A 143,287-nucleotide genomic window follows, 5' to 3' on the forward strand; every position below is an offset into this window, starting at 1 on the left:
CTGTAATCCCAGCACTTTGGGAGGCTGAGGCAGATGGATCACTTTGAGCTCAGGGGTTGAATCCAGCCTGGGCAACAATGGTGAAACCCCATCTCTACAAAAAATAAAAAAATTAGCCAGACATTGTGGCACGTCTGTGGTCCCAGGTACTCGGGAGGCTGAAGCTGGAGAATTGCTTGAGTCTGGAAGGCAGATGTTGCAGGGAGCCAAGACTATGCCACTGCACTCCAGCCTGCTGGGTGACAGAGTGAGACCTTGTTTAAAAAAAAAAAATATATATATATATATATATTATATACACTAGTAAAGGCTGAGATGTTAACATATTATTTGATTATCTACCTAGCCATATTTCTATTTTGATGTGTCATTTTTTTGGTCCATGTCAGATGTTAAATACTAATTTGTGGTCTTACAAGCTCTTGTTTATGCTAAACTTTAGTATATTCGTAGGATAGTATTATTGGGTTATATTTCGACTTCAACTATGATCCCATAATAATTGCTATAAGCTATGATGAAATAGACTAGGCACAAATAGAAAGTATGAAACCTATGACAAAATATAATCTGTACATGAGTCATGTGTTTAAGACAGGAGGTTTAAAAATCCAGTCTTATCACCAAAGATAACATTTTCAAGCAGCATTCTGGTTTAACAGGCTCTCATGTAACTTTTACAGAGCACTACAAATTAAAGTTGGTCATGGGTCTTACCCTACAAACATGAAGGGGATACTGTGTGAGTTATCAAATTGCTTCCATGTCTCCTGGACTTAAAAATTTTTTTTTTCTGGTTTGATTTTCAAATTCCTATTGTCTGTGTTTCACTTGCCAGTTTCTGCACATTGGTTTGTGGTTAGTTGGTGTTTGTTTGTTTAACACTTTTGTCACTTCAACAAAATGCTAATGCTATGGGAAAAATATGTATGGATTGTTTTTTCTCCAAAATACACCGAGCTATTTCTTGGTAAGAGAGTAGGATTTTTTATAGTAGGAAAATTTTGGAGACCTCATGAAAGCAAGGCTAGCCCTGAAGCAAGACAGACCATCTCTGCTCCCTTGACTCTCCTAGCATTTGAAGATCTGACCCCACTTCCTTTCCAGAGGAAACCTGCTAACACCTTCAATGGTTACACCAGTAGTTACCTTTGAACAGTGATCACAGTGAATGTTTGACTTCAGTCGGGGCATGAAGGACTGAGGTGAAAGTAAGAAGTGTTTCCTGGACTTCCATTCATTAATCTATCATACTCACCTGTGAAGGCTATGGGGCAATTCCTAGTTCCAACACGTTCTTTCTCAGTTTACAGCTTGACTGGAATTTCAGTGTTAGCACAAGTCTATTCCATCATCTTTTTGGATATTTTTTAAACCTTAAAACAGAGTGTTATATAATTTAGTGTATTAGTCATTGACGTGTATTTGGTTTTAGAAGTGTTTCTCAGCTGGGCGTGGTGGCTCACCCCTGTAATCCCAGCACTTTAGGAGGCTCAGGAGGGAGGATCGCTTGAACTCAGAAGTTCAAGACCAGCCTGGGCAGCATGGTAAAACCCATCTCTACAAAAAATTAGCCAGGCACGATGGTGCGCACCTGTAGTCGCAGCTACTTGGGAGGATCCCTTGAGCCCAGCAAGTCGAGGTTGCAGTGAGCTGAAATTGTGCTGCTGCACTCCAGCCTTGGTGACAGAGTGAGATCCTATCTCAAAAAAAGAAAAAGAAGTGTTTCTCATCTTTAAGATACCATGATATTGAAATTTTGACATCTCAAAAAGTTGGTTCAGGCTAGATGCGGTGGCTCACGCCTGTAATCTCAGCACTTTGAGAGGCTGAGGCAAGCAGATCACCTAAGGTCAGGAGTTTGAGACCAGCCTGGCCAACATGGCATGGCAAAACCCTGTCTCTATTAAAAATACAGAAAAATAAGCTGGGCATGGTGGCATGCACCTGTAATCCCAGCTACTCAGGAGGCTGAGGCAGGAGATTCGCTTGAACTGGGAGCGGGGTCAGGGCACGGAGGTTGCAGTAAGCCGAGATCGCACCACTACATTCCAGCCTGGGTCAAGACAGTTGAAAATGGTTTTTTTCTTTTTCCTTCTTTTTTTTATTTTCTTTAGGCAAAGTCTCACTCTGTCGCCCAGGCTGCAGTGGTGTGATCTTGGCTCACTACAGCCTCATCCTCCTGGGTTCAACAGATTCTTGTGCCTCAGCCTCCTGAGTAGCTAGGATTATAGGCATGCACCATCACGCCCAAGTAATTGTTATATTTTTAGTAGAAATAGGGTTTCACTATGCTGGCCAAGCTGGTCTTGAACTTCTGGGCTCCAGCAATCCACTCGTCTTGGCCTCCCAAAGTGCTTAGGATTATAAGCATAAGCCACGGCACCCAGCGGGAATTTTTTTTCTGAAGTGGACTGAGATTATTCCAAATGTCATCCATTTTATAGTTATTCAACCAAGAATTACCTAGGAAGATCATCTGCCTGCCACTGAACATGCTGGGAAATAGAACACACAATAGCTGTGGGGTTTTTTAAGTTAAACAAGAAACAAAACACTGTTATGTTTTTGGAGGGCTTCTTGGGCCATAGCCCCACTCCTGTAGGTGGAAGATCACACTTGTCTCCCGTTAGGAATGGCTTCAGAAATTGTGACCAGGAGGATAAAGTCCATCCTCTTGGTAATGACATGCAAAGTCCTGGTCTGGTCACTGCTTATCTCGACACCCTGCAGTTCCAGCCTTTCCCACCACCACTAGCCTAGTTCCCATGTGTCAGCCGTACCAAACTATAGGCAGCTTTTGGTTAACCAAGGAAATAAATAACTGCTAACACTTATTGAGCCCTGACTGCATTCCAGACACTGCTGCGCACTTTGTTTGTGTTGTTTGTTTTTTTGAGACAGAGTCTCCCACTGTCGCCCAGGCTGGAGTGCAGTGGTGCCATCTCGGCTCACTGCAAGCTCCGCCTCCCGGGTTCACACCATTCTCCTGCCTCAGCCTCCCGAGTAGCTGGGACTACAGGCGCCCGCCACCACGCACGGCTAATATTTTGTATTTTTTAGTAGAGATGGGGTCTTACCGTGTTAGCCAGGATGGTCTTGATTTCCTGAGCTCGTGATTCACACGCCTTGGCCTCCCAAAGTGCTAGGAAATGCTGCATAGACAATATGAACCCACTGGAAACAAAACAAAAACATAAGCCTCTGGTAATTCACAGAAACACCCAGGAAGGCACTGAAGTTTCTACAAGTCACAGAATTGGAGGTTAAAACTGATCTTATCTTGTTTGAGGAATGGGTAAGATCCAGCTGATATCTGGGTTAGTTACTAGGTAGCTCCAAACCAAATACTTAGATGTTTTCCTTGTGAGATCACACAGAGTCAGGGACTCAGCAGGCTGCCTGGGTTTCCATCGTGGCTCTCCCTGGCAGTGAGATTTGGGGAAAGTTGCTGAACTTCTCTGTGCTTCAGTTTCTCCATCGGAAAACGGGGATAATAACTGTCTCTAATGTGACTTTTACGAGGATTAACTGAGCTATATCACAAATATACTGAGAACACACAAAACTCAAATGTTAGCTATTATTACTACAAGTTGATTTTTCTTTTGTTTGTTGTTATTTGTTGTTATTTTTGAGATGGAGTCTCACTCTGTCATCTAGGCTGGAGTGCAGTGGTGCGATTTTGGCTCACTGCAGCCTCCGCCTCTGGGTTCAAGCAATTCTTCTGCTTCAGCCTCCTGAGTAGCAGGACTACAGGCACACACCACCATGCCCGGCTAATTTTTCTATTTTTAGTAGAGATGGGGTTTTGCCATGTTGGCCAAGCTGGTCTCAAACTCCTGGCCTCAAGTGATCCACCCACCTCGGCCTCCCAAAGTGCTGGGATTACAGGTGTGAGTCACTGTGCTTAGCCACAAGTTAATTTTCACAAATGCATTGCCTGCTGTTATTTTTACTGGACTAAGTGAGCATTGCTCATCTTGCAGCTCATCTTTGCTCCCTTCTTTACGTAGAAGATCTTATTCCTCAACTTCTGTACCTCACTGAAACCAACGGCTCCTTAATGACTTCCCTCCAGAATCATCTCCAAGAAGGTTTCTTGCTCCTGCATGTGAAGGAGGCCTCCATGGTTTGGTGCCTCCATCACTTGGTCACCATGGAGAGCCATGGTGTCGATTACCCACAGCCACTGGGGCAGGACCTAGGTCTTTGAATCTCCAGTGTGGGAGACAGTGAACACTCATAGGCTACATGAATGTCCCCACAGTTGGGGATTCATTAAATATCTATCTCTGCACAGAAAAATTTTAAAGAGCCCTAAGAACCCCCACTGTCAAGGTTCTAACCTGTCTCCTGTAATGTAACTGAAACCCTAACATAAAACTGCCCTTCTATAAAAATATTCCAGATTTGCCATCTCCCAATTACAAAGACTTGGGTTTTTATACTTAGATTATGTGTAGTTATATACTGTATCTATGCAAGTCTTTACGGTTTGTGTTATCTCTTTAAGTTTACAACAGAAATTAGCTACATTTCTGAAACACTCCAGACAATAATATAATTACAACTAAAAGTGGTAATGGCCAGCAGTTATTGTCCCTTACAGAACATGATTATCTCCCTGTCAGCTCAGTGGTAGCACTGAGCTGGTTCACAACAATTCTAGCCTTGCTAATAACAGCTTGTTTTTTTAATAACAGACTATTTTTTAAATGAATTAATAAGGTGACTCTTTGCAGCTTGAAACTGTGGGAGAGCTCACTTACTACTTTTTTTATTTTATTTTTTTAAAGAGACAGGGTCTCACCATCACCTAGGCTGGAGTGAAACGGTGGGATCATGGTTCACTGCAGCCTTGACCTCCCAGGCTCAAGCAATCCTCCCACCTCAGCCCCCCAAGTAGCTGGGACCGTAGGCATGTGCCACCATGCACAGCTAATTTTTTTGATTTATTTATTTATTTATTTTTTGGGTAGAGATGAGGTCTCCCTATGTTGCCCAGGCTGGTCTTGAACTTCTGAGCTCAAGTGATCTTCCTGCGTTAACTTTCCAAAGTGCTGGGATGACAGGTGTGAGCCAACATGAAAGTGGCTGACAATACTTTCAAAGTATTAATGGATTTAAAAATCAATAATCTTTATCTTCACTGTTAAAATATTTAACCAAGTATATACATATACACTGGATTAAGAGACAGCCAGGCACAGTGGTTCACCCCTGTCATCCCAGCACTTTGGGAGTCCAAGGTAGGAGGATCACGTGAGCCCAGCAGTTCGAGACTGGCCTGAACAATATCGTGAGACCCTGTATCTAAATATAAAATAAAATGAAATAAGAGACAGAAGAACTGGTTCTGGTCCCAGCTTTGCTAAACGTGTCTCGCTGGACACGTTACTCTGTTTTGCTAGGGCTCAGTCTAGCTGTCTGTATAATGATAATAATAATAATAAATGTCAATTGAGTGTTCCACACTGTACTTGCCAAGCACTGTTCTAAAAGCTTTTTTGGTGTTAACTCAGCGAATCCTACCAAACAGTCCTATGAATTACTATCACCCCTGTTGTATGCATGAGGAAACTGAGGCAGAGAAAAGTTAGGTAACTTCCCAAGATTGGCTAATTAGTAGCAGAGCTGGGATTCCAATACAAATTGATCTGGCTCCAGCATTCCCAATCTTAACCTTCATGGTGAGATTCTCCAGCTGGGACCAACACTGTCCATGATCTAGTGCAGAATTGCATGACATTCTCATAAGCCTCTTGAGGAGGCTGGGTGGCTGCCCCAGGCCACAGACAGAACCTGCCTCCAGGGGAAGCTGTGTGGATGGGGCGGATGTGAGTGAGGAGGGCCCGGTGGGAAGGAGCCTGCTCTATCAATAATGGCCCAACTGTATGTACACTTACTTTCACTCTGTCCCCATCTCTCCTAGAACTACCAGAGGATTTCTGAATTTTTCTGCAAATAAAGACCCTGAGGGGGCTATGCTCTTACCGTCTCTTCTCTTGTCCACTTTGTTAGTGAACCAGCATGGTAGGATGTTAAGGAGAGGGTTTGACCAGGCTGAAGTGGGTTTTGTTTTGCCATGAACTTTTGAGACGGAGTTCCGCCAGCCCAGGCTGGAGTGCAGTGGCCGGGTTCAGCTCACTGCCCGGCCTCCCCGGTTCACGCATTCTCCTGCCTCTGCCTTCCCGAAAGTAGCTGGGACTACAGGCGCCACCTCGCCTTCAGCTAGTTTTGTATTTTAGAGATCCTGGTTTCACCGTTAGCCAGGATGGTCTCGATCTCCTGACCTCGTGATCCGCCCGTCTCGGCCTCCCAAAGTGCTGGGACTACAGGCTTGAGCCACCGCGCCCGGCCTCAGTTGTATGAACTTAATAGCTGTGTGATCTTGGGAAGGGTCGAAACCTCTCTAAGCCTTTTTTCTTCAGTTGTACAACAGAATAACACCCTGAACTTCATTCACAAGGTTGCTTTAGGGATTAACTAAAAGTGCATACAACATCTAGCATAGCTAGGCGCGGTGGCTCACGTCTGTAATCCCAGCACTTTGGGAGGCCGACATGGGTGGATCGCCTGAGGTCAGGAGTTCGAGCCCAGCCTGACTAACATAAGTGAAAACTCGTTTTTACTAAAAATACAAAAAAGTAGCTGGGAATGATGGTGGATGCCTGTAATCCCAGCTACTCAGAAGGCCGAGGCAGGAGAATTGCTTGAACCTGGGAGGCGGAGGCTGCAGTGAGCTGAAATCATGCCATTGTACCCCAGCCTGGACAACAAGAGGGAAACTCACTCTCAAAAAAAAAAAAAAAAACCTGCATCTAGCATAGTTCTTGATACATTATCTCTCCCCACCTCCCCATCCCCCAACCCCCGGCACTCCTTACTCTATGATTGAGAAATTGAGGGCCTCCCTACTGGACACATAGTTAATTTAGTCTAATTCAGGTAGATTCTCTCCTCAGGGATTAATCTAAGGATGGTGTAAACCAAAAATGAAATTCTAAGGCCAACCATCTGAATGTGTTATAGGACTTTTCCTTAGTTCAGATACAGGCAGGGTCTTTGTCACACGACCATGAGATATTAGGCTCGCAGACAATTTGAAGGGTGAGAAAAATGGGATTTATTGGGCGAAAAGGAAAAAAAGGGAAACAGGGAATCTGCAAAGCCAGAGTCCTGCTAGTGTGCTTCCTGCCTCGCAGATTGAATCCCAGGTACCATATCCCGCAACGAGAGAGAGGCCAGGCTCCTTCCCTGCCAAGGGCGCTAACTTCCTAGGGCTCCACCCCAGTGTGCATTTCTCCCAGTGTGCGGGCTGTCAGAGGTTCTGCCAGGGAGCCCTTCCCACCCAGCTGTCTCAAAGGGACTTCCTTCTTGGCCAAGAGACTCATAAATTTTTTTTTTTTTTTTTTTGGAGACAGGGTCTCTGTTGCCCAGGCTGGAGTGCAGTGGCACAGTCTTGGCTCACTGCAACCTCCACCTTCCAGGTTGAAGCGACTCTTCTACCTCAGCCTCCCAAGTAGCTGAGATCACAGGTGTGCACCACCACACCCAGCTAATTTTTGTATTTTTAGTAGAGATGGGATTTCACCATGTTGGCCAGGCTGGTTTCAAACTCCTGGCCTCAAGTCATCCACCAGCCTTGGCCTCCCAAAGTGCTGGGATTACAGGCGTGAGCCACTGCGCCTGGCCAGGACCCATAAAATGTAACCTGAGAGACTGGTTCAGGCCATGACTGGAAGTGGGGGACATATACCCCTCATTATACCTGTCAGCATTAAACATTAACACATATCTTAAGTCTGATCAAAAGTATTTACAGCCTATTCTCTCTGCAGCCTGATAATTGAAGGCTTCATCTGCATGATAAAACTTTGGTCTCCACAACCTCTTACTGCAACCCAGACATTTTCTTTCTGTTGCTTCCAGGTCTTTAGATAAACTCAACCAATATTCAACCAGAAAAATTTTAAATCTACCTATAAACTAGAATCCCCACCCACCCCTTTGAGTTGGCCCACCTTTCTGGACTGAACCAATGTATTTCTATTTTTTTTTTTTTTTTTTTGAAATGGAGTCTCATTCTGTCTCTTGCCCAGGCTGGAGTGCAGTGGCATGATCTCGGCTCACTGTAACCTCTGCCCCCCAGATTCAAGTGATTCTCCAGCCTCAGCCTTCCAAGTAGCTGGGACTACAGGTGCCTACCACCATGCCCAGCTAATTTTTGTATTGTTAGTAGAGATGGGGTTTTGCCATGTTGGCCAGTCTGGTCTTGAACTCCTGACCTCAGATGATCCACCCGCCTCAGCCTCCCAAAGTGCTGGGATTACAGGCGTGAGCCACCGTGCCAGGCCTGAACCAATGTATTTCTTAAATGTTTTTGACCGAAGTCTCATGTCTCCCTAAAATGTATAAAACCAAGCCATCCCCCAACCACCTTGGGCACCTGTTCTCAGAATTTCCTGAGGGCTGTGTCATGGGCCATGGTCACTCATATTTGGCTCAGAATAATCTCTTCAAATATTTTACATATTTTGACTCTTTTCGTCGACAATGGAAAGAAACTGTTATCAGGGGTTTTAGGCCAGGTCATTTCATACATATAGCCTCGCAATGGGGAAGAACTGACCCTGAGTTTGAATTTAGATTCAGCTGGTGTGACCTTGGATAAATTATTTGACCTCTTTGGGCTCAGATTTTTCACTGGTAAAGTGGGTGTAACTGAAATGCAGGTTGGTTGCTCGTTGCATGTACAGTCCAACAAGAGCAAGGCCTGAGAGTAAAAAAGTGAATTTACTGCAAAGCTGGTGTGAACCCTGAAAATCTGAGACAGGTCTCAGTTAATTTGGAAAGTTTATTTTGCCAGAGTTGAGGATGTGCACCCGTGACATGTACCCAAGGTGGTCAGAGCAAAGTTTTCCCTTTTATACCTGCTAGGGAGACATGCGACTGCAGTTGACATGTGCAAGATGAACGCTGGTTCGATCTGGAAAGGGGGAAGCGGGGAGGAGGGGGCTTACAGGTCCTATAGGTAGATAAGAGACAAACGGCATTCTTTGGAGTTTCGGACGAGCCTCTCCAAAGGAGGCAATCAGATATGCATTTATTTCAGTGAGCAAAGGGCCCTAAGCAGTTCCCGGCTTGACTTTTTCCTTTAGCTTCATGATTTGAGGGTCCCAAGATTTAATTTCCTTTCACACTAGCTTGGGGAGGAGCACCAAGTGTCCTGCCTTCAAATGTGCTGCTTCCCCTCTGGAGCGGAAAGGAGACACTTTGATAAAGTAAGAGAGGAATGCATAAGGGCAGGGGGTGCCTCTGCTACTTTGGTGCCTTATTTACCATCCAGTTGAGTTGGCACCTTCCTGGGCAGAAGTTGTAAAATGGCCAAGTGGGAAAAGGATGTGCTTTTGCTGTGCCCTCCTGGTGGATGAATGTCCCAAGACAACCCTCTGGAGGTGAAAGTTCCGTGGTGGGCATGACACAGTCTGCAAATCTGCCAACTCTCAAGAGAGATCTGTCTTGGAGCACACAGAAGAACTTGTCTGCAGGGAGTGTCTGGTGAGGGGGAGGTGAAAGGTTGTATTTGCATTTCTGAAGGGCTAAGTAGAAAATAGAGAACAGGGGGAATGGGGAGAGAAGACAGCTCATTTCCGGGCACTCAGTGACATGGGGATTCATAATATTAGCTGACCTCATCGGACTGTTGTGAGAATTAAATGAGATAATGCATGCAAAATGCCTGGCATATGTTAGTATTCAATAAATGGTGGCTATGGTTGTCATTATTCCTACTGAGGGTTCCTGAGCTTCCCTAGCCTCATTAGAAGCTTCCCTGGCCTCACCATCTTTCCAAGCACCTTTCTAACAGGTTCAAAATCACGGACTTAAATACACCAGTAGGATGCAGGGTCTGCTTCAGAAGCCATCACTCATAATCATCCCAGCTCAGAACGTGTCATCAGCTCAGGAGTGACATCCTATCACAGCCCCTTCCCTCATCTTTCCACCAAAAGCCTATGGTTGGAGCTGCTTCTGCAGAATTAGGAGCAGAACCTGATGAGTCATGAGCAGAAGGACCTAAAAATTCTTCGGAAGCTTCTTGGTTCAATGCATCCACACCCACTCAATCATGGCCTAAAAATAGTTTTTCTCTAGGGAGAGACCTAACGAGAGATGCGTGTATGTCGTGTCACAGTGACAGAATGAGAGCTCGCATTGCTAGGAGTTTCTCAGGAGCTGAATCTTCCCCCACTGTTCCCCCACCACATCCCCAGGACAGGCACAGCTGTACTAGCACAGTACGTCCTCCTCCTCCCCTTCCTTCTCAATAAGCACCCCACACACACCTGAAACACCAGGTTCACTGACAGCTACACCCCATCCTCCAAACTCACCTCCCTCATCCCTGTACCTGCTTCTCATTTTACAGATTATCTCAGTAGGAGTGGGAGAGCCTGGATCCCTCACCAAACCCCACACCTCTCCTGGGGACATCTCAATGCCGAAACAGAAATCACTCCGCTTTATAAATTTGCTTTGGATTCATCCTCCCATTTCTCAGCTGACTTCAATGTTGAACACACTCATAGCCCAACTAAACTGAGTCCACTAGACTATAAGCACCTTGAGAACAGGGCCCATGTCCAGCTTGCCCCATCCCATCCTTAGTAACCACCACAATGTAGGGCACAAAGTAAGTCTCAATAAATCTTTGCTGAGTGAATAATGAGCAAATAAATTCAGATTTTAGAGAAGGAGTGGAAGTCTTTCCCTGTTACAGAATCACTGGATTAAGGAATATCCAGAGCTGTGCTGTCCAATATGGTAATCACTAGCCACATTTGGCCATTTAAATGTTACTTAAAATTAATCAAAATTAAATTCTACTAAATGATCTAGCCATTCTATTCTTCAGTATTTACCCAAGAAAAATTAAAGCATACGTCCAAAGACTTATATAATGATGTTCATAGCAGCTTTATTCACAATGGCTAAAAACTGGGGAAAAAATATTTATCCACAGATGAACGGATAAACAAATCATAGCATATCCGTACAATGGAATACTGCTGGGTGATAAGAAGGAATTAATTATTGATAAACACAACGACATGGATGAATCTCAAAATAATTATGCTGAGCAAAAGGGACAGACAAAAAAGAGTAAATACCATAGGATTCCACTTATATACAATTCTTAAAAATGCTCAGCATCGTAAGACGGGGCAAAAGTAAAATTCTAAAAAATGCAATCTATCGTGACGCAAAGCAGGTCAGTAGTTGTCTGGGGATGAGTGGGAGCAGGGAAGGGCAGGAGGGAGGGATTACAAAGATGCGGGAGGAAACCCGTGTGGGTCCTGCATGTGTTCACTGTCCTGATTGTGGTGATGGTTTCACAGGGGTGCACTCATGTCCCAAAACTTACCAAACTGTACCCTTTAAATATGTGCAGACCCTGATATGTCAGTTATATCTCAATTTAAAACAAGAGTTAAAAACATTAAATAAGTTTAGAAATTCAGTTCCTGAGTCACCCCAGCCACATTTCAAGCACCCAACAGTCACATGTGGTTAGTGGCTGCCATATTGCACAGCACAGGTTTAGCACATTAACATTATTGAGAAAGTTCTGTTGAACACCACTGCTCTAGAATCACAGAAAAACAGGGGCAGGGGCCTCAGAAGCTATCTGCACAACCCTCCGCAAAGCACAAATATCCCAAAATCCAAAAATCCTGGGCTGTCCCTGTGACTCCACACCTATCCAGGCCTCAGGCCACCCTATGCCCAGCCCCAGCGGGGCTCACTGGGCTGCTTGGGCTCTCAGTTCCACCCCTCTGTGCTCCATCGTCCTCCATCTCCAACCTTCCATCTTCTGATCTCTCCCAAGCTGGAGGAACAACAAAGTAGGCCACCCTGACCTTTAGTCTACCTCTGGCACTGCCCTGCTTCCATCCCTCCTCTCACAGGCAAAATCCCTTTCGTCCATTCTATGAGTCCAATCTCATGTTGCTATAAAGAAATACCTGAGACTGGGTGATTTGTAAAGAAAATAGTTTGTTGTTTTTTTTTTTTTGAAACGGAGTCTTACTGTTGTCGCCCAGGCTAGAGTGCAGTGGCGTGATCTTGGCTCACTGTAACTTCCGCCTCCCAGGTTCAAGTGATTCTCCTGCCTCAGCCTGTCAAGTAGCTGGGATTACAGGCACCTGCTACCACGCTGGCTAACTTTTTTTTTTTTTTTGTATTTTTAGTAGAAATGGGGTTTTACCATGTTGGCCAGGCTGGTCTCAAACTCTTGACCTCAGGTGATCTGCCCACCTCGACCTTCCAAAGTGCTGGGATTATAGGTGTGAGCCACCACACCCGGCCAAGAAAAGAGGTTTAATTGGCTCATGGTTCTGCAGGTTGTACAGGAAACATGGCAGCATCTGCTTCTGGAGGGGCCTCAGGGAGCTTCCAATCCTGGTGGAAGGCTAAGCGGGAGCAGGCGCATCACGTGGCTGGAGCAGGAGGAAGAGAGGAGCCGGTAGTGGCTGAGTCCTAGTCCAAAAGCCTCCAAAGTAGGGAAGTTGACAGTGCAGCCTTCAGTCTGTGGGCAAAGGCCTAGGAGACCCAGGCAGGCCACCAGTGCAAGTCCCTGAGTCCAAAGGCCAAAGAACCTGGAGTCTGATGTCCAAGGGCAGGAGGAACCACAGGAGAAAGATGGAAGCCAGAAGACTCAGCAAGCCAGCCCGTCCCTCCTTGGTCTGCCTTCTTGGTTCTAGCTGCACTGGCAGTCAATTGGTGGTGCCTACTCCTACTAAGGGTGGGTCTGCCTCTCCCAGTCCACTGACTCAAATGTCAGTCTCCTTTGGCAACACCCTCAGAGACACACCCAGAAATCATGTCGCCAACCATCTAGGCATCCCTCAATCCAATCGAGACATCTAATATTATCCATCACACCTATTGATCTATTTTATTTGTTTTTTTTTGAGATGGAGCTTTGCTCTTGTTGCCCAGGTTGGAGTGCAATGGCGCCACCTTGACTCTGCAACCTCCACCTCCCGGGTTCAAGGGATTCTCCTGCCTCAGCCTCCCGAGTAGTTGGGATTATAGGCATGCACCACCACACCTGGCTAATTTTGTATTTTTAGCGGAGACAGGGTTTCTTCATGTTGGTCAGGCTGGTCTTGAACTCCTGACCTCAGGTGATCCGCCCACCTTGGCCTCCCAAAGTGCTGGGATTACAGGCATGAACCACCGTGCCCGACCCATCGATTAATATACTTTGGATTTCATTGTCTCTGCTTGACCAAAATTTCTCCCCTGAGGTCACCAATGCTATTCCAAGTGACATAGCCACTGGACATGTTTCAGCCCTTTAAGTTACTAGATTTAAATATTTTTCTTTTTTTTTTTTTGAGATGGAGTCTCGCTGTGTCGCCCGGGCTGGAGTGCAGTGGACGGATCTCAGCTCACTGCAAGCTCCACCTCCTGGGTTTACGCCATTCTCCTGCCTCAGCCTCCCGTAAATATTTTTCTTTATTTTCAACACGTAAACCTTCATACGGTCCAAAAATCAAAGCAATCTAAAAAGACAGTGAATAGCTCATCCTCCTGCTCCCGTTGTCCTCACTGTCTGTCCCCTAATAAAGTAACCACTTGTATTAGCTTCTTGGATGTCTTCTTCCAGAGTTTACATCCCCAAGCCTCTCCTCCGCCCCCGCCACACACAAAGGAACGTGCCCCACACACACCTCCTGCTAGCGGCTTTGCCCTGTTCACTCCAGAACCTAGCTCAGCCTCTCCCAAGGGAGGACTTGCAGAGCTGCCTCCGGCTCCTGTGCAGCTGAGTTCTCACTGGCCCTGCCCGTTCTGACCCTGTGACCAGGGTGCCCTGGAGACACCTCCTTGCTTCCATGCCTGCACTCTCCTGGCTCTCCTCTCACCTGTCTGACCACTTCCTCTGGCTCCTTAAATGCTGGAGCCCTCCAGAGCCCAGTCCTTTCTTTTCATGCCCCATGTTCAGCCTGGGGAGGCTCACATCTTCCTGGCAAGGGCTCCTAGGGAAGCAGTAGCAGAAGGAGTGAGACTATTTTCATCAAGTACAAGCTATTTGAGTTGCCGGGCAGCCATCTGCCTCCACTGTTGCCACCGTGGCCATTTTCACAGCTGCCAGAAAGAGAACCCGAGAAGGAAGAACTGTAGCACAAAGGTCACTCTTGGTACTTTTATGGGCATGCTTGTAAATTCCTAAATCCTTATATTTGGGGAAGCAAGACCTTTGCTTTCCTGCTAATCAGAACAGCAAAATCAACTAATAAGAAAAAGAATCACAGAAAAGGGCCGAGCACGGTGGCTTATGTCTGTAATCCCAGCACTTTGGGAGGCCGAGGTGGGTGGATCACTTGAGGTCAGGAGTTTGATATAAGTGATCCACCTGATATCGGTTCAGCGACGGTGACGGCGGCGGCGGCGGTGACGGCAGTGATTTATGACTTATGCATTGCGCGGCGGTCATGGCGGCGGCGGCGATTGATTTGGCAGGTGGTATGATGGCGATGGCAGTGATGATTGCGATAGCAATGGCGGCGGTGGTGGCGGCGGCGGATGCAGAAAGTGATTTATCAGAAGTAAGATTTACAAAATGGCGGCGGTGGTGGCGACGACGGCGGCGATGGCGGCGGTGGCAGGCGGATGATTTATGCAGTGGTGGTGGCAGTGACGATTAGTGGCGGTGACGACGACGGCAGTGATGGTGGTCATGGTGGTGGCGGCGACGGTGACGGTGGCGGTGGTGGCATTGGTGGTATGGTCTGCACGTGGCGGCGGTGACGATGGCGGATGGCGGCGGCGGACGGTGACGACGATGGCAGTGGCGGTGGTGATGGCGGCGGATGGTGGCAACTGGCGGTGGTGGCGGATGATGACAGGATGATGAAAGATGGTGGTGGATGGTGGATGGATGGATGGTGGTGGATGATGGTGGATGGAAGGATGGTGGATGGGACGACGGCGGCGGCGATTTGGCGATCGACGACGCAGTGGCGGCGGCGATCATGGCGGCGATTTGCGGCGGCGGCGGCATAATGGCGGCGTGACGATTATGATTTTGTGCGGTTAAGTGATTTGCGGCGGCGGCAGGATTTGGTGGCGGATTGAAATGGATTTATGGTGGCGGCAATTGGCGTATTCCATAATGGCGAAGTGGCGGCGGCGATTTATGCGTGGCGGCGTATGACGATTATGATTTATATGATTTATGGCGGCGGCGGTGGCGGATCGTGACGGTGACGGCGGCGGCGACGACTTGGCGGCGGATTTGCGGCGACTGGTGCATATGGTGGTGATGGTGGCACTGGTGGTGGTGGTGATAGTGATGATGATGGTAGTGGTGGTGGTGATGGTGATGGTGGTGGTGGCAGATGTCAACTGGGAGTACAGGGCAGGAGCAACAGCTGTGACTGGGCTTGATGTGGATCAGCGTCTGGGCTAGCTTAGACAAGCTACCTCAGTTCCCACATTTGCACAGTGGGTTTCTGAGTAATATATTAATACAATGTGACCAGCACACGACAAGTACTCACTAACTACACGTTTTCCCTCCATGGCTAGCCCTCCTCATCTCCCAAGTATTCCTCCCCCAGGAAGGGCTAGCCGTCCTGGTGGCCAGATGGGTCTGTGGAGGCTCAGTGTTTCCAGTTACCTTGCAGCCTCTGCTGTCATGCTTATGCCTCTAGCTGGCAGGTACCTGGGGAAGCTGAAACCTCAGGTACCACTTAATGTTAGCAACAATTGAGGGCGAAGAAATTGAGTTTTGTTCATTTTGGATACAGTTATTCTTTATAAACCAATGAAACAAAGTAAATATGCCAGAAATTCCCAAATTATAGAAAAAATTCTATTCAATGAACAGAAGACAGCAAAACCAAAGAGGAATTACATTTAATAAATTCTGCTAAAAATATGGATGAATTGATGGGGAAAAATGGAAGTTGATTCATATTCTTTCACTTCATGCTGGAACAAATTCTAGATTCTGATATTCTGTGGAACAGTGTAAAAGACTAAGTAGGGGAGGCATAAAAAAAGCGTTTCGGAGCAGCCAGGTACAGTGGCTCTCAACTCTACTCTGAGCACTTTAGGAGGCCACGGAGGGAGGATCACGTGAGGCCAGGATTTGGAGACCAGCCTAGGCAACACAGTGAGATCCCATCTCTACAACATTTTTAAAACTTAGCCTGCCATGCCTGTAGTCCTAGCTACCCGGGAGACTGAGGTGGGAGGATCATTGAGTCCAGGAGGTCGAGGCTACAGTGAGCTATAACTGCACCACTGCACTACAGCCTGGGTGACAGAGTGAGTATCTGTCTCTAAAAATATATAAATAAATAAAAATTAAAAAGTTTTGCTCAAATACACTGGAAAAAATCTGTATATGATATCCCTGTCTTGGAAATAGACCACATGCATCTGTCTCTTTTGTTCACAGCTGTACAAGCCCCTAGACTGCCTCAGAGTAGGTGCTCAACAAATATTTTCTTCAATGAATCAATTACCATCGTTAAGGTTTTATAATTACTGTAAATAAAGGAAGGGATTTATTTTTGTGTAAATATTTTCCCAATTTATTTGACCATGGAACTCCTTCAGAAAAGTTTTCAGACCCAAAGAAATAAGAGAAAATCAGTCTGGAAAACACTCTTTAGAAGAAAAAAAATTTATCACAACTTGGGAAGAAATATGTGTAATACTATGGGTAATAGAAAAAAAAGTTAGAGTTAAAAATGGAAAAGCGTAACTACAAGAACATTCAAGTATATTTCAAAAGAAAATAATAAAAATTAAGATTAAAAAATAGGCCAGGTGTGGTAGCTCATGCCTGTAATCCCAGCACTTTAGGAGGCTGAGGTGGGTGGATCATTTGAGGTCAAAAGTTCGAGACTACCAGCATGGTCAACATGGTGAATCCCATTTCTACTAAAAATACAAAAATTAGCGGGGCATGGTGGCAGGCGCCTGTAGTCCCAGCTACTCTTTAGACTGAGGCACGAGAATCGCTTGAACCCAGGAGCTGGAAGTTGCCATGAGCTGAGATTGCACCACTGCACTCAAGGCCTGGGCAACAGAGCAAGACTCCAGCTCAAAAAAAGAAAAAAAAAAAAAAGTAACTATTAGAATGGGAGAAACTGTGACAACCTTGATAGATAAAAAAATTTACTAATATATAGAGATCAAATATAGATACAAAAAGAGAACATATTCGGCTGGTGCAAAAGTAGTTGTGGTTTTGGCATTAGTAGTAATTATGTAATTAACAGTAATGGCAAAGACCGCAGTTACTTTTGCACTAACCTAGTTGTCTGAACAGGCAAAGGCCACCTTGACAGGCAGTGTGTATAAGAGGAAATCATTGTCAAGCATTTTAAAGGAAAATGTTTTGTTTCACTAATAACTAAAGAAATGTAAATTAATCCACTTTGGTACTACTGTTTTGCAAATGTTCAATCAACAAGCTCTTTAAAACCTACCATTTTAGAAGTCTACCATTGAATGACTTAGGAACACAGTTTGACGCTTTGTTGGGTGGCTATCGATTTGTGTACTCTTTCTGGAGAACAATCTAGCAACATGCATAAAATAGGGCATTAAAATAGTTATATCCTTTGGCCAAATTATTCCTCTTATGAAAATTCTTCCCATGGATATATTCATTAAAAGTAATTGCAAAAACTCAATTACTTTTGTACTAACCTAATAATTCAAGGGAGGAAAAAAACACATCGAAGCAAATGTTTGCGTAGGGCAAGAACACTCGGGGCAAGGAGAGGGAGGCACGCCCTATAGTGGGGAGAATCTGAATTACCTGGAGGTGTTTTGGAGGTTTGTTTTGGTTTTGTTTCTTGCAGCCTACACCTGCTTTTCTTCTTTCCCAAATTTTCGATTTTGTCCCTCACCCTTGCCTAATTCTATTGGTTAGAAATTCCACTCTACCATTCCATCTGTAACTTTTTAAAACTTTATAATTGAACTGTTAAATGTATTTTTAAAATTTATTTTAAATATATTCCCAATCTCTGCCTTCATTCTCCGGGCCTAAATGTACCATGATCCTGACATTTAGCACTATAAAATGTTTTTCCTGCTTTGGCCTTTATATATGACCATGATTATTTTATACCTGGCTTCGTTTACTCAACATTATGTTCATAAAATCCATCCATCCATACTGTCGCCATTTGTAGCTGCAGGTTCTGTTGGCTTGTTTGTCTCTTTTTCCGTTAGATTTTCCATTGCATCAATATACTACCATTTATTTCTCCAGCCTATTCTTCGTGGGCATTTGAATTGTTTCCAGTTCTTGTTATTACCTGCCAATAATGCTGTTATAAGCAATCTTGTATGCTTCTTAGTGTCCATGTACTCACATTTTTGTTGGACATATAACAAGGAGTGAAGTTGCTATGACACAGAATACCCCTATGCTTTAACTTTTTTCTAGATAATGCCAAACAATTTTTCAAAGTTATACCAATTTGCACTTTCTCCAGCAGTGTATGAGAGTACCCGCTACCCCCCATTTTTGCCAACTTGGCAGGCTGCAGTGCAGTGCATGTCGTTGCGGTTTTATTTTGCATATTTCCCTAGGGCAAATTTAAAACATCTAAAGTGGGTGGCACGCCCTCTAGTGGGTAAAATCTGAATTACCTGAATGATTCTTTACAGAATATACAGGCTTCCTGGGCTTTCCTCCGCCTTCTCCTCCACCGCAGTCTCGAAGAATAAAAAGTTGAACATCTTTCACAAATTTATTGTGCATTTGATATCCTCTTTTAGAAATTGCCCCTTTAAGCCTCTTGCTTATTTTTCTACTGATTTTTTAACAGCCCAATCGCTAAGATTTTTTATATTAAATTGTAAGAGTTCTTTATAGATTCTGACAAAAGTGCTTTATCAGTTACATATGTTTCTGCTCACACCTTTCCACCTATAACTTAAATCAGCTGATTTTCACCTGTATAAGCACGAGGCTCAATCCAAGTTCAATTTTGTCGTATTCAGAATCCACCAGGAGATGGAGCCCTAGCCTTGCGTCTGAGCCTTCCACAGGCTGTGCCTGGGTTTAAACTAAGCCTCCCAAAATATTTTGTAAGGGATGTTAAAGAGATATTAAACTTACAACCACTGTAAACAGATGGTATATAGCTAGAGCTGACCTCTTAGTGAGAACAACATATTAATATTTTAGGGGAAAGTGACTGCTCAAAATAAAGAAATAAGCCGGGCGCGGTGGCTCAAGCCTGTAATCCCAGCACTTTGGGAGGCCGAGACGGGCGGATCACGAGGTCAGGAGATCGAGACCATCCTGGCTAACACGGTGAAACCCCATCTCTACTAAAAAATACAAAAAACTAGCCGGGCGAGGTGGCGGCGCCTGTAGTCCCAACTACTCGGGAGGCTGAGGCAGGAGAATGGCGTAAACCCGGGAGGCGGAGCTTGCAGTGAGCTGAGATCTGGCCACTGCACTCCAGCCTGGGCGACAGAGCGAGACTCCGTCTCAAAAAAATTAATAATAATAATAAAATAAAAAATAAAGAAAGAAATAAAAAGCTCTTTATCACAAGGCAGGAAGCTGGGGTGAGGTTGCCCAGAAACAGGTGAGGACCCCGTAGAATCCACGGAAACGCTCTCTGAGAAGTAACCTACGGGCCGATAAAGAAAGTAGCCCTACCTCGCAGCCCTGGGATGGCTGTTGCACTGTTTACAAGGGCACCCGCCAGCGCAGGGCCTCAGAAGAGGGTAGAACAGGGGTTTGGTGTTTTCCCACCTCCCTTCCCTTAGTCCTCTTTTTGGTTTTGTTTTCATTCGTTATATTTTGTGACTGCTTGAAACTTCCGTCCTCCTGCTTCCCAGCACCCCCGCCCCGCTTGCTGAATGAATGAATGAATGAATGGCAAGTTCTTAACCTTCTTGAGCTTAGAAACCAGTGCACATAAACCCCACGCTCAAAGGAAGACTCCGGGGGAGAGCCCTAGGTGTAGAGGAGGCTCCTCCAAGAGGGGGCTCGGGCTGGGCTGGGCTGTGCGCTTGAGAGAAAGGAAAGGCATCTGCGGCCGAGGGCCATGAAATGAGCAAGGGGCCGAGGCACACTGTGGGCGTGGTAGGAAGGCGACCCCTTTTCTCCAGCTTTCACAAGCACCTGGCAGGAACCACTACGTGGACATCGTGAGTGGTTCATCAGCAAGAGCACAGTAACATCAAGCCACAGATGCCACTCATTTCCTGGGGTACCAGGGCAGGGTTTTTACCGCTGTGAGTCACCATCCTGATGCCTCCAAGGCCTAGTGCAAAGAGGAGCACATGTGGAATGTGGTGCATGATGTCATCACTGCCGTTCATTCTCACTGTCCAGAAATGGCTCCGGGTTGAGTTGCATCCCCAAAGCTTTCCTGTTTCACCTCTGTTCAGACCCAGTGCAGGCCCCTTGCAGCCCAGGGGAAGAAAGATGCCTAGAAATAGGCCGTGGCCGCTTGTTCTCCTTTGTTTTCTTCACTGGGGATGATTGAGCAAGCCCACTGTCTGAGCAATGTGGAAATTCCAGCCCTCACGGCTTCACACTTTCAAGGGAAAGGACATTGCACCATGAAACTTCCTTGCTCTAGGCCTGCCAGGGTAGGTTTCCGGGGGACTGGGTTCTGCCCGGCACCAGGTCCCCAGGTCCAGGCCAGGAAAGAGCTGGTCTGCTGAGTGGGAGGGGCTGCCTGGGGCCACGCTCTGCTCCCACTGGGGTTGACCCAACACAGGCATTCTGAGGCCTGCTGCCCACAACCTGATGCCCAGACTGACAGCGTCCAGGCAGAGGGAGGGTGGAAGCTGGATGCTGGGAGAGGATACACAGCCCTGTGAACATGTCTCTTGGAGTGTGGGGTTTGGAGCCTCCTCCTTTCTTCCTGGTGCTAGTAGTTTGCTGGATCCAGTTTGTACTGCTTGCAAGAGCTAATTGTGGAATTTTCAGAAATTTTGCAAAGCAGTTGTTAAATTGTCATCATTTTAAAAATTAAATTATAACAACTTATGAGAAAATAAGGTTTTGCTTTTGTTTTTGTTTTTGAGACAGAGTCTTGCTCTGTCACCCAGGCTGAAGTGCAGTGGTGCAATCTTGGTTCACTGCAACCTCCACCTCCCGGGTCCAAGTGCTCCTCCAACCTCAGGCTCCCGAGTAGCTGAGATTACAGGTGCATGCCACACACCCATCTAAATTTTTTATTTTTAGTAGAGACACGATTTCACCGTGTTGCCCAGGCTAGTCTTGAACTCTTGAGCTCAGGTGATCCTCCCGCCTCAGCCTCCCAAAGTGCTGGGATTACAGGCGTGAACCACCGTGCCTGACTGAAAATAAATTATTTAAAAAGCAATAAATACTCAAAACATATCACTTCCTAATTCTTGTAGTCCGTTTTGCAATTATAGATATTCTTGAGGCTACTCCTGTCCATTGGGTCTGTAGAGTGGAAATATCGTATGGCAGGTGCTGCTGCACACCTCTTCCCATTCTGCCTTCAGTAACATCATGGTGGTCGCCTGAAATTGTCTGTGGTGGGAGTATTTGTGTCATAGAAATCAGCGAATGCGGCACTGCTTTCCCCCAGAGCCTGTTGTTATCCATTTAGCAACACGCCGCTGCACCTGGGCCACAGCTCCCAGAACCTGAATGTGCAGCAGCTGGGACAGCCATCCTTGAGCTTTCCACCTGCTCTGCCAGCTCTGGGCCTTTTCCTCAGCCAGACCAGAGGGAAGGGAAGCAGGAGCAGGGAGGCAGTGGGAGGGAGAGGTAGTGTCATGCCCAGGAAACACCCTTGAGCCCACTCAGAGCGCAGCTGGGAAGGGCCTGGCTCACTTGCAGGGTGGCAGGACCGATCTGGGGGTGGGGCGGAGGCAGGGGAAACCGGGGTTATGAGGAGGGTGATAAGGTTCGTCTGCAAAAATGAAAGGAGTTCAGTGATGGAGCTGAAGGAAAGTGCGGCAGGCAGGCCGTGTGACGGCGCAGCGGGGAAACCACAGGATTCTGCATTCTTCTGACCACAAGAGGAAGGTGAGCCAGAACCCGGAAGAAACAAAACCCCAAGGCACTGGCTTGTTCATAAAGTGCTGGCCCCTCTCCCAGGCCCCTGGTCACCCTGCTGGGTAACGGCACAGGAGAAGAGGCAACAGGACCTCCGGGCCTGAGGTGGCCCTCCCGGTGTGTCCCCGAGCTCCCTGGCCACTCGATTCTCTGCCCCCTCCTTAACAGTTGTTTCTCCAGGTCACTCCCAGCCTCCTCTCCACATCTCCAGGATGTTCCATTGCCCAGGGCCGGGCAGGAGACAGATGCTTTTCTCTATCTCAACTGCCAAGAGGCCTTCTTTCCTCTTATACTAGTCCTCCTCAGCACAGACCCTTCACAGGTGTCAGGCTGGGGGACGATCAGGTCTTTCCCTTCCCACGAGGCCATATCTCAGACTATCACATGGGGAGAAACCTTGGACAATAACTAGCTTTCCTAGGCAGAGGTCCCTGCGACCTTCCGCAGTGTACGTGTCCCTGGGTACTTGAGATTAAGAGAACGGTGATGACTTTTCACAAGCATGCTGCCTTCAGGCACTTGTTTAACAAAGCACACCCTGCACAGCCCAAAATCCTTTAAACCTTGAGTCACCACAGCACATGTCTCTTGCAAGGACAGGGTTGGGGGTAGGGTCACAGATTAACAGCATCTCAAATACAGAACAAAATGGAGTCTCTTATGTCTACTTCTTTCTATGTAGACACAGTAACAGTTTGATCTCTCTTTCTTTTCCCCACACCCAGGATAGTCTCAAACTCCTGGCTTCAAGCAATACTCCTGCCTTGGCCTCCGAAATTGCTGGGATCACAGGTATGAGCCACTACACCTGGCCCTGAAATGATTTTTTTCTTTTGGGTGCACTATGTCTAAGACATTGCATTTATTAAACAGTAATTTATCTCCCACCCTTCTGAAAACAAAGCTGTATACACAAATTCCAACGAGAATTTCATCCACTAAACACTAACTGAGCAGTTACTATGCTCAGAGTAACTGAGCAGTTACCCTCATGTGCTGGGCATGAGAGCTGCAAAGGTGAACAGGGCCCGCCCTGGCCTTCCCTCCCTGGCCCACTTGCTGGGGCAAGTCCCATAAAGAGACGATCAATCAACAATGCCCTGAGGTAAGCATGGCAATGTGGGCGTGTACACCGTCCTAGGGGACCACAGTGGGAAACCTGCCAGGGCTAGAAGCCTGGTGTCCTCCCAGCCACCTCTGTCTCCCTCACTCCTGGCATCCAGTCACTCCCTGCACCCCTGAATCAAGTCTCCTTAAACTCTCAAATCTGTGCTGGCCCCTCCAGAGACACCACTGACTTCAGGTCTCAAGTGAACTCTCTGATCCCGGCCGTTCTCCACACCAAAGCCAAAAAGGGATTCGTAAAGGGCAAAAATGACCATGTCATTCCTCTATTTAAAACCTCTGGTGGGCCGGGCGCGGTGGCTCACGCCTGTAATCCCAGCACCTTGGGAGGCTCAGCCGGGTGGATTGCTTGAACTCAGGAGTTCGAGACCAGCCTGGGCAACATAGTGAGACTCCATCTCATAAAAACAAAAATAAAATCATTTATTATTATTTTTATTATTTGAGACAGAGTTTCACTCTGTTGCCCAGGCTGGAGTGCAGTGGCGCGATCTCAGCTCACTGCAATATCCGCCCCCTGGGTTCAAGTGATTATCGCGTCTCAGCCTCCCCACTGGCTGGGATTACAGGCCATGCCTGGCTACTTTTTGTACTTTTAGTAGAGACGGGGTTTTACCATGTTGGCCAAGCTGGTTTCAAACTCCCCAAGTGATCCACCCACCTCAGCCTCCCAAAGTCCTGGGATTATAGGCATGAGCCACTGCACCCAAAATTCTAAATGATTATAAAAAAAAAACTCAAAACCTTCAGTGGCTCCTGTTGGCCCTGGGATAATGTCCAAACTCATTAGCATGACTTCACAGCCCCTTCTCATCCACATGAGAATTATTTCTTTTACTTGTTCCTGTGACACCAATTTAAGTGAACACTTGCTATGTGCTAGGCCAGTGGTTCCTGACTTTTTTGGCACCAGGGACCAGTTTCATGGAAGACAAGTTTTCCGCTGGCGGGGCAGGCTGGTTTCGGCATGAAACTGTTCCACCTCAGATTATCAGGCATTAGATTGTCATAAGGAGGGTGCAACCTAGATCCCTCACACACACAGTTCACAGGAGGGTTCAAGCTCCGAGGAGAATCTAATGCCACTGCTGATCTGACAGGAGGCAGAGCTCAGGTGGTAACTCCAGCCGCCTCCTGCTGTGCACCTGCTTCCTAACAGGCCACGACCAGTACTGGTCCTTGGTCTGGGGGTTGGGGACCCCTGTGCTAGGCATCGTGCTGGGTGCCAGGATGCAGCAGTGAACATACACACTGTACCCGCTCCTGGAGCTTGTGGTCTAGCAGGGGATACAGACACTAAACAAATAGCGACACAGATCATTACAATTGTGTGAGTGCAGGAAAAGGAACATTTCCCTGTCAACTCCCTGCTTCAACCACAATAAACTACTCACGGTCCCTGCCTCCTGGCCCTGGCTCAGGCTGGCCTGTCTCCTTCAGTTGGCCACATTTCTCCAGCCCTCCTGGTCTCAGCTCAAGGTTCTCCTCTCTAAAGGAGTCTTTCCTGAACCTTCTAGGCAGTTCCATGGGGTTCTGCTCCCACCCTGGGTCCTGGGTCCTCCTGAGCCCAGCACGGGGCTTGGCATACTAAATGCTCAGTAAACGTTTGCCGCGCGAATGGTGAACAGGTCCTCTTAATCCATGTGTGAGTGTTCGCTTAAAAAAAATAATTATAGAGATTTTTACTTTCATTTTATATCTTCACAAAAGGTTGGTGCTGGGTGCTGGGTGCTGGGTGCTTATAAAAGTAGAGAGAACCATTGCTTCAAATAGAATCCTTGTGAACCCAGGGACTTTCAGGGACTGTGACTAAGATGTGGGGCTTGAGGGGTCCCCAGGATGCCTCAGGCCAGCAGGAGGTGGGTAGGGGCTGAGGGGAGGTGAGCCCGCTACCCAGCCTCACGTAGCCTGTGCTATGGCCACCAGCTCTTCTCTGGGCTCTTGGCCCAGACGCCTGGCTGACCTCCCACTGCCACCCTCTACCCTTCGGCAGAAGCCTGAAGTCTGCCCTGGATTTAGCTCCTGTGGGCTATACAGTGCTGGGGAGGAGAAGAGCAGCTGGGATCGGGATCAGAGGGGCCTGGGGCAGCTGTACCCTAACACTTTTCCCGGGCCGCCTGGCTGAGGCTGCTCTGCCCCTCGCTGAGGCTGCTCCGCTCCGCTCCTCTCTGCTGGGTGAGAGGAGGAGCTCCACTCCCCCACCTCCTCAGTATCTGCCGGGGTTTGAGGCTGCACCAGGCCTAGGAGCAGCAAAGGAAGGTGAGCTCCGCCACCCACCCACTCTGAAAAAGCTGCTGCTCCCTCCAGAAGAGACTTTGTCCTGTCTGGGAGTCCCCACCCTCGGCCCCTTATCTACAAAATCCACACCGCTCCCTGAACTTCCTTCTTCCTTGGAATTAGAGAGTTGAAAGGTCACCTGGCCCACGCCATTCAGTTTACAGAAGATGACACTGAGGTCTCGAGTGAGGGGTTAAGTGCCCAAGATGTCACAGCAAATAATGGCAGAGTCATGATTTCTAACAAACAACCAGAAGAGGCAAGTCCCCGGCCAGGCAGCAGCCGGCGCCCCTCTGCTACGCCTGCTCCCCCGCCCATTTCTCATGGACTGCCCCATCTTTTGCCTCTAGTTTGAGCCTGAAAGTTACACCTCCAGTGAATGAAACTCCCAACACCATTGCCATCCAATCTTCCTCCTCCTCCACACCCACTCTCGGCCATCTGCCCTTCTCACCCACAGGTGGGAGCAAAGCTTGGCCAACCTGATAGGCCTCTTCCAGGCAGGGACAGGAGAAGGGACAGCACAGCAACTCTGAGTCAGGACTCCTTTCAGTAAGGCGTGGTTGCCAGGACGGCCTGAGAGAAGGAAACCAGCCCAGGTGCTCTCTGTTTACCTTCTCGGAACACAAACACGACCAGACCCTCCCTGGCTGGCAGATTGCCGCTCGCCCTCTTGGGCCTTTCTGGCCTCGCAGGTACTGTTTCCTCAGCTCCAATACCCTTCCCTGCCTCTCCACCCAGCAAACTCCTTCTCCTTGTATCCTCTGCACTAACACTTCCCTGCTCCCTCCCCTTCCCCTCTTCTTCCTTTGTGCCTCGGTGGCACTTCTGAGACAATGTTACAAGCATAATAAAACAACAAGGTCATGAATCTGTGTCCTCCGCCAGACTCTCCTCAATGACAGTAATTGTGTGTTTATCTTTAAATTCTCAGAGCCCAGTATATAGGAAGCACTCAATAAAGGAAAACATTGCTCAACAAATCAACATATGGACTCTGGATTTATTCCAGAGCTAAATTGGGAAGCAAGTTCTAATGTCACATAAGGGTTCCCTTCCGATTCATTTATTCATCAAATAGTTATTGAATACTGCTACGTGCAGAGGATGGTGTAGACAGGGTACGGGGAGCATGAGGCTGGAGTGGACTCAGGCTCAACTTTCAAGGAGTTTGCATTTTGAAAGTACAGACAAGGCAGAAAAGATTGAGTTATAAGAAATGGCTAGCATTTACTGACCACCACTGTTATAAGCAGATGATTGCATTTAATTGTACACTAACCCTATAAAATAGGTACTTTTATTATTAGCCTCATTTTACAGATAAGAAGATTGAGGCTTGCAGAAGTGGAGAGACGTGGCCATGGCACAACTAGGAAGTCATGGAGGCAGGATTTGCACCCAGGCATGGCCCGGACCCCACCAGAATTAATGATGGTGGGGAAGCAATTAACTTCGCCTCAGGAAACTGGGAAGTCAAGGAAGGCTTCATCAAATGGGGGGCGGTTGAGATGTGCCCTGTAGAACAAGCAGGATTTCCATAGACAGGAAAGTAGCTTACCCCAAACTGTAGAAAGATCTGGTGTAAGAATTTCAGGGTTTAAATTAGTGGCCCTGAACCTTGTCGGCACACTGCAAACCCCTGGAGGACTTTTAAAAAGCATGGATGCCCACAGGTCCTGCCCTAGAGATTCTGATGTGATTGGTCCAAGAGGCTCTAAATGGGAGGCAGGAAGGGGCCTGGTGTAAAGTGTGTAAGGCGACACCTACCTGCAGCCCAGACGCTCCCTGGGCGCTCCGGGTTCTGTTTGTGGAGCTTTCCTGTCCCCTTGGTAGGGGCCCCAGACAGCGTGAGCAGGGCTGGTGCTTCCTCCCTGGAATTCATTCCTTGTCTGACCATTTGTGACCTTCCTGTGGCCTGGAGTTGCCGCAGACTCCTTGCTGGGGAAATTCCATGGTTTCCTTGCAAGGGCGCCTGGGTTCTGTAGAAGGAAGGCACCCAGCTTGCAGAATGCAGGAGCCGAGACCTGCAGGTCAGAGCGAAGACAGCTGATCTGAGGACCCTGGGCAGGCAGTCTGTGTGCTACAGACCTGACATGGGACAGGAGGGGCTGGGACCCCCTCCTCCGCATCCCAGCAGGCAGGCTCCGTGGGCCAAGGGCGGCTGTAGGGACAGGGCACCTGGCTTCACCGTCACACAGCTTGATACCCACAGAACAGTGACATCCCCCAGAGCTGGGGGAGCCAGGCCGTGTGGCTGCAGCAGGCAGGGGCTGGATTTCCCCTACTCAGGCCCAGGCAGTGACTCAGGGACAAGTGTTGAAAGCAGACAGTGACCTCAGCTCCCTTGCCCACTGGGGAGTGTCACCGTGCCCCAGAGTCCCCTCAGGAGCACAGACAGCCTGGGGACCGTTGAGATGGAAGTTAGCAGCGTGGTGTCATGTGGGGCACACATGACTCTTGCCCTCACCAGCTGGGTGCCCAGAGCTTCCTGTTCCTCATAGAAGTGACACAAGCATCCAAGGAGGTGACGTTCATGAACGTCAGGAAGGCGCATAAACAACTACAACTCTGTCAGTGCCTGCTGCAATCCATGTATTTATATATTATTGTTTTTCACATATTAATCGGGTCTTTTTTTTTTTTTTTTTTTTTTTTTGAGACGGAGTCTCACGCTGTCGCCCAGGCTGGAGTGCAGTGGCGCGATCTCGGCTCACTGCAAGCTCCGTCTCCCGGGTTCACGCCATTCTCCTGCCTCAGCCTCCTGAGTAGCTGGGACTACAGGCGCCCGCCACCGCGCCCAGCTAATTTTTTGTATTTTTAGTAGAGACGGGGTTTCACTGTAGTCTCGATCTCCTGACCTTGTGATCCGCCCGCCTCGGCCTCCCAAAGTGCTGGGATTACAGGCGTGAGCCACCGCGCCCGGCTAATCGGGTCTTATTTCCTTAAAATTTTTTTTTAATTATAAATACCACTGCATTTCCTTTTGAAATACTCCTCAAACTAGCCAGGCGTGGTGGCTCATGTCTGTAATTCCAGCACTTTGGGAGGCCGAGGTGGAAGGATCACTTGAAGTCAGGAGTTAAAGACCAGCCCAGCCAACATAGTGAAACCCTGTCTCTACTAAAAATACAAAAATTAGCTGGGCGTGGTGGCGTGAGCTTGTAAACCCAGCTACTCGGGAGGCTGAGGCATGAGAATCACTTGAGCCTGGGAGGTGGAGGTTGCAGTGAGCCGAGATCCCACCACCGCACTCCATCCTGAGCGATAGAGCAAGACTCCGTCCCACAAAACAAAACAAACAAACAAACAAAAAAAAAAAAAAAAAAAAGAAAAGAAAAGAAAAGAAACACTCCCCAAAGCAAACCCCTAGGGTACAGCATCTAAAGCTCTGGCTACATGTTGCCAAGGTGTCCTCCAAAAAGGTTGAACTAAGTTGCAGTGCTCCTAGCAATACATGGTTTGTACCTATTTCCCTATGGCTTTGTCAATGGTAGGTTTCATATTGTTAATTTATTTTTGATAACTGAATGGATGTGCAGTGTGGCCTCCAAATAGTTTGAATGGATATTCATTTAATTTCTATTATTGCGTAGAGGATCCACCTGCCTACTACAAAAGTTGCTCCTGTGGGCCAGGCGCGGCGGGTGACATCTGTAATCCCAGCACTTTGGGAGGCAGAGATGGGCAGAGACTGCTTGAAGCCAGGAGTTCAAGACCAGCTTGGGCAACATAGTGATACCTCATCTCTACTATAAATTTTTAAAAATTATCTGGGTGTGGTGGCACCCACCTGTAGTCCCAGCTACCCAGGAGGCTGAGGCAGGAGCATTGCCTGAGCCCAGGAGTTTGAAACTGCAGTGAACTAGGATCTCACCACTGCACTCAAGCCTGGGAGACAGAGTGAGATAGTGTCTCAAAAAAATGGAAGGAAGGAAGGGACGGAGGGGAAGGAGGGGGAGGGGAAGGAAAGGAAGGAAGGGAAGGAAGGAAGAGAAGGGGAAGGAAGGGAAGGATGGAAGGATGGAAGAAGAGGGAAGGGGAAGGGAAGGAAGGAAGGGAAGGGAAGGAAGAAGGAAGAGGAAGGAAGGAAGGGAAGGAAGAATGGAATGGAATGGAATGGAATGGAATGGAATGGAATGGAATGGAATGGAATGGAATGGAATGGAATGGAATGGAATGGAATGGAATGGAATGGAATGGAAGGAAGGAATGGACTGGAATGGAATGGAGAATGGAATGGAATGGAATGGAATGGAATGGAATGGAATGGAATGGAATGGAATGGAATGGAATGGAATGGAATGGAATGGAATGGAATGGAATGGAATGGAATGGAATGGAATGGAATAATGGAATGGAATGGAATGGAATGGAATGGAATGGAATGGAATGGAATGGAATGGAATGGAATGGAATGGAATGGAATGGAATGGAATGGAATGGAATGGAATGGAATGGAATGGAATGGAATGGAAGGGAATGGAATGGAATGGAATGGAATGGAATGAATGGATCTGAAGGAATGGAAGAATGGAATGAATGGAATGGAATGGAATGGGAATGGAATGGAATGGATGGAATGGAATGGAATGGAATGGAATGGAATGGAATGGAATGGAATGGAATGGAATGGAATGGAATGGAATGGAATGGAATGGAATGGAATGGAAGGGAATGGAATGGAATGGAATGGAATGGAATGGAATGGAATGGAATGGAAGGATGGAATGGAATGGAATGGAATGGAATGGAATGGAATGGAATGGAATGGAATGGAATGGAATGAATGGAATGGAATGGAATGGAATGGAATGGAATGGAATGGAATGGAATGGAATGGAATGGAATGGAATGGAATGGAATGGAATGGAATGGAATGGAATGGAATGGAATGGAATGGAATGGAATGGAATGGAATGGAATGGGGGAAGGATGGGAAGGATGGGAAGAAAGAGAAGGAGGGGAAGGAAGGGAAGGAGGGGAAGGAAGAGAAGGAGGGGAAGGAAGGGAAGGATGGGAAGGAAGGGAAGGAAGGAAGGTGGGTCTCTCTGAATGTGGTCCCTACTAGATGGTAGGTGGGTGGATCAATGTGCAAGCCTTCACCTCAGGGATGCCTCCCTGAAGCCCAGGCAGGCCTCTTGCCTACGCTTCCACAGTCCTGTGACCCTTTCCTTCAGTCACCTTCTCATAGCTGTCATTTTATGTGCATTTGGGAAACTGATTAGTCTATTTCTTCCCCCACAAGACTGTAACCCCATGAGGACCTATTGTTTTGCTCACCATTGGATCACGTATCACCTGGTGTGTGCCTGGCAGACAGTAGGCACTCATTTAAATATTTGTTGAAGTGTTAACAGCTCTTTTAGAGTTTGTCTAGCAGGCTTTCTGGTTTTTGCTGGAAAGCCCCCCTCCCCCAAGAAAAGTAATTTAAAAAATGAAACGAAATAAATAAATACATATATAAATATTTGTTGAATAAATGAATACTTAAAAATCTCGTGAGTAAGTATGCCAGAGCTCAACTGTGGTATATATCTTTGCAAAAGGATTTGTCACTGGGTTTAATCAGAAACGTTTAAGGAACATGTACCACGTGCCATGTTCTCTGAAGCATGGGGTAGAGGGGCGGTATACAAAAGTGAGAAGACAAGGTCTCTGCCCTTAAAAACACAGGCTGGTGGTGAGAGCCACGCATCTGCTGTGGCTGCTGTGGGGTCTTGCCCTGTTCTCCCTGTAAAGGAGGCTTCGGGGCAAGTGAAGCTGTTTACCCATGGTCATGGCAGGATGCAGCCATCTGGGACATCCTAGCCCCCAAGATCAGAACAAGTGTGGCCAGCCTAAGCCATAGTCTCCCACAGTCAGATGGCCAGTGATTTAGAACTAGAGAAGTAGGAAGTTTGGGCACTGGGAAGGATCTCGGAGATGCGCTAACACTTAGCTTCATCCTAGACCCCCAGGCACAAATCCCAGCTCTGCTGATTACAGGGCCCTGGCAGCCAGGCAAAGCACCCGCCTCTCAGCATTCACTGAAAAAGCCTCAAGGGCTGTGGGAGGATTCAAAGGTGCCTGGCACACGGTAAGCACTGACACACATTAGCTGGTGAGTGATTTCCCCAAGGTCCTGCAGATCGAGAGGAAAACTCCCATCTCCTGACCTCGCAGCCGTCAAAGCCATCCTCATAAAGCTTTTGGTGTAAGTATTCCCATCAAGAGGAAGATGTTTCGTTTTTTATGCAAAGCAGCTTCAACTGAAACTGACCTCACCATGGGCGTCTGAGTTTGTTTTTGGAGAGGAGGGAGGGAATGAGCCAACTCTCCAGGAACGGCGGGGACACACCCAGGTTACCCAATCCCTCAGGGCAGTGGAGCCAAGTGCCTCCCAGGTCCCTTTCTGGGCTGGAGGGCCCTGTGGGGATGCCTTCCTCAGTGCCAGCTCCTCCACAGCCCTGGGTCTGCAGGGGACAAACCCAGAGAGAACCTTCCCCAGGATCAGCACAGGGTGAGGTTATCACAGGCAGGCCTGGAGTGACCCTCGGGACCAGCAAGAAAAGTCACATAGGCCACACTGTCTCTCACCACCCAGGACAGGGCAACGACGGTTCCCACTCATGCTTTGCCTCTGAAGCTGCCCTCACTGCTTTTCAGGGCTCCTGGTTCATAATAGTAATCCCGCCAGCCCTGGACGCATGCTGTCCCGCCTCGGCTTCCTTCTGGCTTTCCGCACAGTTCTTTCTCCAGATTACCTCCCTTTCTGTCTCTACTCCCTCCATAAATTGGGGTGCCCGGTGCCCCTGTGATGGCCTCTCAGCCCTTTCTTTCCTCCAGTTGTGTACCTCTGGCTGGAACTGTCTGCTACTTCACCTCTTGGGGGACAGTCTGACCCACCCAGTAAACCTTTTCAAGCCAGGGCCTGGTGGGGTGAGAAGGAGGCTGTACCCTGCAAGTCCTGCAAGATCTAATCTCACCCCATCTGGTCCTGCTCTGTTTCCCACTGATCCAACTGTTCTTCCTTTAGGGATAGAGAGGGCTTCAACACAAATGCCTCCTGACACCATGGTTTGTAACATAAACTCTGTGCTTGGTTTTCTAAGCTTTGGCCTCCAAAGAAAAACCCTTTCTCAACATACTGCATACAACATATGCAGACTGGTTTTCAGACCATGCTGTCAACGATGGCTTTTGAAGCCTCTACACTGAAACTTTTTTGTTCTAGGCCAGAGCTGCTCAGTCACCTGTGTATAATAACCTGAGGACATTATATGCTAAAACACAGATTTCTGGGCCTCATCCCCAGAGACTGAGATGGAGATTCAGTAGATGTGGGCTGTGGTCCCAGAATTTGCTTCCCTCTCAGGTAATGCTGATGCTGCCGGTCCACCAACTCCACCTGGAGCAGGACTGTCCTCAAAACCTCAGCCCATACCCCAAAGTAAGGAATGCTCCCAGCTTAAAGGGGAGAAGAGGAATGAAGGAAAAGATGCAGGCAAGAAATATCTCACTTAAAACATTTCCAAATACTGACCAACTCCACAGGCTTACCCTTGCAAAGTAATGAGTTCTTTGCAAAGCAAGATTCTGAGAAGTAAGGAAATTTGCCCAGGTCACACAGCTTTTGACTGGCAGAGGCTGGATCCAGCTGCTAATCTGTCTGCTTTGTCCTGGCCCACTGAGTCACTGAATTCATGTGAGATTGATTGTCACTGGCATGAACCATCACTAGACTCTTCTGACACGGCTGGTGAGAACTGTCATCTCTGCTACCCACACAGTGTTCACAAATGCACATGCAGCTATCTCTACACCTGATACATCCCACTGCTCCCCAGGTTAGGGTGCTGGGGTTAGTGTGTCTGAACAGTGGCCGGAGCAGCCTAGCTGGAAGAGGCATTCTCACCCTTGGGTCTTCCATGCCTGGCTTGATCCTTCTCTCCAGATAGCGTGACCAGGACTGATAGGTCCGGAGTGTCCTAGAATATTATTGACTGTGTGAGAATTCTCAAGCACCAAATATTATAAGGAGTAGAAAGCTAAACCAAGGGTTTAGCAGTTTCTCAAAGTACGGTCCCAAACAGGTGTGGTGGCTCACGCCTGTAATCCCAGCACTTTGGGAGGCTGAGGCTGGAGCGTAGATTGAGACCCAGAGTTCAAGACCAGCCTGGGCAACATAGTGACACCCCCATCTCTAAAAACTATTTTAAAACAATTAGCTGGGTATGGTGGTACGTGCCTGTAGTCCTAGCTACTCAGGAGGCTGAGGTGGGAGGATCACTTGGGCCCAGGAGTTCAAGGTTGCAGTGAGCTCTGATCAGGCCACTGTACTTCAGCCTGGCTGACAGAGCAAGGCCCTGTCTCAAAAAAAAAAAAAAAAAAAAAATTAAAGAATTTTTTAAAATAAATAAAAATGTGTGGTCCCCAGACCAGGAGCATCAGCTTCACCTGGGAACTTGTTCGAAACGCAAACACTTGGATTCCAGCCCCAACCACTGAAGCAACAACTTTGGAGTTAGGGCCCAGCAGCCCACATCTTAACATGCCTTCCAGGATTCTGACGCACAGCTAAGGTTTGAGGACTGCCGTTCTCTGGAGAGAGTTAGCCAGATCCCTAGTATGGCTGGGGAGGCTTTGATTTGGTGGCATGGAGGGTTCCCTGCTCTCTGGGTTAGCTCTGACATTCACTCGTGGAGGAGGAGTTTGTGGAGCACATGGTGATAATCTAGCTGTGAGGTCAGCTGCACACTCCCACCTCCCTCGCTTGCAGCCTTGCCCTGGAGAGGATTTATTGCCAGGATAGTCTTGTTGCTGTGGTAACTCTTGCATTCAGGCCAGGCCCTTCCTCGGTGGAGGATAAATTTACATCACTTAGACACTAGGTAGAGGCTGATGTCCTTCTCGTTCCCAGAGCACGGCTTCTTTGGCCTTCTGCACTGGTGGAAGGCTGAGACCACCGCCCTGTTCCTTCCTTGTTGTCTGTCTTTCTTTTCCTCTTCTTTTCTTTCTCCCTTCCTTCCTTCCTTCCTCCCTCCTTCCTTCCTTCCTCCTTCCTTCCACTCCCTCCTTCCTTCCTTCCTTCCTTCCTCCTTCCTTCCTTCATTCCTTCCTTCCTTCCTCCTTCCTTCCTTCCTTCCTTCCCTCCTTCCTTCCTCCTTCCTCTCTCCTTCCTTCCCTCCTTCCTCCTTCCTTCCTTCCTTCCTTCCTCCCTTCCTCCTTCCTTCCTTCCTCCTTCCTCCTTCATCATATTCCTTCCTTCCTTCTATTTATTCCTTTCCTCCTTCCTTCCTTTTGGGTTTTATCTTGTTTGCTTTAGGTGCGTTACAGTGGCGCGATCTGCAAACCACTGCAGGCTCCGCCTCCAGAGTTCAAGTGATTCTCCTGCCTCAGCTGGTAGCTGGGATTACAGGTGCATGCCTGCGGCTGGCTAATTTTTTGTATTTTTTAATAGAGATGGGGTTTCATCATGTTGGCCAGGCTGATCTTGAACTCCTGACCTCAGGTGATCCACCCACCTCAGCCTCCCAAAGTGTTGGGATTACAGGTGTGAGCCACCATGCCCGGCCGGTATATTTCTTACAATGTTCACGAACTCCCAATTTTCTGTTTTAGGGAAAAAGTACATTGAATGTTATATATGGGGTCGGTGTGGAGGCAAAGTTAAATATTAAATTTGAATTCATTTAAACATGGACACAAACAATGATCACCAATTCCCAGAATAGGTTGTGTGAGTCTCTTGAGGTGTTCATCCAGCACTGTTTGGAGAAATCTCTATTTCAATCGGCTCCTATACGCTAGTTATTGAAAAACAATAGACGATAGCAAAACAAGTTCACCTTTTTGTGTTCCTTGAGCTCAGTCATTAAGGGCCTTCATGACTGGGCCTCATGCCAAACAACTAGTTACAAAAAGAACTAGGGTTCCAGACCGCGCTGAAGCTTCGTGAGATGTCTCCTCGTCTGTGCACCGACAAGTGGCCGACCCTGGAGCCCAGGCTGTTGCTTCCCAGTCTGGTGGTGAATCCTCCATAGTCTGGTGAGTGTAAATATCTTTTCCCTTCTTCCCTTCCCATTGCAATTTGCGTATTATATCAATCTGCTTAGTATCTGTCTATTATTATATCATTGACTTATTATATCTGCATTGCCATTTACATGAGATAAAGGTTGTTTACCCTTAAAGGTATTGTGTGTATGTCTTTTCTTCTCCCTTTGCGCGTTTCCCACACAGAACAGCCGGGTACTTTATATGGTATTAAAAAATTATGCTAGCCTCTGTTATTTCTGGACGTGACACAGCAAGTACATGTGGGGCAAGTGTGTGTGTGTGTGTGTGTGTGTGTGTGTAGGAGACATAACTTACATAAAATTCATCCTTTTAAAGCGTACATTTTGGTGGCTTTTAATTTTAAAAGTAAATGGTACCACAGGAGAACTTTCTGGAGTGATAGAAATGTTCCACAGCTAGTTTTGCATGACTATTCCATGGGGCCATACAATTATCAAAATTCTTCCTTAAACTGAACAACTGAGGCCTGTTCATTTTATTGTATCTAAACTACATCTCAATTTAAAATAGTAATTTTTAAATTATTAAATTAAAATGCTGTTTTAACTCAAATTTAATGTAATAAACATTTTTTAATTAAATACTTTTTAAATAATAATTTTAAAAGCAAATGGCACTACTTTTTAAAAAATCTGGCACAATTAAAATGTGGGAAACATACAGTGGTTGACTCAATGAAATAGTCTCCAAATTAACAAGCAAACAATATTGTATTTTTAGTAGAGACAGGATTTCACCATGTTGGCCAGGCTGGTCTCGAACTCCTGACCTCAGGTGATCTGCCAGCCTCGGCCTCCCAAAGCGCTGGGATTACAGGCATGAGCCACCGCGCCTGGCCACTGGCCTTATTTTTTAAAATAGTATGCCCACCCTCCAAATAAGCAATAGCCTATTATACATGTAATATATGTAATAGAATGTCTTATTATATATTCACCAGGTGAATGAGCAAGTTGGTTTTAACATGTCTGCAAGAATTATAACATTTGGGATTTTCCTTCATTTTATTCTAATTTTCATCTTAAGCTAAGTAGTGTACAAACAGGCAAATGATATAGTAAAACATGACTAAGACAAAAACCAAAAACAGCCTTAGTTTCTACAGAGAAATGATGTAATTATCTGAGGCAATTTTCTAAGCATGGGAAAAAGACATTTTAAGGGCCAATCATACTAGAAAAATGAATTCCATTCCGAGAAAGAAAATAAACTTTTATCTGAGGAATGCTTTAGTTATCAGGCCCAGAGAGGCATTGAAATGTGACAGAGTGTGACAGCAGTCACATCCTTGAGCTAAGTGACTACTTCTTGAAGGCATTTGCTATGTGGGCTCTAGACTAACGCCAAGCAGCCATAAAATGCCATACACTGGACACCATCGTGCATACCCTGTAGTTCAATAATGTACAGTTAATCATTAATCAGTGTTATTTCTATCAACCAATGAGCACTCCTGTCAAACAACTTTGTCAGTCCACCTTTTGTTCCCTTTTGCCCTTAAAAACCTGCTTGCAGCAAACCCTAGCGGGAGCACTCTGCAAGACAACTGGGAAGTGTGTCCCGGGCTGCAGTTCTCAACCTCGGCCCCAATAAACTCTCTCTGTTAATTTCGCCTCAGTGTCCTTCTTTAGGTGGAAAATTTTTACGGCTATCTTAGGTGCATGCACTCAACTCCATTTCTTTATTCAAACCACAGACCATTACTTTTGAATGTGAGAATATATGTAATTACTAAAATATGCACATTTATTTATTTATTTTTTGAGACAATAGTCTCGCTTTGTCACCCAGGTTGGACTGCAGCAGTGCAATCTTGGCTCACTGCAACCTCCACCTCCTGGGTTCAAGCAATTCTTAGCGTCCCGAGCAGCTGGGATTACAGGTAAGCGCCAACACGCCCAGCTAGTTTTTTGTATTTTTAGTAGAGACGGGGTTTTCCTATGTTGGCCAGGCGCGTCTCAAATTCCTGGGCTCCAGTGATCCGCCCACTTGGGCCTCCCACAGTGCTGGGACTACTGATTGTGAGCCACTGTGCTGGGCCTTATTTCTAAGGAGATATGTATGTTTTTGTCATGTCTTTTCTGGTTGTGAGATCATCTATATGTGTTATGTGTGCAGGGGTTCTTATTTTAAGCTAGGTATCTATGTAGGTGAGAGTGAATATGGGATGCATTTATCTACAGCTGTGTGTGCACTCTCTCTAAAAGGTATGTAACTGGGGCATTGTGAACCAAAGGTGGGACAGGAGTCACCGGGTATGCATAGATTTCAAACAGAGCTGGGTATGCATGGATTTGTAACAGGCAATGCTCCCAGTCATGGAATGTAATCATAAACACATACAGCAGTTTTATAGTGATAATCTCCTTTTTTTCAGACAGGGTCTTGCTTTGTCACCCAGGTTGGAGTGCGGTGGTGCAATCTCGGCTCACTGCAACCTCCACCTCTTGGGTTCAAGCAATCCTCCCACTTCGGCATTGCGAATAGCACCACCGGCTAATTTTTGTACTTTTGGTAGAGACGGGGTTTCACATGTTGTCCAGGCTGGTCTCGAACTCATGAGCTCAAGCAATCTGCCTGTCTCAGCCTCCCAAGTTGCTGTTATTATAGGGATAATCTTTATTTTTTATTTTTTTATTTTTATTTTTTTAAGGAAGAAGGGAATACTTACTGAACAGCTAGTCCATGTTAAGCACCATTTTAGGAACTTTATAGCTATTATCTCCTGTAAGTAATCAGTACTACTAACCTAAACAGGTATGAACTGGCCCCGGTTATTTTTTTATTTTTATTTTTTTTGAGACAGAGTCTCACTTTGTTGCCCAGCTTAGAGTGCAGTGGCACAATCTCAGCTCACTGCAACCTCTGCCTCCCAGGTTCAAGCAGTTTTCCTGCCTCAGCCTCCTGAGTAGCTGGGATTACAGGCACGCGCCACCACACAGGGCTAATTTTTGTATTTTTAGTAGAGACGAGGTTTCACCAAGTTGGTCAGGCTGGTCTCAAACTCCTGATCTCAAGTGACCCAGCCTCAGCCTTCCAAAGTGCTGGGATTACAGGCGTGAGCCACCATGCCTGGCCTGAACTGGCCCAGGTTTTTTTTGTTGTTGTTTTTTTTGAGATGGAGTCTCGCTCTGTCGCAGGCTGGAGTGCAGTGGCACGACCTCGGCTCACTGCAACCTCCACCTCCCAGTTTCAAGCAATTCCCCTGCGTCAGCCTCCTGAGTAGCTGGGACTACATGTGTGCGCCACCACGCGTGGCTAATTTTTTTTTGTTATTGTTATTTTAGTACAGACGGGGTTTCACCATGTTGGCCAGGATGGTCCCGATCTCCTGACCTCGTGATCTGCCCCCCTCGGCCTCCCAAAGTGCTGGGATTACAGGCATGAGCCACAGCGCCCAGCCCCACTGGCGCAGTTTTCTAGTTGAGGAACCTGAGGCTTTTCCAAAACAACGTAGTAAGTGGCAGGGCAGCCTGATTTCTGAGCCTGTAATTTCTTTCTCTACCACGAAGTCTCAACTAAAATGTAAAATAATTTCTTCAAGAAAATGAAAAATGATAAGCTCTCACTCCAGTTTCTAGTGATACGGAATGTGATGTTAACTTTTTTGCTCGGAAAGCATCGTATTTGATTTGTATGTAGAAGAGAAGTCCAGATGTTTGCTTAAAGCTCAACACCACAAAACTGAAAGGATTCTGGGCTTTGGTTTCATTGCAAACAGCAGCAAGCTCCTGACTGGGAAGAGCATTTCCTCCTCTCTGGGCTCCTCCACACCACATCTCTCCTCAATCCCCATGATAGACGGGTCCTCTTTCTCTGCCTGCCTCTTACAGTCTTCATTTCAATCTTCATTTCGCTCTAGAAGCCCTCCGTAGGCCAACTCATCCATGCTGCGGTTTTACCTCTCTTTCACCTGTTTCCAGGTGTAGCACCTAGATGGCGCTCCGGGCTCTCCAGAGAACGATTCCAAAGCCTAACTCATTTTCTTCTTTATCCACTCTTCCCCACTTTCCACTTTTTCCTCCTGCATTTCTTTTTTATTATTATTTATTTATCTGTTTTTGAGACGGAATCTCACTCTGTTGCCCAGGCTGGAGGGCAATGGTGTGATCTTGGCTCCTGCAACCTCCACCTCCCGGGTTCAAGCGATTCTCCTGTCTCAGCCTCCCGAGTAGCTGGGATTACAGGCGCGCACCACCAGGCCCGGCTAATTTTTGTGTTTTTAGTAGAGACGGGGTTTCACCATATTGGTCAGGCTGGTCTCGAGCTCTCGACCTCAGGTGATCTGCCTGCCTCAGCCTCCCAAAGTGCTGGGATTCCAGGCATGAGCCACCACACCCGGCTCTCCTGCATTTCTGTGTTGACTTTCTTAGGGATGATAATGGTATTCTTGTCAGCTAGAAAGTCGTTTATCTTAGGCAGTGAGTACATGCTTAAATTTTTAGGGACAAAAGCCTTATATCTGTAACTTCTTTTTTTTTTTTTTTTGAGACAGGATCTTACTTGCGTTGCCCAGGCTGGAGTGCAGTAGCGCAAGATCAAGGCTCACTGCAGCCTTGACCTCCCAGGCTCAGGTGATCCTCCCACCTCAGCCTCCCAAATAGCTGGGACCACAGGTGTGCGCCACCACCTCTGGCTCATTTTTGCATTTTTAGGGGAGATGGGGTTTCACCATGTTGCCCACACTGGTCTCAGACTCCTGGACTCAAGCCATCTGCCCGGCTTAGCCTCCCAAAGTGTTGGGATTATAGGCATGAGCCACTGCACCTGGCCTCAACGAGTTCCTTTTTGAAAAGCATACATATACAGGGAGATACAGCAAATGTGGCAAACTGTTAATTGATAAGAAATATGAGTATCCATCTTTCAACTTCTCTGCATATTTGAAAAATTTCAAAATAAAATATTTGAGGGAAATGCTAAGAACACAACAAAACCCAAATCTTTTGAAATTTAAGCATCAACATTGCTTTTGACCTCTCTCCCTCCCAAACCTGCAGAAGAGTACCTCCTATTGCCATGTTCGCGCCACCACATTTCAATCAGGTTTGTGTTTTAAAGTTGAAAGCCACAGTCATCCTTCGAAAAACACTCTATACTTTGCTCTCTTAGTTGACCAACTATCACTAGGCTGTAAATTTTTATTTGTGCGAATGATATTACATTAGACTTTAGAAGCTTAAGCAAATAAAAATGTGCTTCCCAATTGCTGCGTGTAATTCCTTGAGATCAACTGTCAGAGACTTTCATCTGAGATGACTTGAGGTGATAAGGAAGCAACAGAAGTTGGCAGCAGTCTTGCTTTAATCCTCTCAGAGTTGCCAAGTTCCTGGCAAGACCTAGTTATTTTTTTATCGTTGTGAAGGTAACACTGGAGCCCCAGAAATGATACCCCAAATGAAGGCCGCAGAAGAAAAGTTTCTCTGCCCTCCTGTCTGTTGCCCCTGATTCTCCCCCAGGTGAGCCATAGAAACCAGAATTCCTCTTCTCCAAGGCGGGTCATAGAAGCCAGAATCCGTTTTCCTGAAAGCCAGCCATAAAACCTAAATACATTGCTCTTAAATCTCCCCCACCTTTCTATGTAACAGCTGGCCATAAAGAAATTAAGACACTCATTCCAGAGGGATCCTACCCCCACACCTGGCAGGGGGTAATGCTGCAGACAGACCTTGGTGAGCTTCCCCATGAAGTCTATTCTAATAGCATTAGGACTGTACCCTTTTTGTCCATATTTCTACATGTCCAATCATATTTCTACATTGACTTTTCATTGAACATAAGCATAAAAATGAATAGTTTTCCCTATTATCTTTGGGTCTTCATTCCAAAGGCTACCATGTCAAGTAAAACTAAGTTTGTTATGCTTTTTCTTGTTAATCTGTCTTTTGTTATAGGGGTGTCAGCCATGATCTAATGGAGAGGAAAGGGATCACTCCTTTCCTCAAGTGATCAGGCGGGTGGATCACTTGAGGTCAGGAGTTCAAGACCAGCCTGGCCAACATGGCAAAACCCTGCCTCCACTAAAAATACAAAAATTAGCCAGGTGTGGTGGTGGTGCATGCCTGTAATCCCAGCTACTGGGGAGGCTGAGGCATGAGAATTGCTTAAGCCCAAGAGGTAGAGGTTGTGAGATGGTGCCACTGCACTCCAGCCTGTCTAGTTAGGGTGACACAGCAAGACCCTGTCTCAAAAAAAAAAAGAAAAAAGAAAAAAAGTTAATGAACTTAGGTACCTACTTAGGAGAACCGAAAATATATGGCCACACAAAAATTTGTATATGGCTGTTCATAGCAGCATTATTCATAATAGCCAAAAAGTAGAAACCACCCAAATGTTCATCAGCTTACCAATGGATAAGCAAAAATGGCATATCCTTACATTGGAACAGTACTGTCAGAAAAAGTAATGCAACACTGAATATAGACATGGTACAACATGGATGACTCTTGAAAACACTATACCAAGTTAAAGGAGCCAAACCCAAAGGTCACAGATTACATGATTCCATTTACATGAGATGTCCAGAATGGGCAAATCCATGGAGACGGTTTATCAGTATTTCCCTGGGGCTGGGAGCAGAGGGATTGGGACTAGGGAAATGACTGCTAATGGTACAGAGCTCTTTCTGGGGTGAGGAAAATGTTCTAGAATTAGATGGAGATGGTTGCACAACTTTGTGAATATGCTAAAAACCACTGAATTGTGCAATTTAAATGGGTGAATACTATGGCATGTGAATTATATCTCCATTTTTAAAAGAAGTTAATGAAAAGTAACTTTCTTATTTCATTTTTAAGGACAGTCAGGGGAGCCCAGGGGCATGTTGGATATGAGTGTATCTCTAGCCTTCAAGTTACCATTGGCCAGAGGGAAGAGTGGCCCCAAACTCTGAAGGGTGATGGCAAGGTTCCCCACCTTCCCCTCCCCAGCCCCCACAGGAACATCACAGTATGACTTGGCATCTTTAGGGCAGATCTCAGTATGCCTTGCATTCCAGCCCACCTCCAGAATCCCAGCACTTCCTCCAAGATCAATCCTCCTATGAGTCTCCAACCTCATCCCCACTTCATTTTCCTCATTGTACTTACCATCTTTTATTCATATCCCACCAAATTTTGGCTTTGTTAGCTATACTGCAAACAGTAGGTGCTCAATAAACTACTAGTGAATGAATGAACTTGGGGGAAAAAAAGCTTATGCAGAAATCTGTACTGGATGTTATTTAAAAGATGAAATTTAATGGTTCAAATGTATTTTTCTCCCATAAAAATATTTTCTCTTCCATTTAAATATATATCTAATCTTTGAGAAATCTTGCACAAATGGCATTTTATGACAGACGATCTAATTTACAAAGCTTTATAAATTTTAAGAAAAACATTCATAGATCATAAACAAAAATTTCAATATGCAACATTCAAATTTACAAGAAAATAAGCACAAACTTTTCGACAATGCAGTTATTGCTGTGCTCCTTTAATTCCTTATCTGGAGCCCAAAAAATGTAGACAAACCCTAAAAATGCAGCAGAAGCACTTCCGCACACTGGTGTCCAGGATCTAGTTTGTGCGGAAATGTTTCCACTAGATTTATAGAGTACTCTTTGGAAGAAAGAGGCGAGGGCTGGTCATTTGGTCGCCCTTCGGACCTTTTGCAGCTCTTCAATGGGCTTCCATTGTTGGTTGATTGTTATAAGCTGAAGGGAAAAAAGGGGAAAAAAATTGTGTTAAAAATTTGACTTTCATTTGCCTGTCCCTCTTTGGGATTTGTCCACACTCTCCTTTAGAAGAAGCATCACCATTGTGTTTGTACCTACCTCTTTCCATCTCTAAAACATGCACAAAATAGTAACGTGAGCTTTTTTCTATCAGCCCACCTTTTAAAAAAGCCCTTGGGTTCCTAAGTGTTATGCAATCAGAGGGAAAGATCAAACATATGTGCCCTACTTTCACTTAGCAGTATCCAGATTTTTTAAAGACAGAGTCTTGCTGTGTTGCCCAGGCTGGAGTGGAGTGGCACAACTGCAACTCACTGCAGCCTCTGCCTCCCAGGTTCGAGCAATTCTCGCGCCTCAGCCTCTCCAGGAGCTGGGTTTACAGGTGCGTGCCACTACGCCCAGCTAATTTTCATATTTTTAGTAAACATGGGGTTTCACCATGTTGGCCAAGCTGGTCTTGAACTCCTGACTTCAAGTGATCCACCCGCCTGGGCCTCCCAAAGTGTTGGCACTACAGGTGTGAGACACCGTGCCTGGCCAGTATGCAGATTTTTAAGTTTGCCATGTATTATGTGAGCCGTAAGTTCCAAAAGTGTATGTGCTCCTCATAAGCGGATGGACAATGCTCCTGGCCTAGAGGAGGCTCTTAAAATTTCCTCATTTTAATTACTCGATGAAGGCACAATTGATCTAAGTTACACAATAAGGGTAAGGTACTAAATCTATTTTGCTGACAAAGGTGCTAAGGTTTGGGCAAAATGGAAATCATTTGTTTTTAATTTAACAGTACCTTTTGCGGTATAGTAGGGTCCACAGTTTCCCAAGGTTCTGGATTTCTTTTTCGATCAAGGCTAAAATTAATAGAAAGCCAATTAAACATTAAAATATGTGGGTTTAAACCAACACTGATACTGGGTCTATAAACGTGCTAGGGACAAAACCAATCTCATACTTAGGCATTTGTCTACTAATGATGATAGGAACCATCAGTAGTAACTAAAATTGATGGAAAATTCTCTAAGGGAGTTTGAAGGTGTGGCTCAAATATTAAGCATCAATTCCTCTAAAGGGTAGGAGGTACCCTGTATTCTCTTGATGGGGCTACATTGCGGAAAGATCCCACAAACCGAATAACCATGGGAGTGAAACTGCCAAGCCAAGGACATGCAATAATGTTCTTATCTCAGTTTGTGGGAGGGGCATGTTGAACTCTGCAGGTGGTGAACTCCAGGGCTGTAGGCCCTTCTGCCGGCGGTTAGAGGACTGCCCTCTCCAGCCCTGCACCAGCCTCCATCAGTTTCAAGTTTATCTTTTCCTCATATTCCAGGATACATGTTTTTGTTTTTTACTTTCTTCTACCCAAAGTTGAGATTAGGTTCATCCTAGACAACTGAATCTATCAATTCTACCACATTAGTAAAAATCTAATAAGCTAAATTTTAAAATTTTAATTAAAATCATTGCTTTATTGTATATATATATATCTCCCAAAACAAAAAAAAAACATAAAAAAAAAAAAATAAAAAAAAAAAAAAAAAAAAAAAAAGCAGCTTTACTTCACTGCCGGAGAGTGGAGGAGGGCCAATGGGTAAAAGAATAAACACAAGAAATAAACTAATTTGATTAATATCATGGGTTTTTTAATATTTTGTCTTTTTTCTTTTTAAAATTTTTTTCTAATTTTCATTTTCTGACCCATTGGTAGACAATATTATGAGTTTTCCGATAAAAGATGTTTTTTAACCCTGACTCCCAGTTCACAATTTAGCATTCTTATGCACGGGAAAAAAATAGGAAACTTCTATCGTACATTTCATAAACTAAAGGTCAATCAAACACTGCCAAAAACGTTTTTATAAATTGAGACCTACTTACATCACATCGGTTTTCCGAAGAGAATACACAGCAAAAGACGAGGCTCCACCCGCCGCCACACTCACGAACAGCACCAAGGGAATGAGCTAACAGATAACAGGTGGAGGGGACACATTCGGACATTTCAATATGAAACGTTTGAAACAGCAAAACAGCTATATTTATCTTAAATACTTTCTTCAAAATCTGTGCCATCTTTTCATCTTTAAAAATTAAAACTTCAGTCAAGATTTTCAATTGTTTTAAAAACTTACTTCCTTCCTTTTCATCAGGAGTTGGAAAAAGCTCATGATGACTTCAGCGAAGAATTGCCAAATCTAGAAATTAACAATCCAAAATACGGATCACCTGGTGGGCGCCAAACCGTCCACCGCGCTCCGCAAGCCAACCGCGGGCCGGCGCGTCCGCGTCTCCGCAGATGGGAGACTCACCTGGACGTGGGGCGGTGCGCACGGACGATGGTAACACCCGGAACCCAACGGGCCGGCGGCCTCCCCACCTTATATATAGCAACCACAACCGCCCCGGGTGGGCCGGGCCAGCGCGCTCTTGTCACGCGCGTGGGGCGGGGAGCGCGCGGGAGCTGACTCGCTTTCCCCGTTGGGCACGCGGCTCCCGGGCGCCCCCTGCAGGACATTGTGCGGCTGACGTGAAGCGGCCGAACGCGGGCGCTGGCGCCCCCTGCCGCTCGCCGCGGTCTTCCTTACCTGCCGACCCCGGTAGCTCTTGGCCACCCCTGGCGCTTGTGAGGAGTTTGAAGGTTTGGGGAGTAGGAGGTGGAACCCCTAAGAGGGGAGCGCTGATAGCCAAGACCTGAGGGAAAACCAACCCTTCTAAAAGGGGATCCGGGCCTGGCGCGGTGGCTCAGGACTGTAATCCCAACACTTTGGGAGGCTGAGGCAGGAGGATCACTCGAGTCCAGCCTGGCCAACATGACGAAACCTCTTCTCTACTTTAAAAAAAAAAAAAAAAGAATTAGTGGGCGTGCTGGTGCGTGCCTGTAGTCCCAGCTACTAAGGAGGGTGAGGCAGGAGAATCGCTTGAGTCTAGGCCTTTGAGGTTGCAGTGAGCCAAGATTGCACCACTGTATTCCAGCCTGGGCAACACAGCCAGACCCTGTATTAAATAAAATACAATAAAACAAAATATTTAAATAAGCAAATAAACAAACAATAAAAGGGGGTCCGGAAAAATGAGCCGCAGACCCGAGGGTCCCAGGAGAGGCTCCCCGGTGCAGGCGGGTAAATTAGAATTAATCCAATCACATTAAAAGCTCCAAAAATGTGGTGCTCTGCACATATGGAGATCTTTAAAATTAAATTGTAAAGTTTATTTCAGAATAACTCCCAGGGAGTCCTGACTTTTTCCGCCAAACAACAACAACAAAAACAAAATAAAACAAAAACCCTAGGTTGAAGGAAAACAAACAAAAGAATCAGCTGGGGAGGTTGTCAGGAGAAGCTCTTTCTGCAAACGACCCTGCCAGCTGGCTTCGTCCTTGGGTTCCCTCCTAACTCTCCCCTAAGCCAGCAGCCTCACCTTGCAGTTTGTCGTGTGGGCTGCAATGGTAACAATTTCACAGAACCAGAGGCTGTGTGTGTGCCAGACATTGAGCCAGATTCCCCTCGGCATTTTTGCAAGGTAGGTGCAAAGTCTTATTAAGACTCAGAGAGGCTCTGGTCACGTCACTGGTAAGTGGCGGCGATGCCATCAGAACGCAGGTCTGTCTGGTGCCCAACACCTTGGTTCTGTCTGCACCCCTCTCGTAAATACTGCAATAAGTAAAGGACCGGTTATTTTAAAACAAATAGTTTGAAGTTCAAGCTGTAAGTTAAAGTTAAAAGGCAACATCTTAACGTTCCCTGAAATTGGCTAGACCCTGCTCTGTTTCAACCCCATTTTCGTTCTCAATCTGGGTTTTGCAGTCAAATGGACCTGAGTTCAGAGCCTGTCCCTGCTATACTTATTAATAGCTGACTTTAAGTAAATTACTTAACCTTCATGAGTTTCAGTTTATATATCTGCAAAATGGGGGCAAACCTAGCGGGGGAGAGAGTTGGAAAAAATGTTAGAATATATGTAAAGCATTCTGCCCTGCTTGTAGTAGGCACTCAACAAAGTTACTATATGCAAAGATTTGTTTTTTTGTTTGTTTGTTTTGTTTTTTTGAGCCAGAATCTCACTCTGTCACCCTGGCTGGAGTGCAGTGGTGTAGTCTCGGCTCACTGCAACCTCTGCTTCCTGGGCTCAAGTGATTCTCATGCCTCAGTCTCGTGGGCGTCTGGGAATACAGGCATGTGCCACCACGCCTGGCTAATTTTTGTATTTTTAGTAGAGACAGGTTTTGCCATGTTGGCCAGGCTAGTTTTGAATTCCCCTCAATCCGCCCCCCTCAGCCTCCTAAAGTGCTGGGATTACAGGTGTGAACCACCACGCCCGGCCTCAAAGATTTGTTTTATGTAAGGCTGATCATAAATGTAGTTTCCCACTCACTTACTCCTGCAAGGGTTCTTACTGTTTAACCCCAGAGCTGTAAATAGAGACATTTGCTGATTGGATGGATCTATGTTATATACTTCAAAGAAAATTCAACATTAATTCTCCTTGGTTTGTATTACCTAGAATCAGAGAAGCCTTTTAATGCAAGACTTCTAAGGCTACTTCTGTCAGAAGGTTCTACAAAAAAAGTCTCATGTTATTAACAAAGAGAAGTTTTTCTAGGATGGAAGGATGGAGGGAGAGAGAAAGAGAAACAGGAGGAAGAGAGAGAAGAAAGAAATCTTACAGTAGTATTTCATGACCCCAAAACTGAAATTAGAATGAGTAGCCATTGCCTATTAATGACCTTAACCACAGAACTGTGCTTGGCCAGTATCATTTCTTTTCAAAATGTAATGCAGTTTTTTGGTAGTCTAGGCATTATTCTGAGGATGGAGGCATAGCAGAATTAAAAAGAGTAGTAAGACAAAAATCACTTACTTCAAGGTGTATGCAATTTGGTGCCCATAGATAACTCTAAAGCAAGGCATGATCTGTTGCCAAGACAGGTGATTAGTTCTAACTAAGGGGGTCTGAGAAAACTTACCAAAGGTGGGGTATTTATCTGAATATACAAAAAGACAAATCAACTGTAAAAAGACATTTTGGGGGCAAGTGGGAAACTTAAATAGGATCCAGACATTAGATGATATTAAAGGGATATTGTTAAGTTTCTTAGGTGTGATAATGGTATTGCAGTTTTATATATATATATCTCAGCTCACTGCAACCTCTGCCTCCCACGTTCAAGCCATTCTCCTGCCTCAGCCTCCCGAGTAGCTGAGACTACAGGTGCACGCCACCACACCCAGCTAATTTTTGTATTTTTAGTAGAGACGGGGTTTCACTGTGTTGGCCAGGATGGCCTTGATCTCTTGACCTCGTGATCAGCCTGCCTCGGGCTCCCAAAGTGCTGGGATTACAGGTGTAAGCCACTGCGCCTGGCTGGCGGTTATATTTTTTAAATGGCCTCTCCCTTTTTTAGAGTTTACATGTGGAAATATTTAAGGGAGAAATATTATGTTGTCTGGACTTTACTTTAAAATACTTCCACTAGGCCAGGTGCGGTGGCTCATGCCTGTAATCTCAGCACTTTGGGAGGCCGAGGTGGGTGGATCACCTAAGGTCAGGAGTTCAAGACCAGCCTGGCCAACAACTCTACTAAAAATACAAAAAATTAGCTGGGTGTGGGTGGGCGCCTGTAATTGCATAATCCCAGCTACTCGGGAGGCTGAGGAAGGAGAACCACTTAAACCTGGGAGGTGGAGGTTGCAGTAGGTCAAGATCACGCCATTGCACTCTAGCCTGGGCAACAAGAGCAAAACTCCATCTCAAAACAAAAACAAAAACACTTCAACTAAAAAACAAATTATAAATATTTTACAAAATAATAATTATTTAATGTAGGTGATAGGTATGTGTGGGTTTGTTATACTCTTCTTTTTATGTATGTTTGGAAATGTTTAAAATAAAACATTTTTAAAATTCACAAATTGTAGGTAGTTACAGATATAATTTGTCCATATAACCTTTAAGATCTGCTTATTCCTATTTGCAGCAATAAAAATTAAACCCAGAAAGCGACATTTTTCTTCCTTTTCATAATGCCTGGGTATATCAAGCTTTTGAGAGATCAAAGTCAATATGTAGTTTCCCTGATTCAAGAATTATAACCCTGTGCTTTGGGTGACTCATTTATATTTTACTGTTAAAAATATTAAGGCAAATGCAGCAATTTTGAATTATTTACTCAATAAATTCTGTTGGCCAGGTGCCGTGGCTCAGGCCTACAACCCCAGCACTTTGGGAAGCAGAGGTGGGAGGATCACTCAAGGCCAGGAATTTGAGACCAGACTGGATAACATAACATAGCCAGACTCTACATTTTTTTTTTTTTGAGACAGAGTTTCACTCTTACTGCCCAGGATGGTGTGCAATGGTGCAATCTCAGCCCACGGCAACCTCCGCCTCCCAGCTTCAAGCAATTCTCTTGCCTCAGCCTCCTGAGTAGCTGGGATCACAGGCACGCGCCACTATGCCTGGCTAATTTTTTGTATTTTTAGTAGAGACAGGGTTTTACCATGTTGGCCAGGCTGGTTTCTAACTCCTGACCTCAGGTGATCCACCTATCTCGGCCTCCCAAAGTGCTGGGATTACAGGCGTGAACCACTGTGCCCAGTCTACAAAAAATTTTAATAATTAGCTGGGTATGGTGGTGTAGGCCTTTAGTCCTAGCTAGTTGGGAGGCTGAGGCGAGAGGATTGCTTGAGCACAGGAGCTTAAGGTTACAGTGAGCCATGGTTGTGCTACCGCACTCCAGCCTGCAGTGAGACAGAGTTTCACTCTTATTGCCCAGGCCGGAGGGCAATGGTGTGATCTTGGCTCACTGCAACCTTCACTTCCCGGGTTCAAGCCATTCTCCTGCCTCAGCCTCTCAAGTAGCTGGGATTAACAAGCATGTGTCACTACACCGGCTTTTTTTTTGTTTTGTATTTTTAGTAAAGATGGGGTTTCACTATGCTGGCCAGGCTGGTCTCAAACTCCTGACCTCAAGTGATCCGCTCGCCTTGGCCTCCCAAAGTGCTGGGATTACAGACGTGAGCCACCGCGCCCAGCCCAAAACCCTGTTTCTTAAACAAACAACAACAAAAAACTGTCGCCAAAACAAATACAGTTGACCCTTGAACAACTTGGGGGTTAGGGGAACTTACACACCCCTGCTCTCCACACAGAAATCTGCATATAACTTTTGACTCCCCCAATATTTAACTACTCATAACCCAGTATTGACCAGAAGCCTTACTGATAACCTAAACAGTTGACTAACACATATTTTGCTTTTTAGATAAAGGTCTTACAATAAAGCAAGCAAGAGAAAATAACAATGTTATGAAGAAAATCATAAGGAAAAGAAAATATCGTTCTTTTTTTTTTTTTGAGACGGAGTCTTGCTCTGTCGCCCGGGCTGGAGTGCAGTGGCAAGATCCCAGCGCGAGTAGCTGGGACTACAGGCGCACACCACCATGGTGGCTAATTTCTTTATGTTTTAGTAGAGACAGGGTTTCACCATGTTGGCCAGGATAGTATAGTTCTTTTTTTTGAGACGGAGTCTTGCTCTGTCACCCAGGCTGGAGTGCAGTGGGACAATGTCAGCTCACTACAACCTCCGCCTCCTAAATTCAAGTGATTCTCCTGCCTCAGCTTCCCGAGTAGCTGGGATTACAGGCATGAGCCACTGTGCCTGGCTGAGAAAATATATTTCTATTCATTTAGCAAAAGTGGGTCATCAGAAAGGTCTCCATCTCTTCAAATTGAGTAGGCTGAGAAGGAGGAAGAAGAGGAGGGGTTGGTTTGCTACTTCAGTGTGGCAGAGGTGGAAGAAAATTCACATACAAGTGGACCCACGCAAATCCCAGCACTTTGGGAGGCCAAGAGGCGGATCACCTGAGGTCAGGAGTTCGAGACCAGGCTGACCAACATGTTGAAACCCTGTCTCTACTAAAAATATAAAAATTAGCCAGGTGTGGTGGCGGGTGCCTGTAATCCCAGTTACTTGGGAGGCTGAGGCAGGAGAATCGTTTGAACCCGGGAGGCGGAGGTTGCAGTGAGCCGAGATCATGCCACTGCGCTCCAGCCTGGGTGACAAAGTGAGACTCCGTCTAAAAAGTAATTAATAATAAGTGGACCCAAGGAGTTTAAACCTGTGTTGTTCAAGGGTCAACTGTATGTGACTCAAGAACCTTCAGATTTTCTGCCCTTTTGCCTGAGGTTGTGAAGTCAAGACCCTAGAAAAGAAGTTTGTCATTCAGTTCTTTAGCAATAAGAATACTTCCCACTCCAAAATGTAATGGAATTCATAGCCTCACCACTAGCAACTGGAGAATAGACATGAAATTAGGGTCCTCCCTGCCCCCAAACCCTGTGTACTGGCCAGGGTGCCCAGAAGGCACCACCAGGCCAGTACTGCCTAGGTGACCAGGATGAGAAACAGGCACTTCCCAGCCCTTCAGACCCTGGCAGCCCCCAAAGAAGTCCACTCAGGACACTCACCAGCATCACCTTCTGTGGCTGCCCCAGAGCCCATAATCCCTTGGGAGGTCTTCCCCACCCACCCCCAGTTACCAGCAACTTGTAGAGCCTTTCTCGAGCTACTATCACCTAGGCTTGCAGGGGCAGGGAGACATGGCTGCTTGGTTCCTGCTTAGATTTTTTTTTTTTTTAAGATGGAGTCTCGTTCTGTTGCCCCGGCTGGAGTGCAATGGCGCGATCTTGGCTTCCTGCAACCTGTGTCTACCGGGTTCAAGCAATCCTCTTGCCTCAGCCTCCCAAGTAGCTGGGATTACAGGCGTGAACCATTACCCCTGGCTAATTTTTGTAGAGATAGGGCTTCACCATGTTAGCCAGGGTGGTCTCGAACTCCTGACCAGCCTGAGTCAGGTAAGGTGATCCGCCCGCCTCAGCCTTCCAAAGTGCTGGGATTACAGGCGTGAGCCACCATGCCTGGCCAGGAATTTAGATTTTAATCAGCCCAGCTTGGGCTTTTATGAGAAAAAGAGAATATTTCATTATTAAATATTTTTTGTTGAAATTCTCCCTGTTCCTGATGGTGGATGTGCTCATCCTGACACCTCATCCTTCAGTGGCTGCCTTATGACCAGGCGTATAACACTGGATTTGCTGAATTTTGGGGGTTCCAGGGACGTTCTATATTGTTTAAGGTTAGTCAGCCTTAAGCAATAATGTGGTCCAGAAAGCAGTTTGAGTTCAGTTTATAGGGAAAACTGTTTACACTTCCCGGTATACCAGAAGAAGGGTGTTAGAAGCTGGTGTTTTAACTTTCTCGCAGATCAAGAATACAGCTTTTGGAAGTTGCCCAGAGCCATTCTAAAATCAGATTGGAACAGGATCAAAGAAATTCTTGATCTCATTATGTCATCTACTGAGCATTTCAGTGAGAAGAGACACATAGTCTTTGTGCTCAGGAAGCTTCCAATGTTCTGCTGAGAAGTTACAGAGTCCTCCCTCTATATCTGCAGGGAATTGGTTCCAGGACCCCGCTCAGACACCAAAATCCAAGAATACTCAAGTCCCTGATAAAAGATGGTGTAGTATATGCAGGTTGCCTACACACGTCCTCCTGGTTATACTTTAAAAAACATCTCTAAATTACTTATAACACCTAATATAATATAAATGCTATGCAAGCAATTGTTACACTGTTGTTTTTTATTTATGATTTTTTAAATTTGTATTTATTTGAGACAGAATCTTGCTTGGTCACCAGGCCAGAGTGCAGTGGTGTGATTTTGGCTTACTGCAAACCTCCGCCTCCTGGGTTCAAGCAATTCTCCCACCTGAGCCCAGAGTAGCTGGGATTACAGGCGCACCCCACCATGCCCCAGCTAATTTTTTGTATTTTTAGTAGAGATAGGATTTCACCATGGTGACCAGGTTGGTCTTGAACCCTTGACCTCAGGTGATCTGCCCGCCTCGGCCTTCCAAAGTGCTGGGATTATAGGTGTGAGCCACCACACCTGGCCTATTTTTTTTATTGTTGTATTGTTTTTGTTTTTTCAAGTATTTTCAACCCACACAGTTGGTTGAATCTGCCCATGTGGAACCCACAGATGTGGAGCGTTGACTTTAATTACAATTTAAAAAGACATCTTCAAATCAGCTCAGACTTGAACAAGCATGGTTGCTAAATTACCAGCCTACTAGAAACTTTCTGGAAAAGAAAGACATCTAGCCCACAGCTAGATGTCTGAGTTAAGGGGTTCAGGCCAGGGTTTGTCAGGTGCAGGATGGCTGCCTTGTTCAATAAGATCAATAACCAACAAAGAAAATGTATAGTAAGAATTCCAGTAAGTTTTCTAGGTATTTTCCTATACTCAAAAGCAAAGGTCAGTGTGTTAGAATAATTTTGAGTATTTTATACCTATAAATCAGGTTTTTTCCTTAATTATTCCCAATAGTCCTGGCTGCACTCAGCAATAGGAAACTTTCCAATAACTCCTTAACATTTTATGACTTCACACATTTCATGCAGTAGTCTCTCATCGTACCCTCTACTTCTTTTGAAGCACTTCTTACCACTGTAATTAATTCACTGACAATTTGTCTGATGCCTGCCTTGTTCACTGGATGTTCCAGCACCCAGCTTAGCACCTTGTGAGTGGAGAATGGCCTAGTAAGATGTTTACCAGATATTGTTAGGTAAGAAGAACAAGAGTTATGCGGTATCATTCCTTTCTGGTTTAAAAAATTATCTATACATGCGTGAAGGACTGGAAGGTTAAACACTAAAGGATTTTTTTATGTTTTTGTATTTTCTAGTATTCTAAATTATTTTGTAATAAATGAAAATAAAAATGTACATGTAACCTGTCTCTTTAAAAACTTTAAACTACTTGCAACTACAAAAGGAAAAATAGCAATATAGTGGAGAAACCAGACAATACTGCAAACAAATGATCAAAATTAACATCAATAACGTACAGACGACATGTGCCTTCAGCTGTGATGCTCTGAGAACACAATGCCCCTATGTATGCTCCATTGGTAATACATAACCTACATCTACCATGACAAAACATCAACTACAAGTCCAGGAACGAACTGTTCAGTAAAATAATTGGTCTATACTCTTCAAAATGTCAGGGTCAAGAAAGATTGAGAAACTGTTTCAAGTTAAGAGGCTAAAGAGACATGGTGACTAAATGAAATGTGTGATCCTAGACTGGATCCTGTAATGGGGAAAATTATCATATAGGACGTTATTGTGACAATACATGAAATTCACTGGATGATAGATTAGAATACTGTGTCAGTATTAAATTTCCTGAATTTAGTCATATAATAACCTTATTTGTAACAAATATACACTCAAGTATTAAGGGGGGAGGGGACATTATGTATATAATCTGTTCTCAAACCACTCAAAAAAAAACTGTGTGTGTGTATGTGTGTATGTACAAGGGGTGGGGAAGACAGAGAAAGCAAATGTGGCAAAATGTTAAAAATCAGTGAATCTGGGTTTGAGCACATAAAAATTCTTTGTACTATTTTTGCAACTTTTCTGTAAGTATGAAATTATTTCAGGGTTTAATAAAAAAGCAATCACCCAAAACCAACCACCCCTTACAACAAAAATCAACACACACATACTTTCTTCCTAAATTACATTATTTTATTTAATATGCCTTTTAAAAATAAATGAGCCTTAGCTTATCAGGCACAAGGTTTTGTGTTTTTTGTTTTTTTGTTTTTATTTATTTACTTACAGGAAATACAAACACAAATTCTAAAAGTGTGAAGTTGCAAACGACAGGCAAGTTCACATTTCAATTAACGTGAACAACTGAACAAGGGTGTAAGGTGATTTTTAAATACCTTCCAAGTTAGAAAATCCTCCTTTCTTAAATAAATTTTCATATAAAGCCAAGTCCTTGCGACTTAACGATGGTTTTACAGTCTTAAGTGATTTTAGAAAGTGCTCTTGTTTCACTGTAGTTGTGTCTAGTCCATTTTCTTGCAGAGCCAGCAAAGCAGCCTATTAAGAGACAAGCAATAGAAAACAATTTCTTTTTGCTTTTTTTTTGAGACAGAGTTTCGCTCTTGTTGCCCAGGCTGGAGTGCAGAGGCGCGATCTTGACTCACTGCAACCTCCACCTTCCAGTTTCAACCCATTCTCCTGCCTCAGCCTCCCGAATAGCTGGGATTACAGGTGTCTGCCACCACACCTGACTAATTTTTGTATTTTTAGTAGAGATGGCGTTTCACCATGTTGGCCAGGTTGGTCTCGAACTCCTGACCTCGTGTTCCACCTGCTTCAGCCTCCCAAAGTGTTGGGATTACAGGCGTTAGCCACAGCGCCTGCCCTCTTTTCTTTTTTTTAACAATATATGGTAATACTTTAAACTCTGAATGGAAAATCTCAGCCTCACTTCATAGGATTCTAATTTTCATGTCACTAAAAATATTATGCTAAAAAGTTAAATAAGGTGATTAAAAATCCACTTTGTATACCATAACCTCTTTTACATTAATGGGAAAAAAGAAAGCCTTACATGGGAAGAAAGAAAAAGCAAGTTGTAGATTAATATATATTTTATGAACCCATATGTACTTTTAAAGATCAGAGAATACCTTCTTGATGGTGAAGTAGGGAAAAGTCTTCAGCCAGCACTTATTATAAAGGAATAGATGAAACACATACCCTATGACCCAGCAATTCTCCTTGTAGCTAAGTATGTTTACAAATAGACATAAGTAGACATGGGAACTAAGAGGCATGTACAAGGCTGTTCACAGCAGCATAACTCATAATAGCAAAAAAGTAGAAACCCAGATACTCCAAAATAAAAGAATGGATAAACAAATGTAGAATATTCATGTACTAGAATATTATAAACTATGTTACACACAAAACCATGGATGAATTTCTTTTTGGGTTAAAGAACCAGACAGAAAATAACATATGCCACATGCTTCCATTCATATAAAGTTCAAAAGCAGACAAAACGAATCCCCACTGTTGGAAGTGAGGACAGTGGTTCCCTTTTTGTGTTTTTTTTTTTTTTTTGGTGGCGGACAGAGTCTTGCTCTATCACCCAGGCAGAAGTACAGTGACATAATCATGGCTCACTACAGCCTTGACCTCCAGGCTCAAGTGATCCTCCTACCTCAGCTTCCTGAGTAGCCGGGACAATTTTAAAAAAATTTTTTTAGAGACAAGGGCTCCCCACTGTTGCCCAGGCTGGTCTCAACTCCTGGGCTCAGATGATCCTCCTGCCTTGACCCCAACAAAGTGCTGGGATTACAGGCATGAGTCACTAAGCCCAGCCAATAGTTCTCTTTCAGAAGAAGGCAGGTGACAGAGGTTGGGAAAGGACCCAAAGGAAGATTCTGGGGTGTTGATAATGTTCTATTCCCTGACATAAGTAGTGATTATAAAAATGTGATCATTTAATTCAATGAACTGTACCCTTATGATCCGTGCATTTTTCTGAATGTTATATTTAGTAAAAGTTTACGAAAAACTTTTTTTCGTAAGCCTGTACCACACAGGCTTTTAGTAAATACTGCTGAGTGAATGAAGATTTGAAAAGATGAAGAAATGTTTTGAACCACAAATGTCTTCACTAATTAACTTACTTCTGTGCAGAGGTTTCTAAGATCAGCTCCAGAAAAAAAACAGGTTTCTGCTGCTAGGTTTTCTAAGGAGACATCAGGACCTACTGGCATGTTTTTTGTACAGACTTCTAAAATAGAAAGCCTGCCCTGGAACAAAATAAAAAACAGTATTTTAAATCTTATAACATTTATGTTTGACACAATGGTTTATTAAAATATTTTTAGCTTGAGTTTTCTTTCACATTACCGAGAAAGTATATACAGAGGTTAGAAGGACTAAGTCATCAATGGCCCATATGCCAATGGTAAAAATCATGACATCATAAAAAACTTATGAATCTCTCTCTTTTTTTTGAGATGGAGTCTTGCTCTGTCGCCCAGGCTGGAGTGCAGTGGCACGATCTTGGGTCACTACAACCAACCTCTGCCTCCCAGGTTCAAGTGATTCTCCTGCCTTGGCCTCCCGAGTAGCTGCGATTACAGGAGCCTGCCACCACACCCAGCTAATTTTTGTATTTTTAGTAGAGACGGGGTTTCACCATGTTGGCCAAGCTAGTCTCGAACTCCTGATCTCAGGTGATCTGCCCGCCTTGGCCTCCCAAAGTGTGGGATTATAGATATGAGCCACCACGCCCAGCTGAATCTCTCTTTTGGGTACAAATAATACTATTAGACATGGCTTAAGAAGCAAATACATGAATTATCAGATATAACTTAAAGGTATAACAGGTAATAAATTTTATTTTTCTATCCCTTCAAAACTTGATAAAAGCTCAAGGAACAAAAAAATTCACTCTGTGCCTTTCACCCTGCCTGTCAGTGGCTCTGGCTGTTAACGACAAAAAATGTACTGGTTGACCATGATACACTGCATAATCTCTGATATCTCAGGTTTCTGCACTGTACTTCAAGGACAACAAATTTACTGGTTGACCACGATACACAGCATAATCTCTGTGATTTCCGACTTCTGCACTGTACTATAAGGATGCTGACTCAATCTTCAAAGCTCTTTTAACACTTTACGATTCCTTTACTCTAGCTGCAAAATAATGCTGAGTTGACTCCGTATTTAGAGTCTGCCACAACACATACAATAACCACCTTATATTTAGGCTTATGTTTCTCTGTGAACAGGATCAGAGTATCCAACAAAGGCAGATCAAAATTATGATGCAATGAAAGGAAGGAAGGAAGGCAAGGAAGGTGGAACCCAGGGTGAGTAGAACACCATGGACACCTATATCCAGACTGGAATTCCATTCTGCTGAGCTCACACACAGTAAATGTTTACAGTGATTACCTTGTGATCTGGAGGTGGAATATAGATGATCTTATCTAATCTTCCAGGTCGTAACAAAGCAGTATCTAACACATCAGGTCTATTTGTTGCTGCAACAATCATGACACTTCGGTTAAAAACTTCTTGAAACTCTGAGGGCAAACACACAACAAAAAGTAATTTCAATCAGTTGTGAGTTTTTTAAAAATTATAAATCAGAAGATCTATTTAAATTGAAATAGGGATATCCTTTTCTTGGGACCAGAACGCTTATATCCCCTTTCCAGACCAGCTTCTTGATATCAAGATATCCCAGAAACAAATCATTAATCGAAGAAGTACTTCGTGTGCATGGCTAAGGGAGTACCTAAGAGATATTCTCCGTATGAAAACATGAAAAGCCTTATCCCAAAGAGAAGAACACTCATCTGGTGACTTGAGTGCACCTGAGCCTCCAATGAAGGATTACACCTTAAACGGGCTACTTGAAAAGACAGATATGTATGACCAACGGGTAGAGATATATGGTTACAGAGAAGTCTTGACTCTCATATCCCTAAAGAGTCGAAGATTTACTGGACTTTTTATTTGTCTGTGAAATGACAATCTAAGTTGCAGGTATGCAAATCCTGGATAAAGAAATGTCTAAAAGCAGAGAAAGGCTTTACATATACTAAGCATTCAAAATCATTTGTTGAATAATCAGGCAACTCTCCAGTGACATAATCCCTCAAAGTACTAAGTTCCCTATGTTTGCAAGTATTTTAGCAGATGCTAGGTAAATACCTGTCAGATGTTATAGAAGGAATTCCTGTATTATGGAATGATTTGATTAGATAACCTCGTGGGTACCTCCTAATTCTAGTATGACATGTTCCTAAGGAGTGTATGCAACAATCCCATGCAACAATTTTAAAAATAGGAAATGAGTGACAACAAGAGAGGAATAAAAGAAAAGGAAAAATATCAGGGATAATTTAGGGATACCAAACTCTGGAGAAGAGACTCAGAAAGACAGGGAGGGGACTTCCAAAGGCCATTTTAATTCATTAAAACCAAAGAAACCCATTTCTCAAGAAAACTGGAAATTTTCCATACTAAGACTATTGGAAATAATATCCTTTGTCATTCATTCATTCCTTCCTTCCTTCATTCATTCATAGATGGGGCCTTGCAATGTTGGCCAGGCTAGTCTCAAACTCCTGGCCTTAAGCAATCCTTCTGCCTTGGCCTTCCAAAGTGCTGGGATAACCAGGGTGTGCCACTGTGCCCAGCCTACATAAAAATTTTTAGAAAGAAATGAATACTGGTTTCTTAGGACATGGAAACAAGAATAAACTGCCTTCTCTATTAGCAATAAGAAAACTGTATTTCTCATTCTTAGAAAAAATAAAATTTACATTATTATACTTAAGATAACTTATTATAAGATGTACCTCACCTTTTCTAGCCAAATCACAATTTTTATTAGCTCTAAAAGCCCTAACAAAGTCAAACTGAAATTATAATAAATCCTTCTACGAGATGAATTCAGCGTAAGTAAAGCTATAGCATATATGCATTCTATTTAATGTTGGCCTGGATTTTAGGTGCGTTCTGGCTAATAAATACCTCTTCATTTTTCAGCTCCTTGTATTTACCCTGTTGACTTGATTTACTTCCTCTTCTCTCTATTGTCTTAAGTCCAACACCATCTAATTCATTCAGGAGAACAGAAAGAACTCGTTCTTGAACATCACATCCTGTCTTGCTGGCTGAGCGAGCTCCCAAGATTGAATCAATTTCATCCAAAAACACAATTGCTGGAGTACTTGCTCTTGCTTGTCGAAATATCTTTTGTTAGGAAAAAAATATTAAAAAGCTATATGTTATACATTAGTCATGTGAATGTATGCTTTCCACATTACTATTTATAATTCTGTTTTTGAGACAGTCTTGCTCTGTTGCTCAGTTTGGAGTATAGTGGTGCAATTTCAGCTCACCGCAACCTCTGCCTCCTAGGCGCAAGCAATTCTTGTGCCTCAGTCTCCCGAGTAGATGAGATTATAGGTGTGCGCCACCACACCCACCTAATTTTTTTGTATTTTTAGTAGAGATGGGGTTTCGCCATGTTGGCCAGGCTGGTCTCGAACTCCTGGCCTAAAGTGATTCACCTGCCTTGGCCTCCCAAAGTGCTGGGATTACAAGCATGAGCCACCACACCTGGCCACTATTTATAATTTTTAAAATATATAAAAAAAGATTCTGAATGTCTAGGAATTGGGGAACGAGTAAATAAAACAAGAAACAATGGAGTATTATGTAAGAGTTAAAAACCGTATTTTCAAAGAATTGACGCTATGGAATTTCAAAAGTGGTAATATTAAGTTTTAAAAAGCAGGATAAAGCTATAGATATATAAAACCTACTCTTGATTTTATTTAAAACAGAAAAAAAAGACAAAGGAAATTAACCAAAATGTTAATAGTAGGTAGGAGGATTACGAAGGATTTCATATTTACACTTTCCTATATTTTCTAAATTTTCAATAAACATGTATAACTTTTTTAACTGGAAAAAACACTAGTAATATTTTTAAAAATGTTTGTCCATAAGAAATGAAATAAAAATTCAAAAGTAAATTTAAACATATGGGGAAATAAACAAACCTGAGACAAGACTTTTTCTGAATCTCCAACAAATGGTGAAAACAGATCAGCTCCACTCACTGAAACAAAAGAGCAGTGACAGCTTGTGGCCAGGGCCCTCACCAGAGTGGTTTTAGCACATCCAGGGGGCCCATAGAGGAGAACTCCCTTCGGTTGCATCAGGCCCATCCTAACAAATTCCCGAGGGAATTTCAGAGGCCACTCAATGCTCTGAAAGTACACAAAAAAAGAAGAGTTGTTTTAGTGTAATAATAAAATGTCAAATCATCCAGTAAATTCATTTGTTCATTTAACAATTCTCAGGCTCCTGTCATGAGCTGGAAACAGTCCATTCTCCACACTGCAGAGAGCTTATAATTTGAGTCAGGTGACATCACTTCCTGTTTAAAATCCTTCAATGATTTACTATTAGAACGAGAATAAAATCCAAATCAAAACTCCTTACTCACCACAGCTGACAAGGCCTTATATAATCTGACTATCTCCTAAACACTTAGTTTGTTCCCATCTCAGAGCCTTTCCTTGCTTTCCTCGCTTTCCTCTCTGCCTGAACGTTCCCCTGAGATCTTCATGTGGCTATCCCTCATCACTCAGGTCTCAGCACAGGTGTCAATTCCTTGGAGAGGTCTTTCCTAACCAGCTGGTTAAAGCGTAAGCCCCCCTCCTCCTACTCATTCTCTATGCTACTGCCCATCCTTTACTTTTAAAGCACTTATTCACTATTATTATTTTTCCACGTTGGGTTTGTCATTCTACTCTGCTAGAACATAAGCAAAGCTCACCTTAAAATCCCCAGCACCTAGAATGACACCTACCCAAAGGAGGCACTCAGTAGCAGTAAACTCAATAGTGAATGAGTCCTCATTACCTTTAAGGTAAACGGTTTTTAGCCATTTTAATCATTATTTTACAGATGCAAAAACTCAGGCTTAAACAAAGTTAAGTAATGGCGTTGAAGTGGAGATAGAAGCCAGATCACAACAGGCCTTGAAAGCTTTAGTCTGCACTGAGGAAGCAGTATGAAGAATGGACTGGAAGGAAATGAAACTAGAGGCAGGGAGACCAGTTAGAAGTTTCTTGCAATGATTCAGTCTACAAAAATAATAAGGCTGGAGTGTCACAAGCAGTGAAGATGGTGTGGAAGGGATGGATATTTGAAACATAAAACAGAATTGTACTTTACATAAGGGCAAAGTTCTAATGCTATGCCTTTAGAAGACAGATTTCTGACTTAGAGGATGGGGTGGCTAGCTGTATTAACTGAGGTAGGGGATCCAAGTGTGGCAGCAGAGCTGACTAGCTGAACTTTGGACATGCTGAGTTTGACATCTCTGGGGTTATCCAGCAGGCAGGCAGTGAAGTAGTTCTGATGATTAGAAGAAACGTCTACTCTAGATATACAGATTTCTGAGTCAACAGTTTTCAGGGGTCAGTTGATGCTGCGGACATCAAGATCATCATAAAACCACGCACAGCTCCAACAAGAGGACTCCGGGAGCCTCTTGAGCACTAACATTTAAGGCAGGGGAGAGGGGTGCCCAGAAAGGCAGAAAAGCTTAATGTCTCAAAGCAAACGAAACAGAGTGCTTCCAAGAGGAAGGTGTGGCTAATTTCTCTCATGCATCTTGTAAAGATTAAATAAGACAATGCATAAAAAATATTGGCACCTATTATAAATGCTCTTATCCATGGACTCAAAAATTCTAGGGTTCACTGGAGATAGAGCTCCTGGCTAAGATGAAAAAATTATAATTATTACTTATATATCAGTCTGTTATGTGTGTGGTTAGAGAAACCTAGTTCATTAGGGCAGGATCACATGTAGGCGAATTGGCAAAATCTATTTCTGAAACTGTAATGCAGGTGACAGGATCTGAAGAGTTGCGATCTGAAGAGTTGTGAAATCCACTATCAGGTAACCATCTTGTTCATTTCAATTTTGTGCTTTTACCAGTCCCTGTACTACGTCCATTTAATGTCTTTTAGATCAGATATCCAGGCAAACTAAGGCCTTCCACCTATATTTGGTACAGCCAAACTAAGAAGAATTTTTACATTTTTAAATGCTTGAAGAAAAATCAAAAGAATATTTTCTGACATGTGAGAATTATATAATTTCAGTGTCCATAATTTTATCAGAATACAATTACTCATTTACATATGGTCTACAGCTGCTTTGGTGCTACAATGGCAGAGATGAGTGGTTGTGAAGTTTAAAACATTTACTGTGTCTCTCTACAGAAAATTTGCTGACCCGTTTTAGATTATAAATTGATTTTTCTTTTTTTTTTTTGAGATGGAGTCTTACTCTGTCCTAGGCTGGAGTGCAGTGGTGCGATCTCAGCTCACTGCAACCTCTGCCTCTTGGGTTCAAGCGATTCTCCTGCCTCAGCCTCCCGAGTAGCTGGGATTACAGGATTGCATCACCACACCAGGCTGATTTTTGTATTTTTAGTAGAGACAGGGTTTCATCACATTAGCCAGGCTGGTCTTGAACTCCTGACTTCGTGATCCTCCCGCCTCAGCCTCCCAAAGTGCTGGGATTACAGGTGTGAGCCACCGCGCCCGGCCTATACATTGTTTTTGTTTTTTTGAGATGGAGTTTCACTTTTGTTGCCCAAGTTGGAGTGCAGTGGCGCAATCTTGGCTCACTGCAACCTACACCTCCCGGGTTCAAGCAATTCTCCTGCCTCAGCCTCCCGAGTAGCTGGGATTAGAGACACGCGCCACCATGCCTGGCTAATTTTTTGCATTTTTAGTAGAAACGGGGTTTCTCCACGTTAGCCAGGCTGGTTTCTAACTCCTGACCTCAGGTGATCTGCCTGCCTCAGCCTCCCAAAGTGCTGGGATTACAGGCGTGAGCCACCGTGCCCAGCCAAAATTTTTTTTTACATTTTTTTAAAGACACAGGATCTCACTCTGTTGCCCAAGCTGCAGTGCAGTGGTGCAATCATAGCTCACTGCAGCCTCCATCTCCTGGGGTCAAGGCTCAAGTGATCCTCCTGAGTAGCTAGGACCACAAGCAGTGCCACCACACCTGGCTAATTTAAAAAATTTTTTTGTAGGCCAGGCATGGTGGCTCATGCCTATAATCCCAGCACTTTAGAAGGCCGAGTTGGAGGACTGTTTAAGCCCAGGAGTTCAAGGCCAGCTTGAGTAGCACAGTGGGACCCTATCTCTACAAAAAATTAAAAATTAGCCAGGCGTGGTGGTATGCACCTGCAGTCCCAGCTACTTGGGGGGCTGAGGCAGAAGGACTGCTTGAGCCCAGGAGTTCAAGGGTACAGTGAGCTGTGTTTGTGACACCATACTCTAGCATGGGTGACAGAGCAACCATGTCTCAAAAAAAATTTTTTTTGTAGAGACAGGGAGTCTTACTATGTTGCCCAGTCTGGTCTTGAATTCTTGGCCTCAAGAGATCCTCCTGTCTCGACCTTCTGAAGTGCTAAGACTACAGGTTACACACCTTGTTTTTTTCTCCCCAGACAGGGTCTTTCTCTGTCATCCAGGCTGAAGTACAGTGGTGGGATCTCGGCTCACTGCAACCTCCGCCTCCCAGGTTCAAGTGATTCTCCTGCTTCAGCCTCCCAAGTAGCTGGCATTATGGGCACCTGCCAGCATGCCCAGCTAATTTTTGTATTTTTAGTAGAGACAAGGTTTCACCATGTTGGCCAGGCTGGTCTTGAACTCCTGACCTCAGGTGATCCACCCGCCTCAGCCTCCCAAACTGCTGGGATTACAGGTATGAGTCACCATGCCCAGCCTTAGGTTATGAACTTTTTTCTTTTTAAATAGAGACAAGGGCTTGCTATGTTGCCCAGGCTGGTTTTGAACTCCTGAACTCAAGCAATCCTCCTCCCTTGGCCTCCCAAAGTGTTGGGATTATAGACATGAGTCACCACACCCAGCCTTAGGTTATAAACTCTTTAAAGCAAAAACAAAAAAAAGAGAGGGTCGAGGTGGGAAATTATAAAAACCAATTTAGACATCCATAGAAGTCCAATTAAATAAGGACTGAAAAGTAATCATTGGATTTAGATGTTAGGATCACATTAGTGATAGCAGAAAGAATAGTTTCAGTGCAGTATGTTGTCATCATAAATGCACAGAATGTTAATCTGTAATATCCTACTGGATTAAGTATATTATCTGTCTTACCTGTTTTAACTTCAGTTTTACATCTTCAAGGCCACCAATCTGCTCCCAGTCAACAGGCTTGATATCCATCAATCCAATGACGCTTCGAAACGATGAGGGTTGAATATTTTTAAAAGCTTCAAGGAAGTCTGTTTCATCAATCACAGGATTGTCCTGGTTCTGAAGAAATACACCCAAAAAATCAAAATTAAACCAAAAATTAGGTTGGTCTTTTTTTATAGCACAATTCGTTTTTTAAATCTTCTTTTGGATTTGTAATTTTGTTATCATTATAAAAACAATTTATATAAATAGTACAAAGAATAAATGTCTCCCTGCCAATTCCTGCCAGTTAATTCTTCCCTGAAAGATGTCAACAGTTTCTTGTGATTCTTCCAGTATGTTATGATAATAAGCATACAAATATCCTTTTAAACAGATACACAAATAGAACCATACTATATCAACCTGTACTTTTCTTCTTTCACCTTTTCATGTCAACTAATATATATCTTTTCATGTCAACTAATATAGTTCTACGTCATTCTTTTTGACAATTCCATAATACACTACTGAATTTACCCCAACTACACCTTTCTGACAAACATTAGGTCATCCCCAGTCTTTTGATATTAAAAACAAAGCTGCAACTGAAAAAGTCTCTGTGCTCATGTTCAAGTATTTGTTTGAGACAGGGTCTCACTCTGTTGCCCAAGCTGGAATGCAGTGACATTATCATAGCTCACTGCAGTCTCCCAGGCTCAAGTAATCCTTGCAACTCACCCTCTGGAGTAGCTAGAACTACAGGTATGTGCCACCAAGCCTGGCTAATTAATTAATTTTTTTTTTTTTTTTGAGACAGAGTCTCACTCTGTTGCCCAGGCTGGAGTGCAGTGGTGCCATCTCGGCTCACTGCAAGCTCTGCCTCCTGGGTTCACGCCATTCTCCTGCCTCAGCCTCCTGGGTAGCTGGGACTACAGGCGCCCACCACCACGTCTGGCTAATTTTTTGTATTTTTAGTAGAGATAAGGTTTTACCGTGTTAGCCAGAATGGTCTCGATCTCCTGACCTCGTGATCCGCCCGCCTCAGCCTCCCAAAGTGCTGTATTACAGGCGTGAACCACCACGCCTGGCCAAAAAATAAATTTTTTTTTTTTTTGGTACAGATGGGGTCTCCCTATGTTGCCCAGGCTGGTCTGGAACTCGTGGGCTCGAGCAATCCTCCCATCTCAGCCTCCCAAAGTGCTGGGATTACAGGCATGAGCCACTATGTTCAAACTCATGTTCAAGTATTTTATGTAATAATTTCCTCAAAGTAGAATTACTGGGTTTATAAGTACACACATATACATTGACAGCTATTACCAAATTGTTCTCTAAGGAAGCTGTATCAATTTACTCTCCTTCAATAAAATGAAGCTGTGTTCTCTCCACTCCTCTCCAATACTGGACATTAACAAACTCTCTCTCTCTCTCTCTTTTTTTTTTTTTGCGGAGTCTCGTTCTGTCACTCAGGCTGGAGTGCAGTGCTGTGATCTTGGCTCCCCGCAGCCTCTACCTCCTGGGTTCAAGTGATTCTCATGCCTCAGCCTACCAAGTAGCTGGGATTTACAGGCATGCGCCACCACACCTGGCTAATTTTTGTATTTTTAGTAAAGATGGGGTTTTTCCATGTTGGCCAGGCTGGTCTTGAACTCCTGACCTCAAGTGACCCACCTATCTCAGCCTCCCAAAGTACTGGGATTATAGACACGAGCTACTGTGCCTGGCCCATTACCAAACTCTTAAGTGTCTGCCAATATGACAGAAGAACCAGTACTCATTCATTAGTGTGTTAACTAAATTTCTTCAATTCAGAATGAGGTAGAGGGAATATTGGAATTAGAAAAATTGCCTTTTTTGCAATCATGATATTAAAGGCTGTTATGAGCAAGAATTGGATGCTACATTGAGGGGAGTTTATTCTTTTATGAGACAGGGTCTTGCTCTGCTGCCCAGGCTGGAGTGCAGTGGCATTGAGGCAACAGCTCACTGAGCCTCGAACACCTGGGTTCAAGTGATCCTCCTGTCTCAGCCTCCCGAGCAGCTGGGACTACAGGCATAAGCCACTGCGCCCAGCCTGAAAGTTTGATGAGGAGCAGGATATCTCCAAGTGTTTCCCCATAGATTTCTCATTAGTGGCAAAGGGGAAAAACAGCAGTTACACAGTGGAGAAACTGCACACCACCTGAACTAGCTGACAAAAATTAGCATCACCAATGAGGAACCAATGAACACCTTGTGCCTCTACATGTGAGGCTCTAAGGACACAATACTATACATGACCATACTGTGGTGACATACAGGAACATTGCTGTCCTTAGGAAATAGACATTAAAATGTTAAGGGATAAAATGTTATGACATATGCAACCCATTCTCTCAAATGGTCCAAAATAAATAAATACTATGTGCATATAAATATATATATACAGAGATGAGAGAGAGAAAGAAGAGGACGAGAGGGAGCAAGAAAGAGAGCAAAAGAGAATGATAAAGCTTATTTGGCAAAATGTTAAAAATTGGTGAATCTGGATAAAAGGTTTAGTGGAAGTTCTTTGTAACTATCTTGCAACTTTACTATATGTTTTAAATTATTTCAAAATAAAGACAATAATTTTAAAAGAAATCAAGGTTGAAGATTTTTCGTGTTTATTGACATTCCTTTTATTGTCAACTACCTGTTCATATCCTATTACCCATTTTCTCTTGGACTGTTGGTCTATTCTCACTGATTTGTAAAAGTTCTTTCCAAATCACAGAAATTGGACTAAAAGTATTTTTCCTAGTCTGACTTTATAGTATTGCTTGCCACCCCCAAATGGTGAAATCAGCAAATAATTTCCTTTAGGGTTTATGTTATGCCTAGAAAAGTCGTCTTCACTCTCAGCTTATATTTTGGAGACTTTTTACACTCTCCTTGATCATTCTAGTGAAACACATTTTTGTTAGTTAAAAAGTCCTCAAAATTTTATTAAAAATGTCTGTACTGTATTTATTAAAGTATTTGCCCTCTTAAATCTAATTCTAAACATCTAGTTGTCCACAAATTCCCATTTTCATAAACAAACTGTCTTGTCTTATTTGTGAACTGATGTGAAGTGAATCTGTATGTATAGAGCTATTCCGTATTCTCCCAAAAGTGTTAACAACTGTCATCTCTGGAAAGTGACATTTCAGGTAGGCAGTTCTTTATAATTTTCTATCTTCATTTCTCATGAATAACACTATCACATACTTAAAAAAATAGCCTTTTTAACTGGCTGACAGTATCAGATGTTAGGTGTCTGATGTCCAAATACTAACTAATCTTTAGGTAACACCAACTAGTATTTGAAAATCTCATTTATAGTTCCAGATCATGTGTGTACACATTATTTTACTTGATTCTTTGGGCATATACATTCTTTCCCCTCTGTGTATGTGTGAGTGTTAAACTACATTTCTAATCCTTTAATAGGAATAGTTCACAAAAAGTTTAACAAACTGTAAGGTATCCCTTATCTGCCCTGGCATAGGTAGAGGTAGGGGAAGCCCCTCAGCTGGTGGGGGAAAGAATAAAAGACGGAGCCAGTACCTTCCCAGTTGTCTCTGTCCCTTCATCCTTTTTGCCTTTCTTCCTTCCACTTCCCCTTGGTTGTTTCTGAACTCAGCCATCAACTGTGGTAACTACACCTGAGCAGGCCCCTCCTGAAGTAGCAGTGGGCTCCACCCTGGGACAACAGCAGCTGACTGGGCCACCTAAGTCAGAGGCGCTTACGGTCAAACCTGGAACTTCAAAGCAGAGGAAATCCTAAATGTAAATCTCCCTTCCCATCTCCTGCTTACTCTTATTGTCTCCCTCAAAAGACATGTATTCTCACACCTTTACACACAGAACTTTAAAACTTCAAGCAGTTTTGGTCTAAACCTACAAGATGAAGACTTAAAAGATCACTAGAAGATCACATAACTCCTCCCCACCTTCGCTGTAACTGTAGAAATAAAGGAAAGGAAATGAGGCAAGGTATAAATTATTTAGGTAAAAAGGCTTTTCAAAATTTAGGATAACAAATCATCCTTTCGCATTTTAAGATGAAAAGACAATTTTGATGTTACAAATGAGATTGAAAACTCTGTTTCAGAATCCTTAGCCTGCTGAAATCAGTTTTTTCCTGAACGGGTTTAAGGATTCAGGACTATTTATTATATACCAAATACTGGATTTTCCAACCAACAATGTTGAAAAGTATTATATTTAATCTAATATCTTAAATATTGTTAGGAAAGGTAGTCATGAATTACAGACCTGCGGGTCAAGGACAAATTTAAATACAATTCCAAGTACCCAATCTTCTCCTAGGTTAGAAAAGTTTACGTCTCCCACTAGATAACTTACTAACACCACAGGGAAAAATGGTATCTTGACAATGGAGAAATCTCACAGACACCACCTTATCCAAGAAATCAAAGTTAACTTCACCAGTGATAGAAGAGAAACATATCATGTGCTGCCTAATAGATGCAATGAGAAAGACACAGGATCATTTCTATTATATTCCTGCCCAAAATGCAAAAACTGAATTGAATCATGAAGAAACATTAGTCAAACCCAAACTGAGGAATATTCTACAGAATAACTGACTCTTAAAAAGTTATGGTCATAGAAGAAAGCCTGAAGTATGATTCTAGATTAAGGCCTATTTAAGTACAAGTATTGTGTCTGTGTTAATTTTCTCAGCTTGATCATTTGTTTGACTTTGTATAAAGTCTTTGTTTTTCAGAAAGATACACTTATGTTTTCAAGGGTAAAGGGGCATCATGGATGTAGCATATTCTCAAATATTTCATTATATATATGTATATATAAAAGAAAATACACATGAAGAGAAAAGAAAATACACGAGAGAATGATAAAGCAAATGTGGCAAGTGTTACATTTGGAGAATCTGGGAGAAGGGTATATGGAAATTATTTGTACTGTTTTTGTAACTTCTAAGTCTGAATTTGCCTCAAAATAAAAAAAAATTCAAATAAAAAAACTCTTTGATTCTTCTGGAGATGCGTTATTTCTTGGCTGCTCTGGGCTTCAGCACGAGGGAGTTACTATAAGAGTAAAGAACACATTTACTCCGTAGACCCAGAGGACTCAGCCCTTTATCCCCACCGTCAATCATATACTATTTATATAGCGTTGAGATGTAAAATGTATAAGCAACAGCTGAGGAAGCTATCAAATGTTCTAAGGAAATGTACTCACCATTTTTTTTAACCCCCAAATTAATCTGTTACCATAACAGATTAACACAGATGTTCATAAATTAACGCTTCTTACCTTCTCACTATGAAGGAGAGCATGCATGGCAGCCTCCCTACAGAGTGCTGTCAGGTCGGCACCAACATAGCCAACTGTCATTTCTGCAAGAAGGCCCAAATCAACATGACTGGAGATGGGCATCTTTGAGGTAATCGCTTGCAGAATTTCCTTTCTTTGTTTAAGTGTGGGAGTCCCAATGACCACCTATATGCAAAGCAAAACAACAAAAAAAGAAGTTTATAGTTTAAAATATATTCTTTTTAAAGTTGATCTCATGGATGGAGGTAGACAGCAGAATGAATAGCAACCAGAGACTGGGAAGGGTTGGGGGGTGAGGGGATGAAGAGAGGTTGGCTCATGGGTAGAAACATACAGTTAGATAGAAGGACTAAGTGTAATGTTTGATAGCATAGTAGGTTGAACACAGTTAACAATAATTTCTTGTATATTTCAAAATTGCTACTGGAGAGAATTTGAAATATTCCCAACACTCAGGTAAGAAATGATAAATGTTTGAGGTGATGGATATCCTAAACACCCTGATTTGATAGTTACAAATTGTATGCAGGTACCAAAATATCACATGTACCCCAAAACATGCACGATTATGTATCAATAAAAATAGATCAATTAAAAAAGTTACTTCCAAAAAAAAATTATATATGTGTATGTGTATATATATATATTATGTATTCATTTTTGAGACACAGTTTCACTCTGTTGCCCAGGCTGGAGGGCAATGGGCACCATCGGCTCACTGAAACCTCCACCTCTTGGTTCAAGTGATTCTGGCGCCTCAGCCTCCCAAGTAGCTGAACTACAGGCACGCGCCACCATGCCCAGCTTATTTTTGTATTTTTAGTAGAGACGGGGTTTCACCATCTTGGCCAGGCTGGTCTCGACCTCCTGACCTCAGGTGATCCACCCACCTCAGCCTCCCAAAGTGCTGAGATTGCAGGCGTGAGCCACCAAGCCCTGCCAAAATAATAATAATACATGTTTTTTATGCTGATAAACATGTACGACAATTTAGTGACCCATTTTGGAACTAGTACTGTGCACTTTACGTATAGCTTAGATTCTGAATATTATGAAAATCCTAATACTCCAGGAGTAACACTGGCTAGAAAGTTGCACAGTGAAAATTCTATGTCATTTAACAAGTTTTTGTTATTTTTACAACACACAAAGTTCTAGAAGCCAGGTATAGATACCTAGGTCCCTGGCTCTTAAGGACACAAAGGTACTAGATAGTGCAAGGAAGAAATCCACTCAAGTCCTGAACTAACTAAAAGAGTGTAATTATCATTTCTCTTTTGAATCCTATCACAAAATAGAAATATCAGTCACTAAATTTCAAGCTATTCTTTAGCATTCAAATCAATTTAGGACCAAAGCTTATAAAATAGGACAGCTCTGAATATTCAACCTCCCTGACAACTCAGGGAGCAGTTGTGGGTACTTTCTCAATTGTGGGATAGGGTGCTGGTGTTATGACAAGGAATGAATAAATCCAGAAGAGTTAATGCCCGCTTCCATTTAGTTCTTCCCCGCCTTCTCCCTTTTTATTTCAACACACTTACTTCTTGAGGTTATCCTTCTTTAAATTCTCATTCCAAAACATGAGTTTAACATGCTTGTAGGTGACCAAAATTCTCTTAAGAATTAACATTACTGATTATAGGACCTGCACAAAATTAATCCGTAATGGCCACCCCGCTTCCCAAAACAATTAAGACTCTGGGGAAATATAGGTCCTGACTCACAGATCCTGACTCACAGGTCCTGACAATCTGACTCTGGGGAAACACGGGTCCTGACTCACAGATCATAGATGGGCAGAGAACGTGTTCTTTGCATTGCAAAGCGCCTCACTCCAACCTCATCGATGCTCAAACCTAAGAGACAAACGCCTCCGGGGCAGCCAACTAGTGCCAGAAAAGGCCGAGGTTCCACCGACAGTGGGCGAACCCGCCAAGCCCATTCACCTCTCGGTCAAATCTCCCGGGTCTACGCAGCGCTGGATCTAGAGCGTCCGGCCGGTTGGTGGCTCCCACAACCACGACCTCGCGGTCCCCACTTGCGCCGTCCAGCAGCGTCAACACCTGGGCCACTACGCGGCTCTCGGGTGCTCGACCGCCCCGCCGGGGACACAAAGCGTCCACCTCGTCCAGGAAGAGGAGGCTGGGCCCGCGGCTGGCCAGCTCCCGGGCGCGCTGGAAGACCCGCCGCACGTTCTCCTCGGTCTCCCCAGGCCGGGAACCCTGCAGCGCGGGGGCGCTGACTGCCAGCAGCTCCGCGCCCGCCTCGCGCGCCACGGCCCGCACCAGCTGGGTCTTGCCCACTCCGGGGGGCCCCGCCAGGAGCACCCCGCGGGGCACCGCTAAGCCCAGCGAGGCCAGGGCCCGCGGGTAGCGGAGCGGGAAGTGGAGGAGCTCCCGCAGCGAGTCGGCCGCCTCCGAAAGACCTCCCAGGGGCACCTCGGGCTGCGGCTGGGCTTCGAACGGAGGTTCCCCGCCAAGGCCGACGCGAGTGTGAGGGGTGACCAGCCCAGCGGGATCGGGACTGGGCGTTCCGCCGACGATGTGCAAGGCAGCCACCGGGCCAGGAGCGCCCGGCGGAGCGACCACCACGTGGCCCAGGGAGACCGGTCGGTTTCTCAGCAGCTCCTGCGCCGCCTCCAGCACCGCGGCTGTATTCGGGGCACCAGGCGCGCCCGCCAGCTCTCGCAACACCGGCCACACGGAAACGCGCCGCAGGGGCGGACAGGGCACTAGGAGGAGGTGGCTCAGGCTGAGATTCCTCCGGGATCTCGGCGCCCCGACCGCCGCCCCGGGGCTCGCGCACAGCGGGTCCAGCTGCACAAAGCCGTTCGCTCCGTCCCGCCGAGGCCAGACAGTGCAGAGGCAGGAGCCGCCGTCGGGTAGCGAGATCTTCACTGCTGAGCCCAAGCGCGCGCCCAGGGCGTGGAGGGCGGCCGGGCCCAGGCGGCAGCGCTGGGTGCCCCGGTCTCTAGCGTCTAAGGGTAGCAGCTTTAAGAGAGGCCCTTCCGGGAAGGGATCCGAGTCCGGAGCCATTGCACACAGATCAACCAGGCATAAGAAAAGCAGAGCGGGAAATCCACCCGGCCCACAAAGAGTGGAACACCGAGCTCGCAGGCCGGAAGCAGATGGCGCGCATGCGCTAGGGAAGACTGCGTTGCCAGCCGCTGAGTGAAGGCCGAAAGGGCCAATGGGAACATTAGACGACGCATTTATTCCTGGGTAGAGCGTTGGTGTCCGCTTTCGTGAAATCGAGTTGCCCACCCCAGAGCTTTGCCGAGATGGTCTTCATTACAGGTGTCTGGGAGGCGGCGTAAGCTAACTTCACTAGGTCATTAAGCATGTACTTTGGTGGTTACTTATATTTTGGAAGTCACCGGCGTTACATTCTGTTTTCCTGGCCTTCGAACTGGAGCATCAGTACTGCCGCTGTTGGAATAGCAACCTAGAGACTTTGCTATTTTGTGAACAAACTCCAACTATCCTCATGGGCACAGAATTTTGGGTGCTCTGGTGCAAATATCTGAGGTGACTTGGCGTAGCTGAGAATACAGCCTTGGGGCCTTCGATAATCGGCGTTCCAATCTGGGAGGTCCAGGCACAACCCATCCTATGGAAAAGCACCAGCATAGTGGGAGGGAAGCACACTGTGGCACTTAAAATCCCTTGTAGAGAGGAAGGAAGAAAAACTAGGTTACTTGATGGATTTGAAACACTAATAGTATATTTATTCTGATTTCTGATATTCTTTTGAATATTATTTGGCAACAAGTTATCACTAAAGTTCATGCGATCAATGCTTGCTCTCTAATTGGGGCACAACAGTGTCACGAGTCCTGTATTAGAGGCGATACCGATCTACATTATAAAGACAACTGCCTGCTATTTTTTTTTTTTCCACCTGCTTTCTGCCTTTCCTCTCCCTTTCGCACAGGGAATTCCTTTTTATCAGCTGGAATACATTTTCTATCCTTCTTAATTGCCTTATAAAAAAGAACTATGGATATTCAAAGACAAAAAGATACACCTTGTTTTTATTTGACTTACATCTTCCTATCTCTATTTTTCCCACTTTCACCGCAACCCAAATTTGTGAGTTGACAAAACTGATATTTTAGAGTTCTTAAGTTGCTGGGGAAGTTTGTTTGTTTTTTCTATCTATGCAAATAATCAATTACAGACTGTGTAGTAATATCTTATCAATGGGAAGTACTTTCAGATCTGGGATCTTAAGACCAATGCCAATTCCTGACTCATTCTATCCAAACTTCATGGCAGACATGATAGACTTCTTGACTCCACAGTAACTTATCTGGTCTCTGCTGTACTTTTCTGCTTAAATCGATTCTGGAACAACTTAGGGATCAGAAAATAGCAGGAGAAGGTCTTGAAATGGGTAAGTCACCCATTACTTCCTGTTTTCTTTTTATCTCTTAATCCCATTGGCTTCAGTTCTTTTTGGTTTTGGGACTTTTAAATAATAGCTTTGCATTTTCTGAAAAAAAAAAAAAAGCCATCGTTTTTACTTACTCCTAAAGGTGTGAATAACATGCCTATCAAGTTATTTTACATATATCTTGTACAGAAGCCTGTACCTCATGGAGTTCCTGAATAGTTCCAAGAAGTTTTGAGGATCTGGGAGAGGGAAAGAAGACTTACTGAGGACATGATAACTGTCTTAAATATGTAAAGAGATCTCATGTAAAGGAGTTAGTAGATTTACTTATATTTACAGTGCAGAAATGGCCAAGAAGTAAAGGTTTAATGGAGTGGAATAACCAAAGCCAACATAGGGAGCCAGTAAAGTTAAATCGGCCTTAAAGTTTTCTGAATTGGTTTAAAACAGAGTCACAAACTATGCTATTAGGAATATGATAAGGAGGAGACTACATGTTGCTTTGGGTTGGTCTAAGAGGCTGATTTTATACAAGGTCAAACAAGAACCCTCTGACCTTATAGAATCCATATGCACAGGAAATATTCTTTCACTTCACTCTTTCCCTAAAAGATGCAGTCTTTACCCTAGGTCGCAAACAAAAGCAACAAGGAATTCTGTTACTGGGCCTTCAGCTCTTACCCACTCATTCTAAGCAAAACTGTAAATGTCTTTCCCAATCAACCAGTAAAATCCATTCTGTCCCTTTAGGTATAACCATTTGCAACACTATGATTTCATCCATATTTATCACTGCCATTCAGTGACATAATCTCCTTGTGATAAACCATTCTTTTTATTTTTAAAATTTTATTTATTTTTTAGACAGTCTTGCTCTGTCACCCAGTCTGGAGTGCAATGGCGGGATCTCAGCTCACTACAACATCTGCCTCCCAGATTCAAGCAATTCTCCTGCCTCAGGCTCCCGAGTAGCTGAAATTACAGGTGCCTACCACCACACCTGGCTAATTTTTGGATTTTTAGTAGAGATGGGGTTTCACCCTGTTTGCCAGGCTGGTCTCAAACTCCAGGCCTAAAGTGATCCACCTGCCGCGGCCTCCCAAAGTGCTGGGAGTACAGGCATGAGCCACTGCACCTGGCCTCCTTGTGGTAAACCATTCTAATGGGACTTGTGTGGGTCTTTTGCTTAGTGGTTTTTAATCTGACCAGAAATTTGGTAATTCTATGAATTGAAGAATTAAATCTATTAAATCACCAGAATTGAACCACTAGAGGGAGTCCAGAACCAACTAAGCCTGAAGGCTACAGGATTGTTAGGACATTGGTGTTCTCAACTGTAGTTTCCAACTCGATTTTCCCAGGATCCTCATCTAGATGTGTGAAGCCATCTGTTGTCTCTATATATTAACTGGCTTAGTCTGTTCAGGTTGCTGTAACAAAATACCACAAACCAGGTAGCTTATAAATAACAGCGATTTATTTCTTACAGTTCCGGAGGCTGGGAAGTCAAAGACAAGGCACTGGCAGATTCCATGTCTGGTAAGGGCCCACTGTCTGGTTTAGAGATAGCTCACTACCCGCACATGGTGGAAGGGACTAGCTAGCTCTCTCATGTTTGTTTTATAAGCACACTAATCCCATTCATGAGGGCTCCACTCTCATGACCTAATCACCTCCCAAAAGGCCCTGACTCCTACTACCATCATCTCAAGGGTTAAAATTTCAACAAATGAATTTTGTGGAGGACACAAACATTGAGATCACAGCAGTAACTGACTTATTCTCACATAATTTTCACATGCCTCAAGCCATGTAAAACTCAGTTTCTAAGTTAAAATTTAATTTCTGTGTTAAGTATAAAAATGAGACCCTTCCTAAATCCAAAATTTAGTGGTAGGTCAAAATCCAAACCAATGGAATTCATCTTGCTGTAGCCTAGAAACATTTCTAGCTTTAAATTGTTTCAAATAGCTTTGCCAAACAAAATCTTTTGTGAGATTTTCCCAAAGATGCATGTAACAAATAGTTTCTCTTTATGTCCTTTGCTGCTTTCAAGGTTACAATGTAATTTTTAATTAACTATAAAAATTCTTAATTAGCTTTAAGTCTATAATTCAAAAGAAATAATTGGAACCTGTTTCTTCTTGAGGATAATGATCATACCTGATTTTTGTCCCTTCAGCATATTTATATATATAAAAAAATATATTCCTGTACATGAAAAAAATCTAAAGAAAATGGTTAAACCAGTAGCATGAATCATCTGCAGCTTAAATAATGTTAATCTTTCCTGCATTTCCATTTTTGTGGTATGTTCAACCCTAACATATTTGAACATTAGCAATGATTATGAGTTGTAATAGATAAATAGAGATTTGTTTAGCCACCCTTGAAAAAGCATGATTTTCAAATACTTTCATCTCAACAGGCTCATGTAGATGCAGTAAGTGATTTATTTCTACAGATACCTAATATGCCAAACCTATGTTCTTAAAGTATGTAATGAAAATCTCCCTAAATAGAACATTGTTAAAATTGTTCTTTAGAATCTTCCATCTTTACTCTTTATGTTGTATCCAGGTTAGAATTAGTCTTTAGAGTAATTCTAGATATAGAATAAGTTATAGAATCTGAAGAAGGAGGATGAAAATATTTGCTGGATTTCAAATGACCTGCAGACTATGGTTCATAGAACATCATTCTGAAAGTCTGTTCTTGCACATTTTCACGAAATTGCTTGATTGATCATTTTTTTAGAAGTTAATTTTAAGGTAATTTTTCCCTATGATGTTGATTCACACTTTTCAGCTTACAAACATAATATATATTTATTAAAACAAATATTTATTGAACATCTACTTCTTGCTAGTTACTATACCAGAGGCTGAGTATTTGGTGGCAAACAACAACAATAAAAACACTGTAATCCTTGCCTTCATGAAGCTTATAGTTTACTGGGAAGTCAAACATTAAAGAAGTAAACAAGTGAATAAATCTGATAATTAAAGGTGATGAAAATTGCCTTGAAAGAAATAAACAGAAAAGGGCTACTTTAAACAGGTATTAAGGATAATTGTTTTTCCTACTTTCATATACCACTCAGCCACTCAACACAGCACTTCTGACACCAGGTGTTGGTTGGGGGGTTCCCCACATATCAAGCAGATTTTCCCACAGACACCACCTAGTGTCCTCTGAATCAATTCAGTGCCGAGACTATCTACCTGGAGATAGCATCAGACTCCACAGGTTCAGGGCCCAGTCCCTCAAGACTACCCCCCACTTCAGATGCCAATCACAAGTTCCAGGTTGTGACCTGTGCTTCTAACCAGGGACAGGCTGTAAATTGGGCTTCCCATGACTCCCTTCTTAGGTTCTATTAATTTACTAGGATGGCTCATGGAATTCAGGAAAACACATTACTTACATTTACTGGCTTATTAATAAAGGATGTAATAAAGGATACAGATGAACAGCCAGGGGATACAAAGGGTGAGATCTGGAAGGGTCCTGAGTACAGGAGCTTCTGTCCCCATGGAGTTGGTGTGTACCACATTCCAGGCACATGGATGTGTGTTTGCCAACCTGGAAACTCTCTGAACCCCATAGTTAAGGGATTTTTATGGGGCCTTCATCATGTAGGCATGATCGATCATTAACTAAATTTCCAGCCTCTGTTCCCTCGCTGGAGAATGGAGGTAGGGGCTGAAAGCTCCAAGTTTATAATCATGGTTGGTCTTTCCAGTGACCAACCCTCATCTAGGAGCCAGGCAATAATTGCCTTGGTAGAACAAAAGACTGCTGCTATCACTCAGGAAAGTCCACGGGATTTAGGAGCTCCATGTCAGGAACGAGAGCAAAGACCAAACATTAGAACCAAAGATTCTCCTAGCACCCCTGTAACTTAGGAAATTACAAGGGTGTTGGGAGCTCTAGGCCAGGGACTAGAGGCAGAGACCATATATATATTTCTTATTTCACAACAGGAAAGGAGAGAAGGCCTCTGAGGAAGTGATATTCCAGCTGAGACCTGAAGGGTAAGTAGAAACCAGGCAGAAGAATTAGAAGGGGAGAGGGGAGAGGGAAAAGCCTGTGCCAATGCCCTGAGATTGGAATATGCTTTTTGTGTTTAAGAAAATAACAGAAAGTCAGTATTATCTTTACCACACTGTTATACTTTTGGCTTTTTTTTTTTTTTTTTTTTTTTAATGAGACAGAGTCTCGCCCTGCTGCCCAGGCTGGAGTGCAGTGGCGTGATCTCTGCTTACTGCAACCTCTGCCTGCTGGGTTCAAGTGATTCTCCTGCCTTAGCCTCCCAAGTAGCTGGGATTACAGGCACACACCGCCATGCATGGCTAATTTTTGTATTTTTAGTAGAGACGGGGTTTCTCCACGTTGGCCAGGATGGTCTCAATTTCCTGACTTCGTGATCCGCCCACCTCAGCCTCCCAAAGTGCTGGGATTACAGGCATGAGCCACCGCACCCAGCCCAAATACTGTATCTTAAGATTGACTATACCATACCTTTGGAAACTGTATGCTGCCAGCTTATCTAAACATTCATCTACTCTTTTCTATGCTTACCATCAATAAGAATTTTTATTACTTTTATTGGATCATTGCAAAAATGTCCTAATTAAACTCCATCCCTCCAATCTCTCCCTAAATTGTGACTATATTAATCCAGCCAAGAAAAATCTCCTATACTTTGACTGGTTTGAGGATTATGTCTGAGTTATATTAAATCTGAAAATTTAGTTTATCTAAATGAATTTAGAACGTTCAAACTTGTCTTAAGCATTGACCTAATATTGTATAAGATCAGATCTGGGGGACTGAGCCAGAAAGAAGACTAGGCTCCAGGAACAAGGAAGATACTGTCCCATGGTTTATTCATAGCAACTTCAAGGACAGTTTATCAACTTTCCTTGATCTCTTTCCCTCCTCCAAAATAAGTATTCTTGCTCTGAGTTTCCTTGATATCCTGCACGTACCTCTTAGAACAATTATCATATTGTGTTTTAGTTGTGGTATCCTTGTCTTTCTAAACCCTTTAAGGACAGAAAATGAGTCTTGTTCTTCTCCAGGTGCTCTGTACTTACCACAGTACCTAAAGGATTTAAGTGTAAAATCAAGATATGTTGAATGAATTAATGAGTAGCAGCAAGGCTGGATTGGTAAAATGGGACTTAGTCATGGAAAGCCTTGAATGCCATTTATTTACTCATTCTGTACCAGGAAATGTGCGGGAAATGGGAGGGAATGACATCCAGAGCACTACAGTACAAGGGCGGACAGGGCAGAGTTAATGGTATTCTCTCCTCCAAGTAAACCCTTTACTCCAGGTCATTCATTTATAAAGCCTTAATGCAAACTGAACTTCCCCCCAGGAAGATTTATTTCACATCTTTGGTTCAAACTGCTCTTGTCTTAATCTGAGGTCCTGTAGCACTGTCCATACATTTATGCATCTAGTTGCATTCTGTTTGTATTGCTAGATAATTGTTTAAAGTGACTTTGTATTATTTTTCCAGTGAGATCTTTAAGTGCTTTGGGAATTTGTACCTCTTTTTTCTAATCTTTTAAAATTTTTGCTCCCCATCCCAGCATTGAGCAAAACGCTAGGTGTTTAATAGTTAAGTCTGTCTGTTTCCTCAAATACTAGAAATTCACTTAGTTTTTATTTGAATGTAGGAGAATGAGCTTGAAAAATCTAAAATAAAAAAAAAGTTGGTTTGGGTTTTATACCTAAGGTATATTAGAGCTGAGAATTTTCGTCTGCTATAATAACTCTTAGATCTTTAGAACACTCAGACTTGTCTAGTAGTTGACCTAACATTAAATATGACCTGTTCTTGGGAACTGACCCAGAAACAAGGCCAGCCACAGATAGGATAGAGACTGTCTGCAAATGGTTTATTCATATTAATTCACAGGTATCCATTTCATTAGTTTCCTCTAGTGCTTTGCTACACCCCATCCAAAAAATGAGATGAAGTCTCTGATTTCTTCTTTCTAAGGTACTAAAATCAAAAAGAGGAGACAAATATCTCTTTGCTGCACCGTTATATCTCACTGATTGACAAGATCTTGCCAAAACAATGCAAGCCCTGAGAGAGAGAGGGGAGAGAGAGATCTCATGACCTTTTAGCCTTGGAATGGGAGGGCTGACTCCAAAAGAATTGATCCACTGGGTTCCAAAATAGCAAAACCGAAGACAAAAGGATGAAGATACGTGTTCTGAATCCTCTCAAACTGAGCAGATAGGGAACTTTGTTTAGAATAATTACATTATTCACACCATCCTTGGTACTGAATGTTTCATTTGTCCATTGAAATGAAGGTCACTGTTTCCCTCCCACACCCAAAAATGTGTGGGAGTAGCCGTGAATGCCTAGGCATTTTTCAGAATTCTCTTTGTCCCGCTTCTTTCTAGACCTGCAAACTTTTCTGACTTTGAGTGAACTCAGTATGTTTCAGAACCATGAAATAGTGCCTGACCTGCCTGATGCCTTTGGAATGAAGTCTTGGCAAACACACTACCCCCAGACAGAATTCAACAGTTCTTCTTCTGGTTTTCCTCAACATGTAACCTTCCCACCTTTTTAGCACTTGGCTTAATTCTGCTTTGAGTTAGTTGTTTTCCTATCTGTCTTTCCTCTACTTCAGCAGTCCCCAGCCTTTTTGGCACCAGGGACCAATTTCATGGAAGACAATTTTTCCACAGATGGGGTGTGGCAGGGGGATATTTCGGAATGAAACTGTTCCACCTCAGGTCATCAGTTAGGCATTAAATTCTCATAAGGAACACACAACCTAGATCCTCTGCATGCCAGTTCACAGTATACAATAAGGTTCGCACTCCTATGATGATCTAATGCAGCTGATCTGACAGGAGGTGGAGCTCAGGTGGTAATGCTCGCTCAGCCCCGCTCACCTCCTGCTGTGTGGCCTGGTTCCTAACAGGCTGTGGACTGGTACCGGTATGTGGCCCAAGGGTTGGGGACCCCTGCTCTACTCCCTCCTAAGTGTAAGAGTTGATGCTATGTGTTAGTCATCTTTGATCTTTCATTTTACCTTCTTCCAGCAGGGGCTAGAATTGCTACTGGCTTGCTGTATGGTCTTGAGCAATTCATTTAACCTTTCTGAGCCTGGTTGTTAAAATCTATGAAATAGATTATTGTGAGATTACGTGACATACTACAGGTTGAGCATTCCTAATCCAGAAATCCAAAATTCAAAATGCTCAGCATCAAAAGCTTTTTGAGTCCTGACATGATGCTCAAAGGCAATGCTCATTACAGCATTTCAGATTTTGGATTTCTGAATTCGGATATTGAATCAGTAAGTATAATGCAAATATTCCAAAATGCAAAAAAATCCGAAGTCCAAAACACTTCTGGTCCCAAGTATTTCAGATAAGGGATACTCAACCTGTATGATGTTCATTGTAATTATTATCACCTATCTTATCAGGATGTTATGAGATCATTTATGGAAATTTCTTTTGAAGGGTAAAAGCTCTATTGGCATGTAATGTAAAGCTCCACTAAACAATAATAGCTACACAGATAGAGTACCAGGTACAGTTATGTTTACATGTATGATCTCATTTAATCCTCCCAATAACCTTGAGAGGTTGTAACTATTTTTTTTTAATGTATAGTTGAGAGAACTGAGGTGCAAAATGTTAAGTAACTTTCCCAAGTTCACACAGCTAGTAAGTGGCAGAGCTAGGATTCAAAACTAAGTGGCCTGGCTGGCTCCAAAGTTTCCGCTCTCAACCACTACACTATGCTATGCTATAACCAAATCTGGCTTTGCAAACCACACCCACTAATTAATAGTTACGTGACCTTACACAAGGTTTTAAAATTTTACACCTAATTTCAATCATTTTTAAAATGGAGATAAAACTAATGCCTACCTCATAGGTTCATTTATCCAACAAATATTTCTTGAGCTCCTACCATTTGCTATACGCTAGGTATACCACAATATGATAACTAAATTCATGTAATGCACTTGCCTACTGCCAGGCACATGTTAAGTGGTCAATGTTAATTATTATTTTAATTAATAGTAGTAAGCCAGTGACCTCTCTGAGACATATTTCCCATTCCTTGGCTAGAGATTGTTCTATGTCATCACCATATAGCTGTTTTCTACTGATCCCCTAATTGTATTTGACATTTTCAAGTTGTATTTGAAAAACAAGAAAACAGCAATACAAGCATCTTGCAGGGCTCAACAGAGTGGCTACTTCGAAGTGGATCTGACACATAGTAAAAGCTAGGCAGGGCGTGCAAAATATGCTTACTGCCAAGGAACATGAAATATATTTGGTGGATGTGAAGATATGAAGATAATCAAATATAATGCTTTTGGGAAATGCGTGGTGAGGTCATCTTGGGAAACAAAGATGTAGCCCCACATTACATCCCTAGTGATACATAAAAAAACCCCAGCATCCTACTTCTCAGAATCCATCTAGGAATGAATGGCTTGTGGTGGGCGCTCTTCTGTGCTGTGCTTTGGTGCTCTCAGGATTCATCCTGTGTTTACCTACCCCATGTTCTGTGAGAGCCAGAAGTAATTTGCTAGGTTACATAAGAGACTTTTTAGCCTACTGGTAATCAAATGAGATGATATGTATGAAATCATTTTGAAACACTACACACACACACACACACACACACACACACACGCAGAAGGTTTTCTACAAGAGTGTTGTAGTCATGAAGAGAATGCTCACTGTGGGAACCAGATATGGAAAGTACTTTCTTCCTCATTTCTAAGCTTGCTCTCAGCATCTTTTTCTTCCTTACTGTCACTAAGTTTGCCTTCCTGTCCTGACTAGTTCCCCTTCTGCACATTTTAGTTCCTAATAATAACAGTAGCTAACATTTAAGTGGTTAAGTGCTTTACATGTATTAATTCATTTAATCATTATAACAACTCTTTGAGTTACATACTGTTATTATCCTTATTATATTTGAGAAAGCTGAGGTACGGAAGGGTTAAGTTACTTACACAAGGTCATACAGCTTAAATTGTAGGGTCAGGCTTTAAAGCTGGGTAGTTTGGTTCCAGAGCCCACACTCTTTATTATGATGCTGTACTGTGTTTTAGTCTGCCATAGGGCCTGCCACTGTCTGAGGTACACATTTGCCAACCTAAAATCTTTTCTATCCTTTTATTTGTCATGGTTTTTTTTTCTTTAGCAGAAGAACTTGAAAATTTTTTAGGCAGCAATTGGCAGTTTTTCTCTTTACCTTCTACAGTTCAATCAATGAAGCCACAATCATTTTTTACTAACACCAACTCTAATATAAATTTGTTACTCAGTTATGAGAAATGCAGAATCTTACCAAGTGGTATAATTCATGCTACAAACTTTGATCTTTAGTAATTGTCTGGGGCAACAATTCTGCACAGTGTTAACTAAACCACTGGCTAGCTTATAAACACAAATCTATTCAAGAAATGAGGTCAAAATCTCAGATATTTTTCTTCTGCTGATTACTTGGTTTAAGATAACATTCAAGCTGCTACTTGCTCAATGGTTAGGCACGAAGTTGGCAGAATCAGCTCTCTTCATGGCATTATAAAAAGAGATGAGGATTGTTTTTGTTGTTTTTTGAGACAGAGTCTCGCTCTGTCACCCAGGTTGGAGTGCAATGGCATGATCTCGACTCAATGCAACCTCCGCCTCCCAGGTTCAAGTAATTCTCCTGCCTCAGCCTTTAGAGTAGCTGGGATTACAGGCGCATGCCACCACGCCCTGCTTTTGTGTGTGTGTGTGTATTTTTAGTAGAGATGGGGTTTCACCATGTTGGCCAGGCTGGTCTCAAACTTCTGACCTCAGATGATCCACCCGCCTCGGCCTCCCAAAGTGCTGGGATTACAGGCGTGAGCCACCGTGCCCAGCCTAGCGTTGTTTTGAAACGTATACAAAATACCTTTCTAAGGTATTAGAATAGAATGGTGTGAAACTAGGACTTGAACAAAACGTTGAGATTAACTAGGTTGTATAAGTGGGTATGGAGAGATTAAGTGACTTGCTCAAGGTTATCCAAGTAGTTAATGATCAAGCAGTGATCTGCAGGTCAATTCCGATCTCCACATCTGCATGCATGGTGCACTTCCCTGAGCACTGCACTTCTGACTGGAACTGTCTCAGACAGGCTGTGTGGACATCCATACAGTGATGTGAAAGACTTCTCAAAGTTGAAAACCCTTTATTAGTTGCCCCAATAAAGGCACTATATTTCACTCAGGAATCATATACTTCATTTTATATTTAAATAAGTAGATTCTATGTATCATATCAGCTTAATTTGAAAGAGCTAAGGGTTTGGCTGCTGTGGCTTAAATCCTAAAGGACAGACTTCTGCTTGTGAGAAAATAGTAGCAGAAACAATGTTATAAAATGTGCATTGATGCCATCCTAAAATCCTCAAGTGCAATTTTAGGGTAAGAAGCCTCACGTTCTAGAAGTGGCCCTTCTCTCCACACAACTGATGATAATACTAGCTTATTGTCATTTTGATGTGATCTGGATACCTCCTTTCACCAAATCAAAGGAACCATAGCATCAAAGGTTATTCTCTTAAGGAAAAGAATTTTCATTCCTTTCTTTGGTTTCTATTAGAGGAATATGTTTTTAATTTTTGTCACCTAGCTGCTGCTTTTTGTAACATTCGACCATACTTAACAAACAATCCATGTCTAAAATATTTTGCAGCATGACAGAAAAGCTCCAACTGCCTTAGGAACTCACTGGCCCTGTCAACAGCCAGGCCCCAACATTTGGTGTGTGGGATTCCCTGAGTCCTTGCTCAGCGTGTGACCTGTGGACTGGCAGCATGGGTATCATGTGGGAGGTTGTGAGAAATGCAGAGTCTGGGCCGGGCATGGGGGCTCACGCCTGTCATCCCAGCACTTTGGGAGGCTGTGCAGGCGGATCGCTTGAGCCCAGGAGTTTGAGACCAGCCTGGCCAACATGGCAAAACCCAGTCTCCACTAAAAATACAAAAATTAGATGGGCATGCACCTGTAGTCCCAGCTACTCGGGATGCTGGGGCACAAGAATTGCCTGAACCCAGGAGGTGGAGGTTGCACTGAGCTGAGATCGCGCCACTGTACTCCATCCTGGGCAACAGTGCGAGACTCTGTCTCAAAAAAAAACAAAAACAAAAACAAAAATTAGCCGGGCTTGGTGGCGGGCACTTGTAGTCCCAGCTACTTGGGAGGCTGAGGCAGGAGAATGGCATGAACCTGGGAGGTGGAGCTTGCAGCGACCTGAGATTGCGTCACTGCACTACAGCCTGGGCGACAGGGCAATACTCCATCTCAAAAAAAAAAAAAAAAAAAGAAAAGAAAAAAGAAAAAAAGAAATGCAGAATCTTAGGCCTGAATCAGAATTTGCCTTTTAACAAGCTCCCCAAGTGATTCCTATATGCATCCCTGGATGCCTTCATAAGAATACCTATTGCTTCTTTCTAGTCCAGAAGTGAGGCTGAGACTTTCTGTACCCCTATCCCAAGATAAAAACCTTAAGTTAAGAAGTCAGTCTGAGCAACATGGCGAAAACCCATCTCTGCAAAAAATACACAAATTACCTGGGCATGATGCACCTGTTGTCCCAGCTATGCAGCTATGCAGGTGGGAGTCCCAGCTATGCAGGTGGCTGAGGTGGGAGGATCACTTTAGCCTGGGAGGTAGAGCTTGCAGTGAACCAAGATTGTGCCACAGCACTCCAGCCTGGGCAACAGCGCCGGACCTTGTCTAAAAAACAAAACAAAACAAAACAAAAAACCCCACACAAACAAGAAGTCTTTGATTATTTGGGGGCATAGCTTCATTAATTTTGCTGGATAGTTATCAAACCATAGAAATTTGGATTGGAAGAAACCTTAGAGGTCATCAGGTTCAACTGTTATCACTGCTGTGAATTTCAGTATAAAGACCAATGTTTGCAAAAAGGTTAAATTGTGTTCAGGTTATTCTGTTCAAGAAGATAAAAAGTATTTAATTCATGTTAGAAAGGCAGCCATACAAATGGGAGAAGTATATATACTACCAAAAAATATATATACATATATATATATATATATATTTTTGAGACAGTCTCGCTCTGTCACCTAGGCTGGAGTGCAGTGGTGCGATCTCCGCTCACTGCAAGCTACGCCCCAGGTTCACACCGTTCTCCTGCCTCAGCCTCCCAAGTAACTGGGACTACAGGCACCCACCACCACACCTGGCTGATTTTTTGTATTTTTAGTAGAGATGGGTTTTCACTGTATTAGCCAGGATGGTCTTGATCTCCTGAGCTCATGATCTGCCCGTCTCGGCCTCCCAGAGAGCTGGGATTACAGGTGTGAGCTACCGCACCCAGCCCCGAGAAGTTTATATATTTAAAAACTTTTAGTGTTAAAGGAAAAAGCTTCAGTTATCTGGAAAGTTTATTGATATGAAATGTCTTGGCCATGATGATATCCCCTAAGGAGAGTTTTATCTTTTAAACTCATATTCCAACTATTTTATATCTGCCAAGCATTACTGTCTTACACAATTATAACTTTAACTTCCCCAACTAAGAAAATTATTACTTTCAAACTAAATTTTCCATAAGGAGAGGAAAAGAGATAAATCTTCCTTGCAGAAGAATTCCAAGCAATATATGTATATAAACACCTCTTCCTTTCCAGGGCTGTTGGTCTTAGTGACTCAATTCCAAAGAACAAAGTATGAAAAGGAAAAAAACACCAACTTTACAGAGGAAAAACCTGGCAGACACCACCTTAAGCAAATGACAGGGTTAATACCATCAGTGATATGAGAATATTACATACTACCTCACATGATGTGATGAACAGGGCACTTCATCTCTGCAGTATTCTTTCCAAAACTCCATAATGCTAGTCCGATCATGAGAAAAACATAAACCCAGTTCAAAGGATAGACTACAAAATACCTGATTAGTATTCCTCAAAACTGTCAAGGTCCTGAAAAACCAAAGAAAGACTAAGATACTGTCACAGAGCAGAGGTAATCACAGAAGACATTACCACTAAATATAGTGTGGTATCCTGGATTGGATATCAGAACAGAAAAAGAATGTTAGTGGAAAAACTGGTAAGATCCAAGTAAAGTCTGGAGTTTAGTTAATAATGATTTATAGTGTTGGTAGCTTCGTTTTGGCAAATGTATCATAGCTGTGGAAGACAATAACAGGGTAAACCGAAACAGGGCGATGCGTGTACAGGAACTCTGTACTATCTTTGTAACTTTTCTGTAAATCCAAAAACAGATAGAAAACAAAATTTCCCACAAACTCATGAAAATTATTTTAACATATTAAAGTACAGATAGACTTCCACAAGTTTAGAAGGCCAACTTGTGCAAAACACCTACTTACAGTATGCACACTTAATCAGTCTGGCATAGTGCCTCACGCCTGTAATCTCAGCACTTTGGGGGCCGACTGAGGCAGGAGGAGCACTGGAACCCAGGAGTTCAAGACCAGCCTGAGCAACACAGCAAGATTCTGTCTTTAATTTTAAAAAATTAATATCATATTCACACTTAAAGCCCTTCTTGAGGCCTATAGCACCATTTTGCTAGACTCAGAAGTTTAAGGTTTTCAGATTTCAATTCCCAGAGTGTAAAATCAGACTCTGTTTTCCAAAAGTTCATTTAACTCTTGAAAAAAGAATTGCACTGAGAATTTATCTCAGCAGAGTTTGGTGAATTTTGATGAATCATTTAGCCTTCTTGGGCCATGGTTATCCCAACTACAAAATAAAGTCCCTCTTAGTTTTAAAATTCTGTAAATATGTCTCTCTCAAACAATGTAAATATTGTTTTAAAGTGAGGTACAAATTCCAAGGGAAAAAATAAAACTTTGACTAGGCAATTGATTCCACAAACATTTATTAAGTGACAATCACTGTGCTAGGTACAGGACCTGTAGCCCTTGCTTGCCAGAGGTCTGGTGAAAGAGAGAGATACATAAACAAGCTGTTACAGCCTGTATAGGTGCTCTAAAAGAAGTATTAACAAGGTGTGCTGTGGTATACAGGAAGAAGTTGCTTCACTCTTCCTGGAGATGTTATTTTGGACATAAAAACTAGGAATACCATGAAATGGTAGTACTGTTTGATCTAACCAGAGTCAGTGAGGAATTAATCCTATGCCAGTAAACATTTATCTTCATTGGCTGTTTGTAAATATCTGGGAATTACTGGATTTTCCCAGTGATAAACTGGCTGCAGAGTCAGAAATTTGGTTGCTACAGTGTTGTGCCAGAAAAGTACAAGTGTCTCAAGTTGTAGATGCATTCTCTTGGGAATGTCTGAAATCTGTCCCCGAGATGATTTAATTGCTGTCACATTAACAACATAACTTCCAGAAAAGGCAGTGTGTTGGCTGTCATAGTCTGTCATTACTAAATCAAGCCTTCATAAAAAACGCACGCCTCACAGGTCATTCTGTCTTATAGCTGAATGTTTCTAGTTTAGCATTTGCAATATGTAGTCTTATATGGTCTTCGTATTTAGTTTTGCTTTTACATTCTGAATAGCATGGTAAACAGTAATTTAGAGTTCCTAAGCAAAAGTTCAGTATTCGACCCTACTTTGATTCTAAGCTTGCAAATTCTGAATACTTCTGTTTGAACAGACCTTTCTTTAGCAGGGACAACATGACTATGGAGGACATTTTGTCACTTAAATGACCATGGGTGGAGGAGATGAGTGCTTCCTCCTGGGATGTTGCCCAAGACAAGTAAGAATATTCGAGAGGGGTACAGAAAACTGGCGAATGTTCCTTCTCCAATTCCCAGGGCCCAGCTAGAGAAGTGCCTTTTGCTGGGAATAATAATTCTGGAAAATTCCCTACCAGCAACAAGCAAGACAGACAGGAGTGAAATAGCAAGCACAGACTGAGAACCAGGCAAAGTGCACAACAGTGAGATAGGCAGAAGTGTGTTCCCACGCTAATCTCCCTGTCCTGCCAGATCACAGCGTGTATGGACATGAGAGGAGCCAGGTGGCTGTGGGAGGTTTTCTCCCAGAGCAGTATCTACAGTTTTCTTAGGGCAGAGCTGCAAGGGAAGATATCTTGTGACAACAAGAATTGTTTCTAAGCAGACACAGGGCCCTTTGCTTCTAAAAAAAAAAAAATAGCCATTAGGGTTTTTTTCTGATTATAAATGTAATAATATCTCGTAGAGAAAGGTATACAAATTGCAGAAAAGCAGAAAGAAGAATATAAAAGTTACCCATTACATCTCCATGCAAAGATTGTCACTATTTAAATTTTGGTAAATTTCTTTCCAGAATTTTATGTGCATACATATATTCAACATGGTTGAGAGAATACTGTATGTACAATTTCATATTTGGTTATTCTTCAGTTAATATTGTGAGGAAGCCAGAGACCACCTCCAACCCCACTTTTAGCTCTTAGTGGACTTTTTAGCTGGATGTAGAGGCCAAATTGAGACCAGGCAGATTACCAAGACAAAAGCATACAAATTTTATTAGTTTTACATGTACATAAGGATCTCCACAGGAGAGTGAAGTGTGAAGAAGTAGTCAAAGCAAGATGCTTTTATACTTTTTTAGACAAGGAACAATAAATATGAGTAGAAATGACAGGACAAAGAAAATCTGGCTAGGGACAGTCAGTTTTCTAGAGGAGTCACTAGGAGATATGGTGGGGTATAAAACTGGTGAAAGATAGGAGTTACTTCATTAGGTATGTTTATTTAGGTCCATTGTCAACTGCAATTCCAAGTCTCTGGTGATAAGAGCTGTTTTCTCGCCCTAGTATGGAGAGGGTACCCCTCCCAGAGAAATCGTTATTGCTTACTATATACAGAGAGACAGATCAACTTGCTTTTTCTAAGACTAAATTTTCTTTAATGTTTTCAACTCAAATATGTCAACCTGACATATTTTAAAATTACACATCCTCCACATCCTACCTTATTAAAAGAAAAACTCTCTTTAAACATTATTTTTAGTGGTGCATGTTCATTTTCCGATGAAATTTATTTATTATAAATCCTAAATTTATTCATTCACTTAAGAAATATTAAGAAAAATGTATTTATTCATTTAAGAGCCAAGCATTTTGCCAAATGCTGAATGTGTAATAATTTCCTTAACCATTCTTTAATTGTTGTTGGTCAATCTGTTTCTTATAGCATTTTTTTGAGGCTTTAGAGAATCAGCTTGGAGAAGATGTTTGAAAAAGTACTGGGAAAGGAATTTAGGCTACAAGAATGAGATGAGGGAGAAGGTTCCAGTGACAGCTGCCTTCTTACCACTAAGGTGCCCCCAAAAGTATTTCCTGCAATACCAGGGATTGTTTATGGACAGTGGTATCTTCGTGGCACCGATACCATGTAACATAATGATAGAGATTCACTAACTTCTGCATCATTTCTGGAATTAGCCAAAATGACTTCCTCACTTTTGGGCACTGTCTAGATATGCACTGTCTGACCAGCACAACCAGTGCTAGAGGCTGTTGGGTTAAGAAAGGGAAAGGTTGGCTCACACCTGTAATCTCATTGCTTTGGGAGGCTGAGGCAGGAGGATCATGTGAACCCAGGAGTTTGAGACCAGCCTAGGCTACAGAGTACGACCCCATCTCTGCAAAAAAATTTAAACATTAGCCAGGCAGTGATGCACATCTGTAGTCCCTGGTACTTGGGAGGCTGAGGTGGGAGGATTGCTTGAGCCTGGCAGGTCAAGGCTGCAGTGAGCTATGATAGCACCGCTACACTCAACCAGGGTGACAGAGTGAGATTCTGTCTCAAAAAACAAAGGAGGGGTGGGGAAGTGTCAGTTTAGGGAGAAATGTAAGGCACAACTTTTTCAGCAGGGTGAGTGGAGCTATTTTAGCTACCACTAAAAGTCTGAGGGTTGTAATTAAGTCAGGATGAACATACATTGTATTTCCAGAACCATCCCAATGGGACAGACCCTTCTAAGGCACTTTCCCCTTCCTGCTCTCCCTTCTTTGACTACAATGCAGGGAGCAACAGCTACGCCTATGCTAAAATACCTTCTCTTGCCTCTGTAGAGTTCCCAATAGAGATCTAAGCTATACCTGAGCTTGTTTAGAGGACTTATACTAGTTCTAGACTTTCTGTCTCTTTAGCATTCAGCTCTAGCTGACCCGCATAAGTTCAGTTTGTCAAAGACTCATTACCATGCAGTCTTTATGGTATAGCATTATCCTAAGAAGGACAATTATCCAATAAATAACTCCCAGAAAAAACACTCAGAGATATCTTGAAATATCAAGATGGTAGCATGCGACACAATATGCAGCTTACAGGACAGTGTTGAACACTGGAAGTAGCTAGACTACATTTATGCACCCTGCATCATGCAGTAGCTATTCCCCTGAGAATCTCTGAGAAAATCAAGTGTCCTAGAAGTGAAAGGCTCAGGCTTTTGAGTCTTAGAGGCCTGGATTTGAATTTTGGCTCTATTAGCCACTTGGCCACTGTTTCACTTAGGGCAATTTGTTTAATCCTGTAGGGCTCTGTTTCTTCACCTTTGAAACAAGAATATTGTAAGAATACCTCATAGATGACTAAATGAAATAACATGTGAAGCTCTTATCTGGCACATAGTAAGTGCTCAGTAAATAGTAGTTATTATTATTAGAGTAGAAATGATTTTAAAATTAATTGAAGCCGGCCAGGCATGGTGGCTCACGCCTGTAATCCCAGCACTTTGGGAGGCTGAGGCGGGCAGATCATGAGGTCAGGAGTTTGAGACCAGCCTGGCCAATATAGTGAAACCCCATCTCTACTAAAAATACAAAAATTAGCCGGAAATTGCTTTAACCCGGGAGGCGGAGCTTGCAGGGAGCTGAGATCATGCCATGCCACTGCACTCCAGCCTGGGCAACAGAGTGAGGCTACATTAAGTAAAAAAAAAAAAAAAAAAAAAAAAAAATGAAGCAATTTGGCAAATGGGTTGGCCTTTGCTTGTAAGTTTAATCAGAACCTTAAGAAAGAGAATGGTGTTTACTGTTTTTAAATTCCAGAAGGGTATTTGAAGACTGAAGTAAAAGAAAGAAGATTCCTTGGAGCAGACTTCAGATGTTTCTTCCTCAGTTTTCTTAAAGCTCTATCAGTTTCAGTACTAACCTAAGCTGAGATTATTTTAAATACTTGGAGAAAGCTGGCGTTTAATTTAGCTGCAGCTAGTGTTTTGCAGTTGTCTTCCAATGAAAGAATCTACCTCATTGGGAGATGCTGAGCAGTAATAACACAGCTGTTCAAAACTGGTAAAAATCCTAAAATGATTTGTAAGGGACAGTGCAGAGGCTGTCTTCACAACATTTTGTAACTCATTTGAAATCAAAGACTGCAAAGTACCAAAGAGGGAGCTCAGGTTATTCTAGCTGGGCCATCAGAGTGGCAGTGAACAATTGATTAAGGACTCTTGCTGTGTCAGGCACTGTGCTAGGGATATACTGGTGGATAAAACAGACTCCCTGTCCTTAAGGAGCCAACAGCCCAGTGAGAGACAGACATAGAAGCAGGCAATTCTAGGGCAGTGTGATAGGTACTGTGGGCTAGTGGAACACAAGCTATTGTGGGATCAGGCCAGTCCCACAGCATTTCAGATTTAGAAAGTAAATTCCATCAGTTTACCCAGAATCGACTAGGTAGGCGGAAAAAAGAGAACATTAAGAAAGGAAACATAATTAGGAAGCAAGAACTGAGCTAGAACTCACTAGACTCTGAGGGATAAGCTAGAATATTTATTATTATTATTATTACTACTAATATTTTTGAGACAGAGTTTCTCTCCTGTTGCCTAGGCTGGAGTGCAGTGGTATGATCTCGGCTCACTGCAACCTCCACCTCCTGGATTCAAGCAATTCTCCTGCCTCAACCTCCCGAGTAGCTGGGATTAGAGTTGTGCACCAACACACCTGGCTAATTTTTGTATTTTTAGTAGAGACAGGGTTTTGCCATATTTGCCAGGCTGGTCTCAAATGGGTTCAAGCAATTCTCCTGCCTCAGCTTCCCAAGTAGCTGGGATTACAGGTGTGTACCAACACACCTGGCTAAATTTTGTATTTTTAGTAGAGACGGAGTTTCGCCATGTTTGCCAGGCTGGTCTCAAACTTCTGACCTCAGGTGATCCACCCACCTCAGCTTCCCAGAGTGCTGAGATTACAGGCGTGAACCACCGCGCCCGGCAGAATACTGATTTAATATTTTACAAAGAGATCTTCATCTTTCCAGCTATCAGATCACTTACTTGTGCTCAGCCTGCAGGGTAACTCCCCCATGCCAAGGTTCCCAGGGATGAGCTTAGTGAGCTCACAAGTTAGAGGAGGTGAATAGTTTTGAGGGATATTTCATAAAACCCACAGAATTATTCTTGTCCTCAATAGGTTTAACCTTTCCAGAGGCCAGAATATTGATTCCATCCTTTGGTAGAGCTGGATGAACAGACTCTGATAGGTTGGCCATTCAGGCTTCCTTTTTTAAAACTCTATGTTGATAATCACACCTCTGCAGATGCAGTCTTTTAAATATGTTTTTTGTTTATTAGGTAGTTTACTCACATGTTCAAAATTCAAAGGTACAATAAGGCTTACAGTGGAAAATCTCTCTCATTCCTGTTTCCCAGCCAGTCAGGTCCCCTCCCCAGGGACAACTTAGGTTATCAGTATCTGTGTATCCTTCCAAATATATTTTATTGATGCAGCCCAAATAATATTTTCTAAAAAAATTGCAGCTTTATTTACATTCCGTCATGAGAATATATACTTTAGTCACCTTGTTTGAACTTGAGTAATACATTATTATTTCTAACTTACTTTGAGAGATATCCTTCCCCTAAACTATAGGTACAAATGTCTTTTAGAATAGGTGACTTCTGTAGATAGCTAATCTCATCCAGTGTATCTGTGTATATATGTGTGTGCTTACCAATTTCACAGAGTATCTGTATTCTTAAGTTCTAGGAGCACCTTCCTCTGTACTTGTTTACACCCTATGTACAGATTCTGAAGTCAACCATGATAAAGAAATGGTGACTTCTTATAACGGGCTCTTTTGTTGTTTATTTTGTTAATCCAATGACTTTACTCGCTTTTTTTGTTTTATTTTAATCTCAAGACACATTTTAAAAACTCTGTGCTTTTTTGGTTGGAACTAGGGAGAGTTGGGCATATCCCCAAAGCAACGGTGATGAGGGAGAATTGAAAAGCTGAATTTTTGCCATGCTTCTGGTGGGTTTTCTATTCCTTGTCCTTTTAGACCCCTTTACACACACACTATCCTACATTATGCCTTTAAGTTAAGCTACAAAGATTCACTACTATTAGACTTGAATATGCATAATGACTAGGTATGAGACTAGCAAGATCCTAAAATTATTGGTTCAATCAAAGTTATTGATGGTATCTACTGCCAATAGGGGAAGGCAAGACAGGACTTCACAGTCTATTCCATTTCTTCTGAATAAGACAGCAACTAAAGACCACAGAGTTGCCAACTATCACCATATAGATACTTTGCAGAGTTGGCCCAGTATTAGACAAACTAGTATGGAAAGCTTGTACTTTAAATTGATAAGGTCATTCTAGAAATTGTTACAGAATTTTTTTCAAAAACAGAACATAAAAGAGAATGAAAAAATATAATTGTAGTAAATGAAAAAAAGTGTGGTATAAAAGGGGAAAAAGAACAAAGAATGAAAATAAATGAGAGGCATGGCAAAAAGGAGGAGTGAGTGCTTTGGTTTGCTTTTATAACAGCAGGACTGGTTTGGGTGGCGCTATCCACACACTTTCTGCTGGATCCCAGGAGATAAGGGTATACTCTTTGGCTATGAGTTTTTCATTATGTAAAACTTAACAACATCGTAACTTCATTATTACCAGACGCTCCCAATTCTTACATCTGCAAAATTAAAATAGTGCTTTTAATGGGTGGCAAGAGGATGTCCTCCAATCTCAAGCAGAAATGGTAATCTCAAGGCCTTGTTATGTGTACTTACTGTACTCTTCAGTTCTTTTGAGGAGAAGCACATATGTGGCTGCCCTCAGTACACTAGGAGAATCAGACCTCAGAGGTGGCTGCATTTTATTGTTGGGAGAAAGTACTTTTAACATTTTGAGAAATGTTAGAGATTTCTTAAAACCTCACTAGAAGTATGAAGCCTTGATTGGAAGATCAAGGGATCTGGTTCCAGGTCACACAGCAAATTAGTGGCAGAATTAAGTTATGAACTTAGACTTACTCCTTTCACCATATTATGGCATTTGGGGGCCTCCTTATTGCTAGAGTAGTAACACATTACCTCATATAGCTTTTCCTTCCCCGATGGAGTCTTGCTCTGTCACCCAGGCTGGAGTGTAGTGGCTCCATCTCAGCTCAGTAGCTGGAATTACAGGCATCCACCACCATGCTCGGCTAATTTTTTTTTTTTTTTTTTGAGACGGAGTCTAGCTCTGTTGCCCAGGCGGTTGGAGTGCAGTGGGACGATCTCGGCTCCCCTGCAAGCTCCATGCTCCCAGGTCCCATGTTCTCCTGACTCAGCCTCCCAAGTAGCTGGGACTGGCGCCCGCCACCATGCCGGCTAATTTTTTTTTTTTTTTTTTTTGTATTTTTTAGCAGAGACAGGGTTTCACCGTGTTATGGGATGGTCTGATCTCTGACCTGGAAGTGATCTGCCCACCTTGGCCTCGCAAAGTGCTGGGATTACAAACATGAGCCACCACGCCCGGCCTAGTTTTTGTATTTTTAGTAGAGACAGGGTTTCATCATGTTGGCCAGGATAGTCTCAAACTCCTGACCTCAGGCGTTCCGCCCACCTCGGCCTCCCAAATTGCTGGGATTACAAGCGTGAGCCACTGCACCCGGCCTCATACGGCTCTAATGCCACGCATCAAGTTCTGCATGTATAGTTTCTCATTTTGGCCCCTCAGCAACCCCCCATGTGCTAGGGACAGTAAATTCTATTCTCACTTTGCAGATAAGAAGACTGCAATTCAGGAAGACACACAGTAGTCTATAACTGAGTCAAGACTGGAACTCAGTTATCCTGATTCCCTCTCGGAGGCTCTTTCTACCATGCCATCTGCTTGTCTGTTGCTTTCCATCCATGAACTCTAGAAAACAAGCTTGAGATACCAAAATTAAAAAGATAGCTCATCAAAAATGAATAGTTACAACTCTGCAAGTACAAAAATGAAATACTCAAATCTCTTGCCTCCTTTCCTACTAGGAGATAAATGTTAACCTGAGTTCTCTAGCTTTGCACAAATCCACAGCAATTAAGACTGCACAGTGAGGGAAAATACTTTTCTAAAAAACAATCCTAATCAAGTTGAAACAAAAAATTTAAAACATGAAATGGAAGGAACGAAACTGCCGTCCTTCCTTATTTGTGACCCACACTTGTCGATTTTCATATCGGAGTTTCTCAAGCCAGGGGCACATGGCCAAAAACCATGTGAAATGCCAGGTGTTCCAAATAACACCCGACGGGGTAGTGGAAGGAAAGCACTACCTCCCCGGAGAGCAAATGGCCCAACTTCCAGACTTAGTTTTCTGCAGTCTCACACCCGATGTTGCACTAAGAAACCACCTAATTTTTAGGTGGTTTCGTTTACCGAAAAATGAGGTGACTGGGTCCGTGCGCATATGTGAATTTAAGCGTAACACTGTACTCACGCTTTGCATATTTAAATTCTCAAATATTCACTTAATATATGCATAGACCATTGTCACTTCGTCGGAAGTCCCGTCCTGCCCAGTTGCGCGAGACTCCAGAGGGCCTTCTTGCGGCGCTCGGGTCGGGGTCCAGGTCCGGGCGTGCAACAGAAGCCGTCAGTGGCCCCGCTGGCTAAAAAAGGGCAAGCGTCGGAGGCTCGAGCCAGCGGCCACGGCGCCTCCCAACAGTTCCTAATTCGGGGCGCTCTGCTGGCCCCACCACCTGTTCCGGGCAGCCAATGGGGCCGCGGGGGGCGGCCGGGGCGGAGCGCGGCTACAAAAGGCCGCGGGCCCAGCGCACCCGCCCATCACGCTCCGGGCGCGCTCTCGGGAAGGCTTGGACCGACGCGGCCCAGGCCAGGAACATTCCGTGCGTGGACCAGCCGGGTCGGGGCGATGCTGCGGGTGCGGTGTCTGCGCGGCGGGAGCCGCGGCGCCGAGGCGGTGCACTACATCGGGTCTCGGGTGCGTGCGCCACCGGCCTCGTCTGGCGGCCGCGTGACTCACTCGGTCTTGAGGGTGGCGTGGAGCACTCGCTCGCTCCCTCCACAGAGCCGCCGCCTTGCCTCGCTTTCCCCAGCCAGAATTGCACGAGAGTGTCCCTTCTGGTATCCCTGGGAAGCTCAGCTTCAAGAGCCTTTGCAGGCTCCAGGAGCTGGGCGGCGTCCCCGGGTCGCGGGGAACTTGCGTTGCGGCTCCACCCCTTGGGGTCCACTTGCTGTCTCCGCGTCTGCGGCCTGCTGGCCCACGGCGCAGGGGGCGCCGCCCTCCTCTACCGGACCTTGGTGCCCTGCACCAAGCTTCCCGCTCGGAGCAAGGGGCTGGGATGACGGAGGCTCCTCTTAGTAAAAGGGTGGCGTTATTGGGGTTCAGTAGCCTAAGTGGGCATCGAGTTGGGGGAGATTTCTGGAAAATGCGTGTGGGGTGGATGGATGGGGAGAAGAGACAAGCAAAGTGGGAATCAGGGACGGGGAGCGAGCGACCAGATTCACTCCAAGTATAACATGCGTTCCCACGTCTGGAGAGGAGTCTGGCGAGTGCAGCCTGTAAGCAGAGTTTCTGCGCTCCCCGCCTTCGGCTGCCCTGGCGGCAGACCCTTGCTCCTGGGACTGGAATCGCTCCGACATTCTGGCTTCCCCCCAGCAACTGGTTCCTGAACAGCTGCCACTCTCCGTCTTGCTTCTGCCTCCACCCGAGTTCCCCTCCTGCCCACTTCCTAAGGCTTTTAACAGAGCAGGATAGAGATTTGGGGGGTTGAGGTTTACTCAGGGGTTAAGGGACCCTCCCTGCTCTAGATTTTATAGGCCATGCATTTTTTAAAGGCTTTTGAAGTTTTTAGATCTCCTTTTTAGTTGTTTGAATTTACGCCTGGGCTAATCCTGATCTTGGCTAGGGTACTGTGGACCATCTGTAAAATGGAGCAGATGGCAGTTGCTCACTCTTAGAATTGAAGTGCCAAAGAATGCGAAGTGTATGTCAAAGATGAAAAAATTTTGATTTGAAGCTGGCTATTCTGAAAGATACGGTCCTTTACAAATGTTTCCACCTTTTCATTTGTAAAAATAAAATAAAATAAAATAAAATAAAATAAAATAAAAAGCCTAATATTGGTAACCTTTGATACTTGAGGGAAAAGGAGGTTCCATCCTCAGCTGGGACTGGCGGGAAGTTTTAGAGCAGCTGTCTGTGGTTTTCTGTGAGGAGGATTGACCCATCTGCAAAAGAGTTGCTTAAAGCTTGAGTGCAGGAATTGCATTCTGAGATAAAGATGGGGGTGTATGGTCGCTGGGGACACGGTCTTCTGAGGAGTTTTAAAGAGTTACAGCAATTAATAGATAAGACAATTTGTAGATAAGAGGGTTAAAAAAATTATCTGTAATCCCACTACCCACCTACACATTGTTAACATCTTGGTTTACGCTCTTCTAAAGGGGTTTAAGTGGCAATGTTATGCTGGATTTTTACCCCATCTCCACTTCCTCCTCTCTGCAAGTACTGATAGAGCAATGCAATACAATAATGTTTTCTTTGTTCTTGGAAGCTTGGACGAACCTTGACGGGATGGGTGCAGCGAACTTTCCAGAGCACCCAGGCAGCTACGGCTTCCTCCCGGAACTCCTTTGCAGCTGACGACAAGGCCACTGAACCTCTGCCCAAGGACTGCCCTGTCTCTTCTTACAACGAATGGGACCCCTTAGAGGAAGTGATAGTGGGCAGAGCAGAAAATGCCTGTGTTCCGCCGTTCACCATCGAGGTGAAGGTAAAGGCTGTTCACATGTCTGAAAGTGCGTTCCCTCCTCACCTGCTGCTGCTACCCTCTGACTGCTTTCCCTTCAGTTTACTCTCAGACCTCTCAGTGCAGTGACTAACTCTAAGTTATCTTACCTGACACCTCTGTGGTATTTGACACTGTTTACACCAATGATAATTGCTTCCTTCCTGAAACTCTTCCCCTTGGAATCTAGGAGAGCTTTTCTGGGAATAATAGTTCTTTCTCTTTGCCTCAGATCTTCTTCCGTCACAGCCTGTAATGCCAAGGTTGAACAGAATATTACTTTCAGCCCCCTTCTCTTAGCCATTCTCACAGCTGCCCCTCCCACCTCCTCTCTGGTCCGTATCTCTGTATTGAACTCCTTCCAGATCAACAAGTTAAACTCCTTATGGGATATTGCCACATGACTTCAAACTTGGCACATCTGGAGTTCAGTTGCCAGCCACCCTGCTAAAGTGGACCCCTCCTCATTCCTTCCTTTTAATTATTGGCATTCCTATTTGATCAAGCTAAAACACAAAAGAATCATCTTTGATTTCTCCTTATGTGGCATCCTCCACATCCATTCTCCAAGGTTTAACAAGGCTTTTGTCAAAATGAATCTTGCCTCATCCCTCTGCTTTGCCTCTCCCTAATGGTTGGGCGCTCATCTGCTGTCTGGGCTATTGCAGTTAACTCCTAACTGGTCACTGCTACTCACTCTTCTTACCAAACCACCTTGCAGCTGCAATCCAAGTGATTTTTTAAAACTCAAATATGATCATGTTTCTCATCCTGCTTCTTTTCCTCCTCTACTTTGCTAGCCAACCCCCTCCCCCCCCCCCCCCCCGAATTGCTCAGGATAAAGTCCTCATGGTATTCAACATCCTTCACAATCTGGCTCTTGTCTGCATTTCCAGGATTCCCCATTCCAGTTATTGACTCATCTGTTAGTACAGCAGATTAGCAGTGTTCATTTCTGGTCAAGTCCCTCTCTCCTCTAATATCCCACCCTGGTTTTCAGCAGACTTTATAAGACAACCATATAAGGCAGCTAAACTAGACTACTCACTGTTTCTTCACAAGCCCTGCATCTTTGCCCCTACCTAAGTCTCTTCCACCCATCTTCCTGTGCCCTTTAGTCTGTTTAAACTAGGTAGTTTAAACCTACTACCACCTAGCTTCAATGACACCTTTCACAAAGTGTTCCAGAATTTCCCTGGCAACAAGTAACATCTCCCTTTTTAAAAACTCCTAGTGGTGGCCAGGCACTGTGGCTCACGCCTGTAATCCCAACACTTTGGGAGGCTGAGGTGGGAGGATCACAAGGTCAGGAGATTGAGAACATCCTAGCTAACATGGTGAAAGCCTGTCTCCACTAAAAATACAAAAATTAGCTGGGCATGGTGGCGGGCGCCTGTAGTCCCAGCTACTCGGGAGGCTGAGTCAGGAGAATGGCGTGAACCCAGGAGGCAGTGAGCCGAGATTGCACCACTGCACTCCAGCCTGGGCAACAGAACGAGACTCCGTCTCAAAAACAAACAAACAAACAAAAACTCCTAGTGGTTTTCATCTGTAATATTCTTATGTCCAGGGCCTCTGTGGGCCGGTGTTCAGGTTCTGTACTGCATAAGGGTCCCATATCTAAGGGACCACCATCCACATTGTAGACACAGCCTAGACTCCTATTAATAATGGGTTACAAATCTATCTATAATGTCCTTAAATTTTTCCTGAATATTTACACTTTTATTTGTAAAGTGGACTGAGGAAAGAAGTTCTGTAACAGCATTTTCGTGGTCTTCAGAAATATTGCCTACGATGTACCAGGGCTCTAGGGGTATTAATGTAAAAGATCTTCCTTTCTATTTGAAGAAATATGATGTCCACATAGAAACGAAGACCAAGTATCTTATTCCAATCGACTGACAAGGCAGTTGAAGTGCCAGGAAAGCTAAGGAAAGGGAAATGACCAAGTTCTGGCCAGTTAAGAAGTCCTCTTGAAGAAAATGACTCCTGAGTTAGACCAGGAAGACAGGGAAATAGAAAAAGTAATAACTTCTAATTGTTCTGAAACTGTCTTTGGTTCTGATATTTGGAATTCCAGTGAGAAGTGCATTTCACTTATACACCATCCACATACTTTTATTTTTTTTTTTGAGACGGAGTCTCATTTCCTGTTTCCCAGGCTGGAGTGCAGTGGCCGATCTCAGCTCACTGCAAGCTCCACCGGTTCACCATTCTCCTGCTCCCAGCCTCCTGGTAGCTGGGATCACAGGCTACCACCGCCTTCCCGCTAGTTTTTGTATTTTTTAGTAGAGATTTGGTTTCACTGTTAGCCAGGATGGTCTCGACTCCTGGATCCCTGTGACCCTGCCTGCCTCCTAAAGTGCTGGGATTACAGGCTTGAGCCATCATACCGCCATCCATACATGTTTCTTTTAAAAGGCATAGTCTTCTTAAGTCTTTCCTTGAAAAGTCCCATCCCCTAACCATTTTAATTGGGTGGAATTACAATTTAAATCCAAGCATTAATCGCATCCCTCCCACTCCGGCCCCACCACCCAAACCCAACCCCATCACACCTGACTCTACCTGCATCACACTCCCCGGGACTCACTCTATCCCATCACCCACCATCCCCATGTCCCCAACCCATTCGACCCAACAAAAGCTTTCTAAATACTGTAAAATGAAGATACTAAGAGGTTCTATATCTTACTCCAATAGGATTAAGGATTAATCTAAAGGTAAAAGATTACATGTTAAGTATTTTAAAGAACAAAACAACAACTTATTATAGTTGTATGGATCCAGTTTACAATTCATATCTGGAAATTTTGGGGTATAATAGCTAGCAGATACCAGTAACATTAGCAGTGTTGATTTCATTCATTTGTCTGGTTCTTTTTGTTTGTTTATTCTTCTCTCTTTCTCTTTCTCTCTTTGATTCTAGACAGGAAATAACGGTTATTTCTGTTTCATGCCATGTGCTAAGCCTGGTTTGAGGGACAAGAAAGTAAATCCAAGATATGCATGGATCCTAGCAGACAAGGCCGTGCCTTGTAGTAAAGAAGAATGACATATATTAATCAGTTTAGGAATAATAAAAGAAAAAATAATGTAGTAAACTGTCTATAGGCAATCAGAGCAGAAGATGTTGGAAGATATAAGTACTAGAGAAATTTTAAGGAAAGGAATGTGGAACATAATTGTTAGGAAGCATAATTTTTTAAAGCTCTGTGACTTTTTGTTCTGCAAAATATAGTAAATATTTGCTATCAATTTTTTTTTTTTTTTTTTTTTTTGAGACAGAGTCTTGCTCTGTCGCCCAGACTGGAGTGCAGTGGCGCAATCTTGGCTCACTGCAAGCTCCGCCTCCCAGGTTCACACCATTCTCCTGCCTTAGCCTCCTGAGTAGCTGGGACTACAGGTGCCCACCAGCAGACCTGGCTAATTTTTTTTTTGTATGTTTAGTAGAGACAGGGTTTCACCATGTTAGCCAGGATGGTCTCTATCTCCTGACCTCGTGATCTGCCCGCCTTGGCCTCCCAAAGTGCTGGGATTACAGGGGTGAGCCACCCTGCCCAGCCTCAAATATGTTTTTTGCTTTGCTTTTGTCTTTTCAAAAGTAAAGCCCTTAATAAAGGACCTTTTATAAAATACAAGATTAATCAAGATTAGTGTAATATAAGCTTACAGCTGGATAAATACATTTCTGTTGTCATTTCTTAGCCTTCCAAAGACAGTATTTAAAAATCCACTTGGCAAACCGTTGCAAAGGGTTTTAGGCTTTGAAAGAGTATAAAGGTTCAAGGAATGCAGACATACCTTTGCAACAGATTATTATAAACATCATATGCTAAGTATCTAATATAGTGTTCATTATCTTGCAAACAACTTGGTAAATGATTGCTAGCTCATTTAGCAGGTTATAAAGGAAGTGTAAACAATTTCTAGCTATCTCTTGTAAAATGTATTGTGCCCTGATCATTTGTATTTTGCGCAACCTTTGCCAGATTATAAACTCTACAAGAAAAATTCACATTTGTTCAAATAACCTTTTTCTCCCAGGAAAGTTTAATTTATCAAAGCAAGTTTCACTCTGCACAAATAGTCACGGAGGATACTTTGGAATGAGTCTAGTGAGACTGCATAACTCTGCATCTCCTGTAACCCAGTGTTAAATTTTCAAAGGCTTCTTGTCCCTAGTGGATTGTAGGAGATGTGCCTGGCATGAGAAGGAGGAAGTGGTGAATGGATGAGTAGTACCAGCGTGTATCTGAGAGGAATATAAAGAGTCATTATTATCCTCTTTCTGGTTGCTGTTGCAGAAATTCCTAGGAGTAGAAAACAGTGGAGTGCTTTTATTTTGTTTTTTGAAAGGGTAGCTTGGTCTTATAAAATGTTATAAAATGTTTAATGCTGATAACATTTTTCATAGGCCAGAAATTCAGCCTGCTGTTTGCCTATAGACCTTAGTAAAAGAGCTAATTAATGATTCAGACCCCAGGCGTCAGCAGACTTCATCTTTGTACCAGATAATAAGTAATTTAGGCTTTGCAGACCATCGGTCTCTGTTGAACTACTCAGCTCTCAGCTGTGCCATTGTAGTGCAAAAGCAGTCATAGACAATATGTAAACAAATGAATGTGCCTGCATTCCCATAAAACTTTATTTACAAAAACAAGCAGCAGGCCAAATTTGCCTATGGACGTTTGTTTACCAGCCTCTATTTAAGAGTTTCACTGGCATCATTCAGTTTTTCTAAAGACCTGTTTCTTGGCTTATTCCTTATTCACCAATCTGGGTTCCAGTGTAACTGATGTAAACTTGGATATTGAACTAAAAGAGATGGGTCCACTTTCATATATTTGATATTTATCAGACTGAGATAAAAATGGAAGTAGAGACACAAAATCTAGAAAAGATACTGTCTTTGACATTAAAGAGCTAAATATCTAGACATTTGGTCAGTCTTGATGAGTAAAAGCCATTGGGACAGTTTGAACTTGTTAAGCAATTCCAGTCTTAAAAGTTTTTGCACATCTAGTTAGAAGTGTTCAAACCAGTATAACATGCAAGTCCCATGATGTATTAGGGACACTCTTCAAGTAACAGTCAGAGAACTTGAGTTCTAGTCCTGCTTGTCCAGATAGTTAGCAAGCATGTGACCAGCCAGAGCCTCTTTCCTTACATGTGAAATAAGCATATGAGAGCTTGCCCTGTTTCTTTGATAGGATTGCTGGGAAACCAAATGAGAATATCCAGCTAAAGTAGACACACTCTGACACACTTGAGCCCATTATCAAGTTTTACACCTTCTTTCTAGTACTTATTGATAACCCTAATTATCTGATTGATGGTGGAGACCCTCATATCTGACATGGTCAGGACTAATAGTTGATCAGTTCATCAATTATATAAATAAACATTTAAAAAATACCTGCTTTAAACATTTTTAAACAAAAATTTAAATTAAAACATTTAAAACATTTTTAAACTTAAAATATATCAATGTACATTGCGTTGCTAATCTTTTGATGAAGGTTCAAGGCTTTTTCTTAGAGTCTGGATTCTCTGATTGGAGTTCTGCTTCCTGTAGCTTGAAAAATGGGAAGATGCATTATGTACATTTCCCAATGTATTTATGCAAATTGACTGAGAACTTAGACATTTGGAAAACAATCTGAATGCAGAATATGTCTAGATTTTTACATGTTTGAAAACCAATATTTTGGCCGGGCACGGTGGCTCACGCCTGTAATCCCAGCGCTTTGGGAGGCCGAGGCAGGTGGATCACGAGGTCAGGAGTTCAAGACCAGCCTGGCCAACATGGTGAAACCCTGTCTCTACTAAAAATACAAAAAATTAGCCGGGTGTGGTGGCCTGCGCCTGTAATCCCAGCTACTCAGGAAGCTGAGGCAGGAGAAACATTTGAACCTGGTGGGAGGCGGAGGGTGCAGTGAGCTGAGGGTGCAGTACCACTGCACTCCTGCCTGGGCAACAGAGTGAGACGCCATCTCAAATGAAACAAAACAAAACAAAACAATATTTTAGAGCTGTTGCACCTACCCTGTTCAACAATAATTTTTAGCAAACTGATTGAGCCATTTTAAAGTATTCAAATGTTTTTTCTTTGGTAGTCTTCTAAAATACATATAGCCCTGGAAACTTTCTAAATTTTTTTTTCAGTTATTAAAAATTTGTGAATTTGCTTATCATGTCACTTTCTTCTATGACAAAAAGACTCGAAAAGATGTAAGAGCTGAATGGATTAGAAAAAGGAGAGGTATGGTTGGTGTGAGGCATTTTGACAGGGAATTACCAAAGGCATATTTGCACTGTTACACAATTTTGGCAAGTGTTAATTCTGTTGAACGGGAAAATCAATAATGGTTTTTTTGTTGTCTGTCTGTCTTTCTTTTCTTTTCTTTTCCTTTCTTTCTTTCCTTCCTTCCTTCCTTCCTTTTCTTTCCTTCCTTCCTTCTTTCTTTTCTTTTCTTTTCCTTTCTTTTTTTGAGACAGAGTCTCGCTCTGTTGCCCAGGCGGGAGTGCTGTGGCACGATCTCAGCTCACTGCAACCTCTGCCTCCTGTGTTCAAGCAGTTCTCCTGCCTTGGCCTCCGAAGTAGCTGTGACTATAGGCACATGCCACCAGGCCTGGCTAATTTTTGAATTTTTAGTAGAAATGGGATTTCGCCATGTTGGCCAGGCTGGTCTCGAACTCCTGACCTCAAGCTATCTGCCCGCCTCGGCCTCCCAAAGTGCTGGGATTACAAGCTGAGCCACCATGCCTGACCAATGATGGGGTTTAAAGAGAAATAAAGCATATTTGAAAGTATATTCCTGATCTTAACAGGGTCTAAATATCTTTTTTTCCCTTCACAAAATATCTTGAGGTGCTATTTTCCAGACAGAATTCTGAGATGCATGGATAACCCATGGTTTTGGCTTAGTATAAGTGCTTTTATTCTTCTATGCTAGTTTGTGTGTTCTCTTGTTCCGTTTTATTGAGGCTGTCTGGTAGAAGTGCTATGTCCTGTTTTGTCTGCAAAGTGTGGCAAAAAAAACTGGCCAAGAGGATTCCAAGCCTATCTGAAGGTAAACATGCTGTTAGTGGTTGGGCATGAGATCTCAGGCAGAAGGAGCAAAAGACCTCAAAACATCAAGATGTTTTAGAGTTCTTCATTCAACAGATACTGAGTGTCTGCCCAGAGAGCATCTGTGCTCAATGCTAGGAATCAGCACTGAACGTGGCGTGGTTGGAGTCTCAATTCCAATACCTTTTACAAAGAGCTGCTTACTGCCTATGAACCTATCATGAGCTGTATTTTTCTCCGGTAAGTATTGCATTTATTTGCTTCTACTTCCAGGCCAACACATATGAAAAGTACTGGCCATTTTACCAGAAGCATGGAGGGCATTATTTTCCCAAAGATCATTTGAAAAAGGCTGTTACTGAAATTGAAGAAATGTGCAATATTTTAAAAATGGAAGGAGTGATAGTGAGGAGGCCTGACCCCATTGACTGGTCATTGAAGTATAAAACTCCTGATTTTGAGTCTACGGGTAAGTGATGTCAGATAACTAAACTGCCAGTGTCTGAATTTTCAGTGTCTTTCTTAATGTGTAAGGGGAAAGCTCCAAAAAATTTCTTGGAGAGTCCTTTGCTTTGCTAGTTCTTGAAAACTTTAAAGATTTATTTAGGAATGGTTTGGTCCATGTTGATATGATTAAGATGTATACATTCTAAACTCCATTCCATCTAGTGGAATCTCCGTGAAATAACAAATTTTCCTAAACTTTATAGTCATTTCCTTACGTAAGAACAGTGGATTCATTTAATTTTCCTCAAGAACAGAAATTAAAAGGAGAATAGAAACATTTCCATTTTATTTTTAACTGACATTGCTGCATGACTGTTCTTGTGCCTTAGGTCACTGTTCTAATTTCTAGTTTTAGATTGATCCTTGGCTCTGTTTTTATCTTGTGATGCTGATGGTCCTTTAAGAGCTCTGTTTCTGTATAGCAAGAAAGGAGCTTACAAATGGTGAAAGCTTGGTGATTCAACATCTCTTTGTACAAGGACTTTATTCCTTCACTTTTTTTCTTTTCTTTTTTTTCTTGGCTTCCTCACACCACACAGAATTCATGTGAACAATCTAGTATGTATTATTCAAATTTTTTGCCATTTTCATATATACATATACACATGTATTTTTACTAGTTTTTTTTAACCAAAAAAAGAGGTCATATTATATAGACTTTTTTTTTTTTTGAGACAGAGTCTCACTCTGTTGCCCAGGCTGGAGTGTGGTGGTACGATCTCCACTCACTGCAGCCTTGGCCTCCTGGTTCAAGTGATTCTCTTGCCTCAGTCTCCCGAGTAGCTAGGATTACAGGCACATGCCACCATGCCTGGCTAATTTTTTTTGTATTCTTTTAGTAGAGACAGGGCTTGACCATGTTGGCCAGGCTGCTCTTGAACTCCTGACCAGCTCCGTCAGGATCAAGTGATCCGCCCGTCTTGGCCTCCCAAAGTGCTGGGATTACAGGCATGAGCCACTGCGCCTGGCCCTATATAGACCTTTTTTGTCTTGGAAATTAACACTGCTGAAGTTGTCATGGAATTTTTTGGTCTGACAGGTTTATACAGTGCAATGCCTCGAGATATCCTGATAGTTGTGGGCAATGAGATTATCGAGGCTCCCATGGCATGGCGTTCACGCTTCTTTGAGTACCGAGCGTACAGGTCAATTATCAAAGACTACTTCCACCGTGGCGCCAAGTGGACGACAGCTCCTAAGCCCACAATGGCTGATGAGCTTTATGACCGGGTGAGTCCCTAATAATAGGCTAGCTTATTACTAACTTTTCTAACTGATCTACAAAGAGCAAGATAGAGATTCTCTGATACCTTTTACATATTATGCATTTTAGAAAGAGAAAACATCATCTTATCTTTAAAAAGTGATTATTTTATGATGAATATGATAAGAGTAAATGATCCTATGATAGTAATAATAATCGCTAACACTTTTTGGTGCTTACCTTCTTTTGGGTCCTGGGTTAAACCCTTTATTTACATCCTCAATCCTGTTTGTTTTTCACAACAACCCTAATGATACTGTAGTATCATTCCATTAGAGGGGGAAAAACTTGCCTACAGGTGTACCACTATTCATTAGTGGAACCAGAAAAGTCACTAGACTGAAGTTCACTTTTCTTCTTCTAGAAAAAGAACCTGGTCTACAGTCCAAATTCACAGTAAAATGAAATGTATGTCCCTTATTAAATCAGTTACCATTTGATCTTTTATAGAAAAAAACTGAAAATCAAAATAGCTTCTGGGTTTAAAGACAGAAATAATGAATTAGTTTGGCCACTCCCAATCAAATTTGGCAGGGGAAACATGGCATCTCATTTTATGGTATGAGTTAGGCTCGGGACCAAATTCCTTTTCTAAAAGAACAGAATGACTTCATCCTGTTTACTTTCCATACGGGTCATGGAATATTCTCAGAATCAGTTACTGCCTCTGTATCACTTTTTTTTTTTTTTTTTTTTTTGAGACAGAGCCTTGCTCTGTTGCCCAGACTGGAGTGCAGTGGCATGATCTCAGCTCACTGCAGCCTCTACCTCCCAGGTTCCAGCAATTCTCCTGCCTCAGCCTCCTGGGTAGCTGTGATGACAGGTACATGTCACTATGCCTGACTAATTTTTGTATTTTAGTAGAAACGCAATTTCACCATGTTGGCCAGGCTGGTCTCGAACTCCTGACCTCAGGTGATCTGCCCACTTCGGCCTCCCAAAGTGCTGGGATTACAGGCATGAGCCATCTCACCTGGCGTGTACTATTTTTTTCTAAGTACATCGTGCCCCCTCATCCTTAGGGGATACATTCCAGACTCTCAGTGGATGCTGATACTGAACTCTATAATAATTTTGTTTTTTCCTATACATATATACATACCTATGATGAAGTTGAATTTACAAATTAGGCACAGTAAGACTAACAACAATAATGAATAAGAAAATGGAACAATTATATAAATCTACTTTACTAAAAGTTAGGTAAATGTGGTCTCTCTGTTTCTCTCAAAATAATGTTTTGGGACAACAGTTGACTGCAGGTAACTGAAACCATGGAAAGTGAAATCATGGGTAAAGGAGGACTATTGTATCAGGAAATTACTGTAATGCTAGTTTGTTGTTTTATTGTTGTTTTGGTTTATTTATCATGGACCCGCTTCTTTCCCAGGCATGTTTTAGTCTAGAACTGAGTAGCAATATTTTGGAAAATGATGTTAAACTAATTTTCTTAGTACTGTATGCCTTATAAATAGTTTTCTCATGATCCAATGCATTGTTTGTGTTCATTCTTTTTCCAATTAGGATTATCCCATCCACTCTGTAGAAGACAGACACAAATTGGCTGCTCAGGGAAAATTTGTGACAACTGAGTTTGAGCCATGCTTTGATGCTGCTGACTTCATTCGAGCTGGAAAAGATATTTTTGCACAGAGAAGCCAGGTAAACACAGGCTGCCTCTGAAATTTCACACTATATTATTGTATTCTTTACTTCCAAATTAAAATATTTTCATCCTAAATTTTTTTCACCTTGAATATTTTTAGTTTTCTAGACATAGAACCAAATATTTGTTGATTGTATGTCTTTCTTTTGTTTTCAGGTTACAAACTACCTAGGCATTGAATGGATGCGTAGGCATCTTGCTCCAGATTACAGAGTACATATCATCTCCTTTAAAGATCCCAATCCCATGCATATTGATGCTACCTTCAACATCATTGGACCTGGTACTGTGCTTTCCAACCCTGACCGACCATGTCACCAGGTAAGAGATTTCTCAGGACTCTGGAAAAGCAACAGAATCTAGTAACTAAAATAATTGACACTTTTATTTTAAGCACTTCCATGGTTCCTAATGGTTCTGAATGACAGATTCAGCAGTACTCAACATTATTATGATCAAACATTGGATTCCTTATGGTTTATTACAAGATGTCTGCCATGCAGAAATATACGTAGTTGACACAATCATTAGTATGGGATCATCAGACTTTGGCTGCTTGCTGTTGTCAAAGTCTCAGATTTGTGCATATATGTGTATTTTTATCAAACAGGGTGACATTATCTCATAACTTGCAACAGTGGTTCCACAGCAGCAAATTTTAGACAAGATGATCCTTGCATGGGCAGGGCAATGCCACTGGACAGTGGTTGTCTTCCCTCTACAGTGGGTTAGGCTCCCTTTGGCCAACCCTGCTTTGTAGGGAGAAGCAGAGCCACTGAACTGCAGCTGGTCTATCCCTTTCACCTGCAGCCTCCTACTTTCTGTCCACAGCCCCCTACTTCTAGTTAGGTGATGAGTGATTTTCTGTTATTTGCAAGATTGCAGTACAACTTTTAAAAACCACTGTTATGCTGTGTCACTGTTCATTTCTGTTTTTTATTTTTAGACCCGATGACCATGACTACTTATTCATTTCATTTTATTATCATTTATTCATATAGTTAATGGGTATGTGAACACAGGGATGGCTGAGTTGCAAAAGGTCACTAAGGACAATATGGTTCTTTGAGAATGCATAGCTAACATCTGTCTTTATACCACGGTCCTAGATACAAAATGATGGACAAGAAGTAGAAGGACTGTGGGTTTGACGTAGTCACATTTTTGTTTCCTTGTAACTAAATAGGAAACTTTTCAATTTTTAAAATGAGAATTTCTAAGGAAAGTATCTTTGGTTTTTTAAGACTCTGAAACCAGAGAAAAGTATAAGACTGTCTTTAAAAGCTTCAATATTTCTGTTACTTTTTAACTTTAATCTGGGGATTTTATGTACATTTTTAATTAGGATTCAGACAAAATCACCCAAATGTTTAGAAATTTTAATTTCTTTATTTTGGAAGCTGAGAAGACAGCTTCTCAAAAAGAATTATTACTGATAAGGGTTATTAGAGACTAAGAATAATAATAGTATATGTTAATTTAACAGTTTTGGGGGTTTTTTTTGGTCTTACAGATTGATCTTTTCAAGAAAGCAGGATGGACTATCATTACTCCTCCAACACCAATCATCCCAGACGGTATGTTTACTTTCATACACTGATAGACTAAAATAATGACTTTAGTGACCAAGGATCTTTTGCCTATAGAGAGGAGCCCGATGTTAGCAGCTTAGAGAATGTGTTTCCTCAGTAAGGTATAAAGTGGTGCTTGGGACTATGAGCATCAGAAAAAGGCTGAGACTTGTGTTTGCAACTTTTTCTTCCATAGAAAATGAAATGGGGAGAAGACAGAATAAGACAACATCACATAAAGCAAGATATGACTTTTTTTTTTTTTGAGACTGTGTCTTGCTCTGTCGCCCAGGCTTAAGTGCAGTCGTGCATTCACAGCTCACTGCAGCCTCAGACTCCTGGGCTCAAGTGATCTTTCCACTTCAGCTTTCTTTTTTTTTTTTTTTTTTTTTTGAGACGGAGTCTCGCTCTGCCGCCCAGGCTGGAGTGCAGTGGCCGGATCTCAGCTCACTGCAAGCTCCGCCTCCCGGGTTCACGCCATTCTCCTGCCTCAGCCTCCCGAGTAGTTGGGACTACAGGCGCCCGCCACCGCGCCCGGCTATTTTTTTGTATTTTTTAGTAGAGACGGGGTTTCACCGTGTTAGCCAGGATGGTCTCGATCTCCTGACCTCGTGATCCGCCCGTCTCGGCCTCCCAAAGTGCTGGGATTACAGGCTTGAGCCACCGCGCCCGGCCACCACTTCAGCTTTCTAAGTAGCTGGGACTATAAGTGCAGGCCACTATGCCCAGCAAGTTATTTTTTGTTTGTTTGTTTGTAGAGATAGTGTCTTGCTGTGTTCCCCAGTGAGACACCATCTCTGGGCAATAGTCTCAAACTCTTGGGCTCAAAGAATCCTCCTGCCTCAGCCTCCCAAAGTGCTAGGATTATACCATGCCCAGCCAAGATACGACTTTTAAAAGAAAACAGGGTGAAATTCAAATGTATAATGAGTACAGATTGATTCATACCATTTATAGATAAATTGTTTTAAGATTAAAATAAGCGTTCACATGGAAAGTGAACTACTGAAAGAATTGAGCTGTCACTTTAATATTCTTCACTTGTAAATCCTTGCTTTAAACCAAAATCATAGCAGACATGGTTTAACAGTTGTTGCTGTTTTTAGATCATCCACTCTGGATGTCATCCAAATGGCTTTCCATGAATGTCTTAATGCTAGATGAAAAACGTGTTATGGTGGATGCCAATGAAGTTCCAACTCAAAAGATGTTTGAAAAGCTGGGTATGTACAACAAATGAAACATGTTGTCATACATGAAAATGTTAAAGGAGAAGAACTAAAGAAATGACATGCTAGGTTTGATAAATGGTTTATCTAATTCAATTTTGATTCCTTTTAGAGGCACCAAGTTATTATTTCACAGAAAGTCAGTATTTTTATTTTCAACACACGTAGCCCCCAGAAGTTGGAGATGCATCCTGAACTCCTGAGACACCCCCTTAGCAATAAGTTTATAAATCTTATGTGACTTAGCCAGCCTCCTGGTGCCCATGTGTGGAAAACCACCCCTTTGCAGGTGAGCAGATAGCTTGGCCAGCCCTTCTTCAAATAAGAAATCATTGTGGGTCCTTTAAAAGTGTCCTGTCATCATATATTTTAAAGGACTCTTAAGCGTACAGATGCAGAAGTGACTTTTATGTGTAATAAGCATAGTTAACAAAGTAGTGAAACGCAAGAAAGTGTGTCAGTAAATCATTCAGTTTTGAACTGAAGAGCAGGACTGGGTTTTACTTAAGTAGGAGTTTACTTATCCTGATATTCAAAATTTAGACCAATGATTCTAGTATTATTGAGAAAAATGTTGAAGGAAAGGATTTTCATATGAGCTGTTATAAAGATGTGTGTGTGTGTTTTGAGACAGAGCTGTGTCACCCAGGCTGTAGTGCAGTGGCACGACCTCGACTCACTGCAACCTACGCTTCCCGGGTTCAAGCGATTCTCCTGCCTCAGCCTCCTGAGAGCTGGGATTACAGGCATGCACCACCATGCCTGGCTAATTTTGTATTTTTAGTAGAGAGTGACTCGGCCAGGCTGGTCTCGAACTCCGACCTCAAGTGATCCACCCACCTCTGCCTCCCATAGCGTTGGGATTATGGGTGTGAGCCACCATGCCCGACTAGGAAAGTCTTTCTGAATGGCTCATGCCACCTTCCTCTCCCTGGCTATACCAATGGACCCTTAGTGACTTTGTAGCCTATCCTCCTCTCAAAATAATTAGCTTCTTGAGGAGGAAGAATAGATTTTCTTTTTAAAACCCCACTATGTCTAACACAACAGATTCTTCCTAAATACCATTGGTTAAATAGGCCACGCACATCATAGCCTTGTTATTACAGATGGTACCAGATTAAACTGATTGCTGGATTTGCTTTGGTACCTGTATAACCATACAAACCCAGATATTAAAACACCAGCTGTGTTCCATTGTTTCCTTATGGTGGTCTGGTGAAGTTAATCTGTATCAGTAAACTCTCCTTATATGTGAATATGTAAAGTCAACTTTTCAGGTCAGCTAAATTTTGCTTTGCCTATTAAATTAACATGGTAAAATTAGAAACAGTCTGACAAAGTAGTTAATGTGTAATTCTAAAAGGCCTTGAGATTTTAGTACTTGACCATTTTGAACATTTGATAGGTATACCTGCTCAGTCTGTTGACTTGTGAATAGTCAATAGAACAAAACTTCAGAGTTCTCTGTTGACTTTTTGGAGAAGATTTTATATTAGCAGATGAAATATAGTTGGTGAAAATAAAATTGGAAGAGAAAAGACTATTCTGGATTGGGTATCCTTAAGGATTAGAACCACAAGATTCCTCCAAATCTGTAGGCCTACTTTCTCTAGGAGAATCTTCGTGTTAGTCCATCTAACTGACCTCATCTCTCTTTCAATGCAGGTATCACTACCATTAAAGTTAACATTCGTAATGCCAATTCCCTGGGAGGAGGCTTCCACTGCTGGACCTGCGATGTCCGGCGCCGAGGCACCCTGCAGTCCTACTTGGACTGAACAGGCCTGATGGAGCTTGTGGCTGGCCTCAGATACACCTAAGAAGCTTAGGGGCAAGGTTCATTATCCTGCTTTGAAAAGTGCATGAACTGTAGTGCTTTAAACAATCATCTCCTTAACAGGGGTCATAAGCCTGGTTTGCTTCTATTACTTTTCTTTGACATAAAGAAAATAACTTCTGCTAGGTATTACTCTCTACTCCTAAAGTTATTTACTATTTGGCTTCAAGTATAAAATTTTGGTGAATGTGTACCAAGAGAAAAATTAGTCACCTGAGTAACTTGGCCACTAATAATTAACCATCTACCTCTGTTTTTAATTTTCTTTCCAAAAGGCAGCTTGAAATGTTGGTCCTAATCTTAATTTTTTTTCCTTTTCTATAGACTTGAGAATGTTTTTCTCTAAATGAGAGAAAGACTTAGAATGCACACAGATCCTAAATAGAATCAGATAATCTCTTTTTTTTTATAAAGGAGAGAAAGACTTAGAACATACACGGATCCTAAGTAGAACCAGGTAATTGTCTCTTTCTAATAAGGAATTTGGGTAATTTTTAATTTTTTGTTTTTTAAAAAATAACCTAGACTATGCAAAACATCAAAGTGAATTTTCCATGAATGTTTTTAATATTCTCATCTCAACATTGTGATATATGCTACTAAAAACCTTTTCATATACATCTTACCTCATTTCAAGTGAATTATTTTAATCTTTTCCTCTCTTTCCAAAAATTTACAGGAATGTTTAGTGTAATTGGATTTCGCTATCAGTTCCCATCCTTAAGTTTTGATATTCAATATCTGATAGATACACTGCATCTTTGGTAATCTAAGATTTGTTTACAAATGTGCAAATTATTTAGAGCATAGACTTTATAAGCATTAAAAAAAACTAATGGAGGTAAAACCTATATGCGATATGAAATAATTTTAGTGTTGATACTGTATGTGTATTTTTATTCTAATAAACTTTTGTGTTCCAGACTGAATTTGGCATTGGTCTAGTCATTTTAGTGTAAGTAAATTATAGGAATGTGGCTCTTGATACAGAATTCTGATTCTCTAAAATAATTAACATATTCATCACAAAAGTAAACCTAATACTTACATTCAGAAATGCTTAGCAAAGTCAGATTTTTGTTTATTAATTAATTCATTCATTCAAAAATATCTGAATATCTTCTGAGTATAAGGAGTAATCCTAGGCCCCAGAAAGGAAGAGTCTCTGTTCTTAAGTTGCTGAATGTGTTTTTTGTGAAAAATCTGCATAGATTGTGTACTTTGAAATGAGTCACAGGTTTCAACCATACCCTTACTAACACCTTTAACTCCTTTACATCCTGGTGTTCCTTTTACATCCATTACAGAAACACCTATTAGTGCTATACATGGACTGAATCCTGCTTGAGAAATCTATCCAGTTGTGTGGATTGGTGCAAATTAGGGTATATATTTGCAGGCCTAAATACTACCCGACAATTCTGCTACACAGTTCTCTGTGTCCTCCTCAGTAGCTATTTCAAATCTTCACTACATTTTCTTAGCTGATCATATTGTTTTATTTTTCACAGAGGAAATAGAGACCATCAGGCATTAGTTCCTTCAGTTTACAATCCCCTATACGTTTATATACATTTGCCTATTCTGGTTAAGTTTCTTTCTCCTTTCCTTTCCAGTAAGTAGTTCTCCCTTATCCTCAGGGGATATGTTCCAAGATCCCCGGTGAATGCCTGAAACTATGGGTAGTACCAAACCCTATGTGTACTGTGCCTTTTCTTATACATGCAGACCTATGATAAAGTTAATCTGGTGCAACACATGGCTGTCAGTTGGGAACATGTTTTCTGTTCGTGTCTTGCAAACAAAAAGTAATGCCTTTTCCACCTTAACTAAGCACTTATCAGTGCACTGTGGCCATAACTTTTGCCATGTGTAGTGTGACAGCAAAACTAGCATGAATTTCTTTTTCCTTTATCACAACTTCACAGAGAGGAGATTCGTTCTTACCATGGATCTCAGCAACCTCAACATGCAACTTTTTCTTTTCTTGTTGAGAACTTTCACCTTTCCCTTAAAGAAAGCCACTTAGGCTTTTCTTTGGTATGTCCGAATTGCCAGCATCAAGACTTGCATTTGAGTCATTATTCAGTAAAATAAGGTTACTTGAATACCAGGACTGTGGTCTGATAACGAGGTGGCTGCTAAGCGACTGAAGGACGGGCGGTATATACAGTGTGATATGCTGGACGGGAGGATTCACGTCTCAGGTGGAGGGAGTGGAGTGGGCCACTGCAAGATTTCATCACGCAGCTCAGAACAGCGTGCAATTTAAAACTTATGAATTATTTATTTCTGGATTTTTCTATTTAATATTTTTGGACCATGGTTGACCACTGGTAACTGAAACTGCTGAAAGTGAAACTCTGGACGAAGGGATTACTATACTACCTAAGCTTCCAGAGAGAAAAATCAGGCCTTCATCTCATTGCATGCATTTGCTTCTCAACCCTGTATAAAGGGTCACTTCTCTCACTGCTACAGAAGAAGAGGTGAACCTTCTGACCAAGTCTAATCCATACAACCATCCTTTGATCCTAATCTTTGTCGTTTTTTAGAATTTGCTACATCAATTATCTTTCTTGTAACTCCAGCATCACCACCACCCTGTGTGTGTGGGAGGGAGTTTCCGCCTCAGAAAATAGTCATGCTCAAAACAATCCACAGTGTGGTCTACGTTCCTGATCCGTGATCAAGGCCTTACCGTGACAAAATGATCGCTCCTAGTTGGAGAGCTACCACTTGTCTTGCAATATCATATAACCAAATAGATTATCAAAGTGTATATACAGATTCCACACATTTTTAATAACCAGTTGGTTTGGACTTCTACAGATGGCTGAACCAACCAAAAATTCTAGCGTACGCTTTCTCATATATTTGAATTAACTTTACAGCAAGTCATTTGCCTACTTAATCTGTAGCAGTGTGTACTTTGTAGTGTGTATCTGCTGAGTGATTATAAACTATAATTATTGTTGCTGAAGTCAAAATAATGCTTCAGGCTAATCCTACTCCATAGGGATAATATGCTGAAGGGAATTTAGTTCAATATCCCAATATATTTGATTGTTAATATCAATATTATAAGTTGTATTAGCTTCTAAAATAATAATTTTACCTCAGGTGATCCGCCCGCCTCAGCTTCCCAAAGTGCTGGGATTTACAGGCATGAGCACGTGGTTTTATTCCTTCCAATTTTCTATTAACCCATTACTTTGAGGATGAAAAGTAGTCTGATAAGCCTACTGAATGTGATGTATTGGCCCCCCAATCCTGTGGAAGTCTTATAGTTAATTATAAATGGTATCATAAAGGAGGAAACCTTCATGGGATTTTATAGGATGTTGGAGGGAACCACAACTGTTCTCTTCAAACTGCCCAGGGTGTACAAATCCCAAGGCAGATACCAAGGCTGGAAGTAGTGTGAGGTCAGTGAAGTACTCACCATGTCCACAAAATTTAGGAGGACCAAAAAAAACCTCAGTAATCCAGATAAGTATTAATGCACTATTTTTAAAGATCAAAATTAATGAAAAAATCCATGACAAAATGTTAAATGAAGACAAGATCAGTATTACTGATGTTTCTTTTGCCTCGGGCTCCTCTGTGGCTTGACACGGCACTGACTGTACCCAGGAACCAGAGGTGAAGTGGAAGTAAACCAGCCCTTGCAGTCTGCTACCCAGTGCCATTCAAATTTTTCAGGTAGCCCAGAAAACCTCTAGCCTAGGATTGGATGATGCCTGATTGCGCTTGAACTCCAAGATGTCCGCTTGGCCCTCTTCCAAGTGTACTTTACTTTCTGTTCATTCCTGCTCTAAAGCTGTTTAATAAACTTTCATTCCTGCTCAAAAAACAAACAAACAAAAAACGGTGATACCTGATTGCTGGCATCCCCGAGTGCCTGAAAAAAATGAGCAAAATTCTTTTTTGAAAAAATGTAACATCCATCCAGGCTTCAAATTATTTCTGACAATAAAATCTCAAATACAGAGTCCTCCACACAGTCAAATACAGACAGATGCAGGAGGAGAAAATATCCCTCTAGCAAAACAACATTCAAAAGACACATCCACAGGGACTCCAGATACCAGATTATCAGACACAGAATATAAAGCATCGACCCACAGTGAAACTCCAATAGGTATTTCTCCCCTAATCCTCACCCCCAAGTCCTAGGCAACCAACAGCCTACTTCCTGTCCTTATCATTTTGTCTATTCTGGACATTTCATGTAAATGGAATCATTCAATAAGTGGTCTTTGTGATGAGCTTCTAAAGCTTAGCAAAATATTGTCAAGTTTTATTCATTCTGTAGCCTGTATCAGTACCTCACGTATTCTTATGGCCAAATGAAATTCCACCGTATAGATATACACATTTTATTTATCTATTCATCAGTTGCTGAATATTTAGGTTATTTCTACTTTGGGGCTATTATGATAAGGCTGCTGTGAACACTCACACACAGGTTTCTGCATGGGCATATGTTTTCACTTCTCTTGGGGTATATACCTAGGAGTGGAATTTCTGGGTCATGTGGTAACTCTAGGTATGACTTACAGAAAAAAAGTTATATTAAAAAAGTAATAAATATAAGCCCACTAATATACCAAACCAGTGTATGATTTGTATGATTCATTTGTATAATTATTTGTCTAATTTTAGTATGATTTTAAAAAGGCAATGAAAATGACAGAAAGGATGAAGTGGTTCCCATGTGAAGACAGACTAAAAAGATTAGAATTCAGTCTAGCAGGCGGAAAGTTGGGGAAGTTACAAAATCCAAATTATTAAAATTGTAATATAGTATCCTGACCAATCAGTTAACTTCTGATTTATTTAACAACTTTCAAAGCACCTCACTAAGGCAATACAACCTTGATTTAAAAAAAAAAAGTTCAAGAACTAAATAACAAAGCTACATGGGAAGCAATAAACTCTTGTTTTTCACGAAGCAAATAAGAAGTATACAAGAATATTTATTAATTAACTCTTGAGAACCTACTATATGCTAGGCATCATGCTGGTGCCTTTAAAACATACTTTATCTCATTTGACTGTTCTAAGAAACATCAAGATAGCTATTATTTTCCTTATTAAAGAAGAAAGAAGAAATGGAGATTTAAGTGCTCATGATCAAGTTGCACCTATTTTAACCAATAGTCTTCTCTTAAATTACATCATTTCTTTCCTCCATTTTAGAGCCATATTTTGCAAAAAGATGGCTTATACTTTCCATATTCGTTCTCTCACCTTCAATTCACCACTCGATCCACTTATATCTGCAGTTTTTCTCACATTGTCCAACTGCTTCCTCTGAGTTCAACAAATAACTGAGAGTTGCAGCGGTTGTTTTTTTTTTTTTTGAGAAGAGTGCAGTGGCTTGATCCCGGCTCACTGCCACCTCCGCCCCCTGGGTTCAAGCAATTTTGCTGCCTTAGTCTCCCAAAGTGCTGGGATTACAGGCATGAGCCACCATGCCTGGCCCAGTGGCTATTTTCTAGGCTTCATCTTGAAACAATCTTCCATTTACCAAATTATGGCCTGCCATCTGTTTTTAACAGGTCCTTCAAGCTAAATTTTTTTTTTACATATTCTAATAGTTGAAACAAAGGAAAAGAAAAATAATATTTCATGATGCATGAAAATGACATGAATTTCAAATTTCAGTGTCCATAAATAATGTTTTTTTGGAACACAGCCACATTTATTCATTTGCACATTGTCCATGGCTACTTTTGTGTTCCAATGGCAGATTGAGTAGTTGTGATAGAGACACTATAGGGTGCTGTCACTGCTTCGCAATGTGACTTGGCACGCCACACATCACAGTGACACAGTTATCACTTGGCAGTGTTTCAAGTGTCTCATGTGTCACTGTACCTATGATGTTTTATTTTTTTATTACCAGTCTATACCCATCATGTCAAAACAGAAAAGAAAAGTAAATGTCACTGTCATACTTTCAAGGCACAGTGGAGTGTGGATCATTCTGATTAAATTAGACGGCAAAACATTGTACAACGACATTATAGTTGTGCTGAAAGAATATATGCTGACATTACCAGAAGTACTCATCACAAGATTTCCAACTCACAGGAAAGCAAGAGTCAGGAAAAAATAGAAAATTTAAAATGAAATATCTCATGTCAGCAAAATGTCTTCACAAAAATAAAAAAATGAAAAAAAAAGTCTTCAACCTTTTTGCAGATAAGTACCCCAACTGGCTCATTTGTTAACCAATCAAGGAAATCCATTTACTAATGGCTAGTTAATTAAATCACGTTTGGTTGCTGAAGAAATGTGTCCAGAAGAAACAAACTGCTTAAAATTAGTATTAGCCTTTGCCATGGAGGGTTGCTGTCCGAGTTGAGGACAATGGGAGTGACAATAATCAATTAACACAAATGATGTGGAGTGATTTTCCTTGGGTCTTGGTGAATCAACATGGGTTACTGATTCTGCTCAGTTGTGGATTGTTCAAGGAATCAATATTGAGTCTTTAGTGGGAACTGAAGAATTGTGTGAATATCCTGACTTGCCCCCCTACACAGCAGTCAATGGTTCAGCAATGGTAAGATTTTTTTGCAATCTTTTGAGCTTGGGGCTAGGTTTGAAGTTTTTTTCAAATAGAAGAACTGCCCGCAACCACTGTTAATTACTTTGGAATTAGCTTTTGCTACAGACTTGATAATGTTTCTTAATAAATTCAACCTAAAATTATGAGACAAAACAGTGCTAATATTCAAAACTTATGGTAAAGTCATTTAGATGACTCATGTCTCAATCACAAGTAATATGAAATTACTTTATGTACTTCCCATGCTGTCAAAACTGAAAACAAAAAGCAAGATCTCCATTCTCCATTTGCAACAGATATATTTTCTGAGCTTAAATGACCATTCCAGCAGAGTTTTTCCGAACTCAATGCAAGAACAAAGGTAATTTCAAAGTACATTTAACTGTGCGGTTTAGGAAAGTGATTTATCGGTGCTTGCTTTGGCAGCACATGTATAAAAATTGGAACGATACAGAGAAGATTAGCATGGCTCCTGTGCAAGGATGACATGCAAATTCATGAAAGCTTCCATATTTTTAATTTAAAAATTTTTAAATAATTAAAAAATGGTTTTAAAATTAAAAAAAGAAAGTGTAGGCTGGGCGTGGTGGCTCACGCCTCTCATCCCAACACTTTGGGAGTCTGAGGCGGGCGGATCATGAGGTCAGGAGTTTGAGACCATCCTGGCCAATACGGTGAAACATCATCTCTACTAAAAATTACAAAAATTAGCTAGGCATGGTGGCGCGTGTCTGTAGTCCCAGCTACTTGGGAGGCTGAGGCAGGAGAATCGCTAGAACCTGGGAGGCAGAGGTTGCAGTGAGCCGAGATTGCACCACTGCACTCCAGCCTGGGTGACAAAGCGAGACTCTAGCTCAAACACAAAAACAAAAAAAAAGAAAGTGATTTATTGGCAATGACATGCTAAAAGTCTGTCAAAAGAAGAATCTAATAGAATTCTATGAATACCTTTCCAAGCAATGAATATGTTCAGTTTAAATTATATGTTCCTGAATTGATATCAGCATTTGGCATTATGTGTCTGTGTAAAAAGACATTTGAAATATATAAAGATGTAAAACCTCATCACATTAATAGACGAACATTTGCAATTTATTTTGATAATAGGGAAGACTAACTCTGAACACCAATTAAGCAAAACTATCATTCCCTTAAAAGAAAATTTCATTTTTCTCATTGGTAGAACTATATTATAAAAAGGGTGTCCTCAATTTTTATTATATTTTGAATTTTGTCAATAAAAGCTTTATGGCTTCTCTTTCCTCTTTGTTATATAAGTACCCATATAATATCTTGATTTTGATTCTTGGCTACAAAGCCTGAAATATTTACTATCCGATCCTTTACTGGATAAGTTTACCAAGCCCTGGAGTCTAAAGGACTCGAAAGTCTTAGGCTTCCTTAGAGCTCTTTTCAAGGCCCCATGTCTTTCTCATTCTTCACTAGATCCTTCCCTCACTTTACTACCCATGATTTCATTATGATCTATAGGAAATCTGCCAAATGTATACCTTTAGCTTAGAACAAATTAATCAAATTCATCCTCACTACCTCCATTCTAGTCCAAGCTACCAACATCTCTCACCTGAACTATTGACACAGCTTCCTCAGTCCTCAGCAGCCAGACTGACGTCTCAGTATGGAAATCTGATCCCCTCTTCTGCCCATCTCCACAAAGTCTCTCAGTGGAATGGATTGTCTCTTCCAATAATCACAAATGGTAAAAATCTGTTTTAGCGAAGTCTTTTTATAAGCTATATTGTACAGAAAGGTTGCTTGAGTGGGTTTCGTGCGAATGCCCAGAAGAATTTATCTTCGAGTCAAAGCTGAGGCCCTTGGGTTAGCACTTTCATCCACACACACCCTGCCCTCAGACTCCAAGATACAGGGACCTGGCTTTCCAAAGGACCTCGGAAACTCTTTCCACTTCTGCCCCTGCAGAAACTATTTCCTTAACCAGAATTGCTGGCATTTCATTGTACACAGGATAGGAACAAACTTTGGCATAGGTTAGAATGTCTTCAGTTCTGTGAGACATGCTGAGAAAAGAATTTCTCCAGCTATTCTCTGCTTCTCTGATGCATCAACACTTTTTCTATTAGACATTTCCATTACTGTGCAAATGCAGTATTATTGCACCCACTTTAAAAAGGGGAAAAAAAACCCTCTCTTGACTTCACTTTCACCTCTAGCTACTGCTCTATTCCTGCACTCTCTGCAGAAGAACTCTTCACAATAGTCATCTATCCTCCCTGTCTGCAGTTCTCTCATCCCGTTCTCTCCTGAACCTACTCATTCAGGCTTCTACCTCCACCTCTCTAAATAAACTGCCCTTGTTACAATTACTAATGTTTCCTACATTGCAAAATCCCAGGCAAATATCCCTCATTATTACTTCACTGATCAGCAATATTCAACAGTGGACTCCTTTTTTCCCCCATAAAACATTTTCTTCCTCTGGTTTTCTTTCTTTTTTTTTGAGACGGAGTCTTACTCTTGTTACCCAGGCTGGAGTGCAATGGCGTGATCTCGGCTCACTGCAACCTCTGCCTCCCGGGTTCAAGTGATTCTCCTGCCTCAGCCTCCCAAGTAGCTGGGATCACAGACATGCACCACCACGCCCCGTTAATTTTGTATTTTTGCTAGAGATGGGGTTTCTCCATGTTGGTCAGGCTGGTCTCAAACTCCTGACCTCAGGTGATCCGCCTGCCTCAGCCTCCCAAAGTGCTGGGATTACAGGCAAGAGCCACCGCGCCTGACATTCCTCTTGTTTTCATAATACTCCTCTCTCCTGGCTTTCCTCTTTCCTCAATGGCTGCTATTTCTCCATCTCCTTGGCTGGTTCCTACTGACTTTAACCATTGGAGTGCTCCAGGGCTCAGTCTTTGGCTCTTTCTCTTAGATTCTGTCTATATTTTCTTTCTTGGGAGTCTCATTCAGTCTTATGGCTTTCATTTCCATGTATATGACTCCCAAACTTGTAACTCCAGTCCTGACTTGTCTGCACTCATGTATTCAACTGCCTATTCAATGTCTCTGCTAGGCACATCCCAAACTGAACTTCTGATGTTTCTCCCAACACCTGCCTCTCCCTGAGTCTTCCTCTGTTTAGTTAAGGTAATTCCATCCCTCCAATGGCTCAGGCTGACAACCTTGGACTCATCTGTGACTCCTCTCTTTCTCTCACACTTCATATCTAATCCACCAGCAGATCCATCTACCTTTGAAATATATTCAGAGTCCTACCACTTCTTGCCACCTCAGTTCTTCCCATCCTGGTCCCAGCTACTGTCATCTCTCCCCTGGATTACTGAAAACACCTCCTCCTGATCTCTTTGCTTCTACCCTTGTTCCCTTTTAGTCTGTTCTCATCAGCAGCAAGAATGATCCCGTTAAAACAAAAGTCAGGTCATGTCACTCCTCTCCCTCCCAACTCACTCAGGGGAAGCCCATTTGCTTACAGAAGTTCCACACCACCTGGGCCCCACTGCCACCCCAGCTCCAGCTCCTCCACCTCCCTTCCTCACTTCACTCCAGTCTCACAGGCCTCCTCGCTGGCCCCAGAACATCCCAGACAGACTTTCACTGTCGGACCTTTGCTCTTGCTTTTCTTCTGGAAGCCTTGTCCCCAGCTATCTCCATGAGTTGTTCCCCTGCCTCCTTCAGGTCTTTGCTTAAATGTGAGTCCTTCCCTAACCATTTCATTTAAAATTGCAGTCTTCATCCACCACTTGACCACCAGCCCTGACCACCACTAGAACTAAGGCAGATTAATTTTGAGTTTGCAGTTGTATGACTAAAATGTGCCTAGGATTTGAAAGGGGCTCTTGTAAGAGAGAACACCTGCTTGTATGTATGGCCAAAGGTCTGCAAGGCTCTGAAGTTTCTCCTGTACCTGGGTACATGTCACTCTCTTAGCCCATAAATACAATTCTAAGCTCCATTTCTAGTTACAGGTAAACTAAATTTCCTTTCTCCTAAAAAAGACTCCTAGTCTCCGTGTAGTTTCTTCTTTTGTTTTGTTTGTTTGTTTTTTGACATAGAGTCTCACTCTGTCACCCTAGGCTAGAGTGCAGTGGCATGATTTTGGCTCACTGCAGCCTCCACCTCCTGGGTTCAAGCGATTCTTGTGCCTCCGCCTCCTGAGCAGCCAGGACTACAGGCACACGCCACCACGCCCGGCTCATTTTTTGCATTTTTAGTGCAGACAGGGTTTCACCATGTTGGCCAGGCTGATCTCGAACTCCTGGTCTCAAGTGATCCACCTGCTTCGGCCTCCCAAAGTGCTGGGATTACAGGTGTGAGCCACCGCGCCCGGCACCGTGTAGTTTCTTCTGTTCCCCAGATTCATTTGTCCAAAGTATACCAGCATCAGCAATGTCTATCATGGTCTTTATTTCACTGAAGGATTTATTCAGATGGACCATCTCTCATGTTTTGGAGTCATTCTTCACAGGGAAACCCATCTTTTACATAGTTCTAAAGCAAGCGATCGCTTTTCAGATGCTCACTTTTCACTTAGGAAAGGTAGCTGCTCAAAGCCAGGAACTTGAGGGTGCAAGAGGTTGAGTCATTTTCACAGTATGTAGCAAAACAGTGCAATGCAGAGAAGCTGGAGACAAGCAAAGGATGCCCAATCTATGCTTCTATAGAAGATCTATCAATTCAGAGGTGTGGCTCAGGGATTTGGCCCCCTTGTGGTGGGCAGGAACTGTGATTGAAGATGCCACAGCATTTGGTAGCAGCTTTTGCATGGTAGTCCATGTTTTCCCAGGGACGAGAGGAGGAAAAGGGGTTAGTAATGTTGAATGAAATGCTGAAAGAAAGATGTCAAAGTCTGCTTAATATAATGCTTAAAGACAAAGGGCCAGAATTCTCATCACTGTTTAAAAGTTGCAAAAGGGCTGCTGCCACCTTTCTCTCTGGAAATGCCAACCTTTCAATCACTAGTGGTAATGCTCTTTCGACAAACAAGAAAACTTCTACTCAGTTCTACAATTTCTACTAACTGGGTAACAAAGACTCAAACGAGTTCCAGTAGGAAGGAAGGAAAAACACAAGGCTGAACATGACATTCCCCTTTACACACACCACTTACGCACTTCCAAATACTTTCACACGTGTTTCTTTTCTTCTCTACTTTCAAGTGTAGAGAATAACTTCCCCCATAAAGTGCTGACAGGGAACTCTGTGGCCCTGGAGACACCCACCTCTGCAAAAATTCTTTGCAGCACACATAGTTGTCATAGTTGCTGCTGGACACTGTACTGAGTAGAAAAACAGAGTTGGCTTCAACTCCTCTGGGGACATAGAAGATGCCTAAGAATGAAGGTAACGAGGAAAGCTGCTGCCACAGCGGGAATTTCAAGTTTAAGTCCTTCTGGGACTTCTTTAAATAGTAGCATGTGTCTTCTCCTTTTTAAAATGAACCCCTCTGGAATTTCTTTGAAGATAGGAAGCGTGTTGTCTACTTTTCTATCTTTTTTTTTTTTTTTTTTTTACCACTCTGAAAAGCCTGAGTAAGCTTTGCTTTGGGTACTTAAAAAAAAAAAAAAAAAAAGTTTCTGATTCTTTTGAACTTTTTCTCCCTCTTGAAAACTGGATGGGTTCCTTTTTGTTCCTTAAGGACTAAATCATATTTCTATGTGTTTCTATCACCAAGACTCAAAGAAGCACCTACCTGCCACACAAGCATTAGGAGACACAAGTCCCAGCGACAAAGAAACTCATGACAGTCTCGGAAAAGTCACTCTCCCAGTGGGACACTTTTGAGGCTGCAGGCAACAAGAGAGATTAGGAGAAAGGAACTTAAGGTAGTCATGTGTTCTATATACTACCAGCCTGTTATGAAAAAGTTCCAAAGGATTCTTAATTTATCACTATTAACATCTCTGCCTCTCTCTTGTAAACTGGCATTTGTTCTGTGTTGTCAGTCTTGGTATCAATCTTGTCTTTTGTGTCTTAAATATTCAAATATCCTTCTTCTCCACCCATAATCCACTAAATATAGTTAACTATATTCAAAAAAAAAAAGGAAATGAATGTTATCCAGTAAATACACTCAAGACTTAAGATGTTTTTAAGAGCTCCATCTGAAAAAATTTGTAACAAAGTATGGAGATATCACTTTGTATTTCTGCTATAACATTACTTTCTATTAAATGTAATTTTGAAATGTCCTCTTTTTAAGAAGATAAATGGATGATAAGGTTCTTTAATAAAAATATGAAGCAGCACAATAGAAATATATCAGAGCTTCATGAGCCCATGAAGAAATGCTTGTAAATAAATGCAAGTATTGGATGCAAATTACAAATGCTAGTTCCAAATAGAAGAAATGCGGGAAGTAGAGATAGAGGAATAACTTTCTTATTAGAAAAGTTGTATTAGTCACAGTTCTCCAGAATAACAGAACCAATAGGAGATCTATCCATCTACCTACACATTGTATGTATGTGTGTGTATATATACACACATTGTATGTGTGTGTGTGTGTGTATATATATATATAGAGAGAGAGAGAGAGAGAGAGGGAGAGAGAGAGAGAGAGAGACAGAGACAGAGAGAGAGAGATTTTCAGGAAGTGACCCGTGTAATTCTGGGAGCTGGCAAGTCTAAAATTTGCAGAGCAGGTCAGCAGACTGAAAATTCAGGTAAGAGTTGAGGCTGCAGGCTTGAGTCCAAAGTCTATAGGGCAGACTGGGCAGACTGGGCAGGCTAAAAACTCTGGCAGGGTTTCTTTTTTTTGTTTTGTTTTTGGCGGGGGTAGGGTGGGTAGGTAGGTCTCACTCTGTCGCCCAGGCTGAAGGGCAGTGGCATGATCTCGGCTCACTGCAACTTCTACCACCCTAATTCAAGCAATTCTCCCACCTCAGTCTCCCGAGTAGCTGGGATTACAGGGGTCCGCCACCACACCTGGATAATTCTTTATTTTTGATAGAGATGGGATTTCACGATGTTGGCCAGGCTGGTCTCAAACTCCTGACCTCAGGTGATCCGCCCACCTTGGCCTCCCAAAGTGCTGGGATTACAGGTGTGAGCCACCGCACTCAGCAACTCTGGCAGGGTTTCTATGTTGTAGTCTTGAAGAGAATTTCTTCTTCAGGAAACCTCACTCTTTGCTCCTAAGGCCTTCAATGGATTGAATGAGATCTGCTCACATTATGGAGGATGATCTGCTTCATTCAAAGTCTACTGATTTAAATGCTACTCACATTTTAAAAGTACCTTCACAGCAACATCTAGACTGGTGTTTGACCAAACGACCATGCACCTTAGCCTAGCCAAGTTGACACATAAAATTAACCATCAAGGTAGTCAGGAAGGAGTGTTCTTCTATTTCTTCTTCAGCTCAGGAAGCAAAAAATCTCTGAGACTCAGGGACATAATCAGGTGCACTGAGAAGGTTCCCTAAAGCTTACTCAAGCTTAGCAGTACCAGTCTAGCACTGTTAAAGTATAATGTGTTAACGCTAGGCTGAAAAGAGAGGTTTTGATACCTGACAAAGCTGTTGAAGAGCCCAGAACTCTGGCTTGGGTCCTTAGAAGACCAAATTCATGAATAGTCCTGGTTAAATTGGAAAATTTTGCTCTCCTGAAGATTTGGATAAAATGGGCTGGGCACAGTGGCTCACGCTTGTAATCTCAGCACTTTGGGAGGCCTAGGCAGGTGAGTCACCTGAGGTCAGGAGTTCGAAACCAGCCTGGCCAACATAGCAAAACCACATCTCTACTAAAAATACAAAAATTAGCTGGGCATAGTGGTGTGCACCTGTAATCCCAGCTACTCAGGAGGCTGAGGTAAGAGAATCACTTGAACCTGGGAGGTGGAGGTTGCAGTGAGCCAGGATTGCACCACTGCACTCCAGCCTGGGAGACAGAGCAAGACTCCATCTAAAAGAATTTTTAGACAAAATGAAGTAAGCAGGATAACACTAGAATAAGCAATAATTATAGTATTTGAGAATAAGTATAGGGTATAATTAATTATAACTAAGTATATATTCTTTGAAACCTCTTCTAATGTGTATAATTCTTTTAATTTAGAGATAATTCTAGGAATTATGTTTAGCTTCTTTAGCAGAATATTATTTGAAAAAGAAAATCAAAAGCATGCCAATCTTTGATCTAGTTAACCATTATCTGTGAGAATGGCATCCAGTGGTAGGTTAAGTAATACCTATTTGGAAATGAAGCAACTTTTGGAATGTTAGCTTTGCAAATCTAAGCCAAAGCCTATCACGAGATAGCAAAAGTCCAGACCTGTTGTTTTAATGTATTCCTCCTGAACATCTAACTCCTATCTCTTCCTTACTTGTTTGTCTTCTGATTGTCAATCTTCCATAACTTAAAAGTCCATAATTTAAAACTTCCAATCGGCCAGGCACAGAGGCTCACCCCTTTAATCCCAGCACTTTGTGAGGCAGAGGCAGGCGGGTCACCTGAGGTCAGGAGTTTGAGACCAGCCTGGCCAACGTGGTGAAAACCCATCTCTACTAAAAATACAAAAATGTTAGCTGGGCGTGGTGGCACACGCCTGTGGTCCAAGCTACTAGGGAGGCTGAGGTGGGAGAATTGCTTGAACTCGGGAGGTGGAGGTTGCAGTGAACTGAGATTACGCCACTGCATTCCATCCTGGGTGACAGAGTGAGACCCTGTCTCAAAAACAAAAAACAAAAAACAAACAAAAACTTTCAGTGAAGAATAACACGTATTCTTAAGAAACATCCTTTTGTTCCACTTTTCCATTACAAATCCTATAGTCATCTGATTAGGAAGTTTATAGGGAATTCACACTGTTCCTATTTCTATTTCCCTGGTTCCTACTAATTTTTTTTTTTTTTTTTTTGAGATGGAGTTTTGTTCTTGTTGCCCACGGTGGAGTGCACGGACGCAGTCTCAGCTTACCACAACCTCCGCCACTTGGGTTCAAGCCATTCTCTTGCCTCTGCCTCCCTAGTAGCTGGGATTGCAGGCATGCGCCACCACGCCCAGCTAATTTTGTATTTTTAGTAGAGGTGGGGTTTCTTCATATTGGTCAGGCTGGTCTCGAGCTCCCAACCTCAGGTGATCCACCCATCTCAGCCTCCCAAAGTGCTGGGATTACAGGCATGAGCCACCGCGTCTGGCTCTGATTCCTACTAAGTTTTATAAATTTAGTATTCATGCTTTTCATTCTATAGAAACAAACTTCCCACCAAGGTCTTCACTTTTTCCATAACTAAATATTCTCATTTCTAAAATTGTCTGTATTCCTACAGAGGTTTAAAAGGAGAAAAGAGAAGTAGGGAGTTTGGTCCTGTGTTCACTGAAGTCTTCTAACATGCTCCGGATGGAGTACAGATTGGTGGATCTACAGAGAACAAAGGTTGTGATGACTTCTGTTCTTACCTGAAAAAGAGAAAATATAAGTGAGAAATTTTGTTCTTCTCACCAAAAGCCTCTCTATCCTCTTAACTGTATGCAAAATACTTAAGAAAAACACAGATTAAGGGATGGGAAATGATCAGAGAAAAGAATAGCAATTCTGTCCTTTATTGGCAGTCTAGGGAAACTGACCTTTTCTTACACTATACATTTGAAAATTATCATGTGATGCTTTTGGAGCCAATAGAATCCCCAATTCTCTGGGACAGAATGGATTGACTAGGAAAGGAATATATTATCAGTTCTAAAGGGCTGGCAATCAGGGCTGTGGCAATTTCCTTTTTTTCTTTCTCTTTGCCCTCTACTTACTTGTGAAAATTTTAGTGCTCATTATCACCTTCAGCAGGGGCTGAAACAAGGAAAAGAATTAAAATTCAAATTAGTAAGCTTTTTTATAGAAGCTTTGCTAAAATATGGAAGAATAAAACTACTCACTATAATTAAAATTTAACTTCCCAGCTGCCATCAATCTTGTCTGTGAAATCAAACAGTTGGTTTGGCATTTGTGAGATTCCATCCTCTGGAATCCCATAAATCCTTTGTTACTAATAATTACAGCTTAAGAAATCAGAAAACACCAGGTAGTTTTCTAGATTTTACTGTGACTTCTATATTTGTGCTAAAGCAGTTTTAGGCTTTTTGTGGACTCTGCAAGACTCTTACAAACAAGCTACTTTAATGAGACAATAGCAATAGTGAAAAACAGACTAAGAAAACTAATTTTAACAACACAGGCTTCAGAAATATCAGGGCAGAAGGAAACCCTGAGATCTGTCTTCACATCAAAACAGTCCTGTGTGGTTTCTATGCCACATTGGAGGGGATTAAGCCGTTCTCCTCCATATTTTACTCTTAACACAGGCTGGTATAGATGCACCTTTATATGCTTCTGTGGGTAGACTACTTACAGAAGAGTACTGTTATTCATTTCCTGCCCATTCTTCTACTCCAGAGAGATGTTTATTCTTATAATGACACAGATGCTGATGGATGACAAGCTTATTCAGAGAAATTCAGTCCCCAGCATCTCAGCTGCTGGAGGACAGGGTTGATGCTGCATTGATTGTAGCTTCCAAGAGATTCTGTGCCTTGCTATTGTTAGTGTTAGAAATTATTTTTATTGCACATTTTCTGACAACTGTTAAGAGTCAACAAACAACTCAGCTAGAAAACCCTGCAATACCCTACACAGGGAAAACTGGGAAAAAGTAGTAGAATTCAGGGTCCATTACTTGACAAAAATGAAGATTATTCTAGGAATAACAGAAACAGAGGACTCTACCCAAAGATGAATATGTCAAAACGTCAGAGGGGCTGTGTCAAAAAAGAACCATTTTATTATAATGGGATGCAAATGTGAAGTGGGATTTGGAAGTTACTATATTCCTTTACCATTGGCCAACTTTTTATCCTGAATTTGGACTCTTCCACTTCTAGGTAGATCTGTTTTGACAAGGTAGGGGCTCAAAGTACAGCCAGTTTAAAGGCTGAAGTCAATCTGCAAGGACAGTGTGATAAGGATTGGTTTATTATGCTGAAATTCTTGGTTGGTTCTAAGGTACAGTGGGTAAGGGAGGAGATAAATACACCCATATATACATAGTATTCCTGGTTGGTAGGAATGCTCTGGCACCCACTACTATGTCTGAGATGACTTCTGAAAATAAACTGGGATTGAGCTCAATAAATACAAGAACAGAAAAAAAATGGACAAACTTTATTTTATAAACTTTAAAAGATATTATTTCAGTATGTTTTCTTGAAGTATCCCTTACCAGCATATCTAAGCCTTGTCTTATCCCACCTAGTGTCAGCATATCAAGCAAGAATGCACTTTTATTTTAGGCAATGGGAATGTTGACCCCCCACAAATGGTGCAGAGTGATGCTTGTTTATTCTGTTCATTTGGGTAGAGCAAAAAAAAAAATTTTTTTTTGAGGCGCGATCTGGGCTCACTGCAACCTCTGCCTCCCAGGTTCAAGCAATTCTCCTGTCTCAGCCTCCCCAGTAGCTGGGATTACAGGCACGTGCCACCATGCCTGGCTAATTTTTTGTATTTTTAGTAGAGACGGGGTTTCGCCATGTTAGCCAGACTGGTCTCGAACTCCTGACCTCAGGTAATCAGCCCACCTTGGCCTCCCAAAGTGCTGGGATTACAGGCATGAGCCACGGCATGAGTAAAATTTATCTAGTAGAATTAAAGATAAGCACTGCTGTGCATCTTTCGGCATCCTTGGAATGTACATAAGTCCTTGGGTAACCCACATTGAACCTCGATGAATCTTCAGGAAACTGTAGGATGACAGAGGGGGAGATGGGGTAAAACTATTCTAGCCCACAGCTACCCCAGGAAAGGTCTGCTTTTGCTTCAGTTAAGCTCCAAATATTCTGAGCCAAACTGAATGCTCTGGAATTCTTTAAAGGAAAAAATGCTTGGGTAACCTAGAGTACCGGATATACTGTTCCCCTGGAATTCTCTTTAATAGCTAACACAAGACCAAAGAGAACCTCTTAGCCAAAGACCAGTCCTCTGGGTCTACTCTGAACATTTCAGAGATCCCTGAGCGACCAAACAGACTAGCACTCCCCAGCCTCCCTCTAAAATTAGGACTGAATGGCAGGCCAAGGATACTGAAGGGGTTCTCTAACATCCTTATGATGGTGGCTTCTGAAATACACTGTACTAGAAAGTTAGGCTTCCTTAAGAATAGCCGGTCATACTCAGGCAACGTTCCCAGGGATAAATTAGATTAGATGAAAATAACACCATAATTAGGGTACTTATGTTCTAGAAATTCAATAGGAAATTATCCTGGGGTTCTCATGCTTTTACCTTGGTTTTCCCCAAAGAGTCAAAGTGCTTATTAAGGCTGGGCACAATGGCTCACACCTGTAATCCCAATACCTGGGGAAGCCAAAGCTGAAAGATTGCTTGAGGCCAGGAGTTAGAGACTAGCCTAGGGAACATATCAAGTCTCTACAAAAAAAAAAAAAAGAAAAAAGAAAAGAAAAAAGCCAGATGTGGTGACACATGCCTGCAGTCCTAGCTACTTAGGAGGCTGAGGTGGGAGGATCACTTGAGCCCAGGAATTTGAGGCTGCAGTGAGCCATGATTACACTGCTGCACTCCAACCTGAGCAACAAAGTAAGACCCTACCTCTAAAAAAAAAAAAAAAAAAAAAAGTGCTTATTAAAACCAAAACTAGTAAGGAAATTCCTACATACATGTTCCAGATTCAATACTCTGGAAAAGACAGGTAAATAACCGTATCACATGCCTAATATGTTATATTAGATGTCTTAAGTTTTCTCAGTGGAATGGTGTCTGAGGCTCTGGCTTTCACTCAAAGCTTAACAAGTAGTTCTTATCACAAAATACACATAGCACCCATCACACTTCCTGCAATGATAGCAAAGTCACCAGCCACCAAGGGTAGATTTCAGAGAGTATCTGTCTGCAACGTATGCACAGGTCAGTAGAGGCATCTCTGTCTGCTAACAAGAAAGATTATTAGGGTCAGGATGTGGGCAGCCACAAATTGAAGAACACTGACTGCTCTGCTCACGAAACAGCCCCGGAGATAGAAGAAGCAAGTTATTTTAGTGTGAAAACCTCAATTTGGAAAGTCAGGTAGTGGCTCACTGGCTCCAGGTGAACTGAACAGTAAAGATGAATTTCTGTCATTGTGGAAATTTTTTACAAGAAAATTATCAAAAAACTTTCTATATCCATCCAAAACAGAGTTTGGGGGACTCTGAAACGTGTTTATGAAAATATCTGAGGTTAACTAATAAAAAATTAGCAACTGGGCGCAGTGGCTCATGCCTGTAATCCCAGCACTTTGGGAGGCTGAGGCGGGGAGATCATGTGGTCAGGAGATCGAGACTATCCTGGCTAACACGGTGAAATCCCGTTTCTACTAAAAATACAAAACATTAGCCGGGCGTGGTGGCGGGCACCTGTAGTCCCAGCTACTCGGGAGGCTGAGGCAGGAGAATGGCGTGAATCCGGGAGGTGGAGCTTGCAGTGAGCCGAGATCACACCACTGCACTCCAGCCTGGGTGACAGAGGGAGACCCCGTCTCAGGAAAAAAAAAAAAAAAGGTATTTGCCATACCCACAAGAAAGTTAACTCAATTTCCCATTTGCAGACTACCACCCTGAGGTGATTTATGGACTCACTAGCTATCTCATCATGTAGACTTTTTATCCAACCACAAAAGCTAAATCAGCTTTTTTCTTTCCTTTTGTTTTTTTGAGACAGTGTCTCACTCTGTCACCCAGGCTGAAGTACAGTGGCATGATCACAGTTCACTGCAGCCTTAACCTCCCGGGCTCAAGCGATCCTCCCGCGTTAGCCTCCCGAGTAGCTGGAACTACAGGCGTGCACCGCCATGCCCAGCTAATTTTTTGTGTATTTTGTAGAGACAGGGTTTCACCATGTTGCCCGGGCTGGTTACCAACTCCTGGGCTTAAGTGATCCTCCCACCTCAGACTCCCAAAGTACTAGAATTACAGGCATAAGTAACTGCTCCTGGCCAAATATGTTTCTTTCTAAACTAATATTTTTCTTCCTCTATTGTAATGAAAGCCAAGCCTCTTTGTTTGCTTAATAACCATGAGAGTAAATTACCAGTCTACAGCAAGCATTCTAGAGAGTGAAGGAAAGACATGGTATTAACTACTCCTCTACACTGAGTTATGTGAAAGGATCAGAGAAACCTGGTTTTTTCTTCTATTTTTTTAATTCAAAACTGGCGTTTATTCACAAGCAGTTGCATAGACCTTCCCATCAACATCACTGGTGTTTTCCAATGCCAGATAAGGAATTGGAAAGGAAACAAAGGTCAAGTATATAATACACATGAATAAGGAAATTTGAATGGACCATTTCTCCCTAGGATTCTTTTTTTTTTTTTTTCTTTTTGAGACAGTCTTGCTCTGTCACCCAGGCTGGAGTGCAGTGGTGCAATCTCGGTTCACTGAAACTTCCACCTCCTGGGTTTAAGCGATTCTTATGCCTCAGCCTCCTGAGTAGCTGGGACTATAGGTTCATACTACCATTTTTTTCATTTTTTTGCATTTTTAGTAGGGACAGGGTTTCGCCATGTTGGCCAGGCTGGTCTCGAACTCCTGACCTCAGATGATCTGCCCGCCTCAGCCTCCTTCAAAGTGCTGGGATTACAGGCATGAGCCACCAAGCCCTGCCTTTCTCTGACTCTTTGGACTCCATCTTTTCATTCTTTGATTCTTTCATTCTTTGAACCCAGACAGAGAAAGACTCCGTGTGGCTCATTCATCATCTAATTCTTGCTAATGCTCCTTCTACTGATAAAGAAAGTTGAGGGTTAACAGCATCAAAAGCCAATGTGTTTTTACATGTAGGCCTACAGTCAGTACCACATGGACAATAATAACTTACACGTCTAAGTCACTTTGTAATTTACAAAGTACTTTCACAGCCCTCTCATTTGCTCTTCTTAATACCCTGTATGGTAGACAGGGATTATTGGCCTAGCTTTAAGGACAAGACTGAGGCTCAATGAGATTAAGTGACCTGCCCAAGGTCACACACTCAAAAAGCAATAAAGACAAGAACTCAGGTCTTCTGACATCCAGCCCAGTGCATTGTCCCACTGTACCATCCTAATGAGATGTGTCTCTAATGAAATGGGCTCTCAACCGCTAAATCTGCCTTTAGAAATAGCCAGTGCATGAGCTTATACTGTAGACGACAGGTGTCACACGGCCGAAGAAAATAATCGATGAAACCTATGGAAAGAACCAGTGACAAAGTTCTATAGTTTTCTCAATGGGTTATTTCTTTTAAAAAATAAAAAAAGAGGTGCCATTATGCAAAGCATAAAAATTTTTAATGACTCTAGCACCCCTTCTTTTTCCTGAGACCCTATTCTTTTCCTCAATTAATACTGAGGCTAAGGTGCAGTTCTAAGTGAAATCAGTCTGGATGGATCTGTTAATGCCTTGCTGCGTAAGCTGTAGCGCATGGATGGTAGACAGATAGCACAAACATAATTCAGGAGCTTGTTAGAAATGCAGATCCTTTGTAGATAACGATAAGGGAGAAAAAACAATCCAGATTCTTAGACCAGATTCTCACCCTAGACCTATTGAATAAGAATTTCAATTTTAACAAGATTCCCTAAGTGATGCATGGGCACACTTGTCTGAGAAACACAATCTTAATACATATTTACAGACACATGCCAATGTCATACTGAAAATGATGCCATAGTAGCACGTTCATTAACAAACAAACAAACGAAATGCAAGGTCTATTTCAGAGTAAACGTGTAGTATAGAATGACAGAAATAATTTGTAGGTCAAAAGATATGTGAAAATCGAAACATTTGACTTAGGTTCTGGCTAACTCAGGTAGTTCAAATGACCATGAGATGTTGAAGTCATGTTGGTTACCATATTAATCATACATGGTAAAAACATACAAACAGTCATTCCAAATAATTTTCTTAGTAGTATAAGCAGCAAATATACTGGGAAAACTTCCCATTTTCACATCCCCCTTACATTCACAGAATTTACCCTCTGGAAAGAGCCTACAGTCACCTAGTCACATATTTCTCTGCCCTGGCTGAATATTAAAATCATTTGAGGAGGTTTTAAAATCTGTGGTGGCCCCATCTCCAGAGGTCCTATTTGATTATCTAGGATAGGGGTCTTGGCTCCCATGATTTAAATATGTAACCAGGGTTAAAAACCACTGCCTACTCAACTCCTTCACTGTACAGTTTAATTAAAATAGTACCAATATAGCATGTTTAAATAAAAATATTCATCAATAGGGAATGATTTATATAACCTGAAACTTGTTGACCAAGTGAGAGACTTAACTGTTTCAACAAGTGTTTACCATTTACCTTTGTTTTGTTTTGAGATGGAGTCTCGCTCTGTCACCCAGGCTGAAGTGCAGTGGCTCAATCTCAGCTCACTGCAACCTCCACCTCCCGGGTTTAAGTGATTCTCCTGCCTCAGTCTCCCGAGTAGCTGGGATTACAGGAACATGCCACCATGACCAGCTAATTTTCTATTTTTAGTAGAGACAGGGTTTCACCATGTTGGTCAGGCTGGTCTCAAACTCCTGACCTTGTGATCTGCCCACCTCGGCCTCCCAAAGTGCTGGGATTACAAGCGTGAGCCACCATGCTCAGCCCTTTCTTTCTTTCTTTTTTTTTTTTTAAGGAACTAAAATAAAGGTCTTCTTTGTCCTTTAACTCTGAACAAAAATTAACCTTCCTAACCTTTCTTTGGAAGAATTATTACCCAAATATTTACCTAAAGGAGCTGACATTGGGAAGTTTCAAAAGACTGTAACTTGAAATAACATCACTGACTTCCATTTTTTAACTTTCTCTTAACCGAAATGACTTTAGCATACATTCAAATAGTTAGAAGAGCTCTTATAAGTAGCTTACAAAATTAAAAAACCAAATGAGAATAAAAATACTAGGCAAACAGGAATTGTGGTGATTCTTTTTTTTTTTTTTTTTAAATGACTGCACCTTTTTTGACACACCTCCCACCAAGGGTGGGGTCTATTCCTGTCCCTTGGCACTGAGCAGGCTTGAGATTGCTTTAAGCAATAGAGCAGGGATCTGCAAACTATTTCTGTAAAGAGCAAGACAGCAAACATTTTAGACTGCAAACTATACGATCTCTATTGCAACTAACTCACTCTGCCATTGTAGTGTGAACTGTAGTGTGAAAGTACATAAATGATTAAACATGACTATGTTCCCATAAAACTTCATTTTAAAATTTTATTGTTATTTTTTGTTTTTGAGATAGAGTCTCACTGTGTTGCCCAGGCTAAAGTGCAGTGGTATAATCCCGGCTCACTGCAACCTCCGCCTCCCACGTTCAAGTGATTCTCCTGCCTCAGCCTCCTGAGTAGCTGGGATCACAGGCACAAGCCACCATGCCTAGCTAATTTTTGTATTTTTGGTAGAGACAGGGTTTCACCATGTTGGCCAGGCTGGTCTTGAACTCCTGACCTTGTGATCTCCCTGCCTCAGCCTCCCAAAGTGCTGGGATTACAGGCATGAGCCATCGCACCCAGCCAAAACTTTATCTTGAAAGAAGACATCGCAGATGGATTTGGCATTGGGCCATAGTTTGCTGATCCCTGCAACAGAATATGGAAGAAGAGATGCTTTGTGACTTCTGAGACTAGGCTATAGAAGGCCATGCAGCTTTTGCCTGGATCTCTGGGAACCTTCACTCTTGGGAAGCTCCCTCTTGGAGCTTGACCACCATTCTGCAGGAATCTCAAGCCATAGAGAGAGGCCATATGTAAGTTCTGTGGTCAGCAGCCGCAACTGAGCCCAGCCTTCGTGTCATTCCAGCCTAGGCACTGGATCTGTGAGTGAAGAAGCCTCCAGGTGGTTCCATTTCCAGCCTTTCAAGTCACCCCTCAGCATTTGAGTCGTCCCAGCTGAGGCCCCGGACATCATGGAGAAGAGACAAAACATCCGCACCATGCTCTATCTGAATTCCACTAGGATAATAAAATTGTTGTTTTCATGTTGCTAGGTATAGAGGTGTGGTTTGTTTTGCAGCAGTAGATAACTAGAACAGGGACTGACTAAAACTCTAAGAGCACACAAAGAAGGCTAAAAATCTCAGAAAAGAAAGTTGGAGTCAAATAATTCAATTGAAAATATTTATGCATTTTTTCAAAAACAAGTTATGCTTTTTATTTTTTATTTTTATATTTTGGTGGTCTTTATAAACTAATTAAATGGTTTATAGAAATCTTGTCTCTGAAGGTGAAAAACAGCAGTTTGTTCCTTTTTTCCTGTTGGTCTATTTTGTATTTTTTGAATTAAATCTATTAAGAATTTGTACTTAATTGGGGGAGAACTGCTTCAGAGGTTTTTGTATTTCTGCTTGGATGAAATATAGCATTGGCTAAAATTTTAAAATTAAAACTGTAAGCTCTCTATCTGGGTTTGGATATACTTTTATGTGTCTGTGAATGTGTAATATTTTCTTACCTCCAGATGATATTGACACAATACTTTTTTCTTGGTCACTTTGGCAGCCGGGATCTCCAGCCAGCGACGTACCACTCCCCAGCCTGGACCTCCCTTGGCCATGCTACCTGCTGCTGGAGGCACCCCACCCACTTGGCCCACCCCAGCCGAGTCTGACTTGCATACCAGCTCAGCCCAAGGAGGCCGGACCAGGCACACCCCAGCAGACAGCCCACCTGTATTATAGCTCGTACCTGAACTCTTGTCCTGCATCCAAGAAGAATGAGGAGGATATGCTGACAGTTGAAGGGTGAGGGTGGTCAGAGAAGCCAATTTATGCCTTGTAAATGTCATCTATTTAAAGGAACTTTTAATATCTCACTCAGATGAATAAACAAACACTCCAGTGTAGTAGTCAATCAAAAAGAATTAAATGAAGATGAAATCAGGACACTGAAACAAAATTAAAACAAAAAATATTGATAAAACTTCTGAACAGGAACAAAAACATAAACCCATGACAGCAAGACTCAGAAGCTCAATGCAGTAAAAGAGAGTGAGGAACAAGGTGAAAACATTTTACTTTTAACCCTTGAAGAGAAGAAAAACAAATAATACCCAAAATCTTTATTTAAATGTTTATTCTCTTGAGAAAACAAAACCTACCTCTGGATGGACATGAGTCTGATTAAATCTGGGAAGGTCTCTTTACTCCTGATATCTTTCAAACATTGCTAAGGTACCAGATAAATTCTGGTGACGAGGTCCTGAGAAAGCCCTTTGAGGCAACAGCATCTTTCCAGCTGTTCTGTTGGAAAACATCAGGAACAGCTGCTAGAGATCTGTGAGAGCTGCCTTTGGGAAGAAAGCCCCAGGAAGTAAGGGACTCATACTTCTTTTCGGTGATCACTGATGCTGTGGTGGATGTAGCAGAGAAAGAACACCAGCTCGGGACGGTGAGGTTTATTGATGAGTCTCTTACCTGACAGAGAAATATGTGAGCTTCTTCCTCGTGAAGCTGATGCAGCCATTTTGGTTGTGTGATCTCACACTACAAAAATCCAGAAGCAGGGCTAAATGTGGAGTACTGTTGTGGCCAGGTGTACGTTATGGCCAATAGATTTTCTTCAGAAATGGAGGTTGCTGCTTCAAGACTTTAACTGAAATATCCCCAAACTATCTACACATTCTGCTCTTCCCGTGTCTTGAATATGTGGTTGGCAGGCCAGGCATGGTGGCTTATGCCTGTAATCCCACACTTTGGGAGGCCAAGGTGGGAGGATCACTTGAGGTCAGAAGTTCGAGACCAGCCTGGTGAACATGGTGAAACCCCACTGGGTGTGAAAACACAAAAATTAGCTGGGTGTGGTGGCAAGCACTTGTAATCCCAGCTACCGGGGAGGCTGAGACAGGAGAATTGCTTGAACTCGGGAGGCGGAGGTTGCAGTAAACCAAGATTGTGCCTCTGCACTCTAGCCTGGGCAACAGATGGAGACTCTGTCTCAAAAAATAAAAAAAATTAAAATTAAAAAATTAAAAATTAAATATGTGGTTGGCAAAATCAGTGCCTATTATGGGGATATCTGTTGTATTATGAAGGATTGAGGAAGTTTGTTATTCATCCTTCACCACAACTGCTTTTAGAACTTGACTATGTAATTTCTGTCCTTTCTCAGAACAACAAAGAAAGGAATAATGAACTGAAGGTAATTTGTTATTCTCAATGGACAGATAGGCATGATGCTTTTGAAATGTTACTGGATCTCCTGCCAGCGTTTGTTTTATATTTAGAGATATAAATGGTGACACAAGTCTCAGATGACATAACTGTACAGCTGGCTAAGCATTCGTACTCTGCAGTGCATTCATATATTTTAATTTTTTTTTTTTTTTATTAATAGAGACAGGGTCTCACTATGATTGGCCAGGCTGCTCTCAAACCCCTGGGCTCAAGTGATCCTCCCACGTTGGCCTCCCAAAGTGCTGGGATTCAGGTGAGAGCCATCACTCTCAGCCTTGATTTTATTTTTATAATTGCTCTTAAAAATATCTTGTCTTACAAGAGGCTTCGGGAAAAAAATCTCTAGGGGGAAAATCTCTGATGTTTTCTTTGCAGCCAGCAGCTTCATGGTGGTATCGTATCACTAATGAAGTATTGGTAACAAAAGTATTCATGACAAAACTTGTCATGAATTTGAGGAAGGCATGAATTTGTTAACCGATCTTGATATTCAAATAAAAGTCTCTGGGAAATTCTGCAGAGCTCAGCAAGGTAACCTAGAATCTCAACGAACCTCTGAGAGTTACTATAAGGAATCTCTGTGTGTTCCAACAGTGTAGCACATTACTCTGGAACTCAAAGATTTATTCTCAGAACAACGTCTCATATCTCACAAATGCTGATCTCTGGCACCTTGTGTCATGGGACAGCTCAAATTCGACACATCGGAGAAACACTAAGCTGACTTTAGCTGAAGTGACTGAGCCAATCGGAACATGCTCTCAGCCAGTTTCACTGCTGGAGAATCAAGTGGAAACACAGAGGGAAAGAAGCAGAGCGTCCATCCGCATGTTTGAAGCCATGTGCCTGACATCAATAAAACTCCCTAATGTGTATACATTGTTGAAAGTCCTGTGTATTCTTCCTATAATGAAGATTGAGAGTGAACACTATGAAATAAACAAAAGCATCTCAAATTATAGCTGAGGAAAACTTTGACAGGTTAAATAACTTGGTTTTACTTAGCATAAATTTTGATATAAGACATGATCTGGATTTAACTGTAGATGCACATATCAAACTCTATACAGCAAGTAAGAACTACCTACAGGTGATTCAGAAATCATTAAAAATACCTCAAAGGATGTTTATTTTATTTTATTTTATTTTTTGTTTGTTTTGAGACAGAGTCTCTGTTGCCCAGTCTGGAGTGCAGTGGCATAATCTCACTGCAGCCTCCACCTCCTGGGTTCAAGTGATTCTCCTGCCTCAGCCTCCCCAGAAGCTGGGATTACAGGCACACACCACCATGCCCAGCTAGTTTTTTGTATTTTTAGTAGAGATACAGTTTCACTATGTTGGCCAGGCTGGTCCCAAACTCTTGATATTTGGAGGAAAAATTTGAAAGATGTACAAGCGTGGAATTCCATTTCTGCATACTCTCTGGTGCTGGCACTCTGGAATCCCTTTTTTTTTTTTTTTTTTTTTTTGAGATGGCACAGTCAGGGCTCACTGCAGCCTCAATCTCCCAGGTTCAAGCGATTCTTCCTCCTCAACCTCCTGAGTAGCTGGGACTACAGGCACGTGCCACCGTTCCTGGCTAATTTTTGTATATTTTGTAGACATTTTTGCCCTGTTGCCCAGACTGGTAGAATTGTTTTA

At 42.7% G+C, this 143,287-nt stretch overlaps 4 protein-coding genes, 2 long non-coding RNA genes and 2 other non-coding genes across 11 annotated transcripts in view; 4 read left to right on the forward strand and 4 right to left on the reverse strand.

The window, feature by feature from the left end:
- Window positions 1-285: 285 nt before the first annotated feature.
- LOC116275863 lies at window positions 286-28,113 on the reverse strand. Its single transcript, XM_031668755.1, has 3 exons — window positions 27,284-28,113; window positions 3,081-3,177; window positions 286-1,376 (listed from the first exon to the last, which is right to left on the reverse strand). The coding sequence occupies exons 1-3, from the start codon at window positions 27,643-27,645 to the stop codon at window positions 1,371-1,373; spliced, it is 465 nt and encodes a 154-aa protein (XP_031524615.1). The 5' UTR covers window positions 27,646-28,113; the 3' UTR covers window positions 286-1,370.
- Window positions 28,114-30,861: 2,748 nt separating this feature from the next.
- On the forward strand, window positions 30,862-30,924 carry LOC116276053. Its single transcript, XR_004185501.1, has one exon. It is a non-coding gene; the product is annotated as a U7 small nuclear RNA (small nuclear RNA).
- An 11,965-nt stretch (window positions 30,925-42,889) lies between these two features.
- C7H15orf48 (chromosome 7 C15orf48 homolog) lies at window positions 42,890-45,752 on the reverse strand. Of its 2 annotated transcripts, XM_003900885.5 has the most exons (5): window positions 45,599-45,752; window positions 45,422-45,484; window positions 45,168-45,253; window positions 44,083-44,143; window positions 42,890-43,271 (listed from the first exon to the last, which is right to left on the reverse strand). In XM_003900885.5, the coding sequence occupies exons 2-5, from the start codon at window positions 45,455-45,457 to the stop codon at window positions 43,203-43,205; spliced, it is 252 nt and encodes an 83-aa protein (XP_003900934.1). In that variant the 5' UTR covers window positions 45,458-45,484; window positions 45,599-45,752; the 3' UTR covers window positions 42,890-43,202. The 2 variants fall into 2 exon arrangements, with proteins under 2 accessions (XP_003900934.1, XP_031524616.1); XM_031668756.1 differs by having other exon boundaries at window positions 45,422-45,720.
- Window positions 45,753-54,876: 9,124 nt separating this feature from the next.
- SPATA5L1 (spermatogenesis associated 5 like 1) lies at window positions 54,877-75,525 on the reverse strand. Of its 2 annotated transcripts, none has more exons than XM_031668757.1 (8): window positions 72,230-73,429; window positions 70,260-70,445; window positions 64,929-65,087; window positions 60,771-60,980; window positions 59,763-59,955; window positions 58,144-58,274; window positions 56,862-56,987; window positions 54,877-55,257 (listed from the first exon to the last, which is right to left on the reverse strand). In XM_031668757.1, the coding sequence occupies exons 1-8, from the start codon at window positions 73,316-73,318 to the stop codon at window positions 55,090-55,092; spliced, it is 2,262 nt and encodes a 753-aa protein (XP_031524617.1). In that variant the 5' UTR covers window positions 73,319-73,429; the 3' UTR covers window positions 54,877-55,089. The 2 variants fall into 2 exon arrangements, 1 of the variants encoding a protein (XP_031524617.1); XR_004185178.1 differs by having other exon boundaries at window positions 54,885-55,257; window positions 59,734-59,955; window positions 72,230-75,525.
- Window positions 74,569-84,393, forward strand: LOC116275864. Of its 2 annotated transcripts, XR_004185180.1 has the most exons (4): window positions 74,569-74,678; window positions 76,168-76,217; window positions 78,665-78,715; window positions 80,699-84,393. It is a non-coding gene; the product is annotated as an uncharacterized LOC116275864 (long non-coding RNA). The 2 variants fall into 2 exon arrangements; XR_004185179.1 differs by having other exon boundaries at window positions 76,168-78,715.
- A 12,338-nt stretch (window positions 84,394-96,731) lies between these two features.
- On the forward strand, window positions 96,732-115,811 carry GATM (glycine amidinotransferase). Its single transcript, XM_003900884.4, has 9 exons — window positions 96,732-97,917; window positions 99,494-99,712; window positions 107,079-107,274; window positions 108,352-108,542; window positions 110,101-110,238; window positions 110,399-110,563; window positions 111,756-111,819; window positions 112,920-113,036; window positions 114,711-115,811. The coding sequence occupies exons 1-9, from the start codon at window positions 97,849-97,851 to the stop codon at window positions 114,821-114,823; spliced, it is 1,272 nt and encodes a 423-aa protein (XP_003900933.1). The 5' UTR covers window positions 96,732-97,848; the 3' UTR covers window positions 114,824-115,811.
- A 6,064-nt stretch (window positions 115,812-121,875) lies between these two features.
- LOC116275978 lies at window positions 121,876-121,982 on the forward strand. Its single transcript, XR_004185444.1, has one exon. It is a non-coding gene; the product is annotated as a U6 spliceosomal RNA (small nuclear RNA).
- A 3,859-nt stretch (window positions 121,983-125,841) lies between these two features.
- Window positions 125,842-143,287, reverse strand: part of LOC103885798 — a 39,696-nt gene continuing 22,250 nt past the window's right edge. Inside the window, exons 3-6 of the long non-coding RNA XR_649083.3 lie at window positions 140,160-140,358; window positions 131,200-131,239; window positions 127,146-127,239; window positions 125,842-126,281 (exon numbers count right to left, since the gene is read on the reverse strand). This is a non-coding gene — a long non-coding RNA (uncharacterized LOC103885798). The remainder of the gene's footprint in view (window positions 126,282-127,145; window positions 127,240-131,199; window positions 131,240-140,159; window positions 140,359-143,287) is intronic.

This window comes from Papio anubis, chromosome 7, assembly GCF_008728515.1.
Source record: "Papio anubis isolate 15944 chromosome 7, Panubis1.0, whole genome shotgun sequence".
Lineage (NCBI taxonomy): Eukaryota > Metazoa > Chordata > Mammalia > Primates > Cercopithecidae > Papio > Papio anubis.

Excerpts from the sequence above, each read along its gene's own strand:
- LOC116275863 (XM_031668755.1), bottom strand. The coding sequence starts at position 27,645 with ATGCGGAGGAGGGGGTCCCAGCCCCTCCTGTCCCATGTCAGGTCTGTA. Across the intron at positions 3,178-27,283 it reads AGGGAGCGTCTGGGCTGCAG|TGGGTTCATATTGTCTATGC; the intron begins GTAGGTGTCGCC and ends TTTTGTTTCCAG.
- C7H15orf48 (XM_003900885.5), bottom strand. The coding sequence starts at position 45,457 with ATGAGCTTTTTCCAACTCCTGATGAAAAGGAAGGAA. Across the intron at positions 45,254-45,421 it reads TCCTGATGAAAAGGAAGGAA|CTCATTCCCTTGGTGCTGTT; the intron begins GTAAGTTTTTAA and ends GTTATCTGTTAG. Across the intron at positions 44,144-45,167 it reads CTTCGGAAAACCGATGTGAT|CCTTGATCGAAAAAGAAATC; the intron begins GTAAGTAGGTCT and ends TATTAATTTTAG.
- SPATA5L1 (XM_031668757.1), bottom strand. The coding sequence starts at position 73,318 with ATGGCTCCGGACTCGGATCCCTTCCCGGAAGGGCCTCTCTTAAAGCTG. Across the intron at positions 65,088-70,259 it reads CTCTCCTTCATAGTGAGAAG|AACCAGGACAATCCTGTGAT; the intron begins GTAAGAAGCGTT and ends GTATTTCTTCAG. Across the intron at positions 56,988-58,143 it reads TTCCACCTCCAGATCACAAG|GGCAGGCTTTCTATTTTAGA; the intron begins GTAATCACTGTA and ends ATTTTGTTCCAG.
- GATM (XM_003900884.4), top strand. The coding sequence starts at position 97,849 with ATGCTGCGGGTGCGGTGTCTGCGCGGCGGGAGCCGCGGCGCCGAGGCG. Across the intron at positions 108,543-110,100 it reads CTGATGAGCTTTATGACCGG|GATTATCCCATCCACTCTGT; the intron begins GTGAGTCCCTAA and ends TTTTCCAATTAG. Across the intron at positions 113,037-114,710 it reads AAAGATGTTTGAAAAGCTGG|GTATCACTACCATTAAAGTT; the intron begins GTATGTACAACA and ends CTTTCAATGCAG.